The 125,775-nt window shown below is 42.5% G+C and overlaps 3 protein-coding genes and 1 long non-coding RNA gene across 8 annotated transcripts; all 4 read right to left on the bottom strand.

Moving 5' to 3' along the window:
• Positions 1-5,926: 5,926 nt before the first annotated feature.
• LOC146181948 (uncharacterized) lies at positions 5,927-26,008 on the bottom strand. 3 transcript variants are annotated; one of them, XM_084576943.1, is made up of 3 exons: positions 25,567-25,973; positions 18,970-19,161; positions 5,927-7,462 (listed from the first exon to the last, which is right to left on the bottom strand). In XM_084576943.1, the coding sequence occupies exons 1-3, from the start codon at positions 25,592-25,594 to the stop codon at positions 6,837-6,839; spliced, it is 846 nt and encodes a 281-aa protein (XP_084433069.1). In that variant the 5' UTR covers positions 25,595-25,973; the 3' UTR covers positions 5,927-6,836. The 3 variants fall into 3 exon arrangements, with proteins under 3 accessions (XP_084433069.1, XP_084433070.1, XP_084433071.1); XM_084576944.1 differs by lacking the exon at positions 25,567-25,973 and adding an exon at positions 25,256-25,473; XM_084576945.1 differs by lacking the exon at positions 5,927-7,462 and adding an exon at positions 14,303-16,331 and having other exon boundaries at positions 25,567-26,008.
• A 12,067-nt stretch (positions 26,009-38,075) lies between these two features.
• On the bottom strand, positions 38,076-58,206 carry LOC146181947 (uncharacterized). Of its 3 annotated transcripts, XR_014700314.1 has the most exons (5): positions 58,119-58,199; positions 49,773-49,875; positions 48,519-48,684; positions 39,499-39,628; positions 38,076-38,209 (listed from the first exon to the last, which is right to left on the bottom strand). It is a non-coding gene; the product is annotated as an uncharacterized LOC146181947 (long non-coding RNA). The 3 variants fall into 3 exon arrangements; XR_014700315.1 differs by lacking the exon at positions 49,773-49,875 and having other exon boundaries at positions 39,499-41,597; positions 58,119-58,206; XR_014700313.1 differs by lacking the exon at positions 49,773-49,875 and having other exon boundaries at positions 58,119-58,206.
• Positions 58,207-59,265: 1,059 nt separating this feature from the next.
• On the bottom strand, positions 59,266-73,066 carry LOC146181946 (uncharacterized). Its single transcript, XM_084576942.1, has 2 exons — positions 72,583-73,066; positions 59,266-61,524 (listed from the first exon to the last, which is right to left on the bottom strand). Exon 2 carries the CDS (start codon positions 61,457-61,459, stop codon positions 60,815-60,817), a length of 645 nt encoding a protein of 214 aa, XP_084433068.1. The 5' UTR covers positions 61,460-61,524; positions 72,583-73,066; the 3' UTR covers positions 59,266-60,814.
• Positions 73,067-82,956: 9,890 nt separating this feature from the next.
• On the bottom strand, positions 82,957-117,244 carry LOC146181945 (putative sodium-dependent multivitamin transporter). Its single transcript, XM_084575581.1, has 15 exons — positions 116,999-117,244; positions 114,965-115,030; positions 113,471-113,522; positions 110,514-110,581; positions 103,041-103,201; positions 102,328-102,468; positions 99,024-99,153; positions 97,918-98,006; positions 96,785-96,894; positions 96,480-96,547; positions 94,911-94,997; positions 93,632-93,798; positions 85,829-85,929; positions 84,257-84,354; positions 82,957-83,267 (listed from the first exon to the last, which is right to left on the bottom strand). The coding sequence occupies exons 1-15, from the start codon at positions 117,185-117,187 to the stop codon at positions 83,112-83,114; spliced, it is 1,683 nt and encodes a 560-aa protein (XP_084431707.1). The 5' UTR covers positions 117,188-117,244; the 3' UTR covers positions 82,957-83,111.
• Between the last annotated feature and the right edge of the window lie 8,531 nt (positions 117,245-125,775).

Genomic DNA, 125,775 nt, shown 5'->3' with positions numbered 1-125,775 from the left:
ATGTCGTTATCTTCTGCCGGGAAGGAGGGTCTCCCAGTTAGCATTTTATACAAATAGTTCAATATCAGCACGCTACGTAGGAAGTGCAGTGGCACAAAAACGATTGGGAAAAAAACGGTGCGACTACCCAAGTTTACACCCATTTTCACCACTGGGTCGTCTGCGGTCTGTACCGTGCAGAAACCCAGAGGGCAGCACTCGCGGCGAACAGGCAGCGCCACGAGTGAGCGCCGGAACAGTTTGATAGGGAGACGCGCGGCCGGCGCGGCTGCCTGGGCTGGGCGCGCGCTTAAAAAAGGCGGCCTGCGCAGCGAAATGGTAGCAGTAGCCTGCTCGAGTGACGTAGAGAAGCACAAACAATGCGAGAGCCACACGACACAAGGCGAAGAGACAGGGACGAGCCCTGGCCGCCCACTGGGCGTTTATTTCTAGGCTGGAAACACGCGAAACGGAAGACGTCAGGAGAAGCACGGGAAGTTGGAAAAGGCCGAGCAAAAAGAGGGTGGAAGGGTGGGAGGCGTAAAAAACGCGGTAAAAATGTAGAAAATGCAAAAAACATTTGTGGCGAACGCCCCTCCTCCCAAGTGTGGTAGAGCTTCACAAAGGCCAGCTCGAACGCCCCAAGCTGGAGTGGTTGAAAAAAAAAAGAAAAGAAAGAAAGAAAGAAAGAAAGAAAGAAAGAAAGAAAGAAAGAAAGAAAGAAAGAAAGAAAGAAAGAAAGAAAGAAAGAAAGGAAAGCTGCGGGGAATCGAGAGGCCGAGAAGGATGGAACGAGTGTGGGAGAAAAATAGGAATAGATGTAGTCGAAAAAGAGAAAAAAGCCTAAAAAGAAGCGACAAGCCTGAAAACTTGAGAACACGATTGCCCGCTACCCGGGGCCTGTAAATGCCGCATTCACATTACGCAGACAGAATTTGAAGAGCTTTAGCTGTTTTCTGGTGAGGCGGTTGCCACTTTTTTCGAAGATAAAGGAAAAGATGGCAGATGGCACGCGGTCCCTGATACAGCGACAGCTATGAGAATGGAAACTCCCTTAGTACTGCTCAAGCGATCTACACTTTAATACACATGCATGTCTTCTCTCTGTCACATGTCAGAATTGTAACATGCTTAATTTTCTTTTGCGTTGAAAGAACGTCTCATCCGGACTTGAATGCGTTTTTTTTTTTTTTTTTTTTTTTTTTTTACGATCCTTAAAGGGCAACTCCGGGGGTTTTTTGACATTCGAATATTGTAGTAAAACTTTTACTACAGGTTCTTATCTCCGTCCTGACGCATTCTACAAAATTTGGGTGCCGTACGATAATCCGTTCAGGCGCAATACGGCTTTAAAATATGCCGTTTTCATGGCTTAAGTTGAGAGTATTTCTGCGGGCAACACTGAGTTTCTGACGTCACAAACAGTATACAGGCGTTACTGTCCACTTCCCGCGTGATTATGAAATTGTGAGGCTTATATTGAACTGCCTCAGACATTTTATGCAGTGCGTCATGATTTCCATACTTGATTTTCACCATCCAACGCACGTGCGAGTGTTTTTCTAATACTGAGTGTGACGTCACCATTTCGTCAAATGTGACGTCGTTTCTGGCCGTGAAAGCAGTTTCGGTTTCGCTTTGCTGTTTTTCTTTTTTAAAAATACTTCTAATTGGAATTTTGGAAGACGGTTTTTTGTGTTGGAGTCAGGACGTGCCGAGGAATATAATTCAATTAAAAGCACAAAATGATGAAAAAACCACCGGAGTTGCCCTTTAATACCTTTTTAACGGTACTTTCAAGTCCTCTGCCACAAATTGTTAAGTTTTGACAGGGGAAGGTAACAGCTAGGTGGCAGCCAGCCGCTCGACAAATTGTTTGGAGCAGGATATGGCATGTATTGATATGCAAGATCTGTTCTGAGCGTCCACGAATAAGTAAAAAAAGAAAATAACATTTTTGCTTATTTTTTACTATAGTCTCAATTGAGCAACGTATCGCATGAGAAACAGCTTAATTATCATTCGAGGTTCAATAGCTCAGTAGACATCGAAATGTCACTAGCACAACTAAATGAATAAGGCGTATGGAATGGCAGACAGGGGCTTTATGAATCACATCTACAGAGGAGGGCGAAGCGGACAGCGAAGGATGGCGAGGAAAATAACGTCAGGCTGGCGGACGGACAAATGAAGCCGCCCAAGAGGAGAAGGAATGTAGCGGCATAAGCGCGGAAGGAAAGGGTGTGGGAAGAAAAAAAGGAACGAGCTGAGAGGAAGGAAAAAAATAATGAAAGCAAGCAAGCAAGCAAAAGAAAAGTTGCCAAGGTAATTTCGCGAAACTAATGCGCAAAACATAGTAAATGCGCCATTAAAACGCTCCATTCCTGTTGAAATTACTGTCTGCATTGTACTAGTGCTTGCAAGCTATCGTAGACAGGGAAATATAGACCACAGGACATCATAAATAAAAATTATGCAATGAACAACTGCATCCACGAGCGCGGCCCACTGGGCGCGCACGGCTCGGTCCTATAGTATAGCTAGTAGCGCTGATGCCAATAAGCTGCCCAATTTCTTTATTTTTTCTTTTTTTTTTTTTTTGCGGGTTGAGAAAGGATGCTAATGCAGGTAAAGGCGGTACAGTGTGTCCTCTTTCGGGAAAAATGCTTCGCGGTAGATCTGGACGCGGCAATACCCGGGCATGATTACCAGCTCACTGCTCGGTGGAAGGCGGCGATTCGCACTTAGCGTCGCTTCGCTTCGTAAAGCTTATTCGGTGACGCGAAAAATATTTTATCAGGCTAGTGAAAATGTGTGCAACAGCAGCAATTCAAGACTGAAACCTAGCAATTAATTTGTGACCATAGAATGCCGCGAATCGAAAGAACGAACGGCGAATGTGCCCCACGCACAGCAGATCCGCCGCGTCTCCGCTGCACGGCCGGGCGCACGTCTCCCCACCAAACTGTTCTTCCCGCCGCGAGGGGCGCGCACGTCGCACACTCCTGCACGGTGCCTTACTCAGAGCATCAAGAATAGCATAATTTACACTGATGCTCTCATCATACTAACCTCAAGTCATCCAAGAAACGCAGTCAGACCATTAATTGAAAACCTTATACACAACATAAGAAGAGTCACACACATGGGGTTCAAATTCCATGTTGGAATAGGTGGAAATGAAAAACCAGAAGCATGGGCTGCACGAGCCCAGACTCTGGAGATTAAAAAATTAAAAATGTCAGCCAAAGACTCAATGACATTAGTACACTGTAAGCTAATAGCAAACTGGTAGTCTAAACTGAACACTGCATGAAGTAAATAAAAGGTACGTAACACCTAGTAAATTCTGTCATAATGGAATGTCATGCTCACACCAAGAACGATTGATTGAAACTATTTTATGTTGTCTTCGCATGGGACAAACACACCTCACTCATGGTTTGTTATTGGAAAAGAACACACTTAATTTACATATTATTTGCAAGCATAAGACTAGACATCTATGGCAAAAACACTTTCCACTGTTTTATTCAGAGTACATACTGTTTCATCCTTGTTTGTACATAGGAGAAAATTCCCTCATGGAAATACCTTGTGCGATTACATCTTAACGAGAGGCCCGAGATTAAAATTAGCTGTGGTTTAGCTTGTGGTTAAACCTGGAATTACGCGAGAGTAATCTGCATGGCTATGCTTAGGTTCAGCTTGAAAGGAAAGACATGCCTTTGCACATAGTAGTTTACTGTGATTCCAGCTTTATTTACATGTCATAGGCGAGTCACTTCACATATGAGCACCCCTTGCCTCTTGCCATCGACTATTCTCATTCTGGTGTAGAAGACTTCAAGCAGAAGACTTCAACGTCGAACTCTAGGGCACACTGCTGTCACAACTTTCTCACGAACCTCTTGTCCTAGAGACTCGCTGTTGTCATTCACCTCTACCAACTACCAAGTTACCTGTCTTTTCCTTCTTTCCTTGCTCTTCGGACAGGCATGACGAAATGGCGAGACTGTGGCCATGGTAGTACCCAGAAATGTGGCACAACAAACACAACAAACAAACAAGCCCTCAATCTGTTATCCTGAGTGGCGAATGTACTCTCGCTACAGTAAGAAGCTATGAGCTTTTAAACATACTTTAAACATTTGTTAGAAAGTAAATGATTTCTACATTGCATTTGGCACATGATAGCCTTAGTTGCTTATGCACCATAAAATACAACACAGCACAAGATGCCAGACCTCAAATATGCAGCTCAACATTGAGCTGGGACAAGCCCTTTTGCAATGTGTGCAAGGCAGTGTTGATTGATAATTTAACCAGTGATGGCTTCTTGGACCGACTGCAGAAGATATAGCTGTTAAATTTTCAGTTTCAGATTTTTTCCACTCCACTTGAAGCACAATATGAAATAATGCAAATAACCATTGAGAATTAGGTCCCTGCTTCCAACTTACAGAGGCACTATTCTCTAAAAATACCATTACTGCACCTTTGGCGTATAGTCAAATATCAATCTCAAAAGAGCATGTCAAGGTGGTGTGCAGAAACTGGGATAGCCATAAGAAGTAATGCCTAAATAATGCAAAATAACACAATAAAATGTTATAAAAAAGTCACTTATGTATCCCACCTGGTTTAGTACATTTCTTCCATGAGTTTTTCAAGGTGTGCAGAAGCATTCACAGTTGCTTTCTCTAATGTAGGCCCATTGGATGAATGCTTATGTCTGACATTCCTGTTGCCATTAAAATATCTCTCTCTCTGACATTCGGACGAATCATCACTAAGGGGTACCACCAGTGTCTGTCACGAGAAAAGAAACAAATAACTGTTCCGATGACAACTTGTACTGAACTGTCTGCTATTTTGGCAGCTCCTTACAAGTTTGTCTAGTCAAGAGTTGCATACTTCCTACTGCTGCTAATGATTGCATGAGGAGCTGCAATGCCTGCAGCCCAGCTCACACAAAGGAGTGTCACAGTTTATGCGCAGCCCTTCTACACTAAAATGCACCTTATGACTCGACGACTTCCAGATGCCCATATCTATCTATGTACAAGAGTGGCTACATAACGTCCAGTCTGCAAGACAAGCTGACACAAATGCCATATAGCTAGGTGCGATACCAGACAATCCGATAAGTGTTCCCACTGCAAAGTCCCTGCACCATGCTTCTAGAGCAGCTGGATGCTAGGCCACCACGTGTAGTCGCCAGCAAGTCATATAAACAATCTGCTACGTTTATAATGTCTTTTCATTAACAGACTGCTCAAAACCAGATTTCACCTGGGGCCACGAAGTTTAAAATTGTGAAAAAATGTACCCCTTGTAACAGCTCAACAGGCCTTCCATCTCAAGGTAATGTGAGATGGGGCTGTACCCATTTTTGACAGAGGCCAGCCAAAGCAAAGCATCCGCTTGAAATAATGTGGCCAGAGGAAAAGTTTAATTTATGGAGTTTAAAGTCTCAAGGTGACTAAGGCTATGTGAGATGCCCTAGTGAAAGAATGCGGAAATTTCGACCACCTGCAGTTCTTTAACGTCAACTGACATCGCACAGCACGCGGGCGCCCCATGGAAAAGTGGATGATGCGACCGGGATTTAATCCCACATCCTTGGGCAAAGCAGTTGAGCACATAACCACTGCACCACCTCGGCAGAGTGCCAATGGAAAAGTGGCTACAAAAGTGCAAACATGTGCAGTGGAAGTGTCTGTGCATCTTATATTAGTGCTAACTGCGCACAAGACCGCATGATTTAAAAATAGAAAACCTGGCATCATATCATTTAAATTACTCGGAGTTTTCCTCTCCATTAAAGGAATGAAAAATGAAGTTCAAAGCCAAAGTAGACATATGGTGATATAAAAAAACAATGTGCGAACTTTGTTCCCAAATAAAATATTTCCTGTGCACTGTTGTGCCATTAGTAGGAGAATTCCACTGCAAAAAATAGCTTTATTTTGAAATGCAACACCGCACACTGATAAAACATATGCTAAAACATGATAAAACATAGAAAAACTCTCATTTGCAAAGGCAGCAATGTTTTTAAGTGCAAAAAGTTTGGTTGTGAGGGAGGTAGGGAGCTTAGCCTTCTACAGGACTAACTTAAGACAGAATTGGCTTTGAATTGCACACAGAACATAAAAGAATGAAAATGAGAATCACAAATCCAACATGTTGCACAAACTACATAATACATGAAATAAACTAAAATGAATTAAGCAATATGACATAGAAAACAGACAAAGAATGAAGAAAAACAATGGAAAAAATATAATTGGCACTGCATTGAAATGAATGTATCTGCAAGAAGTTTGGAAGGATACAATGCTTTTATCACCCACTGCAATGAATGTGTAATCTACTGCAGTGTCCAGAAGCCTAACAATCCATTATCTAGACAGCAACTGATGTGAATGAAATGGGTCAATTAGAGTTCATCGCAAAATCATAAAAAACTGTTACAACCTTGTTAGCTTCTCGCAGCATGCTCCGAAGTACAAATTGCATCAGTAATAAATAATATGTCATTGTTCAAAGTAGTTTATCATAGGTACTTCCAAATAAGAATGTCTTAATATAATTTAAAATAAAATTTTAAGAGCTCAGTGGACTCCTACATTTTCAGAAAACATTTAAAAGACAGTCTGCGCTATGTTGTCTAATATCGTCCAAATACCTTTTCAAACATGTTAGTGCCCATGAAAAAATTCTGCAAATCGAACACTTTCGATGTAGGTTATGTTGTTAAATTGGTTATAGGTTACAAGTATGTTGCTAACTCACAAAGAACAGGATAACTAGCAAACCATCTGAGGACTTCACAGAAGACTGCTCTTCCCCTAATGTTCTTTTCGTTTGTGTTTTTTTAAACTGAACATTCTGGTGAATGCCTTTTGGCACAAGTCACAATGAAATGGCTTTTCACCCTTGTGGGATCTCACATGTGTCAGGAGAGCCGTATTCTGCACAAATGTCAGTGGGCAAAGCTGGCACTGATACGGCCTTTCACCTGTGTGGGTGCGCACATGCACCACCAGAGAATGTTTATGTGCAAATGTGCTTTGACAGTAGGCGCAACAATGCGGACGTTCACCCGTGTGAGTGTTGATGTGGTCAAGCAGACTTTTTTTTGCAGTAAATTTACGGCTACAGTGGTCACATTGGAACGGACGCTCTCCCGTATGAGTTCTTATGTGTAGATTCAGTTGGCCCTTTTGTGTAAATTTTCTATCGCAGTAGTCACAATGAAATGGACGCTTGCCCGTGTGGGCACGAAGGTGTGCATCCAAATAGGATTTAAAGTTGAAGCTCTTGCTGCATTGGCTACATTTGTGCAGCTTGTTGCCCGAGGGTCTGTCTTGACGAGAGCTGGTAGAGGAAGTATCCATGCAGTGGCTCATCAGATGCCTTTGGTCAGGTGAGTCATCCGAAACGGTGTTATACTTGTAGGCTGCAGTAACTGGATCTGCATTTAAAACCCAAAATGCTTTCAATTAAGAGGAGAGAACACTGCAACTTCCATTTGGTGTTGAGCAGAAAAGGTAATGCATGCGAATATCTCAACACTTGTGGTGGCTAGATTGAAGTGGAATTTACGGAATTTACTTATTTATTTTTTCAATCTTGTATACTGTACAGGCACAGCACTCGATTGAACTTGCACTCTTTTCTGCCCAATGTTTACAAGAAACATGAGCCAATTACCCACAAATCAGTTTTCCTGCAACAAAGTTAAATTCAATAGCTTATTAAAAGAACTGACTGAAGTAAGATACTCTCATTTTGAACTGTGCATGCTCTTGATGAGTAAATGTAGGTTTAACATGTCCATTTATGTTTTTCTGTGTCCATGTTTTTTTGCACTCTTGTAAGTGATGTGACATGAAGCAGACACAGATCAAAAGTTTACATACTCTATCTGTGCATACAGGATTATGAGTAGGCTAGCATTTAGATAAATTATTTTATTAGGAATTTTGCATTGCCGGTAGCTTGCATTTTGGCTTCGAGATATTGCTTGAACTATTACTTCAAGTGCACAGCATATTAAGTATTACGTGAACCAAATAGAAAATCATTCACATTTTTATGCTCTGCATCACATTTCAATCTCTTGGTTTTGTTGCTTGGGCTTGAGGATAGGTCATGATTATAAACAAAAACTGACTGCAGTGCTACAGTCATGACCTGTGCATATGCATGATTACCGGCTTTAAGACACTTATTTTATGCAGACTTAAATAACTAGTGGCAGCTAGGTATTTTAGCAATGGGTCTATGCAGAGACTTTGGGACAATCAATTTTTTTAAGCAGTTTCAGAACGAATTTAAACACATTAAAAAATCATTCAGAATCTGCATTACTGTACTTGGCACCAGTGAAGATATATTTCTAAACTAAACAGAAGGTTTCGGCCCTGCCGGGGTGGCGCAGTGGTTACGGCGCTCGGCTACTGTTTCCAAGGATGAGGGATTGAATTCCGGCCTCGGCGGCTGCTTTTCGATTCAAGCGAAAAGCAAAGCGCCCGTGTGCTGTGCGATGTCAGTGCATGTAAAATTTCCAGTCCTCCACTACGGCGTCTCTGATAGCCTGAGTTGCTCTGGGGCGTTAAACGCCACAAAACAAACAAACAAACAGTGTTGCTGACAGATGCTCAAAAAGAAAGCCTCACATCAATGCTACCACATTTCATACAGAAAAAGGTCTCCAGCTGTGAACCAATGCTTGAAACTGGAATGTAATAATTCAAGGTGTAAGCTAAATGCCCAATGCAACCAATATATAGACAGCTTGACAGTGTCAGTAACTTTACGCACATAATGAAAACACCGGTCACTTCTAACCAACCACAAAGGACCAGAATACTGGACGCATAGCTAAAATCATCACGAAAGACAACCGAGGTGCTTGAAGTAATGTGAGACTGCGTGCCTGTGGCCATTACAAGCACGGAAGGCGTGGCTCTTCATGCCTTTGAATGACCACCTTCAGGTTAATCTTGCAGCAGCTATGGAAGAGCAGTCATGCCTGCTCAGTCCAGATTCTGCTTTTAAAATGACAGTGCTGCAAAAACATTTCACCATTTCAAACCACAAGGTACATCTTACCATGCCTGACAGGGCATGCTTCCAATTTTTAACGTAGGCAAAAGCACATGATCAAGCAACATTGCCATGGGCTAGGATATTCCCTTTCACTCAGCCTCCGCCATTATATATCAATTGCAAAGAAATGCACACCACATCTAGCATTCATTCAATAGCAGGCAACTATTACAGATCAAACCACCTCAGTATATTAGGCAGAAGAGCAAAAAAAAGCAAAGTGACTTCTTTTTGCCGAGAGACTGTTATAAGAAAGTGACAAGTGCAATCAGAAACAAAAATATAAAAAAGAATTCGTCACAGTGCCAAAGTATTACAGGGAGACATTTAACAAACATGAAGTCTTATCAGCGAAAAACACGACATCTTAGATAATGGATCAAGAGTGCAGACTAGCGCTTTTTTTCTAGAGCCTCCAGTGAAACTCTGTAAAATCTATGGCTTTACTAGTAAAGTTCTAAATATAATAAATGTTTACTACAGTGGCATTCCTGTAAAGCATCTACAATGTCACACACAGAATCTCTCACAATAACAATCACCCGAGCTTTAGAGCTTTTGCTTTACCTTTCGGAGCAAACTTTCACATCTGGAGGAAATGCTTCAAAAGAAAGCTCTCAGCACACGAAAAAAAAAGAACCAAACACACCTAAGGTATCAATAGAATACTATGCTTCCATTCAATTGCATCTATTGTACAGTTGTGAGTAAAAGTGGTATACAACATTCAGCAGGTGGTGGAGCTCGAGAAAATTGCATCCCATCTTTGTCTAGCAACAGCTATATAAGATTGAGACAATAGTGGCGGTGCCTCATTTTATCCCCACACATGTGCCGACGTCTTTGTCTCTTACACTGTCGCTAGGTGGCAGTTTGATGCAGTTTTCCCATGCTCTGTCACAGGCTGAGTGTTGTATACCACTTTTGCTCACGACTGTACTTGCCCAACACAATATTAGCAGCATCCGTAATTGCCATCACTACCATCTTAGACTCCCAACCCTTAAATATCTCTTTCTTTAGCTCTATTTAAGCATAACAAAAAACATTGCAGGAGATATTGGTGCATTCATTTCAGCATGTAAAACTGAGGGAGGAAAGCAATATCTTGAAGCAATCAATGTCCAATTACGTGCATAAAACCCTAGCATCGAGATCACTGGACATGCTGTTTCCTATACTTTGAACACGAAGGCAGTGAATTAGCAAAGGTTGGCGGATGTGGCACTGAAGGTTTCTTCCCATGAAAGCTTTTATTCCTTGGCTTAGCAGTAACAGCCTGCAAAAGAAAGCAGAGAAAATGGCTGCCAATGCTAAGGATCAATGCCTTGAGCAGCACTGCCGATGTGAATCCTGTATAACACACATACACAAAGAACAGCACCTGATGAATCACATTCCCTGAGGCAGAAAAATAATTCAGAAAATGAACACAATAGTAACATTGACACTGTAATATGATTGTTGACACTCAAAAATGATTCTTGTACATGCTCATAACACAATGCTGCAAAATGGTACGTTATCTTAGTTTCATCATTTTTTCTGGCCTGCCCTGAAGGAAACAATAAAAGGATACAACTACAGATGGCGATAGCAGGCACTTCAATATGTTGTTCATTGAGCAAGTTTTGCTGTGTGTGCACAATACCAGTTCGCTACAAAAAAGAACATAATGAAATCAGCCATCAGTCAGTCAGTTCAGTCGTTCAGTCGTGCCAGACTCTTCGTGACCCTATGGACCATGTCACACCACGCTTTCCGGTCTCTCACTCTCTTCATAACATCACATAACTGAAATCAGCCATAGCCCCAGGAAAACACAAGCTGCAAGAAACTTTTGCATTTAGGTTTGGTTTTATGACACATATGAGGACGAGAGGGAACCATGTGCCAAACACGGGGTTGAAAAATCCCAAATATTGTGCAGAAAGAAGTGTTTAAATTCAATTATCAATTTATGTAATGCATTTTTTTTTACGTCTGCTGGGGTCATCTAAGAATTAGGCATCATAATAAGCTTGTTAAGGCATCATAATAAGATGAAGTTATCTGATGTTAGGAAGATAGTGAGAGACCGGAAAGCGTGGCGTGACATGGTCAATAGGGTCACGAAGAGTCGGACACGACTGAACGACTGAACTGAACTGAACTGAATAAGCTTGTGCTTCGTCCCATGAACAGCGTTATTTTGATGCCATTCTGGGTGAATTTGCACCATCATCAACAGAAACAACAAGCCTTTCCTGTTCAGCCCCCAACGACACCTGCTTCAAGGGCAGGGCAGCACTGCTAGTATGTTGCCACAATCTAGTTCTATGTTCTTGGTGTTTGGTGGTGCTACTTTGTGAAGAGGCTTTTTCAAAATGTTGAGTGCATGCATGCCCTGTACATGCGTGTATTGCTGGTACTTAAAGGTGACAGAGAACTAAAATACAGAAACATCTTATCAGTAGAAAAAAGTTTTGTTTGTGAGGTATAACATTTCAAAGTGACTACAACAAGAAAGATGAGTGAACACTTTTCTTCCAATGCAATAAGAGTGCATTTCATTACGCTAATAATAAATTTATCGTGTAGTAAGCCTGCAGGCAAAGAACTTCACTCTGCGCAAGAAATTCACTCTTTGGCTGTGGATGAGGGCATTAAAAAAGAAGGGCACTAGCTTTGATAGCTTTTGACCTGGTGTGTCAACAGGAAGGAGTACAATTGTAGCACATTTGTGTTCCCTGTCAAAAACTTATGCATTAAGACCACTTCTTTTTCGCTCTGAATTGAAATTCCTAGAGTTAAAAGTAATGGACACCTTACCTAGTACTGCCCGGAAACCCATACCATTCCCAAAAATTGGCACTGCCAACCCTCAGCATGTGATTTTATATTGACTCATTTTCAGAATAAACAAGCACCCCATCAACGTACATTACAAAAGTATTTAGCACTAAACGAAAAATACAAGGAATATACACCTTTTATACTGATGGTTAAAAATCAGTACGCTACATAGAAATTGCGGTGGTACCAAATGATTGGGAAAAAAAGTGAGACTACCTAAGCTTACATCCATTGTTACTGCTGAGTCGTATGCGGCGTGTATAGCCATAGAAAGAATAATAAATCAGAACATCCTGAATAGTATCATTTACAGATTCTCTAAGCATACCTCACTTCATCCAAGAAACACAGTCAAGCCATTAATTGGAGACCTTATATACAACATAGGAGCCACAACACATGGACAGTATGTTAAAATTTCCTGGGTTCAGAGCCATGTTGGAATAGATGGTAATGAAAAAGCAGATGAATGTGCTGCACAAGCCCAGGCTCTAGAGATTAAAAATGTAAACATTCCAGCCAAAGACGCATTGACATCAGTACACTGTAAGCTAAGAGAAAACTGGCAGTCTAAATAGAACACTGAAGTAAATAATAAGTCACACCTGTCATAAAAGAATGGGAGTCATGCTCAGACTAAGAACGGTACATTGAAGTCATTTTATGTCACCATCACATATAACATACACACCTCTCTCAAAGGTTCATCTAGCAGAAGAAAACACACCAAAATGTGATCTGAGTGAAGGACCACTTCCTTTAGTTCACATGTTATTTTCATGCATAAGTCTAGACAAACCAAAAAAAAAACAATGTCCATGTTTTATTCCGAGTACACACCGTTTCACCCTTATTTGTTCTTAGGAGAAAATTCACTTGTTCAAATATATTCTTTGTTTACATTTCTAAAAGAAGCCAACATTCTAATAGGAGAAGATTTTAAACATACTTAAAACACGATTTTTACCTCACAGTTGGCGCATGAGAGCCTTAGTCACTTATATGCCATAAAACACAACAGAACACAATATGCAAGACCGCAAACATGTTGCTCAACATTGAGCTGAGGTAAGCTCTTTCGCTATATGTGCAAGACAGTGTTGAATGACTTAGAATTAAACCTGTAATGGCTTCTGATCAAATAATGCTAATCAATGTTGAAAATTGGGTCTTTGCCTTCCACTCACAGATGCACTATTCTCTAAAAAAAAAAAAAAAAAAAAACATCAGCATTATTCTACCTTTGGTGTATACTCAAATGTCAAGGTGGTGTGCAGAAATTGAGATAGCTATAAGCAGTAACACCTAAATAATGAAGCTTAACTCAATAACAAGTTTAATAAACAGCCATTTATGCAGCTCAACTGATTTAGTATATTTCTTCCATGAGTTTTTCAAAGTGTGCAGCAGCATTCACAGCTGCTTTCTCTAATGTAGGCCCATTGGATGAATCCTTATGTCTGATATGCAGATGCACCATCACTAAGGGAATCAGCAGTGTCTCATGAGAAATGAAACAAATAAAATTCTGATGAGAACTTGTTCTGAACTGCCCACTATTTTGTCAACTTCTAACAAGCCATCTGTAACTTCCTGCCACTGTCAACGGTTGGATAAAGAGCTGCAATTAATGCAGCCAAGCTAATACAAAGGAGCGTCACATTTTGTGCACAGCCGTTCTATACTGCAGGGCACCTTTTAATGGTGCGATGACTTCCAGATGCCCATATCATGTACAAGAGTGGCTACATAACGTCCAGTCTGCAAGACAAGCTGACACAAATGCCATATAGCTGTCTGTGATATCACATAATCCTATAAGTGGTCCCACTTATAGGACACCCATTTTTACCGGTAGGTGTCCGGCGGTGGGTTTCGAACTAACCACCTCCCGCAGCCGAGACGGGCGCTCTAACCACTGATGCTTTACGTGATGCTTGACCATCACGTGAAGTTGCCAGCAGGTCATATAAACAATCTGCTACGTTTATAATGCCTTTTCATTAACAGACTGCTCAAAACCAGATTTCACCTGGGGCCACGAAGTTTGAAATTGTGAATAAATGTATCTCTTGTAATGGCTCAGCAGGCCTTTCATCTCAAGGTAAAGTGAGATGTGTCTGTACCCATGTTTGACAGAGGTCAGCCAAAGCATAGCATCCACTTAAGGCGACTTGATGACCTAGTGGAAGACTGCTTAAGTAACAACCACCAGCAGTTCTCTGATGTGAACTGACATCACACAGCACAGGGGCGCCCTGTTTTTCGCCTCCATGCAAAAACGACCGGAGCAACAGGTATTCAATCCCTCATAATTGGTCAAAGGAGTCAAGCAGCGTAATCGCTGCATCACCTCGGTGGGGCGCCAATGGAAAAGTGGCCACAAAGGTGCAAGCATGTGCAGTGGAAGTGTCTGTGCATCTTATATTAGTGCTAACTGTGCACAAGGCAGCATGATGCAAAAATAGAAAAGCAGGCATCATATCATTTAGTTTAATCTGATTTTTCCTTCTCCTTAAAAGAATGACAAATAAAATGCAAAACTTAAGTGGACATATGGTGATATAGAAAAACAAATATGCAAAGTTTGTTCCCAAACAAAAATATTTCCTGTGCATTGTTATGGCATTAGCAGGAGAATTCTACTGCAAAAAATAACTTTATTGTGGGACGCAACACCGAGCACCAATTAAAAATGTGGTGGAAAATCTCTGACTGGAAGAGGCAACAATGTATTTAAGTGCAAAGTGTTTGGGTGTGAGGGAGATAGGGAGCTTGAAATTCTAGAAGACGAATTTAGAGAAGACAGCATTGGTTTTGAATTACACACAAAACAAAAGTGATGAAAATGAGAATCACAAAACCAACACGTTGCAATAAATTACATAATACCTGAAAAGAAAACTAAAATTAACTAAGTAATATGACATAGAAAACGGACAAGGAATGAAGATTAAAAATGGATAAAATATATTTGGCGCTATATTGAAATGAATGCATCAGCAAGAAGCTTAGAAAAATAGTTTCATCACCCACAGCAATGCAAATATAATTTATTGCAGTGACCGCAAGCTTAAAAACCCATTATCTAAAAAGCAGCTGATGTGAATGAGATGTCGATTAAATAGAGTACATCGCAATGTCAATTCATCCGAAATAATACAAAATTCAAATCCAGAACAGTGACAATTATTTGAGAAACGGTAATGCAGAGAACTGAACATTCAAGATGTTTTGTTTACTGCATTCAAAATAACAGGGTGCTCTCAAAGGGTCCAAATTAAGCAAGAAATATTTTGATGCATGAATTTTTTCATTCTCAATACTCCAGCTAACACACAACATAATGAGTAGAAAACATCAAAAGAGCAGGTGTCTTCCCTTCTTACGCACACAACTAGAGGTGATGTGATACTTGAAGAATTGATCTAACAGATGGAATCAAATGCATTCAAAATGCAAAGAATTAGCATCTTACACACACTTTAGTTTCCCTGAAACTCTCAAGGGAAGCATACTCGGAAATACAAGTAGCATCAGTAATCAATGAATAATGCATGCCATTGTTCAAAGTAGTTTAAGAAATTCCAAATAAGCATGTCATAATATAATTCAAAATGGAAGTTTGAGAGCTCAATAGCCTCCTACATATTGAGAAAACGCTTAACAGACAGTAGTGCAGTGTTTTTTTATATATCAATTTGTCGTTTTAAAAATGTTAGTGCCTATGAATAGAACAATTTGGATGCAGGCTAAGTAGCTAAACTTGTTATAGGTAATTTGAATTTTGCTAGTTTGCAAAGAACAGGGTAACTAGCTAACCATTTGAGGACATCACAGAAGACTTCTCTTCCCCTAATGTTCTTTACCTTTGTGCTCTTTTAAACTGTGCCTTCCTGCAAATGCCTTTTGGCACAAGTTACAATGAAATGGCTTTTCACCCTTGTGGGATCGCACATGTCTCAGGAGAGCCATATTGTGCACAAAGGCCATTGGGCACAGCTGGTACTGGTATGGCTTGTCGCCTGTGTGGGTGCGCATGTGCACCACCAGATCACATTTGTAAGCATATCTCTTTTGACAGTAGGTGCAACAATATGGACGTTCGCCCGTATGAGTCCTGACGTGGACGTTTAGGTGGCACTTCTGAGTAAACTCGCTATCGCAGTAGTCACAATGGAATGGACGCTCGCCCGTGTGGGTACGGACGTGCACATCCAAAAAGTATTTAGATCTGAAGCTCTTGCTGCATTGGCTACATTTGTGCAGCTTGCTGCTCAAGGATTTTCCCATATGAGAACTCGTAGAATTCGTGCACTGGCTCGTTGGATGGTTTCGATCTGGTGAACCTTGATCAGGAAGGGTGTTATACTTGTAGGCTACGGTAACTGGATCTGCATTTAAAACCCAAAATGCTTTCAATAAGAGGAGAGAACACTGCAACATTCCATTTGGTGTTGGGCAGAAAAGGTAATGCATGCGAAAATTCATCTCAACACTTGTAGCGGCTAGCTTGAAGTGAAATTTATTTATTTTTTCATTCTTGCAAACCATAGGCAAGGAACTCGATTGGACTTGTACTCCTTTCTGCCCAATGTTTATAAGAAACGTGAGTCAATTACCCTCAAATCAGTTTTGTTGCAACAAAGTTAAATTCAATCACTTGTTAAAAGAACTGACTGAAGCAAAATACCCTAATTTCGAACTGTACACGCACTTGATGAGTGAATGTAGATTTAAGATGTCCATTTATATTTTTCTGCGTCCGTGTTTTTTTGTACTCTTGTAAGTGATGTGACATGCAGCAGACACTTATCAAAAGTTTGTACTCCATCTGTGGATGCAGCATTATGAGCAGGCAATTTTCATCCTGCTTTGGGCAAAAGGGCTAACTTTTAAATAAATTTATCTTTTTAAGGCTCTTGCATTGCCGGTAGCTCGCATTTTGGCTTCGAGATATTGCTTGATCTATTACTTCAAGTGCACAGCGTATTAAGTATTATGTGAGCCGAATAGAAAATTATCCACATTTTTATGCTCTGCATCACATTTCACTCTCTAGGTTTTGTTGGTTGGGCTTGAGGATAGGCCACGATTATAAACAAAACCTGTTAGAGCTCAGTAGAGCTTTAGCCTCGATCTGCACATATGCCTGATTACCGGCTTTATGACAGACTCAATTTTATGCAGACTTAAATAACTAGTGGCAGCTAGGTATTTGAGCGATGGGTCTCTACAAAAACTTGGGACAATAAATTTTTTTAAACATTTTCACAACGAATTTAAACACATTCAAAATTCATTCAGAGTCTATATTATGTACTGCCCTTGGCTCCAGTGAAGATATATTTCTAAACTACACAGAAGGTTTCGGCCCCGTCGGGGTGGTGCAGTGGTTACGGCACTTGGCTACTGTTCCCAAGGATGTGGGTTAGAATCCCGGCCTCGGCGGCCGCTATTCGATTCCAGCGAAAAGCAAGGCGCCCGTGTGCTGTGCGATGTCAGAGCATGTAAAATTTCCAGTCCTCCATTATGGTGTCTCTGATAGCCTGAGTTGCTTTGGGACATTAATCCCCGAAAAACAAACAAATAAACATATACAGAAGCTTTCAGCGTTGCTGACAGATGCTCAAAAAGAACGACTCACATCAATACTACCACATTTCATACAGCAAAATGTCTCCAGCTATGAACCAATGCCTGAAACTGGAATTTATTAATTCAAGGTGTAAGCTACATGCACAACGCAACAAATATATTAAGAGCTTGACAGAATCAGCAACTTTACGCACGTAATGAGAACACCAGTCGTTTCTAACCAAGCCCAAAGGACAAAAATACTGGACGATAGCTAAAAGCATCACAAAAGACAACCGAGGTGCTTGAAGTAATGTGAGACTGTGTGCCTGTGGCCATTATAAGCACTCAAGGCATTGAAGTGAATGTATTTGAAAACTTCATGTAACGAACATGTCGCAGTGGTTGACCTTGATATAATGAACTCGCGGCACCGACTGTCTCTTAGCTAGTGGCGAGTTAGTGAAATTTGGCAGAACCCCGCAAGTTTCAGAACAATAAAGCACGAACTGAAGTGAAAGGAATGCCTACTATAGCAATGAGTGACCACAGATGATACTGACGTTACTAGAAACGCACCGTGTTTCAGCGCCAACGCCGCATCTCCGTGGCAGACGCCGCAGTCTCCGCTGCTTTCGCTGTCAGAGCATGGCGCTACAGTAGTGCATGCTTAAAAGCTGCAAAAGAATCACAGGAAAAAGACACGAGGCGAGCAGTGTGCGTCCATCGCTGCCACGCGGTTCCTTGCGGGCTCCTTCGCGTCGATAGCGGGAACAGCGGAGCGTGCTGACGATGCGAGGCAGTCAGTTTCCTTGGGCAATGGTGGTGGGCAAGTGTGCGCGGCATGGCGAGCGGAGCGGCGGTGCTAACATGTACGCACTCCCCCAGATTGATTCCTCCTCCACCCCCTTTCCCCGCTCCCTCGTAGATGCGTCGCGGGAGCCACAGAGGAGGTGGAGACCGCCGCTATAGTCGCGCCGCGCTATCAGAACGATCGCGAAACATCTGCTTTTCATGACTTCAAAGGATTCTGACTTACGGTAAAAAATTTCAAGGTGATTTCCCTGACATCAATTCTTAATCTGGTTTTCGTTCTACATTGTCCTTTCGGGTCTTTATGTGAAAACTGCATGTAACGAAAACCCGGATGTAACGAAACATCGCGAACATTTTACAATTTCGCTGTATCCGGGTTTAACTCTACTTTCATTTAAAATGAATTTATTCGTCTATTTTCCTCACTGCCCTCAGCATCCTTCTAGGGCATTTCTTATCCATTTACTTTCATTTTGGCTTCCATTCTGGGCAGTACTTTATAATGTCTATGCAAAGGCTGGGTGCAACAAAATATGCCACAAAAATCCTACGACTTTTCTCTGTTTGGTTGCATCCGCAGTATCTAATTTTACCATCCCGTGCCTACAATGAAAAGAGAAAGCACAGAGATGTACACACCTTCAGTTTCAGTTGGACTCTGCATCTGCTGGACAGTTGCCTTCACACGCCTGGACTCCGAAGTCTGCGTGCTATGGGACACCATCTTCAAGACGCATTGTGACGGTTTCGACAGTGGCTTGCGGAAACACTTCGTAAACTTGGTGACCATAGGTGCAACCATGTCGCACTGCGTGGCTGAATCCTTCCTTTCTGCATAAAGAATTTCACATTGTTATGGGATAGGGACAAAAAGGGCCAGGAGGTTAACTAGGAGAAAATATTGTGTTCCTACTCTACCGTGAGGGGAAGGATCATATATAGGAACAAGAGTTCGGAAGAGAAGGGAAGTAAGGATTTCACATATATCACATTACAACTAAATGTTTATAAATACAAACACGAGTTACTTTATAATGAAGGGTGCTGTTCTGAATGAACGGTGTTTTACTGTATTCACAGGCCTGACAGTTTTCTTCTTTCACACTTGCCTGAATGACAGTGATGTTTCTTGTTTGTGTTATCAACAATGTGAGGTTGGTTCTGTAGAAGTGGTAATTATATGGCTGTCAAAGAGGCAAATTTAGTGCTACTTTCAGCGACAGCATATTGCCTCTAAATGTATCTGTGTAGTGACACGGCTTTGTGTAGGGAAAGAAAATGCCATTCAGAATGCATTTTTTGCGAGCAACCTCAGCAAGTGATGGAAAGTATTTAGAGCACATTTGGCCTATGCAACTAATAAAAGAAAGTCGAAAGTCTCTGTCTTTTCTTCTCCCTTGCCCCACTGTGGCATGTAAGTGTCATGAGGAGTTTTTTCTTTCACTGTGCCAGCTAGATACGACGGTCAGCTTTCCTACTTGGGCATGCATGCATTTCGCATTGCAAGTATGGTTTGGCTGGTGTGGTTAAGTGCTCACTTCTTTTTGCTTCTTTTAACGTTGGCTTTCCACAACCAGATTGCATTTGGCTTAAGTAGACAACATGTTCACATGAACCATTTCTCTTCCAATTTTTATCAAATTCATCAAGTTTGAGAAGTGACTCAGCAAGACTGGAATTTAGTTATTTCAATTAAGCTTGACCCTAATGAAAATGTTTCAAGCTTTTGTTCGTCCATCGACAAAAAGAAACTTCGGACTTCTTTAATGCTGAACAGCACAAATCAACCCTTCCTTCCAGAAAACGCAAATGGTTGCACGCAAACTCAAAAACAAATGGCTGAATCCTGACAGGTGACAGCACAGGAATGCAAACGTGCCCATTTTCGATAAACTTATACAGGTGATTCAATTGGTAGTAAAAGTAAGTTTCCACCACACTTTAAAGGGACAGAACCACAGAACACTGGAATTTAGGTCTCGATTTTTTTTCGCCGTGGTGGAAAGATTGATGTCTAAAATGTTCAATTCCATAACGGTTTTGTTAGAAACGGTGTAGAAAAGTTTTACCGGGAATTTTTTTTTCAATGCGTGCGCCCGTTTTTATGCAGTCCGATGCTGGAAACCATGAGCAGCGACCGCAATGACGACTGGTGGTAAAAAAAAATGACATACCGAAAACAAATATAACTTTCACTCGCCAGACGGTAATCAGACATTTTTTTGCGTAGAGTAGCGTCCTTTTCAGTTTCGAACTCAATGCTGTTACGGCACAATAACGCACACCCTCGTCGACGAAAGTTTTAGTGGGCACTGTCATTGCTTCATTAACAAAATTGGAAACACTGTGGCGCCATCTAGTGGCAAAACCTGAAATCATATCTCTCTCTGTGCGAAAGCAGGGGTGGTTTTTATTTAAGGGCGCACTAGAGAGAGCACAAAATACAATAAATTATGGCAAGCACTCCTCGAAAAAAAAAAAAAACTAACAATGTGCAGTTACGAAAATCAGCTATATTTTGCTTACATGTAGTCATGTAGGCGGCTACACAGAAAGTACTGAGGTTTCTCCGCTAGATAGCGCCTCGGTTGTTTTTATGCGATTTTCAAATGCAAATTAAAATTGTAAAGCCTCTTTTCTTTGATATTGTAGTGCTCGATCTGTACTATATTAGGCAAGATCTTTTCATCTCCACCATAATCTCATGACATATTTTGGCCAGTGTTCTGTCCCTTTAATGGCTGCGAGCAAAGACAAAATGCCATTCTGAAAAGTCCACGTGTTGCTATAAAACACTTTGGAACGATTATTGAGATGAGATGTTACGGGCAAAACAGGACTGGCAATCATGCCATGACATGCACCTATATAGCTTTAGGATGCAATCTCCAGAACTTCAAAGCTCGATGCACCCACAACAAAGAGGCAGCTCTGACATCTCAGATTCGGAACAATACTACAAATAGAACGAATATATTAATGTTACTAATTTTTTGATGATTTGAAGTGAAAGGACAGTGTTCCATTGCGGACGGCACCCCTTCTGAGTTCTTTTTTCGGAAACTTGTTTGGATCAGACTCAGACAGACACAGTAATCAAATTCGACATGCAAAAGATCCTCAGTTCATGTGCAAATATTCAATAGATGACATTCAAATGTTAAGTCTTGTATTTGCCGCTGTGATGAACATTGTTGTTCACAAGGTCGTGTGTAGTGTGCACATATGTGCGCAAGCTTTTGCAGTCTTTTTTTAATGCACTTTTTTTGCCTACTCTGCGAATGCTGCTGCAAGTTGGTCGTGCTGGCCATTAAGAATGATTCTGGTGTGCGCTTTTTAGTGGTCGCACATCGTGCATGCGTATAGGGCATGAGCCGGTTGCTTTTAATCCTACTTGGCTGCTACTGCTGCGAGCTGTTTGCACTGGACGCAAAATGCCTTTCCTGTACAGCGCAAGCCGCTCATAGCAGCAGCAATAGCAAAGCAAAAGAAGTGTGTTAAAGGCAGCTGGCTTGCCCTCGTGCACATATGCTCATATGGTGTGCGACTTCCAGAAAGCACACATCATCCCCTCTCCAGCATGCATTTTGAGCAATCCCACTGTGTGAGCCCCGTCCTATACACACACACCCTGTGGTCCAGTCCATAGTTCGGCCTCCAGAATATAAAGCATAAATGAAGGAGGACTCGGCGCAAGCAGCTGTATTTCGTGGTCACTGCCCCCCCCCCCCATCGGGTGCAAAACCCTGGAAGCGGGTACTACAGATGCGGCCCTGTAAAATAAAACTGACTACTACTACTATAACTATTGCCGCCCTTCGACTGCACATTTCTTCTCTATATATCTGTCATTTGGAAAACTTTGAAAGAGCGCAAACACACACAACCACTAAAGACAAGAGACGAGACACAAGCGCCGACTGTCAACTGATTATTATTGGAGCAAGGTAACACCTATATACACAGCAGCTTACATAAGATAAGAGGTTTCAGTAACGCACATGCGAGCAAGAGACACTGGTTTTCCAAATATGTACCAACTCGCCCAAAAAGAAGTGTTAATGATATATCTGTCATGCATTCTACAATTGTCGATCTTCCAAGGCAGCAACCCTTCAGATGACTCCCGTGTGAATCACCTGGCAGTTACACAGTCTACTACTACTCCAACCGAACTTCGATACAACGAACCTCAATGTAATGAAATTCACAATGTAAGATATCTTTATAAATTTTCTAATCTCTGCTCTACAGAAAATCAAATAGTTTTTCGCAATTGAACAAGTAATTTTACGTCTCACTTTCAATTTAACAAAGTTCTTACACATTGCATGCATGCACCAGCAGCCACCTTGACAATCGGATAAGAACTAAAACTTTAGCCGAGACAGACCGCGTAGTGTATTTGCCCTTTTACGAGCCAATTGTGCTGGCAGTTGAATCTGCGAGCACAAACATAACACTCTGTTTTAGCTAAGGTGTAGGAACGTGCCCTCAGATAGCCAAAAATCGGGAGTTCAATTCCCATCTCACACTTTTGTCTAAAAGGAGCTGCCCAAGTTGATAACCGGTAATTTCATACGGTCTCGTGACATTACACAATCCAGTGGCCAAACACTGTCCAACCATGTCCCCTCCAAGCCGTCACCATACAGAGGCATACTGATGGTTTTTCGCTCACAATGCTGAACCCAGATTTTCCAGAGCAGGGGTTCTCTTGAGGGTTCTGTGGGCTAATCACTAGGGTTCCGTAAGCTTCCAGTGAACTTGCCGACTAGAACCTTTGGATCCCAAGAAAGGCTACTCCTAGGGCTCGCAGGCACAGTTATATGATTTGATTAATGTGATAATTGCCGATAGCTATGAAAGGTGGTCTTTTACCACAACTGGGCGTCTAACAGCTGTATGCTAGTGAATATGAGATAACCAAAGCACGAATTGCGCAATTATTGATAAGGCGAGCAGCAAAAGGCTTGTATATTAACAAGGATCTGCAGACATAAACCATTAATGCTTGCACATCATACCCTTAAAGTGATGGTTAAGTGTCCCCCTATATTTTGTCTCCTCAAGGGTGAAGTCAATTTCTTCATTGCTCCAGGTGAGGAAGTGATACTATTTAGAATGCCTTAGACCATCATTAACGAAAATGTTGCTCTCAACGGCATGAAAAAATATGTTAGATAAGATGGGTGGTTGGTATGAGGACATGAATGAACAGACCATGACAAAATAGCGCATAGAAAACAGCGCAATGAAAAAAAGTCACAGGGAAAAAGCAGCATGGCTACAAAACAGCACGCATCAAAATAATGCAGCCCTCAGGAAGCGGCAAATGATCACAGTCATAACCGCAAATGTTAAAGGGCAATGCATACCACATTGGAGTTTGGTGGTAAAGACCTGTTTTTGTTGATTAACGGAACAGGGCTATGATTTATGTTTCTATAGAATGGAAAGCTTGGCAAAAGGGGAAGCTGCTAGACAAACTTTGCTCTTTTTGCTGCTTACGAGAGGAACAGGGTAATGAATTAACATCTGAATAGAATATAAGGATGGGCGAGCTGGAGGCTGTTCAAGATGCAACGATGGCATAGAGCTCTAATGCAGTGGCCAGCAAAGCTGATCCGTTCGCGTTGCCTTTATTCAAAATGCACTTGTGCCCTGAAAGATGTTTCAAAATTAATTTAATTCAAGGTTAAACAGCTGTTGACTGCACAAACTGGAGGGAGGAAGCCTTACTTTCGGCACAAAAAATGAAGAGATGTGCATATCAGAGCGTATGAATGTGATCCAAAGGAAATCTAGCAAAGGCCACCTAGCACTGCTACTTAGTATATTTCCTTTAGGAATCCTGAATGTACCTATTTCCTTAAATAGACGTTTTGTACTGCAAGGCATGATATCACAAACACACACACAAAAATGAAATGTGAGCCATTAAACTGAGGAGGTTTACTTTTTAAACATTATAGGACTGAATAAAAATGAATCTAGCATGCTATTTCTTTTAAATAAGCGTTTTGTGCTGCAAGGTGCTGCACACAGATACACACACACAAAAGAATGCAAGCCATAAAACCGAAGAGACTAAGTTTTCAAACTTCAGGAACTGAATTAAAGTGAAAAAGCAAGAGAATATGCTTCCTTTTTTTTTTTTCTGCATCTAGTGAGGTTTGACAATCTTATAACGGGGTCTTATCTTGCTCGCAAGACTCATAAAGCAATGTTTTACTGTGTACGAAATCCACAGCTTGTGTCATGCGAGGGCAGCTTCAAAAGAGCCCAATTCGAAGCAGTGACTGCAATCAGCACCTGCCCAAGAGCGACCACAGTACAAAAAACAAAACAAAGAAAGAAAAAAAAGCTGATTCAAATGCAAACACAGAAAGAAAGACAAACATTTAAGAAAAACAGCGGCCAAAACGCGAAAGGGAATTGAAATCTGACGTGCGAGCGCATCTTCGGCCCGTGATGGTTTTTATTGGATATTCTGATTAAGGAGAGGTGGGCTATTTCTCAAGATATTAGGTTATATATTTCATGCACAGACATAGCAGAACTGTACAGACAGAGCAGAACTGTCATTCATCGCACTTGCGTGCTGTGCTTGCCACCTAGCCGCAGTCAAACCATGTCAAACTTGCGCAGACCTATCATGGTAGCCTGATGCTGATGCGGCCGTCCGTCTTTGCGCCATTACGTTGCACAATTAACTATCGACCGTAATGTGGCTGCTACTGCTACGACGCGGCGACGACTTCGTGAAGTGCACATGCGTCTGAATATATTGAGGGACATTTTGGACGCACGGGTAAAACTGTTTAGATTAGTTTAACGCATCCCAGAAGCAAGCACATCAACGGCGGCTACAGTGAAATGTTGAGGGCAACAGTTTCTCACTATAGATCGATAATGATATCACCTCCACGAGCATCGCGATGCATGTGGTGAAGTGGTGTAATTGTAAGGTCTTTTCACTGCAGAAAAGCTGAGACACGGTGATCCAATGGCCCATTCTAGCTAGTAGCCACCCTACCAAAGGCCCTTGGTCGCATGCTACCCGAGCCTCGAATGCTCGAACCTTGGCTCGAACCACCGTGCACGCGCACAACTTGCACAAGATGCCTCGCAAGCCGCACGTTAACACCTCAGCTAGATTTCCGCTCTTCATATTTGGCAAAGAAAGATAAACAAAGGCAAAATGTCAAGCATACATTTACATAACAAACTTACCGCTTCCCGCCATTGTTTCAGAAGTCATTTTTTCAACCACCCTTTTGTTTTTCCACCCTTGCCCTTGCTACATCATTATAGTTAACAATTTTATTACGTAACGTTTACTTCAAAACAAGAAATAAAACGCCGATATAAACTACGTAGCATATATAAATATTGGTATATTGATATATTGCGCGACATTCGGCAAAGTAGCAGTGCGCGACCTAAACATGCTGAAAACGGGAAAACTACCATCCAACAGTCCAGCACAATCAAAACCGAAACGCTTTGTTGGTTTCGTTATAGCTTTCAGCGGCGTTGGCGTCAATTTGGTCAGTGCGGCGCGTTGATGTGGTCTTGATGCTTCTCGCAAATACGAGAAGGTACTGCGCAAAGGGCAGTCAGGCTGAGTCACCTCTACACAAAATTTAGCCGATACGCCAGGCTGATTTGTTTCATGCGCAACTGTACGCATGCGCTGTGAAGCTGGTTCGATTGAGCAACGCGCAATTTCATATCGGTGGTTCCAGCTTTCGTCCCCCGCAGCGGCAGCTAGGTTTAAAGTGTACACATCTGCCACATAATCACCGAAAGGGTTTGTTTTTCCCTCAGAATACCACGCACAATATTTCAGTTCAAATACAGCGCCCAATTTCAGCTTACAGCCACGATTTTAAGTGGAATAGAAGTTATAACTTAATTTCTAGCTGAAGCATATGGTATGTTTTTAAACGAATAAATGTGCTGTGTGAACTATTTTCTGCTTATTCAATTAAAAAAAAAATTATGTTGAACCAATTTCACTGCGAGACAAAGCAGGCAATGAAGCGCAATTGTGACAAGCAGGCTTTGTGCAGACTGCGCAGCTGTATGTCTAGGATGCGTACTTGCGTTAAACGTTTGAGGCACATAGACGTTCTTGCAGTCACTTCATTCATAACTGAGAGACAAGTGGATACATTCTTTAAAAGCAGCTAAATTGCACGCGATTAAAGGGTGCAAGTAAACATATTGAGAAACAAAGGATAGTGAGCTCATATATGCCAGAGAACAAAAGTTCTATGACTGTGGCAAGTGTCCTGACTACACAAGCATAGCAATCACTTTTCCTGCAGTGATTTGCATAACATTGTGAGGCACACATGCATTCTAGAGCATTTCACATCTTTGCAGTGCAAATAAATTGTCCATCCTGGACAGCGCATCTTGAAAACAACCCATTTCTTAGCTCAGAACTATAACATACAATTCTCTATGAGGAGACAGAAATGAATGTAAAGGAACATAATTACGTGTTATTTTCTTCAGTGAAGCATTACCGAATATTTGAACCTCTAACGTCTCAATAGGTAAATAAAAATGCCTAAATGAGGGCTCCAAAGCACTGAGTATGCAGTCCACTGCTCTGAATTTTCCCTAATTACCAAGAATAAGACGTTTCTGTTTACCTAATTTGACAATGTAAATAGAGAGTAATTTTTAGAATCCAGAAAAATAACCTTGAAAACAGAAGGGCAGAAAACCACTGCAGTCCCCATGTTGTTTGGTTTATATGTTTCTGGCCCAAAGTGGTTTAGAGAGCGAGATACAGTATAGTGGTGGGCAAATATTCCCATAGATATCTTTTACATTGAGCGAGTTGGTAAAACATCATCATCATCATCATCATCATCATCATCATCATCAGCCTGATTATACCCACTGCAGGGCGAAGGCCTCTCCCATATTTCTCCACTTAACCCGGTTCTGTGCTAGCTGCATCCACTTGACCCCTGCGAACTTCTTAATCTCATCCGCCCACCTAACTTTCTGCCTCCCCCTGCTACGCTTTCCTTCCCTTAGAATCCAGTTTGTTACCCTCAGCGACCATCGGTTATCCTCTCTTCGCACTACATGTCCTGCCCATGTCCATTTCTTCTTCTTAATTTCCACTAGAATGTCATTAACATGAGTTATTTCTCTGACCCACTCTGCACGCTTTCTATCTCTTAATGTTACCCCTACCATTTTTCGTTCCATAGCCCTCTGGGTTGTCCTCAACTTAAGTAGAACTCTCTTGGTTAGCCTCCACGTTTCAGCCCCATAGGTGAGTACAGGCAAGATGCAACTGTTGTACACTTTCCTCTTGAGCGATACCGGTAAGCTGCTAGTCATAATCTGCGAGTGCTTGCCAAATGCGCTCCATCCCAATCTTATTCTTCTTGATATTTCCTTTTCATGGTCTGGATCTGCGGTTACTACCTGTCCTAAGTAGACATATTCGCCTACTATTTCCCGTATTTCGCTACCTAATGTAAACTGCTGTTCCTTCCCGAGGCTGTTGAACATTACCTTAGTCTTCTGCATATTGATTTTCAAGCCTACCATTCTACTTTTTCTGTCTAGGTCATCAATCATTATTTGCAGTTCATCCCCCGAGTTGCTTAGCAAGGCAATGTCATCAGCAAATCGCAGATTACTGAGGTATTCTCCATCTACCCTTATCCCTAACTGCTCCCATTCCAAGTCTCTAAATACTTCCTCTAAACAAGCTGTGAATAGTACTGGGGAGATTGTGTCTCCTTGCCTAACACCTTTCTTTATGGGAATTTTATTGCTTTCTTTATGTAGAACTATGGTTGCTGTGCAGCCACTATATATATCTTCCAGCACTTTCACGTACGGCTCGTCTACCCCCTGATTTCGCAATGCCTGCATCACCGCCGAGGTTTCAACTGAGTCAAATGCTTTTTCGTAATCAATGAATGCTATGTATAAGGGCTGGCTATATTCCGAGCATTTTTCTATCACCTGATTGATGGTATGGATATGATCGATAGTAGAGTACCGTTTCCGAAACCCTGCTTGATCCTTTGCTTGATTGCAGTCTAAGGTTGTCCTGATTCTATTGGCGATTACCTTAGTAAATACCTTATACGTAACAGACAGTAAGCTGGTTGGTCTGTAATTTTTAAGGTCCTTAGAGTCCCCTTTCTTGTGAATGAGGATAATGTTTGCATTCTTCCATGCTTCCGGTACCGTCGATGACACCAGGCACTGCGTATACAGGGTGGCCAGTTTTTCTAGCACGATATCCCCCCCGTCCTTCAGCAAATCTGTAGTTATCTGATCCTCTCCAGCTGATTTCCCCCTTTTCATAGTTTCTAGTGCTTTCTTGACCTCGTCCTTCGTCACTGGTGGAACGTCTGACTGTTTTTCCCTACTGCCAATCTCACTACGGTCCTGACTACTTTGGCTACTGTAGAGATCTGTATAGAACTCCTCGGCTACTTTGACTATCTTGTCCATATTAGTGATGACGTTGCCCGCCTTGTCCCTTATCGCATACATCTGGTTTTTGCCTATGCCCAATTTCTTCTTTACCGCTTTAAGGCTTCCCCCGTTCTTTACAGCATGCTCAATTTTCTCCATGTTATACTTCCTTATATCGGCCACCTTGCGCTTATTGATTAGCTTTGATATCTCGGCCAATTCGATCTGGTCTGTTGGATTGGAAGCTTTCATACTCTGCCGTTTCTTAATCAAATCTTTCGTCTCCTTAGACAGCTTACCGGTATCCTCTTTAACTATCCTACCGCCTACTTCTACTGCGCACTCAGTAATGATATCTCTGAAATTATTGTTCATTGCCTCTAGGGTAATGTCGCCATCCTCAGTTAGAGCTGAAAACCTATTCTGTAGCGAGATTCTGAACTCTTCTGCCCTCCCCCTCACCGCTAATTCGTTGATGGGTTTCTTTCTTACTAATCTATTTGGTAAAACAATTACACCATATATATATAGGGTTGTTCGTTTTTGGGTAAAACCCGCTTTTTGCCCACCGAACATGTTCTTAAAAGCTCGGGTAAAACCAGACTTTTTCCATTTCTGGAACAACTGTGCCCATGGAACTTGTTGAAAGCTTATATGAAAGCACCAATGCAAAAGCTATTTGATAGATACTTTCTGATAAAGAGGTTCTTTAATGCGAAGGCAGTTTTAATGAGATATACTCGGGCCACATATAGATGTCCAGAAAATGCTTGAAAGCGGAAACTTCTGATGCCAAATTTCGATCACCTCGTAAAAGCCACACTACAGCAGGCTGTCAAAGAGTTTTCCACGGTAATCGGTAAAGGCGATCGAGCAAAGTATGTCTTGTCTATGTTAACTAAGAGCAATGCCACATTAGTAAAAACTTGTTGTGAAGAGTTTTGCATGAAAATCTCCGCACAATGAGGCTGCACTCTGAAACCGGACGTCTCAGATAAAGAAGAAAACCAGTTGACAATGTAGAAACCAGGTGCCCTACTCAATCCATTCCAAAAGCGGCTACAGAGTCAGTGGTTTGATGGCTACCTACATCTCTTATTTCTGTGATGGGCGATGTAGGCTCATTTCACAAGGATCGAATTTAACCAGTACTTGCTGGAAGCAAGTCCTACAAATTAGTATTGAATCGATGGACTATTGGAATGACGCAACTGTGCACTATCCCAGGCTAGCAAATGCCGCGTTGATATTGTGTGTAAGCTAATGGCAGCTAGCTGTGACGTTGAGCAAACATTCTCTCAGCTAATATACTTCCAGAAACCAGAGAGGTCTCGTATGGAAGCCGAATTGTTGCACATGCACGATTATGTATGTTAACGATGACCAGCTCACATAGATAAAATGTTTCTTGTCCAAAAACTTACCACTGCACATCACGTGAGAGCATAATTATGACAGAAACGCCAAATTATTAAAACACTTTCTTGAAAGCAACCTAGATCCTACCCCTAATCGTTACCCACCGAATAGGGAAAATCCAATAAACTATTAATATAAATTTACCCGGACAAAACCTGAATATCGGAGCGTTTTGATAGAAAACCTAATTTCTCCCTTATTATCAAGCCGAAAAAAAATGCCCGATTTTTATCCCCCGAATTTAAAAAAATATAAAACAAGAAATGAATAACCTTACATATATATATATATATATATATATATATATATATATATATATATATATACAGTCGAACCCGGTTATATCGAACCCGGTTATATCGAATTTTGGTTATATCGAACTTACGGAATATCCTCTTGAAAATCCCATGCAAAAGTATAGGAAAGCCGCGCCATATATCGAACTTAATTAATTTCACCGGTCGTTCGATATATCGAACTCCGCATCACGCACTGGAAAGTGTGCCTTCCCCAAAGACGATCGCATCACCTTTGGCCGTTTGCCGCGTGCCGTTTTCAAGCCACGTGCGGAAGGAATGAGAGGGGACAGTTCGGCGACGGGTGGTCTGGGCAACACCGCACCCATTCCCCAATGCGCGCGCATCTGCAGTTATCGTTTTCCGCGCGCCAACACATGACGTCTGCAAGTCATATGTGCGTGGGTGTGCCCATCCTTTTGCCAAGCTATCTCTCTCCTTCAGCACGCGCTACGCATGCGCCAAGCCAGCTCAGCCTGTTTTCAGACAGGCGTCGACGCTCGCTTTCTCCAGCGTGTTGCGAACCCTCTGCGCGTGGCGGCTGAGGTGGCTATGGTGCCTGCGGACATTAAAAAGCGGCAGCTCTCTCTTTGTTTTTCTTTTTGCGAGTCATCCTATCTTATCGTTGTGCTGTTCGGATGTTAAGAAATGGCAGTTTTTTTCTCTCTCTCTCTCTCTCTCTCTTTTTTTTTTTTTTTTACGGGAGTCGTTTATCCTTGCATGTGTGAATCAACGAAAGCACGCGATCAGCTGCTGCGATCATGACACCCGCCCCAAGCGTGGCGTGATAAATCGAACCAGGCTTGTATACGTGCAATCAAGCCATCACGGGCACTCTGCCAAGTTCGCTCCCCGCCACCACAGGAGCTCTAAAAAGATAAACGCGCCCGCCCCGACGTTATCGCTGCGCAGCATCTTGGCACACTGCCAAGAAATGAGCTGTATGAGACGACCGAAACGGAGTGACGCGCGCCATCGACATGCAAGCGAAAACGCTTGCGATTTCTGCCGCGGCAACACAGAAACCTTGTTTAGAGCTGCCGCGGTAGCTCGAGCAGCGAGAGGGACGCAGTTCCAAAAAGTTTGAAAATTATCGCTCTGTCGCTGCCGCTCGTCGCTGATATCGCTCAATCGCTTGCATGTGAGCCAGCTGGCCTTAACGCTTTTTATCTTTTTCAAATTCTCCGTGCAAAAGTGCAGGCTGGGTTCATTATGCGAGTGGGTTGATTACGCGACATATACGGTATCGTTTTTTGGCATCGTAAGTGCCGTCACAAGCCGATTTTTGTATATCGAATTATTGATATATCGAACTATTTCGCGATCCCCTTCGAGTTCGATATATCCGTGTTCGACTGTATTTGCATTGAATACATTGCATACATTAATTTATTTTCCTTAATTCATCATGAATGGTACAGATCTGGGTCTGTATTCCCAGTTTGCGTCGCTATCGAAAGTGTCACTACCTCCCCGATCCCTCGAGCCATCTGATAAGTGATGCCAGCATAGGAAGTGGTGGTGATATCCAGTTCCCGGGTGTCCACCAATCAGATGACTCAAGGTCGGGGAGATAGCGACATCTTCGATAATGACTCATATTTGCAATGCAGGCCCTGGTCTATACACATTCGAGGAAGATACACAAACATCCCATGAGTATAAAATAGGTTTGGTTTATGGGGCTTAACAATTACCAAAGCTACTAGGACAAGAAAGAGGAGTAAAAACTGCTTTCAAAGCAATAAGAATGCATTTAGTTATGCTGATAATAAATTTATCATGTGATACGTCTGCAGGCAAAGCCCTTCACTCGGTGCAAGAAATGCACTTTTTGGCCGCAGATGAGCGCACTAGCTTTGACAGCGTTTCACCCGGTGTGTGAAAAGGAGTTGTAGCACATTTAGTGTTTCCTGTCAAGAACCTCATGCATTAGGACCACTTTTTCTCTGCTTTGAATTGAAATGCCAAGAGTTAAACATAATGGACACCTTACCTACCCTTGCCCGGAAACCCACACCACTCTTTATCTTGGTACTGCCAACCCTCGGTATGTTATTTTACATTGACTCATTTTCAGAATAAACAAGCACTCAATATTAACATACAGTACAAGAGTATTTAGCACTGAACGAAAAATAGAGGGAATACACAGCAAAGATGGGCAAGCAAAGCATAGTGTATATCGTCTGGTCCCGGTGCTGTTTTTTTCTCAAAGGATAATACTCTATTCAGTTCTTGTAATGTAATAAGTTGATTGTAATCTTCGTGTATGCCTGATCTGAAAGGAAGTCTTTGTTTTTCTGCTGAAACTTTGTGCTTTAGGAAAGTATTTTAACATACAGTACAAGAGTATTTAGCACTGAACGAAAAATAGAGGGAATACACAGCAAAGATGGGCAAGCAAAGCATAGTGTATATCGTCTGGTCCTGGTGCTGTTTTTTTCTCAAAGGATAATACTCTATTCAGTTCTTGTAATGTAATAAGTTGATTGTAATCTTCGTGTATGCCTGATCTGAAAGGAAGTCTTTGTTTTTCTGCTGAAACTTTGTGCTTTAGGAAAGTATTTGTGTAATTTGAAGAGCTTGACACTTCTGAAAAATGCTCACTCAAGATGTTGGCTTGTTCTTCTAATTTTGTTTGTATGCCAGGTGCTGTGAGCATTGGAAATGTGAAAGGAGTAAAATTTCCTGTGAATTTTCGTACCCGTTCCCACATTTTCTTTAATGTTAGTGAACTGTTAATTGAGGACACATATTGCTGCCATGACGTTTTTTCTGCGTTCCTACGAACGTACCACACTCTTGCCCTGACCTTTTTAAAATTAAGTACCCAGATGTCTAATATCTACGGAGCATGCCCCACGCTTCTTTTTTTTTTGCTGTTTTGCATTCCTCCGTCCATCATATTTTGTTTTTTCCTTGCACATATTCTGATATCTGTGGTATGGCTAATAAAGCTGCAGATATTATACATATAGAGAACCTTTCATTTATTTCTTCTATAGACAAATTTTTCGAGTATTCTTTTTCTAGTGTTGCATTAGTTTTAAAAACTGACCAATCGGCAAGGTGAAGTTTCCAGCGCCGTGGCCTGGTAGGAATGATGAATGTAGATGATGCAACCTTTAAAATCGTAGGTAGGTGATCGCTTCCTCAAGGGTCGTCTAAAACATCCCAGATAAAATCATTAAGCACTGATGGAGATGCAAAGGCTAAATCAAGGCAGCTCATTCTTCCGGAGCTGGGGCAACAATAAGTGGCTTTTTTAGTGTACATTAAAACTATGTCATTTAAACTAATAAAATCTTCTATGAGTTTTTTCTATGAGTGTGCTGTGGCCAGAGGTTTGTTTCCTGCCTGTAGGCACACAGCTGTGGTGCCACTGTTTTGAGCAGAGCATATATGTTATGTCTGTATAGTTCCTGTGTAAACCTCTACAGTTCCGCTGTATAATATATGCCATTGTAATAGACTAGGGAGTGGGGAAGTTATTTATTTTCGGGAGGGGTAACTTGCGGTTTCCCTTTTATCTCTAGGGAGTCTCGCCGCCGCTGAAGCAGTGGCGAACCAGGAGTTAAATCTATCGCCACTCTTGTGGCGCTGGATTTCCGCAGAGATGCCGCAGATGTGCGACTTTTGGATATTGGCAGGTACTCGCCAACATTCATGTCCTCCACGATGGACAAGGAGGACGCATCTTCGCGTGTCTTTTTTGTTGGCAGTGTTGAACCAGGCTCTACTCCTGTGGCAGAGTCTCTTGGAACAACAGCTGCCTTCTCGGCAGGGTGGAGCGACAGGTTCAGTTCAGCAAAGCTGCTCTGGGTGTCTGTCGCCAGGGGGGCCGCTGCCGAAGGCAATGACTGTGATCATCGCGCAAGATTTTTATCCCTGTGGCGTGTGCCATTGGCTGCTGTAGACAGGGTGTGGACCTGGATGTCGACACCACGTCCATTGAATCGACCTGTGTGCAAACTGAAACTGAAGGCGGTGGTGGTCCCTGGGTCACCACATCAGAGTATGTATTTTATTTATTTATTTGTACCCTTCTGTTAAAAGGAGTCGTTTTCTTGCCTCAGGGTATGTCAGATTTTCTGTTGTTTTCAGGGTGATTATTTTTTTTTCCGTCTTCCAGGCAGGGCATGATCTAGAGTATGCGCCATGTCATGTGCACCACTGCAGTTTACATATTTCAGTGTGCGCTGACATCTATTGTCAATGTGCTTGTGTTCTCCACATGTGACACAAGTCAGTTTGCTCCGGCAAGCCAAGGAGCTGTGTTCAAAGCGCTGGCATATGAAACACCGCCTGGGGTTAGGACTGTAAGGTCGGACCTTGGGCAGGATCGTACTATTGAAGGTTAGGACTATGTAATTGGTCTTGATTTCTGCATTATTCTGCATTATTTCTTCGGAGTTATTCGGCGGGCTGCTGTTACTCCTTGCTTAGCTAGTTCTTCGATTTCGTCATCAGTAATTTGTAACAGCTCGTATTCAGAGATGACCCCCATTGTCTGGTTACGGGTGCAGTGCGAAGTTACTGCGACGTTCATTTTGCCGAGATTTTGCAAAGAGAGCAGTTTGTTCCTGTGTTCTTTGGTCTCTACTTTATCAGGAGATCTCCAGTTCTCTGCTTTTTAGCCTTGTAGTTTTTGCCTACACAGTTCTTCAGGGTTTTGGCAATGACGAAAATGTACAAGTTCGGTACTGGTTCGTTGGTCATCGAGCGGATCAAAAAGAACTTAGGAGATGCTTCTGGTTTCTGTGGCACAAATTTGTTTACATCGGTGCAACCCCTTTTCAGGTGCCGATCATGTTTTTTAGAAGATGATTTGTCCATATGGCATCTATGTGTTAAAGGTTCCTAATATTGTCGCCTCTGGTTCACCCTCATTGACAGAGGAAGGTCCCGGAGCCAAGCGAGGAGCCCATCGGCCAAGACTTGACCACAGCCTCGACCGCTACCGTTCATGGTTTCTTTCCTTCACCTCTCAACTTATCACCACGGTACAGATAACAGCTTCGGTATGGGGGCTAGGGGTCTGTGGTGGCGCCAAGCACCAAAATCTATTTTACACAAGGTGCCCCTGCGGGGAAAATGAAATGAGCCTGTGCCCGTTTTTCAAACAGGTCAGCCAAAGCAAAGCCTCCACTTGAAATATTGTGGCCAGAGGAAAAGTTTAGTTTACGGGGTTTAACGTCTCAAGGCGACTCAGGCTATGAGAGATGCCCCATAGAAGACTGGAAATTTGGACCACCTGCAGTTCTTTAACGTGAACTGACATTGCACAGCGCATGGGCGCCCCATGGAAAAGCGGATGATGCGACCGGGATTCAAATCCACATCCTTGGGCATATCAATCAAGCACCGTAACCACTGCACCACCTCGGCAGGGCACCAATGGAAATGTAGCCACAAAGGTGCAAGCATGTGCAGTAGAAATATCTGTGCATCTTATATTAGGGCTAATTGTGCACAAGCCAGCATGATGCAAAAATATAAAAGTCGGCATCATATCATTTAGTTTACTCAGAATTTTCCTCCTTTTCAAGAAACTGAAAAATGAAACAGCATGCCTTAGTAGACATAACTTGAAGTTGGGCTAGATGGTGCATTGCAACTTGAATGAAGATAAAGCGCACAGGAAGACATACACAAGAGAAGAAGCGCGTGTCCTGTGTCTTCTTCTCTTGTGTGTGTCTTCCTGAGAGCTTTATTTTCATTCAACTTAGTAGACATATGGTGATACTGAAAAACAAATTTACAAAATTTGTTCCCAAACAAAAAATTTCCTTCACACTGTTGTGCCATTAGTAGATAATTCCACTGCAAAAAGTAACTTTACTGTGGGATGCAGCACCGAGAACTGATAAAACATATGGTAGAAAATCTCTCATTGGCAGAGGAAGCCATGTTTTTATGTGCAAGAAGTTTGGCTGTGAGAGAGGTAGGGAGTTTAGCCTTCTACAGGTCTACTTTAGAGAAGACAGCATTGGTTTTGAATTACACATAGAACAAGTGATGAAAATGAGAATCCCAAAAACGACATGTTGCAAAAAACTACATAATACATGAAATAAACTAAAATGAATTAACCAATATGACATAAAAAACAGACAAGGAATGAAGAATAAGAATGGAAAAAGAAATATATTTGTCACTGCATTGAAATGAATGCATCACTAAGAAGCTTAGAAGAATACAATGTTTCATCACCCACTGCAATGCAAGTACAATTTACTGCAGTGTCCGCAAGCTTAACAATCCATTATCTACACAGCAGCTGGCGTGAATAAGATGGGTCAATCAGAGTTCATGGAAGCATCATAATACCACAAAAAATACTAAATTTAAATTACAGTCACAATTCTTTGAGGAAAGGTAATATAAAGAACTGAACACTCAAGATTTTTCGTTAACGCTACTTAACAGGTTTTCTGCAAAGGGTCGAAATTAAGGAAGGAATATTTTCAGGGCATGATTTTTTCACTACAGTTAACACAAAAAACATCAAAGGAGCAGGTCTCTTCTATTGTCATGCCTACAACTAGATGTGATATATTTCCGGAACTGATGTAAATTGTGAAATCAAAATGCAAAAAAAAATGTTACAACCTCTTTAGCTTCTCTGAAACTCTCAAGGGAAGCATGCTCTGAAATACAAGTTGCATCAGTAATAAATAACAGGTCACTGTTCAAAGTAGCATATCATAAAAAAGTCATGATATAATTTAAAATGGAAGTTTGAGAGCTCAATAGTCTCCTAAATTTTGAGAAAAAATTTAGAAGACAGTCTGTGCCGTGCTGTCTGATATCATCAAAATACCTTTTTAAATATTAGTGCAAATGAAAAAAATTCTACAAATTGAAAACCTTTGATGTAGGTTGATAAACTTGTACAGTAGATTGTATATTGCTAGTTCGCAAAGAGCAGCATAACTAGCATACCATCTGAGGACTTCATAGAGGACTGTTTTTCCCCTAATGTTCTTTCCCTTTGTGCTCTTTTAAACTATACACTCTTGTGAATGCCTTTGGGCACAAGTCACAATGAAATGGCTTTTCACCCTTGTGGGATCTCACATGTCTCAGGAGGGCTGTATTCTCCACAAAGGTCATTGGGCACAGCTGGCACTTATGCAGGTTTTCACCTGTATGGGTGCGCATGTGCACCACCAGTTTACATTTGTAAGTAAACCTCTTTTGGCAGAAGATGCAATAATACGGACGTTCGCCCGTATGAGTCCTGATGTGATCAACAAGAGCTGTTTTTCGAGCAAATTTACGGCTACATTGGTCACACTGGAACGGACGCTCTCCCGTGTGAGTTTTGATGTGCCGCTGCAGGTGGGCACTTTGTGCAAATTTGCAATCACAGAAGTCACATTGAAATGGACGCTCTCCTGTGTGAATCTTGATGTGGGTTTTCAGTGTGCCCTTTCGTGTAAACTTGCTATCGCAGTAGTCACAATGGAATGGACGCTCGCCCGTGTGGGTACGGAGGTGCACATCCAAAAAGTATTTAGAGCGGAAGCTCTTGCTGCATTGGCTACATTTGTGTAGCTTGTTGCCCGAGGGTCTGTCCTGATGAGAGCTGGTAGAGGAAGTATCCATGCAGTGGCTCATCAGATGCCTTTGATCTGGTGAATCTTCTGGAAGGGTGTTATACATGTAGGCTGCGGGACCTGGATCTGCATTTAAAACCCAAAATGCTTTCAATAAGAGGAGAGAACACTGCAATGTTTTATATCGTATTTGGCAGAAAAGGTAATGCATGCGGAAATTCATCTCAACACTTGTGGCAGCTAGATTAAAGTGAAGTTTATTTAATTTTTTTTTTTAATTCTTGAAAAGCTCAAGGGCACAGAGCTTGATTGGACTTCTACTCTTTTCTGCTCAATGTCTGCAAGAAACGCGAGTCAATTACCCGCAAATCAGTTCTGTTGCAATAAATTTAAATTCAATAGGTTATTAAAAGAACTGACTGAAGCAAAATACTCCAATTTAGAACTGTGCATGCACTTGGTGAGTGAATGTATATTAAAAATGTCCATTTATATTTTGCTGTGTCCGTGTTTTTTTTACTCTTGTGATGCGACATGCAGCATACACAGATCAAAAGTTTACACACTCTATCTGTGGATGCAGCATTATGAGCAGATAACTTTCATCCTGCTTTGGTCCAAAGGGCTCACTTTTAAATAAATCTATCTTTTTAGGGCTCTTGCATTGACAGTAGCTTGCATTCTGGCTTCGAGATATTGCTAGAACTGTTACTTCAAGTGCACAATATATTAAGTATTATGTGAGCCCAATAGAATATCTTTCACATTTTAATTGTCTGCATCACATTTCAATTTCTAGATATTGTTGGTTGGGCTTGAGGATAGGTCATGATTATAAACAAAAGCGTTGAGCACCTGTTAGAGCTTAGTATAGCTACACCCTCGACCTGTGTATATGCATGATTACTGGCTCTATGATGGAGACACAAGGTTATGTAAACTTAAATAATTAGTGGCAGCCAGGTATTTTATGAATGGATATCTACAAAAACTTGGAAAAGCTACTTTTTTAAACAGTTTCACAAGGAATATAAACATTTGTGCTCAGAAATCACTCAGTCTATATTGCTCTGCTTGGCCCCATTGAAGATATATTTCTAATATACATGAAAGCTTTCAGTGTTGCTAACAGATGCTTAAAAAGAAACAAACTCAAATCAGTGCTACCACATTTCATGCAGCAAAACGGTCTCCAGCCACAAACCATTGCCTAAAAACGGAATGTAATAATTAAAGGTGCAAGCACCTTTAATGCACAAAGCAACAAATATCTTGAGAGCTTGACAGAGTCAGCAACTTCACGCACGTAACGAAAAATATTGTTTCTAACCAACCACAAACAACCAGAATACTGGACACATAGCTATAAGCTTCATAGAGAACAGGGGTTCCTGAGGTAATGTGAGACTGCTTGCCTGTGGCCATTATAAGCATGCAAGGCATGCCTTCTCATGCTTTTGAATGACCGCCTTCAGGGTAATGGTGCAGCAGCAATGGAAGCCAAACTGCCTGGTCAGTCATGATTCCGCTTTTAAAATGACAGTGCTGCAAAAAAAATTTAGCTGCAGTTTATTTTGTGGTTAAACCTGGAGTTACGCGAGACCAATCTGCATGACAATGCTTTGGTTCGGCTTGAAAGCAAAAACATGGCTTTTACACATAGCAGTTTACTCTATGGTTTCAGCTTTATTTATGCCATGGGGCAACACCTCATGTATGAGTACCCCTTGCCTCTTGATTTGACTATTCTCATTCGTCCGCCGGGGTGGCACAGTGGTTACTGCACTTGACTACTGTTCCCAAGGGTGCGGGATCAAATCCCGGCCTCGGCGACAGCTTTTTGATGGAGGCAAAAAGCAAGGTGCCCGTGTGCTGTGCAATGTCAGTGCATATTAAAGAACACCAAGTGGCTAAAATTTCCAGAATCCTCCACTACAGCCTCTCTCATAGCTCGAGTCACTTTCGGTTGCTAACCCTACCAAACCAAATCAATCCATTCTTGTTCGGGTGTAGAAGACTTCTAGTGGTATGACATCGTCTCAACGTTGAACTCTGGACCACACCACCGTCATATGCTCGAACGCACCTTCTGTCCTAGCAAATCCCTGTTGTCGTTCACTGCTACCAACTACCGAGTTGTTGTTGGCCTCTTGTAAAATGGCATGTACCCACCTTGGTGGATTGGCCAAGACGTGGTGTTGTTCACAAACTCAATAACAAGCCCAAGCTTGTTGCAAAGCCAGTTTATAAAGAATTATAAGAATGCAGCTATTAGAACTGTGAACATAAAAAAACAACAATCATAATAATTTTGATTAAAAAAAAGTTATCTGCCTTGTTCTTCTTCAGACAGGATATTTCCTTTCACTCTGCCTCCTCCATTATATATCAATGGCAAAGAAATGCACACCACATCTAGCATTCATTCAATAGCAGGCAATCATTACAAATCAAAACACCTCACTATATCAGGCAGAAGAGCAAGGAAAGGCAAAGTGACTTCTTTTTGATGAGAGACTTATCAGAAAGTGGCAGGTACAATCATAAACAAAAATATAGGAAAAAAAAAAATCGTCACAGTTCCTAAGTATTACAGAGACATTCAACGAGCGTGAAGTCATATCAGCAGAACACATGGCATCATAGATAATGGATCAAGAGTGCAGATTAGCACTTTTTTTCTAGAGCCTCCAGTGAAACCCTGGAAAAATTATGGATTTATTACTAAAGTTTTAAATATAATAAATGTTAGTAAGTGGCATTCCTGTACAGCATATTACGATGTCACACACAGAATCTCTCACAATAACAATCACCCGAGCTTTAGAGCTTTTCCTTTATATTTTAGAGCAACCTTTCACATCCGGAGGAAATGCTTCAAAAGAAAGCTCTCAGCACAGAAAAAAAATAAAGAACCAAGCGTATCTAAGGTATCAGTAGAATATTACGCTTCCATTCAAATACTTCTATTGTACAGTTGTGAGCAAAAGTAGTATACAACATTCAGCCAGTGGTGGAGCTCGAGAAAACTGCATCCCACCTTTATCTAGCAACAGCTATCTAAGATCGAGACAACAGTGGCGGTGCATCATTTTATGCACACGCATGTGCTGATGTCTTTGTCCCTTATCATGTTGCTAGGTGGCATTTTGATGCAGTATTCCCGATCTTTGTCACTGGCTGAGCGTTGCATACCACTTTTGCTCATGACTGTACTTGCCCAACACAATGTTAGCAGCATCTGTAATTGCCATCACCACTGTCTGAGCATAATAAAAAAACATAGAAGGAAATATTGGTGCAGTCATCTCAGCATGTAAAACTGAGGGAGGTCAGTAATATCTTGAAGCTATCAATGCCCAACCACGCTTATAAACTCCTAGCATCGAGATCACTGGACATGCTGTTTCCTATGCTTTGAACATGAAGCCAATGAATCAGCAAAGGTTGGCAGATGTGTCATTGAAGGTTTCTTCCCATGAAACCTTTCACTCCTTGGCATAGCGGTAACAGCCTGCAAAAGAAAGCAGAGAAAAGAGGTGACAATACTAAGAATCAATGCCTTGAGCAGCACTGCCGATGTGATTCCTGTATCAACAAACATGCACAAAGGGGACTGCATTTGACGAAACACTTTTCTTTGGGCAGAAAATTGCTACAGAACATGAACACAATAGTAATTTTGGCACTGTAATATGATTGCTGACACTCCAGGAAAATGTGCAAGCTGCAAGAAAATTCTGCATGTATGTTTAGTTTTATGACACGTATGAGGGCAAGGGGCCCCCATGTGCCAAACACAGGGTTGGAAAATCCCAAATATTGTGCAGAAAGAGGTGTTTAAATTCAATTATCAAATTATGTAAAGCATTTTTTTGCTCGCAGTAAGCAAACAAAGCAAGATAAATCTACTGTTACATTCTCTCTTAGGAGTAAGTTTAGATGGTAAAGAATGTGTTAGGTATAAAATATTACGACACGCTTTCTTACTCCAAGTCTCCTGAAATCAGATAAAAAGATTTACTATCAGCATTTAGCTGCAGTTAGCAAAGAGGCTTTTCTCTGTGAATCTAAGGGCATGAAAAGGCAGCACAGGTCAGTCATTAAAACATATGTGGTGTTGACAAAACTTTCATTTATCAGAGACTGATTTCACCAGATGCATTTTATAGCTGAGAAATAACTAAAATAGCTTCGTGCTTTTTATTTAATTATAAAGAAGCAGCATCGTACATCTCCGGTTTCTGGGTGGGGTCATCTAAGAATTAGGCATCCATAACAAGCTTCTGGTGCGTCCCACAGCGTCATTTTGATGTCGTACTTGGTGAATCTGCATTGTCATTGCCAGCAATAGACTTTTCCTTTTATGCCCCAATACCTGCTTCACTGGGCAAGGCAATACTGCTAGCATGTGGCCAGAAACGAGTTCTATGTTCGTGCTCTTTGGTGGTGCTATCCTGCGAAGAGGCTTCTTCAAACTGTTAAGTGCATTCATGCCCTGTACATGCGTGTATTGCTGTTACTGAAAGGTGATGCAGAACTAATCCAGGCCCAGAGACTTCTAACATAAAAGTGCTGCTAGATGAACAAAACGCGATTCCTGAAGAGATTGAGTTGGTTATCATAAAGTACATTCACATCTCGTAAACATGCAACGGACAACACTACATAGTACAGAAAACGAAAGGCTAAATTGGGCAGCAATTATGGTTGGACTGCACGAAGGTAAGTTGATGCGTGAATTAAGATGATGTACACTTTGCCAATCTAACTGCTGGTTTTTTGGTTCCAACTAATATCAATAAGGCGGCAACAGAATTTTGTGTTTGTTGGTCATTTTTCACAATCGGCACCATAAGTAAAGATAACTGAACACCAGAATGTACTGCATAGTTTGCTCTAAAATGTCTCTTTATTTAACATTAGCTGTTGAGAGAACACTGGTAGAAATTAAACAGGATTGAAAAACACACTGCCGCTGTAGTTCTACAGAGGGAAACAGTTATAGCATCTGATTTACCTGTGTTGTGTGCTTTATTTATACTAAAAGTAGACATGCACTAATTTATCTTGAGGAGCAACCTTTCGCATCAGGAGGAAATGCTTCAAGGGAAAGCTTTCAGCACAGGAAAAGAAGAAAAGAACCAGCACACCTAAGGCATCAGCAGAATATGCTTCCATTCAAATGCACTTAATATACCTGCCTCAACACATTATAAAATATGAATTTGTAATTGCAGTGCCATCACCACCATCTCAAAGACTATCAACCCTCAAAATCCCTTTCTTCAGCTTTGAACATAAAAAAATGTTGTCACGTGCTTTGGGCAGTCATGAAAAGGTGGGAGCTGAAAAAGTGATAGAGGAAGCAGAAGCTGGTGTGCTCCAAGAACTCTCAGTTGCCACAATGTAAATAAACACCCCGGTTACATACTAAGTATGTAACAGTTGTGGTGGAGACGCGGGGAGAAAGATGCAAAAAGATGCATCATTCAATTAGAATACTGTATGCGATTCTGCCTCACCCCATCTCAAATTCCTTCTGACATTGCGACCTATGGTATGCCACTTCTGCCCACATCGAAGTTCACACCGTTAGCAGCGTGGGCACCGGTACTGCGGCCACGGTCAGTATGTGATAGCTTATGCTAGTAGTTGGATAAGCAAGTCTGAACTTAACTACACGATTACCGAACAAGAGCACCTCGCAGTCCTTTTTGCGGTATGGTTTCATATCTACATCTATGGAAATGTTTTTACATTGTAACCAACCATCCTTCATTCTGTTGGCTAGTGAATCTTTGTGACCCTTGCAGATGACGGCTTGTCTGATGATCTTTGCGGCTACAAGAGTTCTTCACTGCGACATACAAAAGAGGCTGTCAACATGCCGATGCTGACTGTCTCTCGAGCTTGCCGCTTTCGCCAACTTATAGTGGTGCTGACAGCTTTGATGACTACCCGGCGCCTATCTCAGAAACATTTCCTGGGTTTCAATAATTCAAGACTGAATGCAACGATCAAACTTTGACGCCCCAAAGCATGTGTTAATATTTAGGCAGGAGACCTTGGTGCCTTCATCTTCTGATGTAAAACTGGTGTAGGAAAATATTCTTTTGAAGCATTCAAAGCCCAACCATGTTGATAAACCCCCATCATCAAGATCTGTGGACATGATGTATTATTTTTAAATTTCAGTGTGTGCAGAATATGTTGTTGCGTTACTTGTTTCTGCTGTGTATCTGGCGTCAAGGGTACACATTCGGCTTGCAATAGAAAGCGAATGAGTTCCCCAAACTCAATCGATGAAGAATGTCATTCGAACCTAATGACATTAAATTTTCTTGTGTAGTAGGGGAATAATGACATTAGAAGCTATGTCATTCGATGCGAATGAGATTAAAATTGCTTGTGTGACAGGGGTATAAGACTACTTCCGACAATGAAGTTCTCTCTCCCTCTCTCTCGGCCACCTGGGGATCTTTAATGTGCGCTGACATCGCACAACACATGGACGCCTCTTCGTTTCACCTCCATCAAAACGCAGCTGCCGAGGTCGCGATCGAAGCCGGGTACTCCGGCACAGTAGTCAGGCTTCTTACTACTGCACCACCGCAGCAGGGCAGCAAAATCGAAATTTATCTGTTGGCATGCAGAGAACCCTCCAGAACATTTCATTGCCTATTCAACGGAAAAATCTTTACGTAGAATTGAAGGGAACATAATGCACGTGATGAGAACACGACTGCATAGTTCTAGTTTAACCATCACCAACACCATCTTGAGCTGCGAGCGCCATCGATATGATGGCCCGTTCAGCCGCAAATACAGCTAGGTGGGATGCAGCCAGGGAAATAAAGGCTGGCAAGGATGGGCAAGGCAGGTTTTTCTGCCTCGCTTGCTCTACGTCAGTGGCATCAAGAACAGTGTCCTCCGTCAAACACGATGAAGTGAAACCCAGTCCACGTAGATCACTGCTTTGCGCCATGCACAAGTGCGAGCATGCACACCTGTGCTGCTGTCAGGCAGGCGGGTGTGCCTAACGTTTCAGTTCTTTTACGAAACTTTATGGGAATAAAACGCAGCAACCGCAGCGCGGCTTGCTTTGAACCCGGGCGTCGCATTTGGTGCTCCTTTCGTGCAAGATTGTGCGCGACTGCAACATACTGCAAGAGCTGCATCTGTCCTTGCTGGCTGCGCGTTGCCAGAGCTGTGCAGGTGCTCATGCTGCCTAAAGGATTTCTACAACACTATGTTGCTAACCTCTTTTGTACTACCCCAGGTGGCATGAAAGACTGCATGCTCCACCATCACACACTTTTATATCAGCCAGGTGCTCTTCACCGGGATCTGGTAAAAACTTCCCCGGAAAAAAATGTTCCCGGAAGAAACGTCCTCAGAAAAAATGTCCACGAATGGGGAATGAAGTCTTGCGCAACAGGATGTAGACTGCGTTTCCCCTGGGCAAGAATGACGTGAATGATGAATGATATATGTTAAATTTAATACAGCGGTTTCACCTGTCGGCTTGGAATTGACCGCAAACATCGAACTGATGCAGACATTCAAAAAAAAAAAAAAAAAAAAGAAGAAATGATGGCAGCTGTAATACTGTGACAGCGCCTCGTCTTCACTTTATTTGCGGGGAAAATGCAAGCTGACCACCAGCTTTACCAGACCAGAAGCTTGGAGCGATACTTTAGGGTGGCCATGGTGCACGATCGGTTAAGCCTCATTCTGCTTACACCATCATCACCCTTATCATTCTAAACGATCATGAGAAGAACGGTTGAACTTCGTCACCAGTAGGCCTGGAAAGTAATTCTAGTGACGTCCTCTGCTTTCAGTGGTTCTCAGAGACTACAACATGCCAATTGACTTGTACCTTTCTCAGTGGGCAGTATTACCAAGCTGATTAGGCCTGTTGCATGATTGCTTAACGGGCTGCAGAGTTCAGAGGCATGCAACGTATAAAGAACCAGATAGCTCTTTCACCATGCTTTTACGCAGTGCTTCTAAATGTCTCGGGTGCCCAGAGGACGCAAGTTTCACATGATGATTACATTTACCTCAAAGCCAAAAAAGAATGGCATAAAATGTGTATCTTCTTTCTTTTGTCATGTGAGTTCCAGAAGAAATCGTTGTTAGGGCCATTTTTTGCCTTGGGGATGTTTTTTCCTAGTTGCCGCTTCTTCAAAGGCCATATCTTCCGGGGTCCCTTTATTTGGGGAAGTGTTTACCTACACCCGCTCTTCACCTGCTTTATAGGCAGCATCCACATTATGTACACGCTCCGGTACGCGCTTCGACACATGCCTAATTCGTCCCTTCGAGCTGGCGGCACTCTTTTGCATTGGGTCCATTTCGAGCCAGCAACAAAATTTGGCTGCTTTCAAAATGCAGTAAAAATTACATTGTTATACTGAGGCAAAAATATACATGGTGTTCTATGGTCACACACAAAGTTGTGAAGAACCAAAATACTCTGCTACATTAAGGATTTCACCACACACTGAAGTTAACTATATTGAGGTTTAACTGTAGTGCTGCATAATAATCAAAGCACAGTCAGAAGGGCGCGACACGAGCAAAAATGAAGAAAATGTGTGTCAAGGCTTCCTAAGTATTAAAACAGTGCAAAATATTCAGTATTTGTATACGAATTTCAAACAGCAAGCTGCCCCCCCCCCCCCCCCCCAAAAAATGCAATGCAAGAGCTCAGACGTACTCGCATGACCTCTATAAAATACAGTAGGCCATATTAAACTACAGAAGCGAATTTAAAAACGTCCAGGAAATGCGTTACACCTAAAAGGTCCTTATAGGCTGCATCCCAAATAAGCGGGCACGGTCATTAGCCACTGCTCACATATGAGCTAAATAGCGCCGAGCCAAGGCGATTTTAAAAATACAAATGATCTTTGTACAGTTCAATTTGGTGCTGGAGTGCCCTCGACTGCAGCTTCCAAACGTCACACCAATAACAAGGCTTTTAAAAACGTGCACTCTGGTTGCATTGCTTCACAGTCAGATGCATCAACTTGTTCGTGTGCTCCGTCAAGAAGCCTGAAAGCACTTGCAGCTGACGACAATGGAGAAACCGGCAGCACCTTCAAGCCGGTCCTCAAAAGTCATACCGTTCGCTACACGCTCAATTTGTGCATGTAAACTGAAAGCAGCTGTAGGCCCATTTTGTGCCCGTAGGATCGCCCTTCTGACAAAATGTCTGCCCTTGAAATTTCCCTCAGACACACTCGTATGGATCAAGCTATTTATAGTGGAAGAAACAGTGGCCTGCTGCACTTTTAAACTAAATTTTTCCTCTCAACGTATGACTGCATAAAGGTGGCACTGAAATGGTCTGCGCACTAATACCACAGTGTAAGAGGTTTGATTTCTGTGTCACTGTCATATAACCAGTTGTAATCAAAAGAGGCATTTCCATATAGATGCAGAGCAGTGCTGCAGAGTTGCTCCTTTGTGTAGCGGCTGCTCCAGTGGCCACTGCAATGATAGGCAGCTAACGTAGGCATAAAGATCACCTTTCAGGTGGAATGCCATTGGGAACATCCTGCCACAATCAATGCAAAGGAGCAGATATTTGCCTGCATATCTACTCAGGCTATATCGCACGTTGGTACCAATACTTCCCACATGCAGACATGAATGGTCCAGCTAATGTGTGGGTTCGGTCAAGGAGGCATGGGATTATCAATCATACATTTAAATGAGAAATTATTTGCAAAGAAACAGAAAGTGCTGAGTCGTCAACTGGTTGGCTTTGGAGCCAGGCACTTTCGTGAATGCCAAAATGCTTTGTCGCTGATATTACAGTGGTGCTAAAGCCTACTTGAGCCAAAACTATACTTAAAGAACTAATTAGTGATACTTTTACCACAGCTCACTGTCACATATTGCACACACTTCCTGAGTAATAAAGCTCCCATGTGAAATAAAAAAAAAACTAAAAAAAAATCAGAAATCTGGTGCTAGTCCAAACGTGGAATTTTCTCATAAGCCAAATGCTAACTGCATGCTAACGTGGCCATGAGATAACCAAAGAATTTGCTAAGTAACATAACACACGACAGCTCTTTACCAAGTAATCAGCATCGCATCTCTCTCTGCATACTGCACCATATCTGCAAAACAATGCTTTCAAGATTAAGTTCACGGCTGTATAAAATTGTGCCAGTTTGCCCTGGTAAAATATGCAACTGCCCAGCAGCTTAACAGAAGCTGCTTTCTTCAGACGAGATCTCACTGAGGCAAGCAGGATTGCTTTACCCATAGTTTGCCTATGGTTTATAGTACTATTTTGGATTCTGATAGATATATTATCTCAAACACATACCCGAGATTTTAAAATTCAGCTAAAAGAAATAAAGAACGAGGGTAACACTCAATCATATTAAATGCAGAAACATCACTTTACGTCGGCTATTGGTGAGCAGAAAGTATGAGGTGACATTCATTCTTAGATTTAACCGCTGGATTTGCAAGGATACAGGCTGATGATTTGTGTGGTCTGGCAGTAGTCCTTTTTGGAAAGTTGTTCTGGAAACTTGCACTCTTTGTTCAGTCAGCACCAATTTTGATGCCTATGAAAGGAAACAAAGAAAGACATTTTTGGCATTATAAAAAAAAGAACTAGAGAGGCATAAACACGTTTCTTAGTAGGGCTGTAGCCATTTTCACAAGGAAAGGCAACAAAAGGGCAACAAAGGCATCTAATGATTCAAGGCTGGCAAATTACAACCGAATACATTTTGGTTTGGTTTATGGGGTTTAATACCACAAAGTGACTCACTCAGACTACAAGAGACACTGTAATGCAGGGCTCCGGAAATTTCATCCACCCAGGGCTTTTTAATGCTCACTGACATCCCACAGCGCACAGAAGCCCAGCTTTTTGTCTGCACTAGAAAGCGGCCGCCAACTGGGGATTTGATCCCGCATCGTAGGGTACAGTTCTCGATGCCATAACCACTGTGCCACCATGGTCGGGCGAAAACATTTAGTCTTTATAAGAAACCAGGGGAACAATTCCACTGCACAAATGCTAAACAATACTTATTGTCACGAATCGCCACTGCTAACTCCTGGTTGCTGTAGGATGTATCCGTTCCACCTATATGTACAGGATGCATTCACATGATGTCATCACTGCAGTTTTCTGACATGTGAACCAACTAGCTTCTGCGTTACAGGCAGGTGTAGATGGAAATGAGCTGATTATACATGTGCACATCACACATCAGCACTCCTTACAGCACAAGCATTATCACCCTGTTTGATGTTGGTGCAAGCTCCCTTAAGGTCTAAAGAGTGAGTCATAAATATGCTCCCACAGGTCACAACAGAAATGATGCTGCCAAACATTTATTCCCGCATTATATGCTTAACAAATTTTTAGGCAGTTGAAGAAAGCGTACCTTATAAACATAAATGCCTTTCTGATGAATTTCCTTGTATGGGAACACATTAATCAACCCAACTACACACATATGTTAGCTATGAAAAGGATGGCAAAGGCAATCTTGCCTTAAAGTAATCTTACACAGCACAACAATGGTTTTCCTGAAGTAGATTTTCTAGACATGGCTTATTAAATCCCATGCTTTATTCAACAACATTTTTTCAATATATTATCTCACCTTCACAACTGAAACAAGGAAATTAGACTCACGAGAATCACACACAAAATAATGTGCAGTCAGGAATATACACTGCTTGGCTACAAGGCCCAGCAGTATGCAGCCTGTGGTGTGGTAATCAATGTGGATACCAAACTGAAATCAGTATAGAAAAAGAAATGTGGAAAGAGTTGAAATAATCTGAGACAGGTCTTTTTATTTATGAAATGCTATGGATATATTGATCTCCAAGAAGTACTGAGAAAATTCACAAAAGAATAACAGTGGACATACATAAGAGAATACAAACAAATCGGCTAGTGTAATGATATAAGGAATAACATGACAAAAATATACTACAATAATATGCAATTCAACACAACAATACAATGTCATTACACTAGACAGCTGCTGAGCTAAAAGACTTCAATCAAGGATGGCAAAAAAATCTGGGGACACTTAAACTTCCCTTTGGGGGTATGACAGTTTGACAATACTGGTTTTTGTCTGTAGTTCCCCCTTGCAGAACCATGCTTCAGTACATACACTGTGCTGCTTGCTTAATCACTAATCCCTTAATTTGTGTCGATTACCTCATACATGCTCAACAGCACACAGTCCTATGCTGGAACAATATATGTATGACCGTTCGACACAGATATAATGCCGCTTTAGCAAAGTTGTAGGAACATGCTCGCATGGCCTAAGAATAAATGTCTGAGTTGGTTAGCCAGGAATCGAGGATTCAATTCCCATCTCACACTTTTATCTATAAGGAGCTGCCCGAGTTGATAACAGGCAATTTCATTTGGTCTCATGACATCTCAGAACCCTGTGGCCAATCATTGTCCAGCCATGCCCACTCCTAGTAATCACCAGCCAGAAGCATACTCATGGTTTCTTGTTCACAATGCTGAATCCAGATTTCCCAAAGAAGGGGTTCTCAAATTGGTTTTCCTGGGCTGCTCACTACGGTTCTGTGAGCTCCCAATGAACTTGGCGGCCAGAACTTTTGGATCACGAAAGAGAGAGAGAGAAACATTTTATTTAAGCCCGAGTAAAAAAGGCTACTCCTAGGAGTTGCAGGCAAATTAATATGGCTTGGTTAATGTGAGGCTTACCGATAGCTATGAAGGGTGGTCTTTTAACACAACTGGGAATCCAATAGCTGTATGCTAGTGAATATTGTGAAATAACTGAGGCACGAATTATGAGATTATTAAGCGAGCGGCAAAGGGTGTGTACATAAACGACGACCTGCAGACATAAACCATTCACGCTGGCAAATTACACCCGTTGAGACGAAGGTTAAGTGTCCGCCTATTTTTTGTCTGCTCAAGAGCGAAGTCAATTTCTTTGTTGTTCCAGGTAAGGAAGAAGTGGAGGTAATACCATTGAGAATGCCCGAGACTATCAATAATGAGAATGTTGCTCTGAACAGCATAAAAAAATATGTTAGAGAAGATGGGAGGCTGGTAGGGGGATACGAAAGAAAAGCCCATGACAAAAAGCTCGCGTCAAAACAGCAGAAAACAGCACAATAAAAAAAAAAAAATGGCAGAGGTAAAAAACAGAATGGTGACAAAACAGCCCACATCAAAAAATGCAGCACTCAGGAAGAGGCAAATTATCATAGTCATTACCGCGAAGGATAAAGGGCACCGCATACCACAGCGGAGTTTGGAGCTAACAGACTGTTGTTTTTGTTGATTAAAGGAACACAGTTATGATTTAACGTGTCCACAGTATGGAAAGCTTGGCATGTGTGAGGATGCTAGAGAAACTTTGCTCTTTTTTGCTGCTTAATGAAAGGGTAATGATCCAACGTCTGAAAAGAATATAAAGATGGGTGAGTTGAAGGCTGCTCGAGATGTGACGATGGCATAGAGCTCTAATGCAGTGGCCAGCCAAGCTGTTCTCTTCGCTTCAGTATTTGTTCAAAACCCACTCACACTCAGAAAGGTTTTTTTTCAAATTCATTTCATTCAAGATCAAACAACTGTTGACTGCACAAACTGGTTGACTGTCGACAATTACAAGGTTTACAATACGAACTATGTATGAGAAGTGACTCAATTTGAAGAATTTATTTTTGAGCGTTTCTTGAAGCATATAGGGTTTGGTTTTGTCTAATCAATATGCTGAATTGTCTGCCAGCCAGTCTACCACTTCAGATATGTCTTGCTAAACATCTTTACATCCTGAGTAGACCCCTCAGGTGTTTAAACATCTCAGTAAACACCAAGTCATGGTGTCATCGTAATGCTGTTTCAAAATGGCTAAAATCGACATAACTATTGAATATCAATGGTGCCAGTACACTCCTTGCCGAACTCCAAATTTTACAAGTTTAAATTCACTGTATTTGTTCTCAATCCTAATGCACTACACTGTATCCATAAAATACCACCAAAAACACCAAGGAAACTGTCATTTAGAACCTAAATATTTCAAATTTTCTAACAACTTATTTCCATAAATATCAAAAACTTTTACGTATAAGGACAGTGCTGCTAATGCAAGCTGATATTTCCAATTGCACAGAAGTGTGCAATACATAAAAAGAAAAAAAAAAAAAGTGGAGGTTTAAGCATGGCTTGAACCTAGTGATAGAGTGAAAGGTGAGAGTGCTGCAGTGGTAACCCCTATAACATCACCTTTTCAAGCCGCAGCTTTAAGTTAGGTTTTGGGGAAAGGAAGGCGCCTTATACTATTGGGTGGACACCACAGAGTGGTGCATGCCTGCACCTAACCAGGTCAAGGTCATGTTTTTCATTTTTTTTTTTACATATTTGATTTATAAAAAAGGAAAGGTGCAGTATCTGTCAGAATTGAGGGAAGGGAGGATGGTGACAGTGAATGAGAAGAGTTAGAGAGGTCCCACAGTAATGGCTACACAAATTTCGGCCGTCTGGGGGCATTTAACATGTGCAGACATCGCACAACACAGGGCTGCCTCTCCATTTAAGTTAGGTTTTGGAGAAAGGAAGGCCCAGTACACTCTGGGGTGGACACCACAAAATCGTGGACACACACACACTTAGGTCGAGGTCACTTGAAGGTCAAATTTAGCCCTAAATGAACACCGACTCTACCTAGCATTGAAAAGCATTTGCTTATAAGACAGTAAAAGTGCAGTAACTGTCAAGGTAACTTGAAGGTCAAACTGAGGCTTAAGCGACTACTTTACCTAGCACGTAGTGATGCTTTTGCTTCAAAACAAAAAAAAAGAAGCTGAGAACAGTATATGCAATAATATGGAAGGGAGTTCGGGTATGACCAAGACCTAGCAACTGATCAGGTATCTGTTATACTTCGAAAGGAGCAAGCTGGCAAACAGCCAAAAATGAAGAGACTAATGCACAGCTATAACCGAGGATTATCTGAATTACCTCGAAAAGTGATACATTGGTGAGGTAGAAAGGGAATACCTCTTGGATTATTAGCAACAAAAACACCCCGGCCCGATAGCCCGATAGAGCTTGCCCAGTCAGGGCACAGACCAACACACTGAACACAAATTCGTCCACACCACTGGACAATGTAAGTAACAAGATGCTTAGAAATTTGACGTCAACTTACCAGCTGATCTGACACAATACATGCAGAAATGCTTGGATGCTGCCTCAATACCCGAAGAATGGAAGACCGCTCAGGTCATATAATTCCCCCCCCCCCCCAAAAAAAAAATCTCCATCTGGACAACATACTGCCCATCTCACTGGCATTGTGTGTGGGAAAAGTTTTCCGCCACGTGGTGCACAGCAGGTTAAACAAGTACAGGGAAGAAAAAGGGGTTATACCGGGACACTATGACTGGAATTTGGCCCCATCTATTTAAGCAAGACGTAACGCTGTAGCTACATCAGCTGTTCGAGGCCAGGACCATGAGGCCAGGGCCAAAGATGATCCTTGGCCTGGACATTGCCAAAACCATAGAAAACTTCAAGCCCACAGTGATCCTAAGCAGCTTGGGAAGTCTAAATGTAGGGAGAAGAATGTACTGATACACAAAAAATTTCCTAAAGATAAGAGATATTCTGCTGGATTGCTCCGCAAACACCAGCTTTGGACAAAATAATCTCAAAGAGGTTAGCCTAGGCAACAAAGGAACACCACAAGGTCAGTCCTATGACCTATGCTATTCAATATCGCAATTTTAAACCTTCCTCAACTCCTGAAGAAAATAAGAAATCTCAGCCACACGCACATGACGTCATCCTTTGGGTAGTGGGGGGAAGTGACATGCGAACTGAAGAGTCGCTGCAAGAGGCTGCCAAAGAGACACAAGACTATCTCAAGGAAAAGGGCTTAAAATGCTCACCAGAAAAATCTTAGCAATTCTGTACTCGGGGCAGATGGAGGCAGCAAGAACTAGGATCCCCATCGCATGAATGTCTAAGGACAGAGCTAGTAAAGCAAATGGACAAGATTCACATCTTATCTTGTGGAATCTGGCGGCAAAATAATAGAAGTAACAACGAATCGATCAGTTGGAGGAGAGCGTACCGCAGACATGTATGATTCTGCGGACTGCGAACCGAAGACTGGGAAAGAGAGAGTCCAGCCTCCTCTCAGACTCATCCAGGTCTTCGTCACCAACAGTGTTGGGTTGGGTTTTTTGGCACATAGGCTACTATGGCCATCATGCGCCAAACACTAGGTTGCTGAGCTTCTTTATGAGTGAAAATGAAAAGTTTAGAAAATTACAGCTGATTTAGAATCCCTAACTCTTTAAGAAAACTAAAAACAGATGAAATTTCAACAAGCGGGTTGTCTCCTAATAGTAAACAGGGGTGGAATGGGATGCGTTCATTATAGAATGGGGTAAAATATTTTTTCCTTAACTGTTCAAGTTCTGTGCATGAGATCAAAATGTGGTTCACGGTGAGCTCACCTCCACATTCTTTGCATAATGGTTTTTGCTCTTTTCTCAGTAAGAAATTGTGTGTCAAGTGTGTATGTCCGATTCGAAGACGGCACAAAATCACCTCACTGAAGCGTTTGTTCTGTGTACATGATTTCCATTCTCCTACTATGGGTTTTACTGTGTGTAGTTTATTTTGTTCTTCGTTATTCCATTTTTTCTGCCATTTATCTATCAGGCTTCTTTTTACTATCTTAATACAATCCTTGTAGGGAATTGGTATTTTCTTTATTTTCTTAGTTCGAGCTTGTGCAGCACATGAGTCGGCTACTTCGTTACCATCTATCCCAACATGGCTAGGAACCCAGCAAAAGATTATGGTTTGGCCTTGTGATTTTTTCTATGCCGTGAATGATGTTCCCTACTATAGGCTCAACTGCATTTTTGGAATGTAATGCCGTAAGCACACTTAAAGAATCGGTATAGATTATGCTCTTTTCACAGTTCTGTTGCATAATTTTATTTACAGCTACATAGACAGCATAACATTCTGCAGTAAATATTGAGGCACTGTTAGGTAGCCTTACAACTTTTTCTCTGTCGCCTTGCACGACAGCACATCCAACATAATTTGCTGTCTTTGATCCATCTGTGAAAAATTCTGTGAAGTTCATATACTTCTCTCGTAGTGCTAGGTATTCCTGTAATATGTATTCGTGTGCTGTTTGATTTTTTCGGAAGGCTGTCAGTGTGAGGTCACATGTAGAGGGAAGGCTGTACCAGGGCGGAAATGAATACTGTCTCTGGGCTACAGTTGGAAGTGCATCCAGTATTCCTAAATCTTGGCATATTTCTTCAAAGCGGAGTAGTAAAGGCCTGATAGCATGGGGTTTGTTTATGAACAGTGTTCTGGAAGGGCACTTTGTAACTAAGGGGAAACAGAGATGTTTTGGTAAAGATCTTATCCTGAGTATGTATTCACATGTAAGCATGCTCCTCCTGTCGGCAAGGGGTGGTTCATTTGTTTCTACATAGATGCTTTTAATGGGGGATGTTCTGTATGCACCACTAGAAAGACGTAAGCCGAGATTATGTATTGGGTCTAATCGCTTTAGATATGATGACCTCGCGGAGCCATACACAATACAACCGTAATCTAAACTGGAGCGTACAACAGAGCGATAAATGTGTAAAAGGCATGTTCGATCGGATCCCCAGTTCTTCTTTGAGAGAACTTTGAGTATGTTGAGGGACTTAGAAGCTTTCTTTTTAAGGTTAGTTATGTGAGGCAGGAATGTTAATTTTTTATCAAAAGTTATACCTAAAAATTTATGTTTATTTTTTACTGGCAGTTCAGCTTCATTTAGGTATAAAGTTGGATCTGTCTGTAGGCCTCTCTTCAGTGAAAAAAGAACAGCTACTGTTTTTTGAGGGGAGAATTTAAACCCATTCCTGTCTGCCCATGTAGCTAACTTATTCAATGTTATCTGTATTTGCCTCTCACAGGATGATATGTTGGATGATGTACAGGCAATTTGCAAGTCATCAACGTAAAGTGAATACATAACAGACTCTGGGATTGCTTTACTTATACTATTCATTTTTACAACAAACAATGTAGTACTTAAAATACATCCCTGTGGTACGCCATTCTCTTGGATAAATGTTTTTGACATAGTTGTGCCTAGACGAACATTAAATGAACGGTTAGAGAGGAAATCACGCAAGATGTTTAGCATTCTCCCACGGATGCCCAAGTCTGCAAGGTCACGCAATATTCCGAACCTCCAAGTTGTGTCGTAGGCCTTCTCCAGATCAAAGAATACCGCGAGACAGCTCTGTTTATGTATAAACGCTTCTCTGACTGTATTCTCGAAGCAGACCAGATGATCAGTTGTTGAATGTGCTTTTCTAAAGCCACATTGATGTATGTCAAGTAGTTGTCGTCATTGTAGAACAAAATTTAATCTAATATTTAAAATACTTTCAAAGGTCTTTGCAAGGCAACTTGTCAAAGCTATGGGCCGATAGCTGCATGCAGAGGTTGGCGGTTTACCTGGTTTAAGCAATGGGACAATAATGGCTTTTTTCCAGGCTTCTGGCATCTTCCCTAACACCCATATCTTATTAAAAAAATCAAGGAGTGCTTTAATAGCATTTTCAGAGAGGTGTGCTAACATTTCGTAATGCACCTCATCAGCCCCTGGGGCAGTCTGCTTTCCGGCAGAGAGTACTGTGTGTATTTCTTGGAGCGTAATTAAACTATTATATTTTTCATTTCTCTTGCCACTTGTTGGTAGCCTTTGTCTTTCAGCCACATTTTTGTACCTTAAGAAAGTGTCAGTGTAGTGTGAGGAGCTAGATACTGCAGAAAAATGTCTTCCTAATATGTCTGCCTGTTCTTCTAGAGTCGATTGAGTATCGGGGGTCGTCACCAACAGTGTCACATACTTTACACTGTACCTGCATGTTACCAGACGTGAGAAATAGAAGCTGGAAGCCATCAACAGAAAAAGTACCGAAACCGGGCTCGGTCTTCTGGGAATATCCAACACATTGGAAGAGCTGATTAGAAACCACAAATATGGCGAGGTATGGAAGGCTAGCGAGGACAGAAAACGATAGACCGATAGCGAGCACATCTTCGACCCGTGATTAACGCTTTTTAGGGGCTCGCGATGACTCGTTGGTTTTGACTGGATATTCTGATTAAGGGGAGGTAGGCGACGACTCAAGATATTAGGTTATATATTTCACGCACAGAGCAGAGCAGTCATTCATGGACTGCGCTTATAATGAGCTTGCGTTTTGGCTGAGTTTGCCACCCTGTCGCAGTCCAACCTTTGCGCCACTGTATGTACTATTTTTCGCAATTTCACGTTGCATAAGCGTATCAACTTTGATTTATCCACATCTGGCTACTGCTAGGACGAATACGGCGCGGCAATGAAGTCGCGTAGTGAACATGCACCTAATGTACTACATTGTGGAACATTTTGGACGCAGGGGTAGAACTGTTTAGATCAGCCGTCCCACGCATTCAGGAAAAATGTTTCCCGCATCCGTCCGGCTTTTCCGATGTATACCGAGGAAAAAAAAAAACGCATCTGGTCCATCAGAGGTATATGTAGATAGTACATTTAAAACCACAGATAAGGTCCGCCCGACGAACCTTTTGAGTGACAACGCAGACACCAACGGCGGCTCCGATGAAATGTTCAGGACTTCTCACCGGATCGATCGTAGTATCTAGGCCGCGAGTATCGCGATGCATGTGGTGAAGTGGTGTAATGTGTAAGGACTTTTCACTGCAAAATAGCTTCCAGTTCCACCCTAGCTCTGCTGTCAAACTATAAAGTTAGGCCCGCACATGGGACCAAGGGCTCGAACAACCGTGTCTGCGCACAAGATGCTTCGCGCGCCGCACGTAACATCTGCTCGGCTAGATTTTTCGTTCTTGAGCTTTGGCAAAGAAAGGTAATCAAAGTCGAAAATGTCAAGCATACATTTGCATAACGCATAACAAACATACCGCTTGCCGCCACCGGTTCGGAAGTCATCCTTTTTGTACACTACACGCGAGGCGACCTCCTGTTTTCCCACGTGATCTTCCATGTGACACTATTGATGCGCTACGCAATGCTGCATTCTACATAATAAGTTTACAATTTTCTTATGTAACATTTGTTAAAAACAAAAATGATGAAACGCTGGTATAAACTATGTAGCTAATATCATGCGCCACATTCAGCAATTTTATAGCTGTGCATAACATAAAAATACTGAAAACCGCTGGGCAGTTGCAACCTTGCAACAATTCAGCCAATCAAAACCGAAACGCTTCGTTGGTTTCGTTATCGCTTTCAGCGGCATTGGCGCCATTCGGGCGGTGCGCGTTGTTGTGGTCTCGATCATCTTGATGCGTTGAGGCCTTTCTCGTCTCTCTCTCTCTAAAAAAAAAAAAAAAAAAAGAGGCAGATATACGTCAGACAGATTTGCTTCATGCGCAAGTAGTAGTAAGGACTTTATTGAAACAATGGAAACAATTCCCTTGGGCCCCCGCATGGCCCCATACGGCCCCACACACTCAAACGTTCATGTTTCTGTGGTTCATGACGACGGCAGCCCAGTCTGCCGCGATCTTCTGTCGGTCAAGAGGGTTTCCCAGTCAGCATTTTATACAGATAGTTCAATATCAGCTGCTACGTAGTAAGTGCAGTAGCACAAAAAGTATCGTGAAAAAAAAAAAAAAAAAAAAAAAAACAGCGACTCCTTGAGTTTATGTCCATTTTCACCACTGGGTAATCTGCGGTCTGTATGGCTATAAAAAAATTATTATTCAGAGCATCAAGAATAGCACAATTTAAACTGATTCTCTAAGCATACTCACCTCAAGCCATCCAAGAAACGCAGTCAGACCAGTAACTGAAGACCTTATACACAGCACAAGGAGTTAAAAGCCATGTTGGAATAAGTGGAAATGAAAAAGCAGATGCCTGTGCTGCACGAGCCGACTCTAGAGATTAAAAAAATTTTCAGCCAAAGACTCAATGACGTTACACTGTAAGCCAAGAGCAAACTAGCAGTTTAAATTGAACACTGAAGTAAATAATAAGTTGCACCTAATAAAACCTGTCATAATGGAATGGGAGTCATGTTCACACCAAGAAAGATTGATTGAAATCATTTTATTTCGTCTTCACATTGGACAAACACACCTCACTCATGGTATCCTTGGGCAAAGCAGTCAAGCACCGTAACCACTGCACCACCTCGGCGGGGTGCCAACGGAAAAGTGACTACAAAGGTGCAAGCATGCGCAGTGGAAGTGTCTGTGCATATTATATTAGTGCTAAATGTGCACAAGATAGCATGATTTAAAAATAGAAAACCCGGCATCATATTATTTAGATTACTCGGATTTTTCCTCTCCCTTAAAGGAATGAAAAATGAAACGCAAAGCCTAAGTAGACATATGGTGATATAGAAAAACAAATTTGCAAACTTTGTTCCCAAATAAAAATATTTCCTGTGCACTGCTGTGCCATTAGTAGGAGAATTCCACTGCAAAAAAAAATAGCTTTATTGTGGAATGCAACACCGAGCACTGATAAAACATATGGCAGAAAATCCGTGATTGGTTTAGCAATGTTTTTAGCTGCAAAAAGTTTGGTTGTGAGGGAGGTAGGGAGCTTAGCCTTCTACAGGACTAACTTAAAGAAGACAATTGATATTGAATTACACACAGAACAAAACTGATGAAAATGTGAATCACAAATCCAACATGTTGTAATAAACTACAATATACACGAAATAAACTAAACTGAATTAAGCAATATGCCATAGCAAACAGAAAAACAATGAAGAATAACAATGGACAAAATATATTTGGCACTGCATTGAAATGAATGCATCAGCAAGAAGCTTAGGAGGATACACTGTTTCATCACCCACTGCAATGCAAGTATAATTTGCTGCAGTGTCCGCAAGCATAACTATCTATTATCTAGACAGCAATGGATGTGAATGAGATGGGTTAATTAGAGTTCATCGCAACATCATAACACAACAAAAAATACTACATTTAAATCAAACACAGGGGCAATTCTTTGAGGAAAGGTAATATAGAGAACTGAACACTCAAGACTTTTTGTTAGCTCCATTTAAAGAAACAGGCTTTTGCAAAGGGTCCAAATCAAGCAAAAATATTTTCATGATGTGATTTTTTCCCCCCTGTTAACACATACTCCAGTTAACACAACATAATGTGTAGAAAACACCAAAGGGGCAGGTCTCTTCCATCTACATCTAGACGTGATGCGATGTTTCCGGAACTGATCTAAATGTAAAATCAAAATGCAAAAAAAAATTCTTACAACCTTGTCAGCTTCTCTCGCAGCATGCTCTGTCATGCTGGCATTGGTAAAAGTAGTTTATCATAGGCAATTCCAAATAAGAATGTCACAATATATTTTAAAATGGAAGTCTGAGAGGTCAATATTCTCGTAGATTTTGAGAAAACATTTAGAAGACAGTCTGTGCAGTGTTGTCTGATATCATCAAAATACCCTTTTAAATATGTGAGTGCAATAGAAAAAAAATTCTAAAAATTGAAAACCTTTGATGTAGGTTAAGTTGCTAAACTAAGTTTGTAGGTAGCTAGTTCGCAAAGAACAGGATAACCAGCAAACCAACCATCTGAAGATTTCACAGAAGACTGCTCTTCCCCTAATGTTCTTTCCCTTTGTGCACTTTTAAACTGCACCCCCTCGTGAATGCCTTTTGGCACAAGTCACATTGAAATGGTTTTTCACCCTTGTGGGATCTCACATGTGTCAGGAGAGCTGTATTCTGCACAAACGTCATTGGGCACAGCTGGCACTGATACGGCCTTTCACCTGTGTGGCTGCGCACATGCACCACCAGAGCACTTTTATGTGCAAATCTGCTTTGACAGTAGATGCAACAATACGGACGTTCGCCCGTATGAGTCCTGATGTGTTCAAGCAGAGTTTTTTTTAGAGCAAATTTACGACTACATTGGTCACATTGGAACGGACGCTCTCCCGTATGAGTTTTGATGTGTGTCTGCAGGTGGGCACTTTGTGTAAATTTGCTATCGCAGAAGTCACATTGGAATGGACGCTCTCCCGTGTGAATCTTGATGTGGGTGTTCAGTTCGCTGTTTCGTATAAACTTGCTATCACAGTAGTCACAATGGAATGGACGCTCGCCCGTGTGGGTACGAAGGTGCACATCCAAAAAGTATTTAGAGCTGAAGCTCTTGCTGCATTGGCTACAATTGTGCAGCTTGTTGCCCGAGGGTATGTCCTGACGAGAGCTGGTAGAGGAGGTATCCATGCAGTGGTTCATCAGATGCCTTTGATCAGGTGAATCATCTGGAAGGGTGTTATACTTGTAGGCTACGGTAACTGGATCTGCATTTAAAACCCAAAATGCTTTCAATAAGAGGAGAGAACACTGCAACATTTCATTTGGTGTTGGGCAGAAAAGGTAATGCATGCGAAAATTCATCTCAACACTTGTAGCGGCTAGTTTGAAGTGAAATTTATTTATTTTTTCATTCTTGCAAAGCATACAGGCAAGGAACTCGATTGGACTTGTACTCTTTTCTGCCCAATGTTTACAAGAAACGTGAATCAATTACCCACAAATCAGTTTTGTTTGCAACAAAGTTAAATTCAATCACTTATTAAAGGACTGACTGAAGCAAAATACTCTAATTTCGAACTGTGCACGCACTTGATGAGTGAATGTAGATTTAAGATGTCCATTTATATTTTTCTGCGTCCATGTTTTTTTGCGCTCTTGTAAGTGGTGATGTGACATGCAGCAGACACAGATCAAAAGTTTACATACTCTATCTGTGGATGCAGCATTATGAGCAGGCAATTTTCACCCTGCTTTGGGCAAAAGGGCTAACTTTTAAATAAATTAATCTTTTTAAGGCTCTTCATTGCCGGTAGCTCGCATTTTGGCTTCAAGATATTGCTTGATCTATAACTTCAAGTGCACAGCATATTAACTATTATGTGAGCCGAATAGAACATCATTCACATTTTTATGCTCTGCATCACATTTCACTCTCTAGGTTTTGTTGGTTTGGCTTGAGGATAGGCCATGATTATAAACAAAAACTGACTGCACCTGTTAGAGCTCAGTAGAGCTTTAGCCTCGATCTGTGCATATGCATGATTACCGGCTTTATGACAGACTCAATTTTGTGCAGAATTGAATAACTAGTGGCAGCTAGGTATTTTAGCAATGGGTCTCTACAAAAACTTTGGAACAATTATTTTTTTTTTTAAACAGTTTCACAGGGAATTTAAACACATTCAAAATTCATTCAGAGTCTATATTATGTACTGCCCTTGGCTCCAGTGAAGATATATTTCTAAACTACGCAGAAGCTTTTGGCCCTCCCGGGGTGGCGCACTGGTTACGATGCTCGGCTACTGTTTCCAAGGATGTGGGATAGAATCCCTGCCTCGGCGGCCACTATTCGATTCCAGCGAAAAGCAAGGCGCCCGTGTGCTGTGCGATGTCAGGGCATGTAAAGTTTCCAGTGCTCCACTAGGGCGTCTCTGACAGCCTGAGTTACTTTGGGACGTTAAACCCCACAAAACAAACAAACAAACATACACAGAAGCTTTCAGTGTTACTGACAGATGCTAAAAAAAGAAAGCCTCACATCAATGCTACCACATTTCATACAGCAAAATGTCTCCGGCCATGAACCAATGCTTGAAACTGGAATGTAATTATTCAAGGTGTAAGCTACATGCACAACGCAACAAATATATCAAGAGCTTGACAGAATCAGCAACTTTACGCACGTAATGAAAACACCAGTCGTTTCTAACCGACCACAAAGGACAAAAATACTGGACGATAGCTAAAAGCATCACAAGACAACCGAGGTGCTTGAAGTAATGTGAGACTGCGTGCTTGTGGCCAATATAAGCGCTCAAGGCATGCCTACTCATGGTTTTGAATGATTGCCTTCAGGTTAATCGTGCAGAAGCTATGAAACACAAAGTGCCTGCTCAGTCCAGATTCTGCTTTTAAAATGACGGTGCTGCAAAAAGATTTCGTCATTTAAAACCTCAAGGTATTTCTTGCCATGCCTGACTGGGCATGCTTCCATTTTTTAAGGCAGGCAGAAACACATGATCAAGCAACATTGCCACGGGCTAGGATATTGCTTTTCACTCTGCCTCCGCCATTATATATCAATGGCAAAGAAATGCACACCACATCTAGCATTCATTCAATAACAGACAACCATTACAGATCAAAACACCCCAATATATCAGGCAGAAAAGTAAGGAAAGACAATGCGACTTTTTTTTGCTGAGCAACTTATCAGAAAGCAGCAGGTGCAATCAGAAACAAAAATATAGAAAAAAAAATTATGGCTGATTTGCATAGTCAATCAAATGCAAAATCGGTGCGTAGCAATTCTTAGGCGCGGAGGTAAGCACAAGCTGCTTGACGATACGGCGAGCGGCTCGGAGCCGAGGTCCAGGGAGCACCGTGTGTACACGTCTACTGTCCGTGAAGGCTGAGGAGTGACTGATGCGAGTGGAGAGATGCCGATGTTGAGGACGCATGAGCGATACACGACTGCTTACTCCGGAGCAACACACGCTTGTGCAACGCTGCCCAGTGACGTCCGCCACATCCGCAACTGACACGCCCCTCCCTTGCTGTCTTACTCACTCACTGGGTGCATCTATGTGACCGCTCCACCCCCTCAGTGTTAAGTTGCGTGATGCGGGCGTCGCCACTTCCCCATCCTCCTCTTTAAGTTCAAGCAGAGACGGATTGACAGAGAGAGAGACAGAGCGGCTTGTGCTGCAGTTGTGCGGCTGCTCCACCTCCTCAATGCTGATCCGTGCGACGCGCACGTTGCCACTTTCTCTTTCTCCACTTCAAGTTCACGAAGAGAGTGAGCGGTTTCGGACAGACATCAGCGAAATCCGTGATTGCAGCAAGTAGTGCTACGCAGTAAAAGAATTTGTCACAGTGGCAAAGTATTACAGAGACATTTAACGAGCATGAAGTCATATCAGCAAAAGACATGGCATCATAGATAATGAATCAAGAGTGCAGATCAGTGCTTTTTTTTAGGAGCCTCCAGCGAAACTCTGGAAAATTTATGGATTTATTACTAAAGTTCTATATATAATAAATGTTTAGTACAGTGGCATTCCTGCACAGCATGTTACAATGTCACACACAGAATCTCTCACAATAACGATCACCCGAGCTTTAGAGCTTTTGCTTTATCTTTGGGGGCAACCTTTCACATCTGGAGGAAATGCTTCAAAAGAAAGCTCTCAGCTCAGTAAAAAAGAAAGAACCAAACACACCTAAGGTATCAGTAGAATACTATGTTTCCATTCAAATGCATCTATTGTACAGTTGTGAGTAAAGGTGGTATACAACATTCAGCCGGTGGTGGAGCTCGATAAAACTGCATCCCATCCTTATCTAGCAACAGCTATCTAAGATCGAGACAATAGTGGCGGTGCCTCTTATTATCCACACACATGTGCGGATGTCTTTGTCCCTTACACTGTCGCTAGGTGGCATTTTGACGCATTTTTCCCAAGCTTGGTCACAGGCTGAGTGTTGTATACCACTCTTACTCACCACTGTACTTGCCCAACACAATATTAGCAGCATCTGTAATTGCCATCACCACCATCTTAGACTCGCAACCCTCAAACGTCTCACTTTCTTTAGCTCTATTTGAGCATAATAAAAACCATAGGAGATATTCGTGCATTCATCTCAGTTTGTAAAACTGAGGGAAGTAAGTAATATCTTGAAGCAATCAATGTCCAGTTATGTGCATAAACACCTAGAAATGAGATCACTGGACACGCTGTTTCCTATGTTTTGAACATGAAGCCAGTGAATCAACAAAGGTTGGCAGATGTGGCATCGAAGGTTTCTTCCCATGAAACCTTTCACTCCTTGGCTTAGTAGTAACAGCCTGCAAAAGAAAGCTGTTGAAAAGGGATGTCAATGTTAAGAATCAATTCCTTGAGCAGCACTGCCGATGTGATTTCTGTATCAACACACATGCACAAAGGACATTGCACCTGATCAATCACTTTCCCTGGGGCAGAAAAATGATTCAGAACATGAACACAATAGTAATTAATAATGACACTGTAATATGATTGCTGACACACAAAAATGATTCTTGTAATGATCATAATACAATGCTGCAAAATGGTATGTTATCTTAGTTTCATCATTTTTTGGCCAGCCCTGAAGGAAACAATAAAAGGATACAAGTGCAGATGGTGATAACAGTCGCTTCAATACGTTGTTCACTGGGCAAGTTTTGCTGTGTGTGCACAATATCAGTTGCTTGCAAAACAGAACATAATGAAATTAGCCAAAGCCCCAGGAAGACATAAGCTGCAAGAAAATTCTGCATGTATGTTCGGTTTTATGACACATATGAGGGAGAGAGGAAACCATGTGCCAAACACAGAGTTGAAAAATCCCAAATATTGTGCAGAAAGAGGTGATTAAATTCAATGATAAAGAAGCAGCATTGTACACCTCTGGTTTCCTGGTGGGGTCATCTAAGAATTAGGCATCCATAACAAGCTTGTGCTTCGTTCAATGAACAGCGTCATTTTGATGCCATACTCGGTAAATCTGCACTATCATCGACAAAAACAACAAACTTTTCCTGTTATGCCCCCAACAATACCTGCTTCATTGGGCAAGGCAGCACTGCTAGCATGCGGCCACGAACTAGTTTCTATGTTCTTGCTGTTTGGTGGTGCTACATACCTTGTGAAGAGGCTTTTTCAAAATGTTGAGTGCATTCATGTGTGCATTGCTGGTACTTAAAGGTGATACAGAACTAAAATACAGAAACGTCTTATGAGGACAAAAGAGGTTTGGTTTAGTTTGTGGGGTTTAACGTCCCAAAGTGACTACAAGAAAGATGAGTGAAAACCTATCTTTCTTTCAAAGCAATAAGAGCGCATTTAAATATGCTAATAGTATTTATTATTAGCATTTATTATTATCATGTAGTAAGCTTGCAGGCAAAGCACTTCACTCGGCGCAAGAAATGCACTCTTTGGCTGTGGATGAGGGCATTAAAAAGAAGGGCTCTAGCTTTGGCAGCGTTTCACCTGGTGTCAACAGCACCACAGTTGTAGCACATCTAGTGTTCCTTGTCAAAAACCTCTTGCATTAAGATCACTTCTTTTTCATTTCAAATTGAAATGCCAAGAGTTAAAAGTAATGGACACCTTACCTAGTACTGCACGGAAACACACACCATTCCCAAAAATTGGTACTGCCAACCCTCAGTATGTGATTTCACATTAACTCATTTTCAGAAAAAAGAAAAAAAAAAACACCATCAACATATAGTACAAGAGTATTTAACGTTAAACGAAAAATACAGGAAATACACAGCATTTTGTACCGACGGTTCAAAATCAGCACGCTACGTAGAAATTGCGGTGGTACAAAATGATTGGGAAAAAAAAGTGAGACTACCTAAGCTTACATCCCTTTTTGCTGCTGCGTCGTATGCAGTCTGTATGACTATAGAAAGAATAATAAATCAGAGCATCCTGAATAGTATCATTTACAGATTCTCTAAGCATACCTCACTTCATCCAAGAAACGCAGTTAAGCCATTAATTGGAGACCTTATACACAACATCGGAGTCAAAACACATGGACAGTATGCTAAAATTTCCTGGGTTCAGAGCCATGTTGGAATAGATGGAAATGAAAAAGCAGATGAATGTGCTGCACAAGCCCAGGCTTTAGAGATTAAAAAGTTTAATTAAACATTCCAGCCAAAGACGCAATGATGTCAGTATACTGTAAGCTGAGAAAAACTGGCAGTCTAAATAGAACACTTAAGTAAATAATAAGTTACACCTAGTAAAGCCTGTCATAAAAGAATGGGAGTCACGTTCACACCAAGAACGATCCACCAAGGTCAATCGAGGTCATTTTATGGTGCCATTTCATATGACATACACACCTCTTTCAAAGTTTTATCTTGCAAAAGAAAACACGCCAAAATGAGATCCCTGTGGTGGACCACTTACTTTAGTTCACATATTATTTTCCTGCATAAGCCTAGACAAACTTAGGAAAAAACACTTTCCTAGTTTTATTTTGAGTACATGCCGTTTTGACCCTTGTTTGCTCTTAGGAGAAAATTCACTTGTGGAAATATCTTCTGTGTTTACATTTCTAAAAGAAGCCAGCATTCTCAACAAGCTAAGAGATTTCAAGCATACTTAAAACACTTCTAACAAAGCAAATGATTTATACCTCACAGCTGGCGCATGACAGCCTTTGTCACTTATCTGCCTCAAAAACATAACACAAGATGCAAGATCTCAAATATGCTGTTCAGCATTGAGCTGGGGTGGGCCCTTTCGCTATGTGTGTAAGGTTGTGTTGAATGACTGAGAATTAAGGAGGGACGCGGGCTTCAATAGTCGGAAAATCACGACAAAGTCTACGTCCGACGTATCCATTCGATTCTCGTAAAGATACGGCGGACGTCGATATACAGGCTCATGGCTATATACACCTTATCCTCTATGATGTCAGCTAGCCGTGACTCTCGATGAGATGCTACGAAGAGTTCGCCCATTCTAACATAGATCACGGTCTTGTCTTCACTCAGGATTGTGTATGGCAAGCATCGCTTGTCACGCGCATAGCTGCAGGCGAAGCGACGTACTGCACCAGCTCCACCATCTGACATCGTGATACGCACGTTCACTAGCAGCTTTCGCTTCGCACTAAACTATCACCTCGACCTGCCCATAATGCAAGCGAGCTATTTATAGCATTTATGTTGTCTTAGATCGCGCATCGACCTCCAAAGATCAAGCGCCGGCACAACACACACCTCGCCGCGCAGAACATTCGGCCATATGCTCGTTTCTCACATGCAGACAAAGGAAATAGCATGTTTCTAGTTAAATCCTCCCTTTAGATTCTTCCTCAGAGCCATGGCAAAAGACACGCCGAATCTACTAGAAGCCTACGCTGCTACAGTGGGGAGCTGCACGTCAACTCCTCGAGATGAAGACCTGCTGCACCGCAATACATGAGTGCACAACCGGAAAGCCGTAAGTGCGAATGATCCGCTTCCGTACGAACCGCAATGCTCTTTGGTACTAGCAGCTGACCTGTTGGATGCTTAATTTGAGTCCTAAAAAAAGTGCATTACTGCTACTACTTTAGGGGAAGACCAGACAAGTGCTCAGCCTGCATCTTTTTCTCACCGCTGAATTTTGCGAATATACATGCTCGAGGTTAGCGTGACCCAACTGAACAGCCTCAGCTTTGAAACGAGGGGGAGATATGCATGCGTCGCCGGATTTCAGTACGCGGTAGAAAATGTGCGCTGCACATTTCATTTCAGAAGCTGACTTGGAATTTTGCAGTGGGTGCCATGCAAGCGATTGTTGCTACAACCATGCATCCCTGTTACCACGGCTGGCCTACCCTGAGGCGCATAAATTCTCCACTGTGGACGCATCAATGATCGAAGAGAGAACGAATTTTCATAACATTCACAATTCAGTGTTTCAGGTGTGGTCAGTAGCTTTAAGTTCGAACAGTTCGCCTTTCAAATCTGCGGCCAGCGTTGGACCGGCGGAGCGATTTTCCACGCTACATTGCTGTCTTGCTAGAAAGCCAACCTAGGCGGCGTTTGGCGTTCAGCTGCTTTTTGTGGGTCCTGTAATGAAAAGCAACGCCTTCAGAAACACGCTAAATGCTAAAAAATGTTGCATCTTTAACACTCGTCACTTCAGGCTGTCTTCAAGAAACAAAGCAGGTGGACGCTGGTAAAACAGTTGAGTACGCCAGTCGAAACCAAACACCCGTGCGTCTTTAGAGATCTGTAGAATCGCCTTCATGGTTCTTAAAATTATGCAAGAATTTGGAAAAGGTCACTTTCCAATTGCTGGGACGTTAGACCCGCGCGACATCGCTGTTATGTAAATAAGGACCACACCTGACCGAAAGCTTATAACTGTTGTGTTGATTTTTATGGTGCATAAGCGACTAATGCTGCCATGTACCAAGAATAAGGTTTAATGTATTTATTTTGTGTGTAATGACTAAAATGTTCTTTAGGATGCAGCTTGTTTAGGAACATTGCTTCATTTTAGGAAACCAAAAATGAAGGGGATTTGAACTAGTGCAGTCCTCCATGATACGTTTTTGATGACTGCATGATTTCCATTCCTCGATGACAAGTTTGACAAAGTGTAGGTTGTTGTTTATTTCAGTGTTTCAAAATTCCTGGCATTTAACTCTCAATTTTCTTTGTACAAGCTTCTTGGTATCTTCATGCAGCATATTCACCCTGTCCCGCTTTCATAAACTGTTGGGCTTCTGACAACAGGAACTCCTTGGAAGTCATAAAAATAAATGAGACCCACAATCATAAGCTATCTATAAGGTATGCATATATGTCCATCGCTCAGTGGAATGGTGTCAGCATGCTGTTAGAAGAGGTCTTGTGGTACCAACAACCATTGTATGAGGTGGTAGTTAATGGGCATTGAAGTTCCAACAGAGCTCTTGATCTTGTTATGTGATGATGCCACCCTTGCATGTATATAAGTATACATTTCAGAATCCGCAGTGCACCGTTTGAACATTTGCCACCAATGTTTGCGCCAAAATGTCTTTTTCATGCATGTTAACCAGCATGATTAACAGGTGGACCCCGTGCACAAACCAAATGTCACGAATCCACACGCATGGCAGGAGCTGTTAACTCGAGCTTACAAAGTTATATTTTGAAATATGTTCTGGGACGTTTCAGTCCCGAGTAAGAAAGGCTACTCCTAGGCCACGTTTGTAGTTTGGTTAATGAGAAGGTTAGAGGTTTATGCCAGGTTGTCTATCGCATAACAGGGCAGCCTAAGACCGCATGCTAATGAGTATGTGTAAGATAACAGAGACATAGAGACATGAATTAAGGAATTAGTGATTAGATTTGTAGCAAAGGGTATGTAAATTAATGGAAATCCACAGTGGGATCTGCAGAGAAGAGCCATTAATGCTGGCGCACCATACCCTTACAGGTTGAGATTAGATGTCTCCCTAATTTTTTGTTTGCTCATGGCTTGTCATTTTCTTTGTTCTTCCAGGTGTGAAAAATGATAGCATCGAGAATGTCTGAGACCATCGTTAACAAAGATGCTGATCTCAACACTGTAAAAAAGGTATTTCACAAAAGATGGGTGATTAGTAATGTTGGCAACAGTTGAAGCTAAGTGGAAAGACATGAAATTGAAATGTAACAAATACAGATATGTTGAGAGATGACCAGTCTGTGGTGTGCGACATGTCTCCATTAGTTTTATCAAGTAATTGGCCAAAGAAGATAAGGCTTGTGGTTTTGTGAGAAGTGCAGTGTAGTAGCATCGATGCAACCTTGCCCATTAACAATTGGAGTGCAGTAAGTGCATTGTTTTTGTTTTTGTAAGATGTTCCTGGTTTCCATGCAAGCAGTATAAAAAATTTCTTCCTAGAGAATTTTTGCTGATATGTGAATATAATGTGCAATAAAACTGGGTTTTTTTTTGCTATTTATTTTTCTTGTATACATTAATTCTGCGAAGGAAACACCAGGCCAGAAGGAAATGTAATGGCATGCATTTTGTTACTTGACCCTGTTATACTGGCTCAGTAGTTCAGAGTGCTTGGTTGCTGAACCCATGGAAGCAGATTTGATTCCAGTCACAGCAGAGGCATTTCAATAAAGGCAAAACAATAGGCTGCCATGCACCGTGCGGTGTCAGTGCTTGCAAAAGAACCCCAAATGGTTGAGTATATACCGGAGTCCTCAGCTGTTGCATTCCTCATAGCCGTAGTTGTTTTGGGATGCTAAAGCAGATATTAATTACATCATACCCTGAGTAAGATGCTGTTCATAGTCAGTTAATCATACATAAAATGACCAGTTATTTTCTGAATGTGACAGCAGCTGTTGTACAATTTTATTTTAGCCTTCATGAAGGATACCACACTGGCTCCACATGGCCTTCTGTCGACCCTTGATAAGTGTCACAATCACACACCCGATTATGTATTTGTCTAAGGGCACCTGTGCATGCATGGAAGGGTCCATTACTTTCCATTTGTCAGAACTGAAATGCATGATCCACATCATTCCTGTAATTCAACTGCCTGCTATTTGAACTGTCCGGCATTGATGCAAGTTTCAAAAAACTGCAATTAGCAAATTAATCCAAGCAGGAAACCATAGCAAGAACTACTTTAGTTTCATCAACAACTGTTTGAGAACTACAATTAGCCAAATGTTGCACAGCATAGGTGAGAGGTTACAAAATCTAAAAACACCCTACCTGTGGCATGTAGGGTTTCCCATCCAAAAGTGGCATACATTGCTATGAAGAATACTGTAGTGGAAAGCTAAAGATTAAGTTAACTGCATGTGCTTTGTACTTTGTGTTGACATCTCGCAGGAAACAGATGCGTTAGCATTTTGCCTCCAACGAAGTGTGGCTGCCATTACCGGGATTAAATATCACGACCTTGGGGCAAGCAGCCGAACGTGCCACTGAGATGTCTCAGCGTGTAAGTACATCCTATACATGTCAACCTTTCCAGCATTACAGCTGCCAAATGCATGGCAGATATTCATATTCGGCTTTGGACTGAAAGTTTAAAAGTGTAACATTTGTGTTTGTCTAGCATAAAAAAGCAAAATAAACTAAGCGAAAACTAAAAAAAAAATGAACATAATACATTGAAAAAGCACTAGTCATTAGCACATGAAGCATATTTGTTCCTTTATTTATGATAAAGTGGCCTTTAACAATAGTACAAAGCCTGAACATCTAGGAAGGTGCTGCGCCAGGCAGCTAATATTTTACAGAAGCCTGAACCATTTCACCTGTAGTAATGTGCAGCCCGTTATACTTAGTGGCATGGGCAGAGGCACTTTATTTTTCTTTACTTTTGTCTGCCTCACCACAGAATATGTAGTAAAGTGCATCTCGGCGGTGTGAGCTGGGCACTTGATTTTCTGTCAACTCAAACATACGATAACTGTATCATGTGCATTCCCAACAACTGTGCAAGGCCGGGTTAAAGTATTGCTGTTTGAATTTTTTTTTTTTTTTCGAAGCTTGAAAACGCACAAGTGTAAATAACGGGTGTGTACTTTGCAGAAATATTTTCCGAGTTTTGAGCTCTGTAGTGCAGCCTGATAAAAAATTGTCGATGACTTATTACCGTCTGACTGTTGCACAGCGCATGTAAAGAAATTCCCGCGATGCTCTCTTTACGCGACGTTTTTGGACTTACCACTGCACCTAATAAACACTGACATGCATGTGGAACATCGGCGATCATAAATGGACACGCCGATGTCCGGACATCGGCGCACTCATCACAGCACTCACGTAGTCTCGCACAGCTGACTTGCAGGACGTAGTCCGTACATCACAGCATCTCATGGAAAGCACAAACCGGCGCCTACAGACGTGATGCTTGGGCTAGAGATACGCCGGCGGTACCCAGCTTTTTCAGCGCCGCTTGTATGTATACGTAAATTTGCAGCACCGCAAAGCACATTTAAACCTCAATACGAGTAGAAAGCGACGCGTTACGTGACGCATTTTATCCCAGATGATAAAGAGAAAACTTTGAAGAATCAAACTACGAGGACCAAATGAGCGGGCGTGCGGCGGGCTGGCCGTCAACACCGCGATTACATGCTATAGCGCTCTAGTCGTGCTTGCCACCTTGCCGCGGTCCAACTCACGTAAACCTATCATCATGTCATAAGGTAGTCTAGGCACTATTCTTGCCACTGCACTATTCTTCGTAATTTCACATTTCACGTAAGCAGCTTCTTGCACCTCGCACACCTCGTATCAACTTCGATTTGGCTACATGTGGCTACATGTAGCAAGACCTAGACCTGCACAGATAGCACTGCACACCTTCTAGTTCATAAGCTTCGCCGCTAGGGAACGAACACTACGGGTAACCCGACGCTACTGTAAACCTGTTAATAAGTTCTGTCATTTTTCTTCGTCGTTATATTTTAATTATCTGTCCACGCTGTAACGCACAGGCATCTGTTTTGCGCATGTGCAGCGAGTAACTGCAGTGCCGTCGCACAAAGCGGAATCGCGGTATGTCTTCTGGCAATACAAAAACATTATAAAAATAAACACTCTCCGCTAAAATAGGCAAAATTTTAGAAGTATAACTCGGGCAAGATCTTTTTTTTTTTCAATTTGGATACAGTTTGTTTATATTAATTTGTGATTTAATGATGATGATGAACATTACAGACGAACAGGTCAACCGAGCGCCCTCAACGGCGAGAAAAGTATATTCTAGGCACTATAATAGGACCCCGTTTTCTGTACAGGTTTGTATTTCAGTTGCAACATGCAGGACAGCACAGCCATGTTTAGGATGCGTACTAAACGTTTGAGGCACACGGGCGTTCCAGATATATCTGCCGTCATATCCATTCACAACCTTCAAAGAGAGGGGCAGGAGCATTAGTGGTAGCGGCTTCGAGCCGCACAAGAGATGCCAGCGCGGCGGAAGAGCTGGCGATAGCGATCGCTTGCGTCGGTACCAAGGCCACCAAGGCCAGGAAAATTTTATGTGACAGCAAAAATGCAGTGAGGAACTTTGGGAAAGGAAGAATCTCGGAAGATGCCAAACGCGTCCTCGATTCCAGCGCGCGAGTCTATTGCAGGAAATGAGGCTGCACACGAGCTTGCCCGAGCTCTTTATCACCGGGCGGCCGTAGAGCAGCCCTCTCGCATAGACATGAAATATAGTTTGATTAAATACAACGAGATCACGGAACATTATAAGCTAAGCGGGAGGGTCTATCCGCCGCCCGGCCGTTTCCTCGAGGAGGCAATTACGTGGAGAAGATTGCAAGGGGGAAATCATATAAGCCCCTTCTGGGTATACGTGACAATTTCTAAAGAGGAGAAAGACCAGTATTGCATAACATGCGGGGAGAGGGGCACTCTAGACCACATAATTTGGGAATGTGCTGGCAGCCCGGGCGCCGAGCAAAATATAGATAGAGAAGCCTGGGAGACCTTGCTGCGGAGCGAGAACCGCGCTCAACAGCAACAAGCCATCCGCCTGGCGGATGAGGCCGTGAAGCAACAATGTTTTTAAGATGATGATGATGATGAAGTGGATACATTTTTCAAGAGCAGCTAAAATGTACAATTAAAGGGTGCAAGTGAACTTGAGATCTCAACAAAAGGATCATGAACTCACATATCATTCTAGAGTATACACTCAGGTTCACACCTTTGCAGTGCAAAATTGTCCACTCTGCACAGTGCATTTCGAAAACAACCTATTTCTTAGCTAAGAACTATAATATGCAATTATACAATAACAATTCTCTAAGAGGAGACAATAACAATTCTCTAAGGATATAATTACGTGTTATTTTTTTCACTGAAGTAATACCGAATTTCGAACCTCAATAGTTGAAAATGCCTAAATGAAGGCTCCAAAGCAATGAGTATGCAGTCCACTGCTGTGAATTTTTTTTAATTACCAAGAATAAAAATTTCTGCTTGCCTAATTTGAAAATGTAAATAGGGAGTAATTTTTACAATCCAGAAAAATAACCTTGAAAACAGAATGGCAAAAAACCAAAACTTGAGCGCACTGCAGTCCCCAGTGGATAGTTGTTTGGTCTAATTATAGGTTTTTGTCCCAGAACAGTTCCGACAGTGAGATACAGTATAGTGAAAGGGAAATATTCCCAATAGCTTTCTTTATATTGAGCCGGTTGGTAAAACAATTACACCCTATATATATTCATTATATACTTTTATACATTCCGTTACTTTCCTTGATTCATCATGAAGGGTGTAGTACTCTGGACTGGGTCCGTCCTCAGAGTTTGTCATTATCGAAAATGTCACTAGCTCCCCGAGCTCGAGTCATCTAGCAGAGGCACAATGTTTTTAGGTGGAAAATGTTTGGGTGTGAGGGAGGTACGGAGGACTAACTTAGAGAAGACAGGATATGCTTTGAACTACAAGCAGAACAAAAGTGATGACAATGAGAACTGCACAATCAACATGTTGCAATAAGCTACTAAATACAAGAAATAAACTAAAATGAATTAAGCAATATGACAGAAAACAGACAAGGAATTGAAGAATAAGAATGGACAAAATATTGTTACCAAGCGGCAAGCCGATGACAACAGGAGACAGATCATGACCGATGGCGATGGTAGATAACGTTTAATGAATCATGGCGGACCTAGCGCGAGCGCTGCCTGCCCACGACATTGCCCGCCTCTTCTTCGCCCGGCCACCGAGCTTCCTCGGACGCTATAAACTGGAGAAAAATACAAACAAACACATTCCCTAATCTTCACATTTTAAATAAGATAAGCCCAACAAAATACACGAGTTACTGTCCTTGGTGCGGTGCAAGCCCCACACTCTATCACATCTCTTGGGAATGCCAGGACAAACCTGGCCCAACGTTAATAGTGCCATGCCCGACACACGAGCAGTGGGAGGCGGCCCTGACCAGCGACAACCTGGACCAGCAAGCCTGGATTATCCAGCTAGTCCGCAAGTCAGCTGCTGCCAGCGGAGCCCTGGACTAGGGGCACCGACCACCCAGCTCCTGCGATTTATTATGCTCATTATTATGCACATTAAAAGTTTTCTCTCTCTCTCTCACTCCCGATCGGTGGACGAAGAAGAACTTAAAGTTGATCAGATTTATGAGATGACGGTGATCTTGTGCGGACCGGTGAAGATAGAAGAGAAAGAAGGTAACGGCTTGCCGCCATGCTGACCGATGCAGCCTGGTCCAGGAAGCTTTCGTTGAACCGGTCGCCAGGATTTGATGACTGGGTCCTAGGCAAGCATCAAACAGCACAGGCGGGGGCGATGTCTTCACGTGTAGTGTTGTATCGGGTCGGTGGGTTCATCTGGTCGGCGTCTCGGGTCGGTCGGATCCTTCAGTCAGGTCTTTCATGCGCTGTCTCTTGCGGTGTGTCCTTGCGCGTGTTCGTGGCGTCTCGGGTCAGTGGGATCTTAAAGTTGGGCTACTTATGTTTCTTCGTATCTTTTGGTCAGGGCTGCGGACTGGGCGGGGGTAGAGAACGGCGATGTAGCGTCGGCTCCGGCAGGCTGGGGAACAGCCAGGTGATGCGTAGTCCCAGGAACCCGCTGCCGACGGCGCAAGATGACACAGGGTGCCGAAGCTCCGGGCCAGGATGGCGAATGATGATGTATACCCAGCACCTCCAGCCAAATGTTACGAAGCGGCAAGCCGATGACAACAGGAGACAGAACATGACCGATGGCGATGGTAGATGACGTTTAATGAATCATGGCGGACCTAGCGCGAGCGCTGCCTGCCCACGCCATTGCCCGCTTTTTTTTTTCTTCGCCCGTAACAATATATTTGGCACTGCATTGAAATGCATGCATCAGAAAGAAGCTTAGAAAAATACGTTCCATCACCCACAGCAATGCAAGCATAATTTATTGCAGTGCCGGCAAGCCTAAGAACCCATTATCTAGACAGCAACTGATGCTAATGAGATGTGTTCAATAACATTTTATTGCATCATAACACAATACGAAATTCAAATCCAAAGCAGCAGCAATTCTTTGAGAAATGGTAATGAAGAGAACCAAACACTCAAGTTTTTTAACTCCATTCAAAGCAACAGGTTACTCGCAAGGAGTCCAAATTCAGCAAGAAATGTTTTCATAAGGGAATATTGTCACTCTGAATATGCCAGCTAACACACACCATAATGAGTAGAAAACATCAAAGGACCAGGTCTCTTCCACTGTCATGCATACTACAGGTGATGTGATATTTCCAGAATTGATTTAAAGTGTAAAATCGAATGCATTCAAAATGCAAAAAACAACAACAAACAAAAATTACAATCGAACATTTTGATCTAGGTTAATAAGTAGGTAATAAATAAGTTTGTATGTTGCTAGCACGCAAACAGGGTAACTAGGAAACCACAGAAACCTACTGTTCTAATGTTCGTTCCATTAATGCTCTTTTAAATTTGACATATCTGCAAATTTCTTTGGGCATAAGTCACACTGGAATGGCTTTTCACAATTATGGGACCGCACATGTATCAGGAGAGCCGATTTCTAGCACATTTTTTTTTGTGTAAATCTCCTTTGACAGTAGGTGCAACAATATGGACGCTCGCCCATGTGAGTCTTGTGAGTCTTGACGTAGGTCTTCAGGAGGGCCTTTTGTGTAAACTTTCTATTACAGTAGTCACAATGGAATGGACGCTCGCCAGTGTGAGTCGCAATGTGCATCTTCAGGTTGCTCTTTCGTGTAAACTTGCTATTGCAGTAGTCACAATGGAATGGACGCTTGCCCGTGTGGGTGCAGAGGTGATTATTCAAGTGTGATTTGAAGCTGAAGCCTAGGGGAACGTAATGCGAAAGCAAGGTGACCGGTCCTCGCAAAGGGCTGAATTCCGAGGGAAGAAAAGCATATAGAGGGAAGAAAAGCATATAGAGGGAAGAAAAGCACTAGTCCGCGGAGATCGAGTAGGTGCAGCTGGAACAGTACAGGGTTAACGGATGAGTATGGGAGAGACCTTTGCCCGGCAGTGGGCGTGTTCAAGCTAGTTATGACGGTGGCGATGAAAAAGAGTTATAACAAGATAGATTCTTTCGCGGTACCCTGATGTGAAGTGGCCGTTTTGAGATCGTTTTGAGACAGTCCGTACTTCCAGAATCCTATTGGCTCCTGCTATCAGAAATGTTGTGTACAGCTCATGGATCCCATTATTCTGCTTATAATTCGCAGAGGTGCGAGTAACGGAGCTGCGAGCCCGGTGACCCAATTTGTAGCTTACCTAGTCAGCAATGTTTTTCACCAGTAAAATCTTGTGGGCCGAAGTCAACAATACACAAAGTGAACACATAAGCCGAAGTGAACAATACATGGCAATGTGGTTTGCAGATAAGTGTTTAATGAAACCATTTACAAGCAGGGTAGGATGAGAATATGTTTTCACATCAAAGGAAAGCAAATAAAGGTTGAGGGGGGGGGGGGGGGTAAGTTCGCATGTCTACGTTGTTTCGAAAGGGGACGACTTATTTTCCCCCAAACGCAGACAAGTCTTATAAAAACGTTGGCTTGCGAGCCAAGGCTCTCTTTCCCCACCCCCGTCTATCCCTGTTCGGTTTTCCTATTTACAAGGCGCGCTTTGCTCTCGCTCACCAATTTTTGTATGTTGCTTTGAACAACATAGCGAAACACTCGTCTCTTGTTGCTAAGCGTATCCTACTGCATACAATTCAATGCATATGGTTTCATTCACTTGTCACATCATCTGTCTTTATGTACGGCATAAAAAATGCCTGTAAAGTGGTTGAAACATATTTTATTTCGTGAATATGAAATTATTTACATGAGAGAAAGAGCAAGACCGAGTCGCATTGCGGTGAGAAAAAAAATATGACCAAGAAAAAAAAAAACATTTTGGCAAGAACGTGCAAATGTTCGTGAACAGTGAAGATGGTGTATTCAACACTGAAACTGGAGAGATAACACCCTTTAGAAATGATCCGATGTCACGCTATGCATTGGGTGTTTTTGTCATTTGGGGGCTCCGTATATTTCTTACTTCAACTCTAAGACAGTAATTTACGTTAATGAGAGAATGCGCTATAATACAACCAGTGAAAAATGCGCTTACGCAGCACAGGGTTCTCGCCTTTGCAAAGCTCGTACACTTGTTTCCCCATTCTCCTCCTCTGACGCGTTCTGACCGATGTACTAAAGACAAGGAAACAAACACCTGCTAGGACTGCGAACATTTTACGATATGTTCCTTGCATTTAGGGGAGCATTTGAGAATGAAAGGTTAATGAACTGTTAGTAGTGTTACCCACAAGGCAGTTGGATGAACCCAAAATATTACGGCAGTGTATAACACGTCCTTGGCCATTGTTATTTGGACTCGTGTAAACGATACACCAGCTTTTAAAGGCTTCAGAACAACGGCGTATTCTTCTGACAGAAATCTTGCTGAGGGAGGAGAGGAGCACGTAGGGTTTACGACTGCGAGCTTCTTTTGGTGACAACGGCATTCGGTCTTCTAGCTTCGGAATGCGGCTTAAGCTAGTGGTGTACGGTAGCCTTGCTGGTGCAACTTGTGGAGAACGTTAAAATGAATAATTAATCGTGAGAGAAGCTTTTTTTTTTACTTCGCAATGACTAATATAAATGTTTCTAACGAAACGTAGAGCTGATCAATACTCTGTAAAATGAATTTTCACGGCGGATGTATAATAACTGATATGAACCACAAACTTGATGTCATCTGGATTGATGTCCCAGATTTGCGACATCCAATGCACGTGCTCGCTTAGAAGAATAAAAGAAAAGTGCAGCGCCTACTAGCTTAAGCGTTATTGTGTTCAAAAAGCCAGATTTGGAATAAAAAAAACTACGCATTTGCAAACAAAGTGACTTCCATCTTTTTGATGCACGTACTTTGCAAGAGGACATCCATTTTACAGACAAAAGAAAAAGTAGATCCTAATTGCTAGACCAAGACAGCACGACTGCCGAGTCTGGCTACAGTGATTAATGTAACCCTCTGGTCATAATTTTGAGGCCATATTTGTGTACTGTTTTCTTTCAGTTTGGCATGCTAAATGTTGGTTAGGCGTGACGTCACGGATTTGTCGTCATACTTCACATTGTGCAGAACCATTATGTAATGGTCCCAGCGAATTTGGAGGAGGATCGCATGCCGGGCAGAGTTGCTTGAGATTGATTGATTAAAACTTTAATTTCCACCGATTTAGGAGGCCCCCTACTCCCCGCTCCTGGCACGCAGGCCTGAGGAACGGGGGCTGGAACCTCCGCGACTAAGGACTGGCGAATATACATTGGTTATTCGCGGCCTCAGCCGCCAGGCGGATGGCTTTCTGCTGGTCAGCGGGGACGTCGCTTCGCAGCAGGGTTACCCAGGCTTCTCTACTTTTAATGTCCCTAGCGCCCGGAGACTTAGGGCATTCCCAAATTATATGGTCGAGGGTCCCCCTCGCTTCGCAGGCTTTACATTTATCGTTTTTTCTCTCCTCTATCTGGGTGTGAAACAACCAGACAGGGTTCGGGAAATTTACGGCTTGTAATCGCCGCCAGGCTATGGCCTCTTTATTATTTAAGCTAGGATCCGGTGGCGGCATCAGACGTCTTCCTAATCTATAATTTTCGATTATTTCTTTATAGGTTCGCAAACGTTCGTCCATCGCCTGGCAGTCGGGCGGCTCCGCGTTTGCCCGGAAGTAGAGATCTCGGGCTAAATCATGGGCTGCCTCGTTGCCGGGGACGGACGTGTGTGCTGGGACCCAAATTAGGGTGATTTTGCGATCAATTTTAGTTGCAGCTTTTAGAATTCAGGCGGCTTCTTGTGAGACCCTGCCTTTTCCGATATTCCAGAGAGCAGTTTTACTGTCGCTAAAGATCAATCTAGCCTTCGTTCCGACGCAAGCGAGCGCTATTGCGACCTCTTCAGCCGTGTCTATGTTTCTACTTCGTATGGTGGCGGAGACGACTGGTGCGCCGCTACCATCGACTACCGCGGCGACTGCCGCCCCTGATAGGCCGCTTGCAGCGTCTACGTAGGCAACTTCTTTTACTCTGAATTCTTTTGCACTTTTAACCAGTGCTTCTGCTCTCTTCTCCCGTCTCTCCTTGTGGTATTCTGGGTGCATGTTGCGGGGGAGAGGACGGACAATGATGTTCTCGCGACATTGTGGTGGTAGGGAAACGTTGTCGGCTGTGCCCCTATCTATTTTTCGACCCACCCATTCTAAGATGGTTGAACCCGTGCTCGACCTACTTAATCTTTCATGTTGGGCGATTCTCACCGCTTCAGCAAGTTCCGTCCAGCTATTATGCACTCCCATTTCTATCAGGCGTTCCGTAGAAGAGGAGATGGGTAGACCCAGCGCCCTCTTGACGCAACGCCTGATGAGTGCGTCTATCTTATCTTTTTCATTAGTCCTGATGTTGAGGAACGGTGTGGCATAGCATATGCGACTTATTATGTACGCCTGCATCAGTCTCAAGAGGCTTCTCTCTTTGAGGCCTCTGCCTTTGAATGCAATCCTCCTAAATATTCCTGTTACTTGCGTCGCGTAGGTAGTGAGTTTTTTTATCGTTCCGTCATTATACCCGTCCTCTTGAATAAAAAGTCCGAGGATTCTGATTTGCTGGACTCTAGGTACGGTTTTGCCGTCGACCTTTATTTCTACGTTAAAGCCGCCCTTGCACCTCATTGATTTTGGATTATATATGAAAAGTTCGGATTTTTGCGGAGAGCACGAAAGACCCCTTTCGGCCGCGTAGGACACAATGGTGTCCGCCGCCGCCTGTAGGCGTTCCTCTATGCTGCCATCGCTGCCGTTGTTCATCCAGAGATTAACGTCGTCCGCGTAAATGCTGAACTGCAGGTCTTTTATGACTTTAAGAGCGGCAGGAAGGCCTCTCATCACCACGTTAAAAAGGAAGGGGGAGAGCACCGAGCCTTGCGGAGTTCCTTTACTTCCCAGGTGGACAGTGGGGGATTCTAGGTCCTGAAACTTTAGTTTCAACGTCCTGTTTGTCAGGAAATCCATTACGTAATTATATGTCCTCTCGCCGACTCCTAATTCCTGCAGTCCCGCGAGAATTGCCTGGTGTTTTACGTTGTCAAATGCTTTTGTTAGATCTAGTGCTAGAATTACCTTCGCGTCTCTGGATTTCGAGTCAATTATGTCATGTTGTAATCGGAGCATTACATCCTGTGTGCACAGGCCCGGTCGGAACCCGACCATCTCATGCGGCCACAGGTCGTTTTTCTCCATGAAATTAGTTAGCCTTGTTTGGATTACGCGTTCCATAAGCTTTCCAATGCATGAGGTTAGAGAAATAGGTCTGAGGTTTTCCAATTTCGGGGGCTTGCCAGGTTTTGGAATTAGCACAACGTTTGCAGTTTTCCACTGCTGGGGAAGACGACCGCTACTCCATACTTCTTGCATGTAGTTGGGGAGTGCCGTTATGGAAGCGTCGTCTAGGTTTCGTAGCATTTTATTTGTTATTCCATCGGGGCCGGGAGCTGATCGCGTCTTTAAGCTAAGGATTTCGGCTCTAAATAGTGAAGCATCGGTGATGATTTTGTATAGTCGTGAAACTGGAGGCCGCAGGGTGAAGTGCAAGTTGAAAAATGTGCCGTGATACGACATAACTCGCTATATTCAGTAACTTTCACGCTGTCTAACTTTCCGAAGGCCTTTACGAGCTCTGCGACAACGGTAGTTATTCAAATAACACGATTTATCGATCGTACCCCTTTGCAAAGATCGACATCTGCACTACTGTCGCCCTGAGTTGCGCATTGTGCAAGGAATATTCAAACATTTCTTTCCTCACACTTACGGTGTCCGCAGTTGTGATAATCAAAAACTGAACACGAAAGAGAGGATGACGGAAACAAAAAGTTCAAACAAACTGAGCAGAACGTTTCAGAGCAGCAAACCATTCACTCTTACATGAACAATCTTTATAATGTTGGCACGGAGACTTGACACCTCAACGTAAAAATTACATAATAGGCAAATTTTGACAAAATGCTTGCACATGGATGTTCGCTTTGCAATCTCCGCACTTGTCAGATTGGGCAGCCCGCGCAGAGGATAACCGCGAATGATATAGTCAGTTCCTTTCTTTTTTTTTTTTTTTTTTTGCCGGAACTGAGGTCAAATGATACGCTCTGTTGGAGCACTTGGCACGCAGTGTTGGCAGGTATTGACGAAAAGCAGGCGCCATAACGCGGCAGACAGTGGCTGCCAAATGCAAAAAGGATGACCTTTCACTTCGTTGAGATTATCGTGCAGTCGTAACAGAGCTATGCGCTGTTTGCGTCCGAGAACTTCGCGCAGATTCCATTGCTGATGCTAGGCTTGGAGAAGCCGTTGATGTGCTCTGTGGTTCCTTGTAGTGGCTCAAGCTCGAATGAAGATGCCTTTATTCCCTCTGCCATGACAGTGACCGGTAGTGCTTGCTGCGGATAAGAAATGCTGCGGATAAGAAGTGAGGAAACTAGTACGCGCTAAGACGCTCGTTAAGAAGATTAACGGTACAAGCCCAGGTTTACAGGTCCGGAATGAAGCAAGAGAAGATGCAGCAGTTTAATTTAAATGTAGCTTAAGTGGTTCTCTATGAGTCAATACGGAGACAGCGAAGTGCGGTTTAGATAAACGACCAATAATGGGTCGTGCTAAAATGGTATGACAATTTTCACTTAATCCTCCATAGACGTGCAGCCACTGAGCACTGCCGAAAAACTTTCAGCGACCACAATCGTGATCTCGAAGTACCTTTTTTATTTTTTTTTTATTTATTTATAGATACTGCGATCTGGTACAGATCATAGCAGGGTGGGAAAACCAAAAAGAAATACAAGCATATAAACGCACTCAAATTCATAAAATTTGCGGGCACTTTTCGAACATTAGTAAACAACTCTGAGTTACAGTCTCGCTATTAAGTTTATTCCATTCCGTAATTCTCCTCGGAAAGAAAGAATATTTAAATTTAAAAAGAATTTTAAGAACAAGAAATTTAAAAAAACCTTGAGCAATCTACTGGCACTGCCTCTATCACAGTGCCAAAAAAGGAGTTCATTCTCAGACACATGTAGCCATTTTTGCATGTATAACCTGGGGCTGCACTATATAATATTTCTTTCTGCTTTTGCCTGCTTTTTAATTTCAAGCTTTTCAAGTATGATATCTTGCGTTTTTTGATATAAAGTTTCATCTTTTGTATGTGTGCGTTTGTACTGGAAATAAATGGATTCAAGTAAACTCTGAGATTCCGACCAATGTCGAAGGCATATTTTTGATATTCTCGCATATCTGTTATGGGGAGCTTGACCAGTGATCTGATGCAGTAACTCATCACTTTTCCTGCTGAGTGATAATGCTAAATGCAGGAATAAAATTTGAAGAAAAACTGATATTTTAATTCATTATTTGACAACTTCCTCACCTTCTCTGCTCGTGGAAGCAGTCCAGTCCACGCCCAGAAGTCCAATGCCGCTGGACTTGACAGTCTCTTTGCTTTCTCCAGGTCATCATCAGCCCGAGCTGAGAAAGAAGTTCGAGACAGACAAAGGGAGCTAAGATACTTGTGGTCGCCTTAGAGTTTACAGAACTCCCTTTAAACGTCCCCTTTCCTTGCTCGTTGGCTGTCATGAGGCATGAATTATGTGGTTTGTCGTAATGTTGTCCCAAGCCAGTTTTAAGCCGGGATATTTCGCGAGTACTCCAATTATAAAAGTGTAGCTCTTGCCTTCGCACTTTTTGGAGCAGCAGGATTGATGCATATTTCATTGATACCTTTAAGCACAAAGTGATCGTATATATAACGAAACGATATTTATGCCGAAACAAAACAAATTAAGTACTTGCGTTCCCCTGCTCGTCACGGCAGCTTAGCGCGTGCGCTGAATAAAATTAAAAAGGCGGCTGCAAATCAACTGCTCTTACTACACGTGTTTGCGACCGAAACAGACCAGATACCTTCACTACCTTTCCTTTCTAGGATTCATTAACACCATAAACTGATATCGTGCCAATGTAGACTGTTAATTAATGAGGTATCCAGGAAAATGCTTTAAATGCAAAGAATACATAACCAAGTGAGCATTATTGAAGAATAAACGGAGTTTAAATTGAAAGGACGAGGGAAGAGTAATTGATTTTCTCTGCCCTTTAATAATTCGTTTCCGACTCGTTACAAATGCGCCAGCGTTCCCTTAGTGTGATACGAGGTTCAGCTACAGGCGCGATACTTGTACATGATAATACTGTATGCCAGCAGGTGACACTACTAAAGCTGGAATTAACTGCACTAAATGTTTTTTGAGTTATTTCATTACATTGCAGATAAACAAACACTGAGGTCCTTCATCATGGAATATACTGTAACAAACCCTAGCATGCTGCCAGTGCCCAGGCCTTTCATTATCAAACAAAACCACATCGTATTACCTAATTATGCTCTGCTTGATAAGATGACGCAGACGAGCCAACTTGCTTTACCATTGATACTGTCACGTGGCCTATAGTCTGTCACGAGCGCATTTTGTTTACAGGTTCGGATGACAGATGTGAGGGAAATTTATATCACATCTGCTAACGAGCCGTCTGGTAGATGTGCTGACACTTTGATGTTGGCGTTTAATTTTTGCCTCCAACAGAATGTTATGCATTTCGGCGGCAACCACTCAGGGTATTTAAACAGACCGTGCTGAGCACCAGAGTTGTTCTAGAAAAGCTGCATTTTTCGGTGCACTTCAGAACTGATAACTCTCATGTGGCCTTAAAACAACCTGTGTGGAAGGGGAGGAGTTGTAGTCTTTCAAGCGAGGGATGACTGGTTCTCCAGTCACAGCGAAAATGTCGCGCCAAACGCGGACGACATGATGAGCTCACACAATTTGCACTCGATAGTAGGCGCTGTAATAAACCTCAGAGGTTCAGCAACTTTGATAAATTTGTGGAGACAACACTGGTGAAAACACGCGTAGGACGGCATTCCGCAAGAGAGACCACCCACCTGATGCGATACTGAGGGCCAGCCCGATGATAACAGTCAGGAACGTTGCGAAAAGGCAGCACCAGTAAGCCGATAGCCGGTACAGGGGAAACACATCCGGGCTGCAGACAAATGCAGCGCATTATGTATACGTATAGTTAACCTTTCCCGAATAGAACATCTCCTGACAATGCTTGAACGCAGTGGAACGAAGTTCTTAGGCAGAAATGAAAGTGATTTAGCCATAGCTGAACGCAATTTTTACGTGTCAAAGCTGGAAATGCTTCGGCACTAAAAGGTTTTATTAGGCCTTATAAGCTTATCTAAGCCTAACCAAGCTTCTCGGGAAGGGGCAATTACCACCAATGATGACCTTACAGACCTTTAGGCTTAGTCAGGTACGTGTATTAGGCTTCACCAACCCCAATTACCACCAATGCAATTACCACCAATGACCTTACAGACCTTTAGGCTTAGTCAGGTGTACGCGTATTAGGCTTCACCAACTCTAACAGCTCAGTTTGGCTCAGAAACCGCAATTATTTCAATGTATGTTGAGGCACACATACTGCGCTATCCTTTGCCTGAGGTAAGTTTAATTAATGTTAGTCAGACCTTATTAGCTTTGACCGCGACCTTTGTGATGGTATTGATGTTAGTCACGTCATTTATAGCAAGTCATAGCACAACCATGTATAGTAAAGCTGGGCTTGACCGATGCCATAGCAACAATCTCTATGGCGGACGAAACCTGGAAATCGGCGAAATGCACAGGCTAAAAGTACTTCAGCACTAAAAGGCTGCGCTTGAATACAATGCACGCTTGGGTCAAAAAAAGAAATATCGTGTGCACAGGTTTTCAACTAAGATCTGAACATTTTTTCTGAAATGTCAAATTGCTTCAATATATTGTAATAGCTGTGTATGAGTGGTATAACCAGAGATAATTTTCGGGGGCGTAATACGGCATCGATCGAAAAAATTGCAAAAAAGGCCGAAAGAAGGAGTTCAAAAACTTTGGGGAAGGTGTTCTGACATCGAAACAGAGCCCTGGCTATGCCCCTGCTGTATATTGACAGGAATATATACAGAGACGTATATTCACCTAACAACTTGCTATGTACTAACTGTATATGAAGTGATCTAAATACACAAAAGTAATCGTGTATGAACTTCGTACTTACACATGTCCATACAGATTAAAAGTACGTACAATATTGATATAGTCAATAAGGTCTTAATACGGATTCTAAAGACTGTTGACGACCATTTTTGTAAGGATCAAGTCTGGACCCTGAAACTGTAGCCTCAAACGGAAACCGAAATTGAACGTGACATGCTTGCATACACAGTATACGCATTTGGCCAACGTAGCTAAATCGGCTTCAATTTTTTTCTCTATTTTCAGTTGGACCACTGCTGATATTTTTTTGCTTACACTACGAGTTCTGTGATGTGATGTGCGAATTGCTGCGCTGCTTGTGCCTAAATATTTTCCTTTATTGCTGTAAGAGCCCGTTTAGCAATATTTACTACGGCATTTACCTTTATAGGCCATGCTGCAAATTTGTTCTGTTAGAAGCGCAATAAGAAACTGAAAGAAATTCGCGTTGGGTGGCAAGATTATTATTGCCAGACCTGTAGCTAGTTCAAGGCATCGTACACAAACAGCCGATGCACGTCCTGAACCCTTACACCCGCTGCTGCATGATTAGGCAACACCACTATAGTACACAGCCGTTTTTTCTTAATCGCCACACATCAGAACGTTTCACTGGCACCGTGCGTGTATAGGACTCCACGATCTCACCTAATGCACGGGTGTTTTTACCAGAGGCAAATATTGAGCCGAATGCTTGACGTGTCCTCTCGTGCTCAGTTATGCACTATAAGGCACTGACTAAACACTATAGTGTTTAGTCAGTGCCTTATAGCGCATAACTTAAGGGTGGCTCGAAGGCTTCAGTGAGCCGGCACAAACGTTTTCTTTCTTGGCCTTCCCACGACAGGGCCATACGCAAGCTACGCAAAGCACTGAGAATTTGCCCTCTTCGACGGTCGTCCATCAATTCCACTCCGATGATAGCTGTAATTATTGAAGCAGTTCTGTCTCAGATCCAGCGTCTCAATGGCCTAGACTGGCGCCACCGGTAGCATAATTATCTAGAGATCGTGATCATTCCTTCTAGACATTCGACCATGAGATTCTTTCATCAGTAAGGGCGGCACAAATTGCGCCGAAGCGTCTCTCTTGACTCTTAGTCTTGAGTTATTAGAATATGACATTGAGAACGTCCCTTGAGCTCCCTCAAGAACCCTTGCCTTCTATTCATTTTCATATAAATGTTTTTAAAAGTATTTTTTTTACCAGGTCCTGTTTACTCCTTAGGTACCCTTTAATATTTGCAGATGAGGAATAGAAGCACGCTGTGCGAGCAATATGGGCTAAAAATTAATTATATAAGGTACATCCTTTTCGAATAGTTGTGCTGAATTGCGATGCGAATTTCGGTCTATGATATATTTGATGTGCATATTTGCTGATGTGGAGAGTTTCAGCATGTCATTCTTCAAATGTAGTACCAAAATTGTAAGACAGCGCTGTGCGACTGCTCCATATGGCGTCAGTAGCAATGCCATGGCTGTCGCTATCAGCGTATTATATGTGAAAAAGGTAGTGTGGCTTTGAAATTAAGGAAGTGTCGTGGAAGCCTTTTTCCTAATCCTAGAAATAAAGTAGCAAGCCTATATTGTGGCATTAAGAGTAAAGTGTAGAAAAACGTAGTCGCGTATACACTCAAAAATTATAGGGGACACTTAAACTTCGCCTTTAAGGGTATGACGCGATAGCTTAGGCTACCAGTCTACATATAAAGCCCCGCTTTAACCAAGCCGTATAAATGTACCTGCGTGGCCCAGGAATAACGTGAATGCAAGGGTCCAAGCAGGCTCATTCTGATATTAGCGTCCCACATGAAAGGAGAGGCCTGAATTGACAGCTCCTGTGAAACGTAATGTCAGGCAACCCTAAGTCCAGTTAGTGCTCGGTCATGTTGCTGCCCGCTACAGCCAGTCAGCGCCATGTTCGTAATTTTTCGTTTACAACGCAAACGCCGGAGGACGACGACCGAAGTCGGATTTGTGGTGAACGGGGCCTTTAACGTTATCGTGTTAAAAAGTTAAAAAAAAAAGAAAATGATAGTGGCTCAACTCTGTTAAGCCTGGATATGCGTAGCGAAAGCTACAAAAAGGAATATTCACGAAGTTCGGCTCGAACGTTCTCGTTGCCGATGCACTGGAAGGAAACCTGTATGGTGTGATAGGTGACTCGGCGCGTCTTCCTGGCTTCTTCCGAATCCTGCTGTTGTCCTCTCAACTAACAACACACACTCTTCTTGCTCCATTTGATCGGCTTCTTTTTTTATCGATATTTATTGCCTCAGAGCATCAGTAGGGTATGAGATGAAGAATGAATAAATGATTAAATGAATGAAAAAAGGTTGGCTGATTTTATGAAGTCCCGAAGTGAGCGAGCGATGTATGAGGCAGGATTGGTTGCTGAAAGGCCAGCTATCGTCAGGTGCCGGATTCGTGTTGACTTCAGTGCTGGGCAGTTCCACAACAAGCGGTGAATGTCGACTTCAACATTTTCGTTTTTACATATCGGACACCCGGGGCGGAAATATAAGCTTATTCTTCTCCTTTTTCCTTCCTTATCTCTCACTCCCCGTCTTCTTCTTGGCGTCTTCCGAATCGTCTTGCTCAATTGACCGGCTTCTTCTTTCCCCCTCTTCTTTCTTACCTTCTCCTCTTGCTGTGTGGCTCGGAGCAACTAGTTGTCTTGGTTACAACGCATGCGCAGTAGTGACTGGCGACGCTTACCCGAAGTATGCCGTTGAATAGCCAAGTGTAGGTTTGGCTAGAAAATTACATAGGCGTTTAATTATCCCTATGCGATGGCAATTCGTCAGCATTAGGTCTTTATTTTCACTTAGTCATTCTTACACATTTTCATTTTTTGTGGCAGCTGCATTCCGGCCCCTACCTAGAGGATAGAAGTTCTCTTTCTCTACCTGTCACGGCTTGCAGGTGGCAAAATGAAAAAAAAAAAGCGCCAAACACCGACTTTCCTCACGATAAGGATTCTAATAAAAACCATTAATATTGACGCCACTGTGGAGAGTCTCCGTCATATCTCCCTCACTTCTTGCCTGGGAAAACTATGAAAAAGTAGTCCACCTAAGGCTCCAAAATTACATCGACGAAAACAACATCTTTCCTTCCTGCATGCTAGGCTTCCGCAAGGGACTCTGCACGCAAGATGCTTTCCTCCGGATTAGGGAAGAAGTCATCAACACCATACCCCGAAAAGGCGAAAATTTCATTCTGGCACTAGATCTCAAAGGAGCATTCGACAACATTGGCCACCAAACCATATTGCACGAATTAAACAATATCAACTGCGGGGAGAAAATTTTCAAATACGTGAAGGCTTTCCTCTCCGATCGCACAGCCACCATAGGAATTGGAGAGATCCGATCACCAAAAGTACCCATGCCGAACAAAGGTACACCGCAGGGTTCAATAATCTCTCCAATGCTATTTAACATAGCAATGATAAATTTAGCAAAAAAAACTGTTGACCCGCACTGATATTGGCTTCACTTTATACGCGGACGACATCACCATCTGGGCTACTCAGGGATCCTTGGCGCAAAAAGAAGAAGCTCTGCAAGCCGCTATAGACCTAGTCGAGGAATTTGCCGGGGAGAGCGGTCTTCAATGCTCCCCCGAAAAATCCGAACTTATCAGGCTACACAGAAGAAATTACAAGTCCCCAGGAGAAATTCAGCTCTCTCTAGGAGACCAGATAATTCAAGAGAAGGACAAGATCAGAGTTTTGGGGCTGTGGTTGCAAAGCAATTTGAGAGTGGATTATACAATCAAAACACTCAAAACCACAGTCAACCAAATTTCCAGAATGATTAGAAGGGTGACCTGGCACCGGAAAGGGATGAGGGAGGAGGACACCCTCCGCCTTGTACAGGCCCTAGTCGTTAGCAGGATTACCTACGGGCTCCCATATCACGAAATTAGATTCACTGATAAAAGGGCCATTGACACTATCATAAGAGGAGCCTATAAAACGGCCCTAAACCTCCCGCCAACAACATCAACGGAACGTCTTTGGGCACTCGGAGTGCACAACTTCGAGGAGCTCAAGGAGGCGGTTCTAGAGAGTCAGAAACAACGCCTAACAACAACGCAGGCGGGTAGGGAAATCCTGTCAAAACTAGGGCTATGGCAGGCACTAAGAACTTCTGAGATCAAATCACAAATTCCGACATCCACAAGAAACAACATCTATGTGAACCCTATACCCAAGCACATGCACCATGAGTTACAAAAGGGTCGAAGGAAAGCCAGAGTCAAATCATTGGAAAAACAATTGTCTAAAGACGCGGAAGCTGTCTACGTGGACATAGGAGCTTACGGCGAACCTGGCAAGTTCACAATAGCTGCAGTTGACCACAAGAAGAGGCCAATTATTCAGGCTTCAATCTATGCCAAGGATCCTGCGGAAGCGGAATCACTGGCAATAGCCATCACCATAAAAACACAAGACAACCAAAATAAGTCATCACACGTAGTGACGGACTCCCAACCAGCCTGCAGGGACTACCTGGCCGGAAAACCTCACAAAAGAGCGTGTGCAATATTACGTTCCATCTCCCAGACGCACACAATTACATGGACACCTGGACACGAAGGCCTAGAAGGAAATGAGGTAGCGAATGATCTAGCCCGAGCTCTCACAAACCGGGCGGATCCCCATCCCTACCTCACCCCTCTCCTAGGACCCTACGGCGACAGGCTGGAATACCTGCGGTTAGAAAGAAGAATTTTCTCACCACCACACAAACACCTTCCTTCCTCGGACGCTATAGACTGGAGAAAAATACAAACAAACACATTCCGTAATCTTCACATTTTAAATAAGATAAGCCCAACAAAATACACGAGTTACTGTCCTTGGTGCGGTGCAAGCCCGACACTCTTTCACATCTCTTGGGAATGCCAGGACAAACCTGACCCAACGTTAATAGTGCCATGCCCGACACACGAGCAGTGGGAGGCGGCCCTGACCAGCGACAACCTGGACCAGCAAGCCTGGATTATCCAGCTAGTCCGCAAGTCAGCTGCTGCCAGCGGAGCCCTGGACTAGGGGCACCGACCACCCAGCTCCTGCGAATATTTACTGATTATATGCTCATTAAAAGTTTTCTCTCTCTCTCTCTCTCTCTCTGACGCCACTGTGAAGAATACAAGCTGAAAAACGACGAAGTGCTCGGTCTCGCGCTCGGACACTACTTCTTCAGGCAGATTCCTATGCTAGATAATATTCCATTGCTTTTTTCTTTTCCTATTTATTTTTCCAAATTCTAGTTAATCACCCATACCTACTAATACTCCACTCTTCGACCGTATATATATATATATTTGTCTCTGCAATGTACCCTGGCCAATACTCTCCGTGGGTATGTGCCATTTCGACAGAGGACATCATCATCCTCAACATCATCACCGGACGTGACCTGGCTAGGATCTTTATGGTCCACTTGGTAAAAAAGGGAAGCCTCAGTACCAATCCAATCCAATCTTTTGGACAACGTCGATCTAGGCTCTCTGCGTTGCTGGCTCTTGGGCTCATTACACGTCCTTTCACTAGCTCCATTATGTAAGTTACGCCTGCTGCCACAAGCGCGACATCACTCCATCATCATCATCATCATCATCATCATCAGCCTGATTATACCCACTGCAGGGCGAAGGCCTCTCCCATATCTCTCCACTTAACCCGGTTCTGTGCTAGCTGCATCCACTTGACTCCTGCGAACTTCTTAATCTCATCCGCCCACCTAACTTTCTGTCGCCCCCTGCTACGCTTTCCTTCCCTTGGAATCCAGTTTGTTACGCTCAGCGACCATCGGTTATCCTCTCTTCGCACTACGTGTCCTGCCCATGTCCATTTCTTCTTCTTAATTTCCACTAGAATGTCGTTAACTTGAGTTATTTCTCTGACCCAGTCTGCATGCTTTCTATCTCTTAATGTTACTCCTACCATTTTTCGTTCCATAGCCCTCTGGGTTGTCCTCAACTTAAGTAGAACTCTCTTGGTTAGCCTCCACGTTTCAGCCCCATAGGTGAGTGCAGGCAAGATGCAACTGTTGTATACTTTCCTCTTGAGCGATACCGGTAAGCTGCTAGTCATAATCTGCGAGTGCTTGCCAAATGCGCTCCATCCCAATCTTATTCTTCTTGTTATTTCCTTTTCATGGTTCGGATCTGCGGTTACTACCTGTCCTAAGTAAATATATTCGCCTACTACTTCCAGTATTTCGCTACCTAATGTAAACTCCTGTTCCTTCCCGAGGCTGTTGAACATTACCTTAGTCTTCTGCATATTGATTTTCAAGCCTACCTTTCTACTTTTCCTGTCTAGGTCATCAATCATTATTTGCAGTTCATCTCCCGAGTTGCTTAGCAAGGCAATGTCATCAGTAAATCGCAGATTACTGAGGTATTCTCCATCTAGCCTTATCCCTAACTGCTCCCATTCCAAGTCTCTGAATACTTCCTCTAAACAAGCTGTGAATAGTACTGGGGAGATTGTGTCTCCTTGCCTAACACCTTTCTTCCTCACTTTCCTCACTTCTTCCACACCTTTCTTTCCTTTCGACATCACTCCAGCCGCTGCCAACTGCTGGTCATGTCGGGGCTGAGCATGCATTGGTGTAGGCATAGACCACTGTTGAAGCTCACCTGTCGATTGGGATGTACGACAGGGTGTGGTTGAGGGCTAACGTGGTGTTCGCCGGACACCGGTCCAGGGTGTATGTCATCCGCGGTGGCGTGATCTTCGACGCGAACCTGCCGGCTGTCTGCCATATCTCGATGAGGAAGATAGCCAAGGCAGCTGTTGCCGTGCCCTACAGTGAAAAATATGCGAAGCGAGAAAGTAAATAGGCAAAAGAATGCCAGGTGGTCATTCGCTGTGTCTAGACACAGGGAAACGTTGAAACCGCACGACTGCTATCAATGCGGTATGTCTGGGGAATATTCTCTTCTACTTCTTTATCTGTTGTGGTTTGAGAAAAACTATCACTAGTAATAGTTTAGGAGTCTTAATTCTCTGCACGAAAATATGCTTATAATAAATTATTTGACGGTTTACACACAGAGTAAAGGAGCAAACAACTCGGAGGGAAGAAAACGATGTCTGTACTTCTATTTCTTCTTGGTGTAGTGGTGCACTGTATACTGAATACTGAGCTACGTAGTAGTAATTGTAATAAATAAATGATGAGCGGATGGATGCTTAATTATGTGTTGCAGCTGGCTCGCTAAGAAACTATGAATGACTATCTGGCGTTCACTTAAATACTCTTGCCTGCGTACACGGGCTCATCTAATCAAAAAAAGCGAGAGAGAAAAAAAACAACTTACTTATCTAAAACCACATAGAGTTGTTTTCTTTTACGCAAAAAAAATCGCACTTCATTTCCTTTTCCGTCAATCCTATAATTTTACCCGCGATAATATAAAAAAAAAGCATCACCTCACACTCCCCCCTCGACCCTAGTGCAGAAGGTAAGGCTGTTGAATAACGAACTAAAATTGGTTTTCACACTAAGGCCCCGGTGGCGACTTCTATTAATGAGAGCAGTCCAGGAGAGGGTTTGTGTAGACTGGGCCTTTAAGGAGAGTAAAAGAAGAAAAAATTATGATGCAGGACCGAGAAACTGGCAGGGCGAAGCATTGTAATTAGGTATGACACGTACCTAACAATAGCAAATAAAGTTTAAAGACGTCAGTAACGACGAAGTGTGTTTCAAATTATCGGTAGGCTCTCAAGGTCGTGACTGTGACAGAGCGATATCTCTTAAATATCGTACTTTCTGTTGCCTTCCCATGTGGGTTTGAAAAAAAAAAAAAAGAAACGGTACCTTGCACAACTATGAGAGGAAATCTTTTTAGTGCTGTGATAAAAACGACGTCAGAAAAGAAAAACACAGCAAAGATCTTTGTGAAATCTTCGTACTTTTGCATTCGCCCATGGAAAGCAGGTCGCCAGGATGATTATGCCCGCAAAGGGACCCGATGCAGCGGCGTAGAGGGCTATGAAGAACTGTATGCGAAGAATGAGATCAAAGAACAGGTCACGCATGCAGATACGGATGAATTGAGGAAGCAAGCTTTTGAACGCGACATGAAAAAAAAACGCCAGCAGCAACAACAACAACAACAACAACAACAACAACAACAACAACGACAACGACAACGACAACGACAACGACAACGACAACGACAACGACAACGACATCGACATCGACATCGACATCGACATCGACATCGACATCGACATCGACAACAACAACAACGACAACGACAACGACAACGACAACGACAACGACATCGACAACAACAACAACAACAACAACAACAACAACAACAACAACAACAACAACAACAACAACAACAACAACAACAACAACAACAACAACAACAACAACAACAACAACAACAACAACGACATCGACATCGACAACGACATCGACATCGACAACAACAACAACAACAACAACAACAACAACAACAACAACAACAACAACAACAACAACAACAACAACAACAACAACAACAACAACAACAACAACAACAACAACAACAACAACAACAACAACAACGACATCGACAACAACAACAACAACAACAACAACAACAACAACAACAACAACAACAACAACAACAACAACAACAACCTGTGGTGACGTAATTACCATTATTAAAATGCGACTGCATTATACTCATTTCTTACCTAATGTACCCCAATAAAAATTCAAGCTGTTGGTTCAAATCTCTCCCTGTTTCACATGATTTGATGCGTGTTTGCGAGATGGCGCTTTAATTCTAATTGGTTTATAGAACAGGAAAGGTGCAGTATCTGTCGCATTTCTTCGCGGACACTTGAACCGCGTGTAAGGAAAGAGAGGATGGTAGAGGTCAAAGTGGAAATAGCGAAAGATGTGCCGTAGTGTAGGGCTGCCGAGTAATTTCGACCACCTGTGGATCTTTAACGTGCGTTGACATCGCACAGAACACACGGGCGTCTCTTCGCTTCACCTCCATCGAAACGCCTCCAGCGGTCGGGATCAAACGCGAGTGTTCCGGCTCAGTAGCCGGGCACCTAAACCACTGAACCACCATGGCGGTGGTTCAGTGGTATTCAGTGATATTCTGACACAAATAAAATATACGTTTTATTTGGTTGGAACCAACCAATTTTCAGATTTGACATTGCTTTCAATTTGGTGTTCACCCTACAAAGTTTCTTGTGCGCATTTTGCTGCCTTACCTACTTTTCGGTTAAATAATAATTGGTTCACAGGAAAGGAAATGTAGAAGGGTTGTTTGGTGAGAGACTCACTGCTGCTAAGGGCCCCTTTCTCGTCGGCTTCATCGCCGGGAAAACTCACAACAATTGATGAATATCTGCCTCTTCCCAAATAAACGATAACGATTCCCGGAGTGAAGTTAATATCTTTTTGTCATATTTCACATTAATTGTATCTTAGACTATAAAAAATAAAGCACAATACTGCCTTCTCACCCTTGCAGCAGATCCGATGTATGGCACTAGAAGACCTAGCACAGTCATGACTGTACCACTTCCAGCCGCTGTAATACAAGAATATGTTGTTACACATGATTTATCAAACTAAACTTTACTAAATAACGACGTGTGGCAATGACACAACAAATAAAATCTTCGGTAGGTAAAAGGATGGAAATATTTTGTTCTCTAATGGCCCATTATGCGACCTATCAAGATCATTTTACGCACTCTGCAATTCGCAGTAGAACGCGAAAGAAAGGTCTTACAGTGCTCCTGCTCTTGAACAAAATCGCACTCACCTAGCGCTGCCATCACCAGGCTTGATCTTCGTTCAGGAATATTGATGTATGGAGAGACGATGTCCACATACAGGACAGCAGCATGAGAATTCACTATGGATGATATTGTGCTGGAAAGAATAAGGAACGACTCCAGCGCCAACTAAGTACTGAACGGTGACATTGTATATTAAAGAACTTTAAATCAACTAAAGTCAAATAATGCTTTCAAGTGAAATACCGTGCGTGATCCCCATTTAACTACAATGGAGGAGCTTGCTGATACATTAGACTGCACCTCAAGTTTTGTTGAGCGTTTGAAGGTAGCAATGAATAATCCTCACTCAAAAAGTTCGATCTCGCTTCAGGAACGGGCTTAGTCGCAATTCAAATTTGATTTCTAGCAATGCCAAGTGTGAGTTTAATATGACCCTAATCAATTCGATGAGGATCGAGATCGGCCGCCTTAAACGATTTTTATGTTGACCTCTGAGAAACTCAAAGATATCTTCCGATCAGTAGTGATAAAAAACTCCGTATTTTGACAGAATGCATTAAAAATGTATTGGCTCATCCTGGCAGCCTCATATTGGTGCTAAGCCGTTTCGAACAATTTAACTGAATTGAATACGCAGCACAGATGATCTGATCAAGCTTGATTGCTGAAGTGGGCAGTATATTTTAGCCTATTTGAGAGTCGGTTGCTTAAGCATCCTTAATTTCTCAATTCAGGAGAAGATTTATGGACAGCCCTTGAAAAGCATACCTGTGCAATCTTCGTTCTTCAAACGAATGAGGCCCCACGAGAATTTCCCAGGGGAAATTGGCTTTCATTTAATGATGGAGGGGGAAGGGCAGGTGATTACCTCATAACTCAAATCCTTGGTACATACGATAGAGGATAGTACATCTCACGCCTCAATTCAATGCGTGGAATTTGAATCTGCGAACTTGTAAACAGGAACATCCGAGTGGAGCGTCGGGAATCGTTACACACGATTAGCATTGATTTATCTAAGTAATAGCAATAAACAAATATATTCCCGCTCGGGCGTCGTTCCACATGCGCAGCAATATAGATATGACTAGAAAACAGTCGCAATATGCGAGCAAAAAAAAATAGCGGGCCCACTGCAGTTCCAGCATCTTCCTACCTGATCGACGCGCTGATTACTCCAGCCAGAAACAGCCCTCTGATTCCCATCAGAGCACTGGCGCTTTTGTTGATATAGTATGGGACGATCTGCGAATTGTGAGGTAGCAGGGAGTAAGCAGTCATATAATGATGACGCTATATCACTGTAGTTCTCTTTTAAGTAAGCCATTGTGTCACCGCAGAAACTCTGTTCACAAAACCGCCTGCATCTAGCCATTCTGGTTAGGCTGACATCATTATTGTTCGAAGAGGTTGCGCTGTCAAATGCTTTTCCCAGCTTCACTTAGCTAAGGACATTTTAATGGCCTTCTGTATGTAACTTTGAGCTCAATGAACCCTGGTGCCTATACTTTACAAAACAAAAAATGGTGTGGCATGGCGCCATTTTGTTTTATTTAACTGCAGTCGTCACAGAAACAGCAAACAACTTTAGCGTTACCTACTCTTTCTCATGACCGTCATTGACCATCAGCTTCATCATTAAACAATCACGCAGTGTGCTGAGAAGGCGTTTAACACGCACATCGTACGAATAACGTCCACTGCAAAAAAGCTAAATGGATTTCCGAACAGCCGCCGCCATGTTGTCGGGGCATCCCGCTCAGAATAATTTGGTTATGGACTTCAGGCCTCCTCTGGCTGCGATTTCTGTCTCCTGCGAGTTATCGCAACTGCGATAACGCAGAACATGTTCCGCCAAGGTGAGTTCTCCTTATTTTCCGCCCGCTCAGAGTTAACATGAGCCTATTTTGACATCCACGTTCATCTTCTCCTGCCTTGCACAACAGTCGACCAGCGAGCGGCTTCTGATGAAGTCTTGATTTACGGCCGCCAATAATAATACCCTTAACCGAGGTCTTTGAAACAATACTTTAAATGAAAAAGAAATATATATGCGAGCATGTGCTGAAGGGTTCAGCGCAATGGTCATTGAACGAGAATAGAGGTGGTTGTAAGCATTTTTTAGCAGACAGCAGATAAGTCAGACTCAAACATTATAGGATGCAGTAGTGTTATTTAATATCGAGATCGCAAATGCGACAATTTGTGTATTTTTTACTCCCGTAGAGGGGTGCTTCAAGGCGAACATCACCATCTCATTACCTGCTCATAGCGAGGAATGCTTCCAGAGAGGAGCGGGTCGCAGTCTCTGAACCAGAAGATTATCGACAGCGCTGTCGCTCCGTTGAGGGCGTAAAAAAAGGACAGGATGCCTATACAGCAGAACGCTACTCTGAAACAAGCGAAAAAACAAACAAAAAACTCGAAAATGAAGAGTGGAGCATGATGGCACACCTGAATTAATCCAACATACCGAGTGTTTCTGCGAAAAGTTTCAAAGCTTTTTTTGTTTAAACATAGAAATATTTTCAGGGACAAACATTCAACTACAAAGGACGTAATTTACTGTAATGACTCTTCTAATTACGTAGAAAATTAACTAAAACATGATAAACAAAAATGTTATTGACACAGCAGGGTGGTTAGTGGCAATGGCAAGTTAGAAGCAGATGACAAGACAGTGCCATATCCGTTTGCGAAAAGAGAATTCGTTTTCTAAACGCATGTAGCGCAAGAAAATCGTGCGATTTTTTCCCGCGTAAAACCGACTCTGGGATCATCAAACGTTCAGGAAACCTAGTGGAAACGGCATGTCCGTCGATGGCGTGCTGAAATGGCTGTCAGCGCTTAACTCGAACTGCTTGCTCTACTGTGAAATTTCATGAGAAATTTTCGTTCGCTCCGCCGCTAGCAGAAATAACAACCACACCGTTGCCAATGACTGCCCTCTTTCTTGTACAAAGTGACAAAACTAAAAACATTCGAGGAGACTTTGGCGACTAAAGTGATGAAAGGCGAAAGCCTGAGGGCAGCATTCTGCTATGCTCTTTTACCGGGTGTGTGACATTAATTAGTAATTATTTTTTCTTTACGGAATTGTCACTAATTAGTAATCATATTCAATTATTTAGTAATTAGTAATTACTAATAAATACATGGTTTTAATTATAAGTTAATAAATTATTACGTATTACATAGTAATTTATTCTTGTTTGACATATAAGGTGACATTTTTTCAATTAATTCCATAAAGGTGACTAATAAGTAATTATTATTAGTCATAACAACACAATTATTTAATTAGCCAATGATTAGTAATTGATTATTGATTGCCATATAAGGCACGCATTCGCGCATACTCTTGTGCTTTGATTGGTCGAGACCTCAGTGACGTCATCCCATCTAGATCAATCAAAGCCGCCACAAAAGCGTGACATTTTTGCTGACGACAACGATGAGGCAATAAAGGCTATCGCTTTAATAATGTATGACTTTTGTCAAACGTTTCTAGCTCAAGGTACTTTTCCTTGCTGGAGTAAAATCCCTCTAGATCGTGATGCATCCCCAGGGTTGTACACCTTCTGAAAGTGAGAAGATTTTTGATTCTGGCCCCTCCATGAGGTCATTTTTCGCACAATTGCCGCTTGAAGAGCCGCTACATAGCTCCGAAGCAAACTACTGGGCTCTAAACTTTTAACCAAGTTACCTGGCACGACACCGCATGCAATTGGGTGCTATAGTGACTGCTTCACGTCACAACGGATGTCGCGTTTCTATCGAGATTGCTGATAGTCTATACGTACGCAGGCACGCAAACACGCTTTTATGCAAAAAAGAAAGTGCCGGATTTCCTCAAATTCTAGACTTTAAAAAATTAGCTGGCATTGGTTTCAAAAACTAAAGTCATTGCCTTTTCCACAGCTTCGCACTCGCCATCTGCACAAAATAACCGTGTTAATTAATTAAAACGTTAATTTGTGAGCTCTTAATTTGTTATGTGTTTACAAAAGCTTCTGCAGTGAATTACGTCCGCCGCGGCGTAGAGTTTGCTTTTGAAGATAATCATTTCAGATATCAGTCCTCGTATATTTATGAATATCGTAAAGTGTTCGCTGGAACACCCGGTGCAGTCACTATAATACTCAGTATCACATTAACTAGGCTCCTGCCAGGTAAAAGGCCTTATACGATGAATTAGTTTAAAGTTGATTCCTGTTCTTTTTCGATCCGTAACCACCCTATATATTGGCAAATAGTCATATCTCCTCCGCCCACATCCCTCTCTGCAGACTGATACCGCAGGTTCTCTTGGAATTCACGCCACCACCCTAACAAACCGTTTGTTATCATGATCTGCGCATGGCATCCCATGCCCATGCCTATTACTTCTTCTTTGCACCTAGCATATTACTGGGTCGCGGTGGTTTTCACAACCCCAAAGAGTTTCCTGCTTTGTATCTCTCAGCCGTATACACGTATATAGTTTTCCATATATGCAATGCACAGTCTATTAAATGGACGCTGATAGGACAGCAATGGAGCAGTGAGTATACACGAAAGACGGCAATCGATTAGATGCACGGTTTTACACCTCGAAACGTGTAGCATGCAAAGCATGCTAGGACGTAAAGGATAATCCAGGTGCAAATTTGCCTCATGCACATATCCTTCCATGCATTCACACAGCTACTCGCAGCTGTACGGTATACTAAAATAGAAAAAAATTGCCTACAATTACGATACTTCCTAATGCGAAATTTGAGCGCAGCTCATCAACTGTCTCACCTTTTCGATAGACTGAGGCAAATATTTCGGGCAAGCCATGTATGTACAATTACAGGCAAATTTTTTAGTTTTTCACACATATTCCTTCAAGAAACACTGCACTAACAATTCTTGACTGTCATGAAGAAAGCTTTGTGGTCGGAGAAAGGAAGGAGCAATTAAGTTATCGCGAGGTTGAGGGAGGCAGCACGTGGTCTCACAAGAACGTCTATTCTATCAAGGGTGCGCAAAACGTTTATAATTGTGAAATATACATGATTATTAGAGTACGTTTGTAACGCTCGCAAGCATTCACGCAACACGGCACAGCAGAAACAAGCACGCAAGCAGAAATTCTTCAGGAAGCCTAGCTCTACGTACCCTTCACGCAGTTACCTCTGCACCGAGCCCCTAAACACGGAGTATGTTTGCCGTCTTCGGTGCCTCAACTAGCGACAGATACGGTAGAAACAAAATGGCTGTAATCGAATTAATAAAGTTTCTTTTACTCTTTGGTAATTTGCCAAATAATGCATGGCTCTGTTTAGTAACGTTCTGCACCGTTAGTTCTGAGATGTAATTGAGACCATCTGTTCTTTCACCGTTTGTACACTCTTAATCTGGTTTCACATAGGTTCCAGTTATAAGTGGAACATTTTTCAAAGTTCCACTTATAACCAGAACGTATGTGGAGCCAGATTAAGAGTGTATGTAATGGTATATGTTGGTGGCATGCGATTCTACGCTGTATTAAACCATTTAATAATGTCACTATTACAGCCTGAGGTGTCCATGTACCTACGTTCGGGCGTGACGCATTGATTTGGCGGCCAAGAATCTTTGCGTGATCATCTGGTCAAGGCCCAGCCTCACCAGGTGCAGCGGCATGGCACCGACAGAAGCCGCCCAGACTGTCTCGTCAGTCGTCAGGTCCCAGCTGGTTCTGCAAATATTGATACAAAAAAAAATTAGGAGGTCCTTAGCTTCTCACTGAGGGAATGTATCAAGCATGCCTCAGTCTGAAAAAACTCCTAAATTTTCTGATGTTACGACAGAAATTCTGTGCGGTTTTTGACGGGAAACCTGTTGTGACAACAGAACATTCTGTCGTAACATCAGAAATTTCTGTAGTTACAACCGAAAAACTGCTACAGAACTACAGACAACAGAAATATACTACAGGAAAACTACAGAACTACAGAACAATCTGATGGTTACGACAGAACTACAGGATATTTTGTCGTTTTTTCGACTGGGATGGTGGCATGTAGAGAGGTGTGCATGCTTATGATGAACACACAAAGAGGTGGTCGCTTTCAATTTATATACAATTTATTTACGCGGCCGTTAAGAAAGAAGGTTTGGTTTGGTTTGTAGAATTTAACGTCCCAAAAGCAACTCAGGTTATATGAGGGATGCCGTAATGGAGGGCGCCGGAAATTTTCACCACCTGGGGTTCAGGGAAATATAATAACAATTAGAGAAGGTGAAGATCACGAGGGTCCGGCGACTTACTCCCAGAAGTAGAACGTCGAGTTGAAGTCTGTCAGAGGTCGCATAGGAATCTCGCTGTTGTGCACAGAATCATACACGATCTTCCCGATGATGATGAGCGGCGAAGCGGTCATGATGACTCCCTGGACGCAGTCGGCCCACACGACGCTGCGGAGTCCTCCCTGGGGAAAAGAATCGAAATGTTGCGACACACGAGGAAACCTAAACTTTACCTCAGTTTTCTAGCAGATTAAGGGATCGCCAGAAGTCCAGAATTACTCATCAAAGTCAAGGAACTTGCTGCAATGTCTGACTTTCGCCTCTGTGATTGTAAATGTCGACTTGGCTAACGATTATGGCTGGTTCCGTTCAAATTCCAAGCTGGTTTTGGTTTGTTTGTGCCGTTTGCCCTTTTCAGCTGCATTTCTCCGCTTATTTTATACTATATGTTTTTTGGGTTGTGTATGATGGTTTCTTTTCTTTCTCGCGCTATATTTTTGCAAGTTAATGTTAGGAACTGTATTTCTAGATTTTTTAAGGGGTTAATTCGTTTTACTGTCTCCGAGTTTCTTTGGTGTCTAATTTTTATGTGTAATTCTAGTCTGTATAAGTGTACAGTTGTTACCCTGTTAACCCCCCCCCCCCTTCCCCCCCTTCTATGCTACAAACTGGGACCGTAATGCATTTCGCATATATATATAAATGTGCTGTGGAACACGAGGGTTGAAATGAGGTGACGTTTTGTAATCCTAGTTTTATTGCTCCGTGCTCTTCGTCACTTAATGAAGTTCACAAGGGCCTCTTTATTGTTTCGGTAAGGCAGCCGAACTAGCGAATGATGACGATGCAATGAAATTGAATGAAAATAATGGTTACATAACGGAGAAACTTGAGTCTGAATTCCTTAATTTAGGCATAACGCTTATCTTTTTTTTTTTACATATTGTTAAGCGAAATTAAGGCAAAGGGAATTATTTATAACTCCAACGTGGTGGCACAGCGGTAGGCACTCGGCTATTGTACCCGACGTCGCGGATTCGATCCAGTGCTCTGCTGTCGGTTTACGGTGACGGCGAACTTCTTGTACCGTGCAATGTTACGGCTCTTTAAAGACCCCGAGGTGGTCGACGTTTCCGGAGCCCTCCGCTACTACATCTCTCATAGCCTGAGTCGCTTATACTTTAAACCGTACGAATCAAACCAACCTTTATTTGAAATCGGAATTTGCTGAAGACAGCATAGTGTTATTAAACATGCTTGTTTAGTTTACATTACTTAATTAGTACAACGCTTGGTTTAGATGGAATACGAAGACACCTAAGGTATGTTGCTGCCTTTGAAAACGAAGTTTTCTTTCAAAATTAGAATTTTAAATTCTTATATCTTAACCATTTTCCGACACTGAGAAATATTTTCATGTAAAAATCCTGTCTCTATTGTCTTCCGTTCAACTGTTGCTGCTTATTTTTTTTCGCAGGCACCTTCACTGCAGCTTAGATCACCGAAACTAAACATGACCTGTGCTCACTCGGTTCTGCAAGTTTATGCCCAGGCAGCACGAAACACGGTCCAATATTAGTACTGTCTTGGCAATAAACTGGTCCGATGATGGGCCAATATTGCCTAAGGTGAGGCCAATGGTTTGTACTGCCTGGGTGGGCTTTCAGCCGAGCAAAAACATTGGGTACCACACGCTACACGCGCACAGGAAAGCCTTCCGAATGATGCCCTCATCGAAGTGAAGCCAGATTCTCTCTCAGAGATTCTCTATTCAGAATAATTTTGAACCAATAATAATAATAATTGGTTCAAAGGAAAGGAAATGCGCTGTATCTGTCACACTTGCTTGGTGGACACCTGCACCGCGCCGTAAGGGAAGGGAGGAAGGTGGGAGTTAAATAGAGAAAGGGAGTGGAGGGCAATAGAGTAATTTCGACCACCTGGAGACCTTTAACGTGCGCTGACATCGCACAGCACACGGACGCCACTTCGTTTCGCCTCCATCGAAACGCAGCCGCCGTGGTCGGGTTCGAACCCGGGAACTCCGGCACAGTAGTAGGGCGTCTTACTACGGCACCACACCGGCGCCTGCCCGGGAAACCCCCAAATGCCAACGAGTCATTTATGGGATATGATTCTGGAGCGAGCTCAAAAGATGTCCATGGGAGCTTGCTCATTGTCTTCTTCGGAATCTTTAATGATACTGTATATTACTGCATTGATGAAAACAGAGGCACAGTAGATATAAAGGGATAAGTCGCAGTCGGACTTGCTACTCTACACCGCTATAGCTTGCATCCAGAGGGACGTGTGACGAAGGCAGAACATTAGTGGACTGATAAAGAGAAATTCGGAAAGGAAAAAATTCCAGCTGCGAATCGAGTAAAAGGCGAGTTCGTGAAAGGGTGAGGAATAACCCAGCCATGATCCCCGAGGGCTTCGACCGTATGCAACTTTGTATGTAGGCCGTTAGGAATCATGATCCGTAAGTTATAAAAAACATGAAAATACCTAAGGGAAACTTGCTGTGATTTTTTTTTTTTTTTACGGCTAAGCCGTGCAATGAACAAGCGTATTTGAAAACCCTACATAAGATTTATAATTAAACTGAAATGTGTGTAGTTATGACACAATTTTCGGTTTCATCGGTATAACACGGTTCAAACTCAGGGCAACGCCAAGATGCTAGTTCATTGTACAGGTAGCTCATGAGTCTACGTTACTAATTAAGACATTACAGATTTTCACGGTGCAAGTGGCAGTTATGACTGTTGGCCTTAAAAGCATATTTAGGCTGATTTTATTGCGCAGGCAAATTTTTCATTGTTTTTTGAGCTCCTAACTCAGGTGAGCTACATTCGACACTGCCTTTCATAAAGCTAGTTCGAAAAAAAAAAAAGAAAAATCAGAAAGGTGGCAACATACCCAAATACAGTTTGTCTGATTTAGTAATAATTTTGTTCCAAAGACCTCACTGATGCATTTTCTACGACAGTATTCATGTAGCTCATATGTGGCCTTAATATATGACTCCCTTCTCAGGTTACCAGAACAAAGCAATTAGTAATGCTTATGCAATAAAAAAAAACGAACAAAAATTTCAAACATTCATGTCATCAGCTCCACAGGCTGTTCGTTCCCAATTCAAATGGCAGTTAAAGCTTAATATATGAATATAAATTCTGAAGAATGTGGAGAACGTGCGGTACGCGACGATATTGTAGCGGCAAACGTTGACGGTCCAGAGAATACTTCCGGCCTTTTTCTGTCACCAGTGCGTGTTAGTCAACACTAACTGCTGGTGGAGGAGGGGGGGGGGGGGGGGGGGGGGGGGAGTGGAGACTATTCCAATCGGCTGTTCTTGCCAAGACACAGATTCGATCTTCACCGGTTGAGGAAAAATGTTTCGTCTCTACTGTTTAAGGTTGAGCCTATTTTCTTTCCAGTACTTTTGTACTTCGTCTCTATCGAAATACAATGCCTTTGCCCTAGGCGATGACAAAGCAAATGAACCTCAGGGAACTCTCCACTGCGGCTTCTCTCGTAGTAAATGTGCAGCTCTGGGAGGCTGAAATCCACAGTTTATACTTAACTGAGCAGGGAGAAAACCACTTCAGCAGGTATGATTCGGAGAAAAAAATAATTCATTATATCTTTTCGGCTGCGACCGCATGTTGATGTTTTTGGCAAGGATGGTCGAGCCGGAAGTTGCTGGCCTGGAAAGACATCTCGACAGCAATAAATGGGGAATTTTGTGGCTTAGATCGCTTTAAAGAATTGTCCCGGTGGTTGTCTGAATCATTTTCGTTCGTTAGCATAGCAGTTGATCGAAGCCATTTCGATAGTGCTCCACCTCGCGTTCAGTGATGCCGCCAAACGAGCTTTTGCGGTTCAGAACGCGCTTTCCTCGGCCCTGCAATCTCAACGACGAAGAGAACTCGACTGCGTAAGTGTAGGCTGAAAATTATGGGTTCTTTTCGCGGGCATCTTGAGCAAACTCCAGCTCCTAAACACCTGGCCTCCGCTCCCCTTTTCGTCTGGAATTCTTCGCTTGCCTCAGGTCGCTGAGAACGCGGGGACATCCTGTATCGAAAGTTGGCTCCATTCCGCAACTGGCAGTTTTTCTACGCCGCTATCTGATAGCCTCCTCTCCATTTCCCCAGGGGACACCTTCGAGGCCTCATACCATTCGGTCGCTGCATCCGGTACGCTTGATGTAACTGTGTACGAGCTTAATGGTTGGTTGGTCCAACCAAACCGAGCCTAATAAGCCTGAAGTTCGCGTCTTTACCTCATTATCAATAATTATCTAAAAATTAATAAATCATATTACTTTGAGATCAAAACTAATGAGACATCAAGGCATCGTCATAGTAGGTTCATTCCATTGCCGGCTATAAAAAATAATTGCTTCAAGTTTAGTTATTTCCCGCGAACTTGTATGGACTGGAACTCTTCCAGATTCTGCTGTCCGATCATCATCATTATCTGAATTTGTACGCCATTTAGAAAATTTCATCTATGGCACTACCACAGGGTGATGAGGTTCTATTGCTATTGTGTAGGATGGCTGTTGTTCCGATTTCTGTGTAATTCATTTTTGTTTTGTTTGTGTGTGCTTTCAGAGACAATTTTTGATTGACTATTGATTTTCATCGTATTCTATATTGCTCATCTTTCGTTTTGTATTTTCCACTCCTGTTACAGCCCCTTATGGTGGCTGACAGTATCAATAAATGAAATGAAATGAAATGAAACAAGTGAAGCTGCTCCGAACTGACGTTGTGCACTGAGAAGGTAACCTGAAAAGTAGAACAATTTGTTTGCATGCGGCGTTTTTTTTCTTTTCTTCATTGGCCGCTCGTGCTCATGAAGTGTCAATGAAAAGTCATCAACAACCCTTTCGTCAAATATAACGTCGTACAGTGCCGCGTGTAAACGTTACAGGAGCAGAACAAGACTTCGGCGGCAATAGAGCACACCAGTCATAATGACAAAATAGGAAAAATGTGCTCTAAGAATGCACCTAAGAGGGCCGCATGTTGAAGGCAGTTGAGGGGAAACTTATTTTAAATAATAGCTATGTTCTCTTAGGGGCGGATGTTGCTGCGTAGGGAGATCCAAACAATACGATGTCGATCAAATAGAATCGTAGTGAACGTTATCGGGAGCACTTCAAGGACTAAATTTCACCAGATCAGAGATTGTGTACAACACAACATGTACTTAATTCTGTCAACTCCGCCGCATTGATCTCACTGAAACCTTTCCTTGCGCCCCATATGACGTTTGGAAAAAGGGCTCGGAAGCAACAGATTTTTATCATGCAATAATCCAGGCTACATGCCAGGCAAGCAAGAATAGGGAGCACCGCAATTTCAATATGAGAGACGACGCTGTGACTACAAAAATAAACAATAAACAAAATCTACAAACATAAAGCGACAGTCTTATTGCAGGTAAAAACTCGTTCGAAGAGACTTGTCGTTCTCTATTTGTCCCCAGCAACGCAGTAACGAATAACCTTGAGACACGCGGCCTGAAAGTACTCCTACGTGCCTTGAATTCATTTAGTGCAGAGATTTTCCGGGTTTACTTATTTATGCGGAGACGCTTCTTCCACTTTTTTTTTCAGCGCTTGAAGCGCTCACCTTCCTATTCACATAAGATTAACTCCAATCGCGTACTCTTACGAGAGCCCAGAGATAAGGTGTTACGTACAAGCTTTACATGGGAACGGAATGTCTTTTAGTAGCGTCCAAATGCCAGGCACGTAGCAGTCACGAAGGAGCATATCTAATCGCTTCGATCTTTCCCTGATAACGGACTTTTTTTTTCTTCTGAATTTTGGAAGGTGCTTTAAAGTTAGTCTAAGGGTCTCACGTAATGGGGTCTCGTGACATCCCACCATTCAGCGCTGGTCATGTCCCATGCCGATTACCACTCGCCAGATGCATGCATGCATTTTTTTTTCGCTTAAGAAGTGACGCTGGATTCTGGCCAGAATGGTTCCTGTAACTTTATAGCCTGTTCAAATTAATGCAACAAGGCTATGATCTTTGCATGCAAAAAACGCAGTGTGGCTGGTTTCGCGTCTCTAACTGTGGAAATCTGACGACGCGGTCAGAAACGAAATCATTTTCAGCCCTTCATACGTTACGGGGTCAGAAATACATTGCTTATTGTCCTGAGAAACTCCTACTAGTTATGTAAATAAACTAGATTAACTTTGCCCCCATATACTGCGAAACTCGTTAGTATAACGATGTCTCACGGGGTCGCTCGCAAATAAATATAAAAACAGGTATGTGAGCACGGACTGTAGATGTCTCTTACTAAACGGGGGTTGTTTTTACTGATTTTGACAACGCGCTTTTCCCGTACTGTAAACCGCCTACACCAATTAGAGTGCCCACAAACACTTGCTTGTAGAGAAAAGGTGTGGTTATAGAGAAGTGGTTTTGTGGTTTTGTCGAGTTTAACGTCCCAAAGCTACTCAGGCTATGAGAGACGCCGTAGTGGAGGACTCCGGAAATTTCGACCACCTGGGGTTCTTTAACGTGCACTGACATCGCACAGCACACGGTTTCGTAGGCTTTCATAATGTGGAAACAAGTTATGAGTTAGCTTCCTCTGTGTATTTGTAGTGGCAATTGTAGCGCATTGTTTGGGGCCAGCATTGAGATGAAGTGTGGTCAGAGATTCGAGCGTTCGCGTATTCGCGTGCTTTATCTATATGACCCGTTTCTCCCGAAGCAGCTGGATTCTGACAGATTTCACAACTTTTTATCACTTATTTTCATTTTTAGCATGCAATAAGAAAATAAATCGCAAATAAACGTTTTTTGTTCTTTTTCATTGCAGTTCAATGTCTGGCATTATTTGCACGAGAAAAAAAAAAAAAACCGGTGCAGTGGGAAGAGAAAGGGGGTCGCTTGGCAGGATTGTTCGCTTGTTGTGCTATTGTTGTGCTTGCTGTGCTATCTTCGAAAAAAAAAACTACAGCTGTGCCAAAATGGTGCATTATAAGTATCGTGTTTGACTCCGAAACAGATGTGAAGCGTTTCATGAGGTAAAAAAAAAAAAGGCAGCTTTTTGCATCGCTTGCAAAAGTTGACGATGAGGTTGTAAAGGACGTCAGCACTGTTTTTGATTCTAAAAGCCCTTCTTTTCTGCTGTCACGATGTAAAAGAAAAGCACCTTATTCGGGGCTAGTTCATACATATTTCGTAAATGAACAGCCTTGACGCCCATATCGTGCGTTTGTTTTTCTGTACCTGTCTCTAGTGCTAGAGCTATTTGCAACAAGAGATCAGCATGAAATGCATAAAAGTTTACGTTGGACAAAAGTTAGCTAGCCAGAAAGCTAAATTATTTAATTGCCCCGCTCCTTTGCACTGTCAATTATTAATTTTATATTTGAATAGTATACTTTCTAGAATTCTCCGATAAGAGTATGTTTTTATGAAGAAGCAAAATAAATGTCTTACTCACCAGAGCAGTGTAGATGGTTCCAGCCACGCCTAGGACAATACTCGAGATTATAGCTGATATTCCAAGCACTGAAACACAAGAAAAAAAAAAAAGCACGTAGCTTCTAATTGTAAACAAATGCAACCACGGGTAATTTTACCGTGCTAGTGCCAGCTGTTTTGAAGGCTAAAAGTGCAAGGGAATGGAAGCCTCAGTATACTAGGTGTTCCAACTGAAGGTAACCAAGCTTTATAAAAGACAGAGTGTCCTAGAGAAATAAAATCCATTGACGTCTGTCGATCAGTTGTGTCTTCTATTGCGCCGTACTTTTTTGCACCGCTGTGTTGAGATGTAATAAATTCTACCAATTTAATTTTGTAATCTTGGGCCCCAGAAACAAAGAGTTAATCCAGAAGTTGCAGGTTATCTTGAAAACAGTTGGATGCAATGTTTGACCGAGCTACCATTTACAAAGGTAGCTTATTTTAGTGTCCTTAAAGATCACTCGCTCCGCTTCCTCCCTTTCTACTCCTGCCTATCACGTGAGTATTTTATAGCGTACCTCTACTGTTCGCCATCACACTCCCAAGGTCATTCATGTGCACGTTTGACCTCGAGCCGCCGGAGCGGGCCATAGCGCAAGCATGTCTGTCCACACCGCTGTCCGCTTTTTCATCTTCCTCGTCCCTAACAGAACCCATGGCCACCTAGATGGCTTGGTTGCTCAGTCTCGCCATGGATGAGGTGCTTGCTGGTCCGAATGCGTCAACGCTTCGGCGCAGGCATCAATCTCAGTATGGTCGCCCAGCTGATATAGATATATAGAGGACAGTCAGTGGGACATAGTAAGTACAAAACGGCAGAAACGACTGGACAGAGGTAAGACAACTGCCGCCCTCTGTTGTTTTGCATCTGTACTGTTTTTGCCGTTTTGTTGCGTACGATATAGCTTACTTGGAACAGCAGCGAAGAGAAAGCGCGATCAACTCGAGGCAGGGACCGACGAAGAATGAGAAGATCGCATAGAGAAGAAACACAAGTTATGACCTGGTAGCCATGCTTATCAGTGCTTACGCTTGGATAACTATGTTTAACTGGGCTAAACCTCCGCAATTTTAAGGCGAAAACATAGGCTCATGGAACGAAATCCCGTGCGGGAGAGATGTGCGCGGGATCTGCGCGTCGGATCGGTGCGCTGATGTGTCATTTTCAATCACCCTGATGACGTCATCAAAAATAAAAATCCTGTCTCTACCGGGAATTGAACCATCATCCCTCGGATGTCCAGCCGAGAGCTTTAACCATCTGCGCACGCCTGGGATTGTGAAACGCACATCGTAATTCTCCTAGTCCACCGTGAGGATGATGGAGCGATGACAATAACGCTTCAATTAGCGATAATGAAATGATGGCAATAGCAATGAAAATGACGGCGATAATGATAATGAGAGCAAACGTGATGCACTGCGTGCAGCAGCAACTCTCCGGCCTTCGCATTTCTGCAATATAGATTTCGCAGTGCTCTCGGAATTTCTTATACGCGTGTGTTTAAACCCCAAGCTCAACATACTCCTGCCAGCTGACACATTGGCGCATGGACTCACTGGCACGCCCTCAAGGACAATGCTCAAGAAGTAAAAAAAAAAAAAAGTGTTGTTACTATCACCATCACTATTAACGCACAAACTTCCACGTAAGAGTGATGCCACTTCAGTTTCCCAGGAGGGTCTCCGAAAGTGAATTCTGATGTCTGAATGATGTTCCCGGCGGGTCTTTGCTTATGCATAGGACGAGAGATGGTACTCGCACTTGTGACGTGGCACCTATGTAATTAAATAAGGCTGTGGTATGAACCTTGGTCAAGAAATTTCCACCAGAAAATTTAAAAAAATGATCTATGTACTGCATATTAAATTTTATTCAAGTTAAAATAGAGACGTCAACTAAGTAGTCTCTGAACAACAATTATATACGGAGAGAAAAAAACAAACAAACAAACAAAAAACGACTAGTCCACGTGAGAAGGAGGAGGAGGAAACAACTTTATTTAACGCATTACTAAGCGTTAAGAATGTACTGGGCCAGGGTCACCAAGGCCAACTGATCTTTCAGCTGGTCAGAGGCTTACCAAGTCCACCACGTTGGAGGAGGAAGATTGGTGATTAGGTGACTGAATTGTGACAGGACATGAAAACATGCAATGTTCTAAGTTTGCATATTGTTCAGAACAATTTGAGCATTCGGGGGAATGTCTGATTCGGTATAAAAGCGATCGGGCAGGAGTAAAGACTACATTTAATTGCATGCTTCGACGAATGCGTATTTGCGGAGTAGTGAGAGATTTATCAGAAAGAACTTCTCTAATGTGGTCATAGTGAAGGCCACGTGATTCTAACACCGCTCTCTTGGTTTCCCTGCGCTTTCACTGAGCTTTTTTTTTTGCGAAAAGCTTGGTTATTTTCAAGCGATGCACATAGTGTGTGGCGAAAATTTTTATATGAATTTATTTCCCTTTCTGAGCACAGCAACTGATTTTGCGAAACGCTCTGTAGGGCAACATGAAGAAGCTCCTACTTCTCTGATTTTTAAAGCGCAACTGACACATCTACAGAAAGGCGATTATAGTATTCGAAGCTGCTCCGCAACAGCCGCCGGCGATGAAGTACAGAGCTGATTAAATGCAAAATCAGTCATTCAACTTGCAATATGGATTATCACTGCTTTTTCTCCTGAGAGAGAGGGAGAGTAAACTTTAAACAAGGCCCTAAAAAAGGGTAACAAGATTACACCGCTTTATTTTACTTCAGTGATATATCTAACATGCACGAGGACTTTGTGTGCAGTATTTACTTGTACACTCTGCCATTAACCTCCTTGGGGTGACCGTGAGCATAACGCCGTAGCACTTTGCACAATACCCTTAACAACAATGGAGTCAGAACTGGAAATATTATTTGGATAATGGTAAGTAGTCTTACTTGTCGATACGGCGATTGCAGCACTGTAGATGGCCACGGCGCCTAAGGCTTGCTGGAAGGTGGAGGAGAAATAATGTAATCATCAATATACAGCAGAAGTACGCCGGCTGCATACCCGCAGATTAGTACAATATGGTCTTTCGATTAGAGATAGTGGGTGTTAATAGATAGTGGAAAGGAACGATGACTCCTTTATACCTTAAAAAGTAAAAATTCTTTGTGAGTGGAATATTATAGCCTCGAAACCTACTTTTTGTTTCTACTTCAGCGTTTCCCAATTTTTGCTCTTTTTGAAACTTCTTATTCTTTTATTTTTTATTTGTTAGCGAAATGGCTTTTATTTCTTCTTGGACACTGTTCAACGCACTTTGGTAAAGGTTGAGACCCCATGGATGACTTTCAAATCCCGCAAAATCCTGCCTCGTCTGCTTCCGACTAGGCTACGCGTGACTTGACCGGTTGCTGATTGGTCGGCAGGGTGTGTGACGTCAAGACAGTAAGTGGCCCCTATCAACCAATCAGATAATTTTATGACATATTTCGGTGTCTGAATTTTCCTTTAATATAGACTGCAATGCTGTCGCTATAAAAATGACTTGAAGGTTTTGCACTGAGTTCGAAGACGTATGCTTACGATGAAGCGATGAAATGTAACATTTTATCGCATCATAGTTATCATTTTGTAAAATTATGGGTGTCTTGTTTTAGATGTTAGAAAAATCTCTTGCCGCGAATTAACGTTAACTAGTACGCGACCACAATTTTACAAAATTTCAAACATGCTGCGTGCTTTACTTTTTTCTGACTGTCTTTTTACTCATTCCGCTCCAGCCCACGTGATGCCTCACTGATACCCATATGTTCTTACATAGCACCCCACAGACTGAATTTAACTAACTGGTTTTGGTAAGAAAAAAATCCGAAAGCATGGCTGCTCTGTTCCAATAATTACAGCCAGCTTAAGATAATTTACAGTATTCGTATAACGAATACTATAAAAATCGCAAAATCGTTGTGATCACAAAATGCGCCCAGATAAACCCTGATTGGCGCTCACAGGAAGAGCCAGTGCACTTATCTAATCTGTACGCATGCCTTGCTGCGGATGAGGAAGCATGTAAAAGAATAGAAAATGGTTTGGTTTAGTTTGGTTTGTGGGGTTTAACGTCCCAAAGCAACTCAGGCTATGAGAGACGCCGCAGTGGGGCACTCCCGAAATTTCGACCACCTGGGGTTCTTTAACGTGCACTGACATCACACAGCAGAATAGAAAATGTTTAGTGGAACATTACGAGGGGTAGTGAATGGGCTATGAAAAAGCAAGGTATTCTCTTATTTTAATATTTTCTGCCTCGTTAATTACTTTCATAGTTTTATTGAGATATCCGGTATTTCTAAAAGTACTCGGCTTATTGGTAACTCTTGAGTGATCAAAATTGACCCCGAGCATGAGTCTAAAGGAAGGACTTTACATAGTACTTTAGGCATACTCACGCTTAAGACGAAATAGATGAAGGAGGACGTTATTCCAACGCTGTTCCCGTAGCGCATACGAAGATACTTGTTCATGAACGAAAAAGAAAAAACAAACAAACAAACAAAGTAAACTTGAAGGTACGTTCCACAGAAAAGCGAGCGCCGAATGAGACTTTCCCTGCAGATTCTGTAAAACATTTGGCTTAGTATTTTATGGCATAATAAGCCTGACGCTCAGCTTTTATTTGTAATTCGCGAATGGAATTAAGTCTCTTCTCTCCCTCGAAATACACGATTAGGCCTATGCGACATGACCCTAGTAAATCTCTTTATTGAGTGATTTGCTAACACAGCTTGTGCCCAACTTCAAGACGGCTACGAAGTTTCGATTTCTTTCATAAGTACAAAGGTATGATCAATATTCCCTTGGGTTCGACATTGTTTAGGATGCAAGGTTCCTGAAACTTTGATGATCCGGAGCGCAGCGAATAGTCGTTCGTACCTTCTAGGAACTTATATATCTAATGGGGAGGATAACAACTCACTACACTCCTCAATAAGATAAAGACTGTGGGTATGTAAGGGTTAGAAAAAACTGAAATTACATCTGACCTCGTACCAAAGGTAGAGTGTAACATGGATGCAGAAATACAACCGCAAAAGTCACAGGCCATGTCGCACGCTGCCTATGAGATGGTTTTTTTTTTGCTCAGGCTAGCTCTATTTAACCCTTAGCTTGTAGCTAAGCGTGCCAGCGTGCAGCTTTTATGCAATGTCCGCTGCGAGAGCTAATTATTACGGCTTTCAGAAACGTCATGTTACAAAAGTTCGCTCTTTTTACAGGATTTGACTGCCGAGTATTAGCATGGGGCTTAGATGACAGCTCCACAACGATGTCTTCCTTCTGGAAGAACATGAGCACACTAAAAACTCCATCTCGCAGCTCATTTAGAGCCCAGAGCACGTGTTTTCCCCAGACCTGGGTGTTGACTTGATGTATGTTAGCAGTTACGTTCCCGCACCGGTTTGTCGACAAATTTGCTTTTTCCAGCCTAATTCGATGGTACGCGCAGACATGACACGACAAGAACACTAAGCGGGTAGAAAAAAAGTGCACTGAGGTAATGCTGTGAGACAGCGCTCGTTTTAGTTTTCAATCAGCGCCTTCGCCACAATTCCGAGCGCTTTTGAGGGTGCACACTTCAGCAGTAACAAGTAAAGCAGTTTGCAGCTCTAACGTGAATGGAGAGACTCACACTAACCAAACAATTGGAAACTTCGACGAGCAGAAAGGTTACAATGTACTGCTCGGAACGACACCATATTCTCCACACATGCCATTTGCTGCGTTGTCTCCTATGCGGGTTTAATTAGATCAAGCATCATGCTAACGGCGTCACTAAGCAAAAAAGAACACAAACGCAGCAATTATACCCCGATGCGTACTGTTAATTACCTCGCCGTGCGCTTTATGAGATTTTGTCTAAATGCATATATCGCTTGTAAGTCGATAATATTTATTGTGCTGCCGATGAAACGTAAAATAGAATTAGTACAAAGATAAAGGAGATAGAAAAAATAAAAGAGCCAAGAAAATAACAAGGAAAGAAGAAATATTGGAGAGGGCCGTGACAGAAAGATAAAAAATGATAAATTCGTAAATACAACGGATCAAGGGCATCACCGGACGAAATGGATCCTCTTCCAGTGTTCCTTCTCTCAGCAGCCGTTTGTCCGCCGTTTGCAAGAAGGCTAACGCTAACCGATCATCGCAGATTAGTCATAAAATGCCTTTAATTTAGCGCTACCGCTCACCGCCACCACCTACCACTACCGCTTGAGCGTCAGTATGCATGCGCAGACCACCCTGATGACGACAGGTGGAGCTATCAATATCGGCGCGCAGGATTCTATTAGTGCGTGCGTGGCTGCGGTGCGCAGTAACGGTAGAAAGTAGCGGTGAGCTGTAGCGCTAGACCAAATGTCTCTATTACTATTCGAACGTAGTACGAACAGACTAGGTACTCAAGAAGTCATTGATAGCGGCGTCACCTCGAAGACGGATGTGACCTTGAGGTGGTACATGACGGGCAGGAACATGGTGGTGACCACAATGCCTGCGGGCAGGAAGGCCGGTATGGCCCACAGTGTGTGGAAGCCGTACTCGTAGTAGTGGGCCACGAAGGCGATGATGCTCATGGCTGTCACGCTGGAGGCCACCGCCGACACGGCCAACGCCATCGACGGTATGCTGCGGCCCCCGAGAAAGGCCTCATCGCGGCTGCTGGTCCGCCTACGTAGTGACAGGTACAGGCCGGCACCTGCGTACGCGGTGAACAGTACCGTTGCCTAGTGGAAATCGTTCAGATGAAAAAAAAAAAAAGTTCATAGGCGGAGCAAACGAACACACGTATACACTCTGACTCTCTTGAGGAAACGTATTGATTCTGTCCGATCTTGCGCATTAAAAAAAAACAACAACGATCAGGATGTCTTTCGGCCACTTAGGAACTAAACTATTACATTAACGTTAGGTTTCTGCGTTTCTGGTAACGATACTGGAATCATTTTTGATTCGGAAAAATCACTCGGTCTGCCTGATGAATCGGAAAGTTAGGTCAGCACCCAGCTTAAGGCCTCATTTCTACATAAAAAGCCAGCTTGCACCAAGCGCGCTCTTATTGGTTTTGTATACTTATACACTCTACTGCATTGTTCGCCTAATTTACACCATTTAACCTTACAATATTGCAAGGTATTAATAGTATGTCTTGGAAAACAAAAGGAACTATTCATATCATGGAATGTATTACTGGTTAGCAGCAAATTAGTGATCAAAATAACACTGTTACAGCCCTCCTTATTTCCTTGTGTCTGCAGACAATCTATAGCTATCCGTAATATATATATGTTTATAACAACCATAATCTTTTCGTCTACCAAAATTATAGACAGCCTAAAAATTTTTCGCAGACAGCCTTTGGAGAAAATCTTAAGTAAGGGGTATGACGATAATATACAGATAGTCTGTAGAAATTGACAAACTGTCACTGAACTGTGCGAAATAAATTGTCAGTGAGAGACCGCCGCTTATCAACTGTGCGTGTCTTATTTTCTGTAAGGTTTGCGATTGCTCTTTTTCGGGAGACTCTGAGGAGCATGCTTAGAGAGGATTAGGGGAATCAGTGTTCTCGGCGAAAATTAATTCTCCTCATCCTCTCTGAGCATGCTCGCGTCGTTTCGGAAGAGAAAGACGCATTTATTGCGGAGCAGTTTGTTCCTAGAGAATTTGTCATCGGCAATTTGTACCCTTGTCGTCCGTGACGAAAACTGCGAGTTGCCAAAGTTTCGAAATGAGCGGCAGTGCAGCGCAGGCCTCCTCCCCCTATCCACTCATCCCCCTTTTCCCTTCATAATAAGTGATGCCGACGCACAGATCTTGCTTGCGAAATCAACCGCGGATGGCGATACTGGTATTTCGTTGTTTATAGCCGATAACAGATTCGTTTTGTGTGAGAGCGGTGTCTTCCTGATCGAACGTGAGTCCATACTGATACAGGCCAACGACTACTCGTGTCAGTGTCCCTGTTTCTTCGGCTGGATTGACAGCACATTGCTTTAGTAGCATTACCGAACGCAATTTACTATCACCTATCAGTGCATGTTAAAGTGTCCTCACTCTTATTGCGAGCTTTTAGTTGATTGTCTAATTTCAGGTCGGTTGCTAATAATTGGGCGAGAAGTCGCCGATTGTACGCCTATATTTCAGGCGGTTATTAGTAAGGCGTGTTTCGCAACCCGTAAGTATCAGTGGTAGGAACTACAGACTTTCCTTGTTACTCTGCTAACAGGCGGGTGTACGAAATTTTCAGCGAAGAGTCGTCCTTGGAAGTTTCATTCCCCTACTAATTTAGCACTTCCAATCCTGTGCACTTCCTCTGCCTATACTCCTAGAGGTGAGTGCGAATATTTTAAAAGGCATTTGTCAAGATAGTGGTTATGCTGAAAAAATAAATTATAACATTAGGATACTGAAGGTCCCTGAGTTGTTTTATCGAAATACATTATTTAGCGCAGCTCTTACGCGCCCGTTCGGCGGTATAGAGCCGCGCAGCCGCGCGTGTCTGCATACATACATACATACATACATACATACATACATACATACATACATACATACATACATACATACATACATACATACATACATACATACATACATACATACATACATACATACATACATACATACATACATACATACATACATACATACGTACGTACGTACGTACACACACATACATACATACATACGCACATACATACATATGTGCATACATACATACATACATACGCACATACATACACATGCGCATACATACATACATACATACATACATACATACATACATACACACATACATACACACATACATACATACATACATACATACATACATACATACATACATACATACACACATACATACATACATACATACGTACGTACATACATACATACATACATATCAAATTATTTGCCGCAATATATATATACATATATATATACATATATATATATATATATATATACATATATATATATATATATATATACATATATATATATATATATATATATATATATATATATATATATATATATATATATATATATATATATATATATATATATATATATATATATATATATATATATATATATATATATAGCTGCACTTCAATTTCGCAGTAAGAAGAATGGGAATCGGAATTATTAGCCACTGAGAAAAATTTAATAATTATCTTCATTAAAAATAACTCAATATCGAGCTTTACATTTGGCAGTCAAGAAAGCCATATACCTATCTTAGTCCGGCAGCAGTTTGTCTTTCATTCAATGCCTTTCATATTTGCAGCCTTCATTACTACATTCTCTTGTGCCAAACAACACTTATGTTTTACTCGAGATCGAGCTGGGGTAAAGGACAGTTTATTTTCTGCGTCGCAGTCAGCGGCAGCGACCCATCGAGGTGAATCATTCCTTCATCGCGCGGCTTCAGCCGGTACATTTCAGACAAACAGACGCTGGGGTGCCTTTTCATGGCATCGTTATGCACGAATTAGTTACAACAACCAGAAGCGCTCGAAACCACCCTCGACGTTAGAGTAAGACGAAGCACGCGAAAAATATTTTCCTGACTCGACGGGGAGTGGCCACCATGATGGCTGTATAAACACCACCTCAATAGCCAAGCTAGCATGACCATGTCTAGCGATGAGACCAGCTTAGGCCAGGTTATTTTGTTTTCTTTCCTCTACGTTTTCTCCAGACATCGCATAACAAAGTAGATATCAAGTGAGACGTTTCGATATGATTAATTTCATTTATTTGTATACATTTGTCTTATTGCTCACGCCGAAAGCATATGAAATGCAAGCGTGGCTTATGCGGACTATACAAAGGAAGCATGAGAAAGGGATAAAACTATGAACTGATCTATATTACGTCATAAAGACCACTGGAAAATGAATGGAACGAATTGAACAAAAATTCTGAAATCATAGAACAAAACTTTCGAATTTTCACACGTGTATACCTTTCTATTGACCCCTTATTAAACAAACTGCCTATTCGCGGCTAACATAGAGCGCTTTAAATGGCGCCACACAATAGGATTGTATTGATAGAAGTCAACTTTCCAAGGCAGGTCGCCTTAATTATAAATAAAAAGAGGGCCTTTGCTACTTTATGTACCGCATCCAGAATAAATGAATGGATTCGTGTTTTTTGAATAACGTGAATGTGACACATTCTTAAAATTCCTGCTGCCTCTTTGTCGTCAAAATATGTTAGAAAATCTAACGCTGTAAATAAAGCATTAATTTAACATTAGTAGCCATTGTACCTTTGCATCAGTACGAAGGTTACGCTCTAAAACTGTCCTGCAAAACTTATGTTTTCCGAAGAATTTAACATCAATGCGTCCCAGGTACCGCACAGCAAGCTCCAAGGCCTGCCACTACGTGACGTCTTCATTTCAACATATTAAGATAGACTGCATTAAAATGTGCCGTCCATGAGTTGAGCGACTGCTGGTAAAACAGCGTTTGGCGTTTCTCTCATCCGTCCACCAAAAACATCTTTTAGCAAGTTAAAACTTGTAAAGCTGTGAGATTGAAGGGTTATAATCTTTCATTAAAGCATTGGAAAGAGCGTATACACGACCTGCTTGAAAATCGCATTAGGACCGATCCAACGACGAATGTTACAGGTACGCCGGGGTTGACTTGGGAACAAGGGCCCCTAACCATGCCAACGATGTTTGGCATTTTCTGGGAAAGAGTTTTTAAACGTAACTTTTTTCACACATTATGTAAATTTACTATAACAATAAATTTATTCATTGATCTTCCCTTGACCGGCTTGTATTTCGTTCCTATTAATTTTAAAAGGCGCCATTTTGGTTTGCTTTGGCGCGCTGACTTATTTGGTTTGAACGAACGACAATCATCAGAAGAAAAAAAATTGTTTTGCTGCGGAAGCTTAAACCACCTCTATCAATGCGGTCGCAAAAGGTATTCTGGAGTATTTTAAAATTGTTTGGCAATCGTTTGAAAACGTACCCCATCGGTTTTCTATGGCGGTCGTAGTTACTCGTTCTAAGCGCAGGACGAAAAACTCCATATGCAAACTTCGGATACGGATTGGAAGCTTGGATCATTCTGGTTGTGCGTTCATAAAATTAATTTTCAATATTGAACACTTCCTTCAAAATTAGTTTCAAAAACTGAGCCTATTTGTTTACTATTCCAGATCTAAGTACACGCTGCGAGCGCTGAAAAAAAAAGAAGAGCATTCGAGGGACTTTAGCGACTAAAGAAGTTAAAGACGAAAGCCTTAGTGCCGCATTCTGCTACGCAACTGCAACTGATGAGAAAATAATTAATTAATAATAATAAATTACTTCATAAGTTTTAATTATAATATTTTAATTTTAATTAATTAGTAATTGATCATTGATTCGTATATGGCCACTGTGGTGCTGCTCTGTGATTGGTCGATACCTCTATGACGTCATCCCACCTCGGCCAATTAGAGCCGCCGCAAAAATGGGACACATTTTGTCCATGACAGCATGAGCCATTAAAGACTTCCGCCTTAATAGAAGCATGAACATGCTCATATGAGTACCGTATATATCTCGGAGTTGCCTCGCATGTAAAAGGTGTCCCAAAATATACTGGACCATCATTTTTGTAGAGATTGGAGCGGAATAATGTAGTTTAATTGCATTGATTTTTCATTTTGTCTCAAACATCATGTCCCATGCTAAGGCTGCCTAAGTGAAAAATTGAATCAAATATAAAATTTGTTATGTAGGAACTAGTCTTTTCGCGGTGTTCTTTCTGGCCCGAAGCGCCGATTATTCATCCTCGCGGAAAGCTGTCACATGTTCCGGTTGCTTAGTGATAAGGCCACTACCTGGCCGCGGCTTACGCCAGCCATTGCGAAAGGCAATGATTTCATCACCCGCTTAATTACAATTAACACCCAAGCCTATTCAAAGTGTTACACCCATCTTCGAAAGTACGCCTTCGATCTTCGTCATCCAAAGAGGATTGCCTTCATAAAGGCTGGTGTGCGCGAAAGGCTAGCGAAGCGTAAGGATCGAGTTTAAATGTGCGTCTAGGGCGGCGAGTAGCCTAATGGGATTTTTACGACAGGTGTGCAGGGGTCATTCCCCGAACTAAATCGAGACGCACCGCAGTTGTGTGCCGTGACCGGGAACTATCACATTATCCTGAAAGCCAAAGAAAACGAGAAATAAGCGATGAACTGAGGGCATTTCTGAGAATGACTCCTTGCCGGGTCCTACCCCTATTGTGTGTGATTTCATGCTTCTTGTGCAATAGCCCCATAACATGTTTACAGAAGGGATCACATGTCCTTTGCGTAGAATACTCTGTGTGATCACGTGTTGTTTTTGTGATGGCATGCCCCGTGTGTCATAAGCGTTTCAATTATTTGTTGCTTCTTCTATATACCAGTTTGTGGCACCTCACTGAGGCTCCCTCTCTGAGGCTGCCCCTTTGAGGCTCCCCTTCAACCTTTGTTCGGTGCTCTTCCATACTCATAAAGATATGCTTTTTAGAACGTACATAAAAAAATGGGGATATATAGATATATAGGCTCCTACTTTGTTTATAACGTGACAGCATCAAATGCTCTCGTTTGCCGGCTCTTTTTGCTGATCCTCATTCATTTACAGGTGCACCAAAAGTAAAAGGAACACGCAACCGGTGGCCAAACTAGAAAAAAAAAAACTGCATGCCAGCGCGCTCTATCAGCAGATGCGAGGCTGAGGCAGAGGGGGCATCTGCATATCCGGCCGATCCATCCAGATCTGATGCTCCCTGATTGCTGGCACGAATGAAGCCATGGCCTCCGAGGTCACCTCCGCGCGCGCGGGTGATCTCGGAGGCCATGGTGAAGCCGAGCGGATACCATCACTTTTCGCCAGGGGCGCTCTCGATGCTTCATAAACAATTAACCATCTTATACTCGAATGTGATGGCATCCATTCGAAAATCGATGCAGGCGCAGTCACTCTTCCTGAGGCTCTGGGGTTTAGAGATACCAGTGGGCGGGTGAATGAACCTGCGGTGGAAGCTAGCAAAAAACGATTGGAAGATTGGTGGCCCAAAAGCAGAAACGTAACATGATGTTAGTAATGTAGAAACAAAAATTCAATGAATAGAATGGTAATATAGTTAACTAAAACAATAAAACAGCAACTGCTAACACCCAGTTTCAAAGGGGACGCTCCTATATTCCACCCCATCCCATCCCACCCCATCCCATCCCATCCCATCCCACCCCATCCCATCCCATCCCATCCCATCCCATCCCATCCCATCCCACCCCACCCCACCCCACCCCACCCCACCCCACCCCACCCCACCCCACCCCACCCCACCCCACCCCACCCCACCCACCCACCCACCCATCCATCCATCCATCCATCCATCCATCCATCCATCCATCCATCCATCCATCCATCCATCCATCCATCCATCCATCCATCCATCCATCCATCCATCCATCCATCCATCCATCCATCCATCCATCCATCCATCCATCCATCCATCCATCCATCCATCCATCCATCCATCCATCCATCCATCCATCCATCCATCCATCCATCCATCCATCCATCCATCCATCCATCCATCCATCCATCCATCCATCCATCCATCCATCCATCCATCCATCCATCCATCCATCCATCCATCCATCCATCAAGATATTGTTCGCCCGAATCCTGCCGAAAAAATGTTCGGCGGCCTGCGCTTTCTGCTTCGTCAGGAATGGCACCATTTTTGTTGCATGACCACCGTGGTTAGCGCTTCACCCGGCGGCGAGTCCGCGCGCTGGGGAGTATGAGCGCCCGTGCACCACTTTGGCAAATACGATCAAAATTCTGCTCACGCATTGCGGCTATGCAGACTGAAAATGGTACCAGTAAGGACGTCTTCACGCGTGGCGACGGTAAGGCGTGCATCAGATCATCGGTATGAATCAGCCGGCTAGTGTCGACATCTCCTCGACCTTTAGTGCGCATCTGCTGATGGAGTGTGCTGGCAGGCATTTTTTTGTATTATTTTGGCCACCGCTCGCGTGCTGCGTTTTACTTTTGGTGCCCCTATAATATACTTTCCTACCTGCGTAACTGTTAATCCCTTAATTTGTTCCTATAACATCTGACTCATACTCTCTAGTATGCAGGCGTATGAGAAAGGCCACCTGACATAAAGCCCTGCTTAAACAAGCCATCAAAACGTGCCTGCTTTGACTAGTAGTAGTGTGTAAGGGCTAGAATGCAAGAGTCCTGGAAGGTTGGACTCTGGTGATGGAGTAGATAATCAAGTAAAATTCTCAAACACCCGAGGCTCTATTTGCCATTCCCTATGCCAAAACCCAAAACACTTATGCGCAATAACAGCGCTCTCACTCAGCCTGGAAAAATTATTGACCGTATTTCCTGCCTGACTAACACTTTCCTGGTCTACAAAAAATATGGCGATACCATCAGCGTACGCTAAAATTCGTTCTTCATATTACTGCAAAGCAGATCCCGAAATTCAATTATTGCGAGGATATGCCTGCAAAAAGGTTCGATATAAAAACCGAAGAGCAATGGTGACAGTCGGCACTCTTGCCGCACTAAGCATTGTACCGGTATCCTCTCACTACGTACTTTATTAATGATTAATCTAGTATTGCACATTCTGAACGCAATGCGTACGCGCTTTACCAGGACAGATCCGACATTTATGTGCTCCAGTATCACAAATAACGCTTCGTATGAGACCTGGTAAAATGTTTTATCTAGGCCAATCTGAAGCACGGCTACGACACCATTCATACAATCATAACACGCGAGTATACTCCTGGCTACTTGATTGTTGGCAACAACTGATCGGCATTTTTTGCAGCATGTCGAATGGGGACCCACAATACCTTTAATTACGGTTTTCAACTGTTATGCAAGCATGTTTATTAATATTTTATAATCTATGTTTGTTAAACCTTTTGAACGGCAACCCGAAATCTGTTTCAGCTTTATGCTATCATCAGTCTTTGGTATTAGTCTCGTGCGAGATTGCGAGAAATATGGGGCAGTAGTTTGCAAACATATGCTTCTGTAAAGATCTGACTTAATATTGGTCCCATCTTATGCTTACACGTTTTGTAAAATAATGTTGTAAGGCCGTCAGAACTTAGCGACTTTGTATTTTCAACTTGTCAATAGCCTCGGCAACTT

The sequence above is a fragment of the Amblyomma maculatum genome, chromosome 8 (genome assembly GCF_055883805.1).
Source record: "Amblyomma maculatum isolate TAMU_Amacu chromosome 8, ASM5588380v1, whole genome shotgun sequence".
Lineage (NCBI taxonomy): Eukaryota > Metazoa > Arthropoda > Arachnida > Ixodida > Ixodidae > Amblyomma > Amblyomma maculatum.
Note: the sequence above shows the minus strand (reverse complement) of the source record. Positions and strands in the feature narration are given on the sequence as shown.

Coding starts and splice junctions, on each gene's coding strand:
- LOC146181948 (XM_084576943.1), bottom strand. CDS start 25,594: ATGACTTCTGAAACAATGGCGGGAAGCG. Junction 19,162..25,566: donor TGAAACAATGGCGGGAAGCG/GTAAGTTTGTTA, acceptor TTCTTTATGCAG/AAAGGAAGGATTCAGCCACG. Junction 7,463..18,969: donor GAGTCCAACTGAAACTGAAG/GTGTGTACATCT, acceptor TTTTAAATGCAG/ATCCAGTTACTGCAGCCTAC.
- LOC146181946 (XM_084576942.1), bottom strand. CDS start 61,459: ATGAACCACTGCATGGATACCTCCTCTACCAGCTCTCGTCAGGACATA.
- LOC146181945 (XM_084575581.1), bottom strand. CDS start 117,187: ATGGCGTTGGCCGTGTCGGCGGTGGCCTCCAGCGTGACAGCCATGAGC. Junction 115,031..116,998: donor AGGTCACATCCGTCTTCGAG/GTGACGCCGCTA, acceptor TTCATGAACAAG/TATCTTCGTATGCGCTACGG. Junction 110,582..113,470: donor TGCAATCGCCGTATCGACAA/GTAAGACTACTT, acceptor CTTGTGTTTCAG/TGCTTGGAATATCAGCTATA.